At 38.9% G+C, this 112,559-nt stretch overlaps 3 protein-coding genes across 5 annotated transcripts; 2 read left to right on the forward strand and 1 right to left on the reverse strand.

Annotated features, from left to right (window-relative positions):
• Positions 1-7,017: 7,017 nt before the first annotated feature.
• Positions 7,018-15,579, reverse strand: ZPBP2 (zona pellucida binding protein 2). Of its 2 annotated transcripts, none has more exons than XM_047707882.1 (8): positions 15,445-15,579; positions 15,131-15,196; positions 13,884-14,009; positions 12,886-13,047; positions 10,558-10,776; positions 9,846-9,928; positions 8,721-8,901; positions 7,018-8,144 (listed from the first exon to the last, which is right to left on the reverse strand). In XM_047707882.1, exons 3-8 carry the CDS (start codon positions 13,960-13,962, stop codon positions 8,050-8,052), a joined length of 819 nt encoding a protein of 272 aa, XP_047563838.1. In that variant the 5' UTR covers positions 13,963-14,009; positions 15,131-15,196; positions 15,445-15,579; the 3' UTR covers positions 7,018-8,049. The 2 variants fall into 2 exon arrangements, with proteins under 2 accessions (XP_047563838.1, XP_047563837.1); XM_047707881.1 differs by having other exon boundaries at positions 7,020-8,144; positions 15,342-15,579.
• A 3,992-nt stretch (positions 15,580-19,571) lies between these two features.
• On the forward strand, positions 19,572-109,930 carry IKZF3 (IKAROS family zinc finger 3). Of its 2 annotated transcripts, XM_047707331.1 has the most exons (8): positions 19,572-19,802; positions 44,061-44,114; positions 46,488-46,589; positions 77,822-78,082; positions 79,087-79,254; positions 81,128-81,244; positions 90,646-90,762; positions 103,452-109,930. In XM_047707331.1, the coding sequence occupies exons 1-8, from the start codon at positions 19,796-19,798 to the stop codon at positions 104,153-104,155; spliced, it is 1,530 nt and encodes a 509-aa protein (XP_047563287.1). In that variant the 5' UTR covers positions 19,572-19,795; the 3' UTR covers positions 104,156-109,930. The 2 variants fall into 2 exon arrangements, with proteins under 2 accessions (XP_047563287.1, XP_047563288.1); XM_047707332.1 differs by lacking the exons at positions 19,572-19,802; positions 44,061-44,114; positions 46,488-46,589; ... (1 more) ...; positions 79,087-79,254; positions 81,128-81,244 and adding exons at positions 88,197-89,131; positions 89,349-90,529.
• LOC125087231 (ATP synthase subunit ATP5MJ, mitochondrial-like) lies at positions 29,749-30,080 on the forward strand. The gene has a single exon (XM_047707333.1). The coding sequence runs from the start codon at positions 29,749-29,751 to the stop codon at positions 29,929-29,931; it is 183 nt and encodes a 60-aa protein (XP_047563289.1). The 3' UTR covers positions 29,932-30,080.
• Positions 109,931-112,559: the final 2,629 nt, after the last annotated feature.

Genomic DNA, 112,559 nt, shown 5'->3' on the forward strand with positions numbered 1-112,559 from the left:
CTTCCTCCATCTGCCTTCTGAAATCTTCCCTAGAGTCTACCACTGAAATAATCAAGGGATGAAGGGTTCTCAGCCACCATCTAGGTTACAATAGCACTTTACCAAACAATACTGTAGTAATCTGTCTCAGACACTAGTCTGTGCCCTCCCTGGTGACAGAGACAGGCTATTGAGGGTGATGGTAAATGAAAGATTATTGACCGATGTATACACATTATGGCGAAAGCCATGGATTCCTGGCTGTAGAGAATCATTTCTTTATCACAGGGTCTGCAATCTAATACAGAACCTTGAAATTGTTGATGTTTTATGGTTTACAAAGTTCTTTCTTATAAATTATATGACTACATAAAGTTACATTCTAAGACAGATTGAAACTGGGATTAGTTTCCCCACGGCTGAGATGAGAAAATGGTCTTTGCCAAAGATATTACTAGAAACTGAAAGAGTCGGGACTAGAATCAGAAAGCCAGGGTCTTCCCACTATAGACTGCAGGTTCTTCCTCACTTGTTTTCCGTCATTCAGGACAGACATGTCTTGGAAGATGCTTTGAGGACCACTGAATGTTAGATTCAAACAGAGCTTGGTCAGAAGGAAAGAAGAGAGAGGCACAGGCACACATCTCTACCCTTAACTTAGTCATCCTTGCATTTTAATTGGTTGACTTTCTTCTAAGTTACCTACATACCAGAAAACTTCCACAGATATGAGTGAGGGAGGGTCCAGGAGCTTTTTCAGTCAAAAGCTGTGTGATCTCTGTCTGCAAGACACAGACTTCAAGCTCCTTTGGACTGAGGTATACTTCCCCTACCCTCTGAGTTGTTATGCAACATCTTCTAATCAGTGGTTGGTGGTTAAAACCACTTTTTTCTTTTTTGCTTCCTGTTTCTTTATCTCTTTTGTTTTCCAAACACCTTCATTGTTCTTTATTTGTTTTTGGATTCAGATACCAGATATCAATGTGTTACCTTGGGAAGATCCAAACCAACAGCATACTATCTGTTTATCCAAACTCCACCTCACATTTTCTAGCAGTCTTCATAAAAAACACTGACACTCTGAGACTACACTCTGGCACCAGTCATGTTTCTGCAACCTCAGGGGCTTTCAGGCCTGCATAATTCATTATTGTGCCATAGCTGTCTGAAGTTATGTTACCTCCTAACAGTTACAATTTGTTCTTTCTTGGCTACTGAATTTTCTGTTCTGAGGAATGGGTTACTGGTGAAATAATAAGCCTGCTACAGTAAGAAAATAGTTTCCATTCTAAACCACTGACACCTGCACAAAGCTGGCAATCTTCTGGTTTTTATCCATTATTGTAACTTAAAAATTTTTTCTTGAGATTAGGTTCTGTTTGACTGTAAAACTACTTCTACTCATAAAACTAAAGGTAATCATACTAATCTGTCAGTTTATCTACATTCTTCCTTCCGAGGGAATGAAGAAGCTTACAAAACTGAAGGAGGAAGGCAAGAAGGGCCCTGAGAAACATTTATCACATGCATGGGCTGTGGGGTAAGAAGAGCTTGCCAAGGATGAACACAGTTAAGATGCAAATATGGCAACAATCTAAAATGTAAAAGGATACTGGAGGATGAAAAACAAAATGTAAAAGGAGAAAATAGTTTCCTGGCTCAGGAAAAAAGAAATTCACAAACTCAAGAGCAGTGCCTACATTCTGTGGGATTATCTAAAAGAGCTGGGGAAGAAAAGTCAAGTCACAGCTCATACCATCAGAAAGCAGAAGGTGGAGGGGCACCTGGGTGGCTCAGTTGTTAAGCATCTGCTTTTGGCTAGGGTCATGATCTCAGGGTCCTGGGATCGAGCCCCGCATTGGGCTCCTTGCTCAGCAGGAAGCCTGCTTCTCTCTCTCCCACTCCCCCTGCTTGTGTTCCCTCTCTCTCTGTGCCTCTCTCTGTCAAATAAATAAAATAAAATCTTTAAAAAAAAAAAAAAAGAAAGCAACAGGTGGCAATCTTCAATATTCAGTAGCATCACTAGTTCTCCCTTTAACCTGTACTGTTTTTTTCCCCATTTTCCCTCACTAGGGAAATATATATTTTGTTCATATCTTATTTGCCTAATGGGCACTTTCTCATTAAACTGCTTTATTTGAATAGCTGATACAAAATGTTAGGAATGGGGTGACTGGGTGGCTCAGTCATTAAGCATCTCCCTTTGGACGGGTTGTGATCCTGGGGTTCTGGGATCGAGCCCCGCATGGGGCTCCCTGCTCAGTGGGGAGGCCTGCTTCTCCCTCTCCCACTCCCCCTGCTTGTGTTCCCTCTCCCGCTGTCTCTCTCTCTCTCTGTCAAATAAATAAATAAAATCCTTAAAAAATATGTTAGGAACCGTTAATTACTTGTTAAGATAAAACTTGCTAAGAAAGACAGAACAGCTAGTTAATAAGATTCTGGAGACTTCCCATGCCAACTCTTCTACTTACTAGCTGTGTAACTTTGGGCGAATTACTTAACAATTATGTCCTTCTGCTTGCTCTCTATAAAATGTGAATAATGAGTATGTACCTACTATGATGAACATGAGGACTATTGAATAACTACATCAAAAGCATTTAGAACAGCACCTGGCACACAGTGCTATGTATGCATCAGCTGTTCTTTCTGAGCACATGGAGCTCCCCGCTTCGGTCCCCTGGGCATCTGTCTCTCAAGGATTGTTCTGGTGGTAGTTCCACCTTCAAGAAGTAGACATTTAATTCCTTTTTTTTCTTTTAAAGATGTATTTATTTATTTGAGAGAGAGCACAAGTGAGTGGGGGCGGGGGGGCAGAGGGAGAGAGAAAGAATCTGAAGCAGACTCCCCACTGAGGGTGGAGTCTAACATGGGTCTTGATATCATGACCCCGAGATCATGACATGAGCCAAACAAGACTCAGAGGACCCTTAACCGACTGAGCCATCTAGGTGCCCCGAGACTTTAATTCTTAAGGGGAGAGAAGTTTCCCTTTAGAATTCAGTCATTAAAGTGTTTACACTCAAGACAGGAATCCATGAAAATCCTTGAGGAGAACACAGACGGCAACCTCTTCAACCTCAGCTGCTGCAACTTCTTCCCAGAAACATCGCCAAAGGCAAGGGGAACAAGGGCAAAAGGAGCTACCGGGACTTCATCAAGATCAAAAGCTTCCGTACAGCAAAGGAAACAGTCAACAAAACCAAAAGACAGCCGACAGAATGGGAGAAGATATTTGCAAATGACATATCAGATAAAGGGCTAGTATCCAAAATCTTTAAAAAACTTATCAAACTTGGGGCACCTGGGTGGCTCAGTGGGTTAAAGCCTTTGCCTTTGGCTCAGGTCATGATCCCAGGGTTCTGGGATTGAGCCCCACATTGGGCTCTCTGCTCAGCGGGGAGCCTGCTTCCCTTCCTCTCTCTCTCTGCCTGCCTCTCTGCCTACTTGTGATCTCCCTCTGTCAAATAAATAAATAAATAATCTTAAAAAAAAAAAAAAGGCAGAACATAAGGACCCATACGCTTTGGGTGTGAAGGTTTTGGTCATTCCACAAGATAAAAATCCCAGAGCAACTGAAATTCTGGCTGAGGCCAAGAAAAAGATGGAATGAGTAGTTGAAAAAGGAAGGCACAGATAACAATTACAACCTCACGACTAATTACAGAAACTTTGCACATATTCTCTTTGCTTGTTATATTCATGGTTATTATTATTATATTATATTCACATTATATATTATATATTATATTATTGTTATATAATATATACAATATAATATTATTATATTCACTTATATATATTATTATATTATATTATTATTATATTATTATTCCTGATTTTTAGTTTATATTCAAGTTGTTGGTAGTGAATTTTAAAATTTAGTCCTTAGGAAATGAATGGGACTATGAATGAACTTGAGGAATAATTAATATAGTCATCAATAGAAACAATGACTGTTGGAACCATTTTTAGGAAATGGTGAATACTTGTATGATGGACCTTCTTAGGTAGAAATATAAAAGTTCTTTGTCAATGTACAAGTGTTCAAAGGTATGTAGAAAGGTACATATGGAAGCTGAATAATCAAAGGATTGCACCTTGTCAGTTATTAATTTATTGCCTCTCAGCTCCAAATATATCTTTCTTGTCTGTTTTATGAAAATGAATTTGGGTCTTGTACATGTTTTCCTTTACCAGCGGGCACAGAATTAAATTTTGTCAGAGATGGTGCTGGGGAGATCCTAGAGGAGGAAAGGAATTTTCTTTCTGGTTCTAGATTGTTGCCTTGGCAGCCTCCCGAGACATTTCCAGTGTTCGTATCCCACAGTGCATGGTGGCCAGCAGTTCGGCAAAAACCTCTCCTCCTTGTGTGGTTTTGTAGTTGAGTGAGAAATTACCCCATGAACAACTTTCCTTGGCACCCTGAAGGGTGGATCTCTGGGAAGTTACACAGAGTGAATTTCCAGCATCAGTGACTTCTGCCATTCAGTGACCCATGGTTGTGCCCTCTTCAATAAAGTCTGGATATCTGCTCTGGGAGATGGTGGCTCATTCTTGGACACTCTATCTCAGTCCTAGTGGCAGTAGCTGCTCTTTATATCTGCTATTCCTATATTCTTTAGGGTTCTCTTTATATCTTCCTAGTCAATTCTTTGCTATTCTAACTCCCTGTTATAATTAATACTTCTTTAAACTTTTCCTTCCAAATTACTTTGTGTTTTCTGTCTCCTAAAAGGATCATGACTGACTCACATATCTACAATGTTAATACTAATACTAAATAACCCTATTATTAAAACCAGATAATGATATTACAAGAAAGGAAAACTGCAGACCAATATGTCTCATGAACATAAAAGCAAGAATCCTCAATAGATGATTAATAAATCAAATCCAACAGGGTATAAAAATAATTATATACCATGACTAAAAGAGAATTTATTCTAAATATGCTGGGATTCTTCAACATTTGAAAATCAATTAATGCAATCCATCTCATCAACAGGTTGAAGAAGAAAAATCATATGATCACATCAATAAATGCAGAAAAAGCATTTGGTAAAATCCAATACCCATTCATGATAAAAACTCTCAGCAAAACTGGGAATAGAACAGAAATTCCTCAACTTCATAAACAATATCTATTAAAAAAACTATAGCTAGCTGAGAAATAGGATGCTTTCTCTCTAAGATCCAGAACAAGGCAAGGATGTCCTCTCTTACCACTCCTATTCAATACCATACTGGAAGTTCTATTTAATGTAGTAAGACAAGACAAGAAAGTGAAAAATATACAGACTGGGAAGGAAGAAACAAAACTGTCTTTGTTCATAGATAAGATGATTGTTTACACAGAAAATCCCAAAGAATCAGGGCACCTGGGTAGGGCAGTCAGTTGAGTGTCTGACTCTTGGTTTCCACTCCAATCGGTTTCCAATCTGGTTGTAATCTTGGGGGTCATGGGATGGAGTCCAGAATCAGGCTCCATGCTCAGCGCAGAGTCTGCTTAGGATTCTCTCCCCATCTCCCTCTGCCCTTCCCCCATGCACACACATGTGCACATGCATCATGTACCTTTCCTCTCTCTCACAAATAAACAAATCTTTTTTTAAAAAAGAAAATCCCAAAGAATCAGCAAAAAACATCTTGGAATTAATAAGCAATTACAGTAAGATCACAAAATATGAGGTCAATATACAAAAGCCAATTGCCTTCCTAAATACCAGCAATGAATATCTGGAATTTGAAATGCAAAAAATACAATTTAATTTATATTTGCACCCAAAACTTTAAATATTTAGACATGAATCTAAGAAAATATGTACAGGATCTATGCGAGGAGAACTACAAAACTCTGATTAAATAAATCAAAGAAGATCTAAATAAACAGCTATTCCAGGTTCCTTGATAGGAGGACTTGAGATATTTGTCAGTCTTCCCCAATTTAACCTACAGATTTAATGCAATTCCAACCAAACTCCCAGCAACTTATTTGGTGGTTATCAACAAACTGATTCTAAAGTTTATATGGAAAGCCAAAGATCCAGAATAACACAATACTAAAGAAGAACAAAGTCAGAGGACTGATACTAACCAAATTTAAGATTTACTATTTGGCAGCACATATACAAGATACCATGGTACTGATGAAAGGATAGACAAATTGGTAAGTAGAGCAAAAGAGAGAACCCAAGCATAGACCCACACAAATGTAGTCAACTGATCATTGACAAAGGAGCAAAGGCAATTCAACAGAGGAAGTATAGTTTTTTCAACAAATGATGCTGGAACTGGACATCCATATGCAAAAAAAAAAAAAAGGAATCTAGACACACAACTTATACTCTTCATGAAAAACTAATTAATGTTGCACTTAAATGTAAACATGAGACTATGTAACTTCTAGAATATAAGAGGAGAAAATCTAGATGACTGTGGGTTTGGTGAAGAGTTTCTAGGTATGATGCCAAAAGCATGATCCATGAAAGAAAAACTGTAAGTTGGAGTTTACTAAAATCAGAAACTTCTGTTTGATGAAAGACACTGTTAAAAAAGTGAAGAGAAAGAATGGGAGCAAATATTTGCAAAACATGTATCTGAGAAGGAATTTGTAGCTAAACTACACAAAGAACTCTTAGAACTCAGCAATAAGAGAATAAATAATCCAATAAAAAATGAACAAAGATCTAGACACCTAGCCAAAGAAGACAGACAAATAAGCATCAGATGTCATTAAAGAATTTCAAATTAAAACAACAATGAAATTTTACTACATACCTATTAGAATGGCAAAATCCAAAAAAACAGAAAATACCAAACACTGGTGAGGATGAGAGGCAACAAGAACATATTCCTTGCTGGTGCGAATGCAAAATGGTAAACCAATTTGGGAGATGGTTTGGCAGTTTCTTACGATACATAATCTTATCATATAATCCAGCAATCACACTCCTAGATATTTATGCAACTGAATTGAAAACTTAAGTCCACACAAAAACCTGCACACAAATGTTTACAGCAGCTTTATTCATAATCACCAAAACCTGGAAGCAACCACGATGTCCTTCATATATCCATACAATGGGATATTATTCAGCAATAAAAAATGATCAAGTCACAAAAAGACGTGGAGAAACCTTAAATGTATATTGCTAAGTGAAAGAAGCCAGCCTGAAAAGTCTACATATGGTATAATTGCAAGTCCATAACATTTTGGCAAAGGCAAAACCATAGAGATATTTAAAAAAATCAGTGGTGTCAAGAGTTCTGAAGCAAGAGGGAGAGATGAATAGGTAAAAGCATAAGGGAGTTTTAGGGTAGTGTAACTATTCTGTATGAAACTGTAATGGTAAACACAAGGCATTATGCATTTGTCAAAACCCAAAGAACTGTATAACACAAAGAATGCCTTAATATAAACTATGAATTATAGTTAATAATAGTATCAACTTTCTCATTAATTATAACAAATGTATCACACTGATGCAATAGGGTAGTAGGGTATATTGGGGAGGGGTGAGGGAATACTAAACTCTATGTAATATGTGCTCAATTATTCTATAAATCTGAAACTATACTTTTAAAACTAATTATTTAAAAAACAAACTAATAGCAAAGGGACCAAAAGAAACTTTTTTTGGTTCTAATTACAAAGGTAGTATATATGCCTTTATATCATATCAGAGTGATTTCAAACAAATTAATATACGGAAAGTATAAAGTTTTTATTATATTATACTTTGCTACTCTTCTTGACCTTAATATAGTCTTAGGTACAGAGCAACAGATTCAGTTTGTAAACAGCAAAACATATTTCTTTCAAAATCATCCACTAATACACTTTCCTTTGTCCACTGGAGATACTAAATTCCTTCTTAGAAATGCCATGTCAACTATCTTTTTAAAGTTTCTAAAATATATGTTTTCCAATGTTTTGGTCTTATTGGTCTTACTTAATGAATCTTTGATGCTCCGGGATGTGAACAAATTATGTTATGTTCCCCACCTCCACAAGCAAGTAATAATACTTTCACCTCTAGTCTTCATAATACGATTTTTGTTTGAAGTTTATGTGCAAGATTTAGCTCCATAAACACGGATGGAAACACAGCTCTGACAAGTAACATCAACATCAGGACTAAAAGTCCCAGGACTACAAACCACTGCAGAGGAAAAAACATGGAGTACATTATTATCATTTCAGTTAGAGGTATTTTATACCAGTAATATAAATCTGTCTTCAGTATCACACTGTTTCTATACCTATGTTATACTGAGTAATATTCAGCCAATTAAGTTGTGGAAGATTATTTGTGAGTTTGAAACATTTTAATTTGATGCTCTTAAAGGTAGGAGAAAATTGGAATCTTATTTTTTTAATATCAGCATTTTACAGTATCTTCTGCAATGTCCCATTTATGAGTTCCTATTTCTAGTTTTCTAGTTTCTGTTTCCAATTCTGTTTTCTAGATAGGATTATTCTGTTTTTTTCCTTCGTAGCATAGCAGCTTAACTCAGAACACTATAAAAATGTTTTATAACACAGAAGAGTGCATTATGAAGAATTAATACACATAAGAATGATTATATTTAGAAATTTGGTCTTTGAAGTTTTACTTCCCTTTAACTAAATATAACGTATTGTGAAAGAATCACTACATTCAATCATCTTAAGGGAATTAATAATCTATTCTTGACTATATAACCTAAATATTTAGATATTTAAATTTTATAATTACCGCAACAGCTAGCGCAATTACTGTGTAGACCTTCATTCTTTCCAAAGCCTGGACGACAGCTATCCATACGTACTACTTGAAAACTGTGGTCCACAAAATGCATAGCTGGTATAGTTTTATTAAAGTCATGGTAGTAAATATATGCTTGGCTCCGGAAAAATTCTTCTATCCGATCTCTTGCCTAAGATTTTAAAATACCAGAAGTATAATTACTGAATTGTGAACCAAATTTATCCTCCAGTATTGGAGGCAATGAAACATAGTAATAAGCATGTCATGCTTTATCCAACAGATGAATTCCTGAAGAGTTGTGTGATAATACTAAAATTAGTCTAGTCTTGACCTTATCAATTATTGTCAATTCATATGTACAATAGTTAAGAAAAATTAAATTGAGGTTTAAATAATTTGCAGCATGTCTATTTCATGTGTGGATAACGGAGAGTCCATTATTTCTAATTCCAAAGAGGCAAGCCAAATGGAAACCAAAACTGTTCTCTAATCAGCATTACAAACCAGTGATGTAAATTTTATTTTTTGAACACAGAGTTTAATAATAACTAATACTAACTTAGTGCTTTCCATAAGCCATGCACAATATTAAGGGTATGGGCTCAGGAACTTGGTCAGGAGAGTAAAGGGATTTTTTAGACTATGCCCTTAGCCTCTGAGAATGGCAGAGGGGAAGCAACTATTATGACCAGCAGAGATACAATTTTGGAAGAACTACTGTTTAACCTAGGATTACATGGTTGTGGGGCTGTTCTTCAAGCTGCTGCTTAGTTACCCTCTGGGAAACAAAAACCAGAGATCCATCCTTCCAACATAGAAAAAATACATATTACTAACCTGGGGAGCTATATATTATTCTAGATGTACTATTCCAAAACAAAACATCTGATAAAGCCAAGACTCTCTGCTTAAAAAACTGAAATCAAAAATCAATAATACTTTATATTTTTAAAAACAATAATTTAAATCTACTTGCTTAGAAGGTCTACTATTAATATTCACAACATGGAAAAATCTATTTTTGAAGAAATGTTTAATAAGAAAGTATTTACAAAAATCTTTACATAGTTTATTAATTATTTAAATACTTCCCCCCTACATTGAAATTCTCACCTGTAGGATATTATGATTAGTTATATCTTCACAGTCGGCAGAATCATTGCATGCACCTTTCCATCCTGGTGCAAAAGGATTAACTGGAGAGGAAAAAAAATTATATCTTCACAAAAGAATTCTAAAAAGTTCCATCCATTCCAATAAAGCTTTGAATGCTGAATTCAGTATGTATGCATGCATGTGTTTAATCTATCTAATCCTAGTAATAAAGTGCACAATTTGAATAACTTATACATTATGATTTCACTCCATCTGGGGGCTAATCAAAGTAACTACAAGGCTTTAAAATAAATGGAAATCAATTTTGTTTGGTTCCTCTCTTTTATTAAGTTCTTCTCAAAAATACAATTTAAATTTTCAGGAATTTATAAATTAAATATTAGCTGCATAGAATTTATAAAATGATAGTGACTTCTAAAAGATAAACAACAATATCGGGGTGCCTGTTTGGCTCAGTCTGTACAGCATGTAATTCTTAATCTCAAGGTTGTGAATTCAAGCCTCACAGTGAGCGTGGAGCCTACTTAAAAAAATAAATTAAAAAAAAAAAAGGTAAGTAACAATATATCATTGTTTAAAGTAAATAATATATTAAAATTTAAAACCTTAACCAGGCTAGAACCAACAGTATACTTTAGTGCTTAACCAATATTTAAGGCCTATTTTGCAAGATATCTCACATTAAAGAAATGTTAAATTTTTTTCTTACCTTGAAAGGCTATAAATAGCTCATGTACGAGGCCATGTTTTGGAATTTTAACAAAATGGCATTTATATGATGGTTCTATGACATGGCATGACAAATCAGAGATTAAATTATCCAAGATTTTCTTCAGCACTCTAAAAAGCAGGTCATTGTATCTTCCTTCACAAGACTTTGTGGTAAAACGTACAGCCATCTGATATGAATAATCAGGTTCCCGATAGGCTATAAAAAAAGATGAGAATAAAAACAATTGTGCTGGGGCGCCTGGGTGGCTCAGTGGGTTAAAGCCTCTGCCTTCAGCTCAGGTCATGATCCCAGGGTCCTGGGATCAAGCCCCACATCGGGCTCTCTGCTCAGCAGGGAGCCTGCTTCCTCCTCTCTCTGACTGTCTCTCTGCCTGCTTGTAATCTCTGTCTGTCAAATAAATAAATAAAATCTTTAAAAAAAAAAACAATTGTGCTTACCATTGTGCTACTAAACAATTTGCAAATAATATGTAATATTAAATCTCATTAATCTTGCAAATTAGCATAGAAACTTATCTAGTAAGTTTTATCAGTTTGTCCTAAAAATATATACAAAACTAATAACTTTAATGAAAAAAGGTTGTTTTCTGAGAACACAGGCAGCAACCTCTTTGACCTCAGCTGCAGCAACTTCTTCCCAGAAACATTGCCAAAGGCAAGGGAAACAAGGGCAAAAAGCAACTACTGGGACTTCATCAAGATCAAAAGCTTTTGCACAGCAAAGGAAACAGTCAAAAAAACCAAAAGACTACTGACAGAATGGGAGAAGATATTTGCAAATGACAGAGAAAGGACTAGTATCCAAAATCTATAAAGAACTTATCAAACTCAACACCCAAAGAACAAATAATCCAATCAAGAAATGGCCAGAAGACATGAACAGACATTTCTGCAAAGAAGACATCCAGATGGCCAATAGACACATGAAAAAGTGGTCAACATCAGGGAAATACAAATCAAAAGCACAATGAGTTACTGCCTCACACCAGTCAGAATGGCTAAAATTAACAAGTCAGGAAAGGACAGATGTTGACGAGGATGCGGAGAAAGGCGAACCCTCCTACACTGTTGGTGGGAATGCAAGCTGGTGCAGCCATTCTGGAAAACAGCATGGAGGTTCCTCAAAAAGTTGAAAATAGAGCTACCCTATAACCCAGAAATTGCACTACTGGATATTTACCCTAAAGATACAAGATCCGAAGGGGCACATGCACCCGAATGTTTATAGCAGCAATGTCCACAATAGCCAAACTATGGAAAGAACCTGTAAGTCCATCAACAGATGAATGGATAAAGAAGATGTGGTATATATATACAATGGAATACTATGCAGCCATCAAAAGAAATGAAATCTTGCCATTTGTGACAACGTGGATGAAACTAGAGGGTATTATGCTGAGCAAAATAAGTCAATCGGAGAAAGTCAATTATCATATGATCTCCCTGATATGAGGAATTTGAGAGGCAGAGAGGGGGGTTTGGGGGGTAGGGAAGGAAAAAATGAAACAAGATGGGAGCAGGAGGGAGACAAACTATGAGACTCTTAATCTCACAAAACAAGCTGGGGTTGCTGGGGGGAGGAGGGGTGTGGGGAGGGTGGATGGGTTATGGACATTGGGGAGGGTATGTGATATGGTGAGTGTATGAAGTGTGTAAGCCTGACAATTCACAAACCTGTACCGCTGGGGGAAATAATACATTATATGTTAATAAAAATAATTTAAAAAACCAGTATGGTACTGCCACAAAAATATACACAGAGATCAACAGAACAGAAAAGAACAGAAAACCCAGAAATAAACCCACAACTATATGGTCAATTTTGACAAAGCAGTAAAGAATATGTAAAAAAGAAAAAAGAAAAAAGCTTGTTTTCATCTGATACATTATCTACTCAGTACAAGAGAAGAAATGGCTGGATATATAGATAAGTTAACAGTATCGGAAACAATAAGATGGGGGAATGTCTTAATTTGCAGAAAGTGTTATTGTTGTCAGTATAGTCCAATGAAAAGGATGATCAATTTGCTTTTACAGAATTAAACATCAGTTTTAAATGACCTGGCAAAATTGTGGTAAAGTAGATTGTACTTGCATACCTAAATGGTGGTGAGAGGCTAAAAGAGGATATTTAAGACACACTATCTAGATGTCAATTTATGAGTTTGCATGGCCAAATATGCCAAAATACTCCATAAGTCATAATAATTATATATAACAGACTCATATTCACTAAATTAAGAGACTATACACTTAATTCTTATCCAAACTAAATGTATAAGTTAAAATGTGCCCATATTCTTACCAAAGATCATAAAGTCGTATCTCTGCTTTACTACCGTTTCTTCTTGGGTTTCTGCTTTGACAGTCTTATAAGAAAGAGTACATGTGTAAAGTCCAGACAAAGCCTCCTGAAAATCTTCCATCTTCAGCTTTCCTGTTTTAGTTATATTTATTTGATTATTTTCTAAACAGAAATAGTAAATTACTTGGTTATTTAACATATAACAATTCAAACATTATTTTGTCAATGGGGTTATAAGTAAACACAAAACTTAAAAAATTAATGGATTATTTAACTTCAAGAATTCAAAAAAATCTTAATTCTGTTATCTCTATGGAAAACCACATAAGTACACTTTTAAAATATATTTTGGTTTTCTTTAATTCATTTCTTGGCCTCTAATTTCATTTGCTTTATGCTGGTAATTTAGTAAATGAGATTACACTACTCTGTAGTACTACACAATTTCCTCATATAGGGCAGAAATTAATAATGCTAATACCCCAATACACTCTTCTAACATCATGAAAAATTCCACATTAAATACTTCATCTCCAAGATAGATGCTACAAAGATAATTTTTTAAAAAGATTTTTAAAAAATTTGTTTGACAGAGAGAGTGAGAGAGCACAAGCAGGGGGAGTGCAAGAGGGAGAAGCAGGCTCCCTGCTAAGCAGGGAGCTGGACTTGTGACACTGGGATCATGACCTGAGCAAAAGGCAGGCACTTAACTGACTGAGACACCCAGGTCCCCCAAATTTTAGGTTTTATAAAAACTTTTGAACTAATATAGCTCTGGGACGTAGGATAAAAAAATCATTGCTTCAGCTTTTTTAATAAAGAGAAAATAAGGCACACACCAAAATATAACATGATTTGCTCTACCCAAGTATGGAGCAGGTGAAACTGCAGTTAAAATTAAATTTCAATTTGTTCATCCCAATAAGTCACAGTGCTTTTCTTTAAATAAAAAAAAAGTCCCTATCATTTAACGAAATAACTAAGATCAAATAAATTACCTGTTAATGGCTTTTCATTAGGCCCGATCCATGAGTAGGTGGGGTCCACTGTTTCTTTTTTAGCACGTTTAAAATCCATACAGGCAAGGATTGGGCTACTGTGATGTAATTTTACATATATTTTCACTGGGACAAAATAAAATAATATAAAGCAAAATTAAGAAATACACTTCCTGCCATTTTGTCCCAAAGACATACTGATTAGCTCTTTTTGGATTTCAGTATTTTAAAAATCAGCATATCATTATAACACTTAGAATGTTAATGTAAATTTCTTCTCCTATAAGTTTTTAAAACTCTAGACTGATAGTATTCTTTATAGTTATAACTATAGTTTTGCTTATAAAATGTACATAATTATAGTTTTGCTTATAAAAATGCACATAATATATTTAATTCATTTTAATGTACAAATTCAGAACTCACTTGAATCACAATTCTTTGAAGGGTTAGTAGAATTGATTTAGAGATCAGAAAAGGAAACTATTCTCAAGATAATCACTGTCATCCCTAAGAGGAACTTGATATTTAACTATAAACGTCCTCTTTCGGGAACAATAATTAAGCTTATGTGGGGGCATACTAGAAAGATTTTCTGCAGTTACCTATTCTGTTTCGGATCTGGTAGAGGCAGCACCTTGGGTTCTACTTCGAACCCAAGCAGTCCCACAAGATACTGATTTTAAATCTACTGAATACCAGGCCCTAAACCTACAAAGAAGATACAGTCCCACGATTTGGGGGCGAGGGGGGTGGGAAAAAGGGGAAGGGCTCCAAACATGGAGAGACCCCAAACATGACAAATGCTGTGAACTGGCCCCAAATTATCTAAAGTTAGCCGAGTGACCAATTTTCCTTGGGGAGTGCCGCTAAGTGTCATCACAGTGATAAACGACATTTGAGCTGAGCCTTAAAGGATGTGTAGGAGCTCCAAACGGAGGGACTTGCAGCCCTGGAAATCACTCTGAGCGGGCCCTGCGCGTTGCAAAGCAGCAGAGACACCTGGAAGTGAGGTGGCATCAGAGAAAGATCTGGATTGAAGCCCAGCTCCTTATGAGCTGTGCGGCTTTAGGCGAGGTGATAACACTAAGGCATCACTGTAAGGATGAAATGATGCGAGGGCCAAGCAGCAGGTGGACGGGCAGTGAGCTCTCTCTCCCTTTCCCTTCGCTGGAAGAACACTAAGCAGGTCCACTGCACACCCGGCTCTTCTTATAAGACTCTGCGGGTGAAGAGGTCCTTAGTACCTGGGTGTCCCGGCTTGCCATAAATGAGGCCTTTCCCGGTACGTTCAGAAGAACGCTGCCATCCAGCTGTGGAAGAAAGAAACCACTGACTTTTTAGGTAGAAGGGGAGCGGGGGCTCAGAGTAGGGCAGGGCTCGGCAAAGCGGAGGGGGCAGGACTGGGAAGAGGGGCCAGGCGGGCGGAGGGGGCCGGGCAGGCGGGTGGAGCCCCACCTCCAGTGAGGTACCAGAGCACCGCGGAGAGTAGGACCCACGCTCGCATCACGGCTCAGGGGCTAGCTTCGCGGGAGGCGTCGAGGGTCGGGCTTCTTCCTACCTCAGCCCAGGCCCAGCGCCTCCCCATCTCTCCTCCACAGAGCGGAGCAAACCGCCGGGGTCAGCTCCCCTACCCGTCCTTCGCTACAGCGGGAGCGGACGCGCAGGAGAGCGCGTGCGCGCTCCGCCGCCTCGAGAGCGGGGGCGGGGCGGGCGCGTGCTGGGCCCGATCACGGGAGGCGAGCGCCCCGCCCCCCTCGCGCGCATGCGCCCGCCCTCGTGCGAGTGCCTCGCGCCTGGCGCCATTTTCCCGCGCTCTCTGTGACTTCTTTGAGTAGCACCCCCTAGCCCCGAGAGAAGGAAAGGGTAATATTAAGGAAGCCAAACCGTCGCGATTCGGTTATTTCCTTTTTTGTAGGCTGAAGACGTCCAGGAGAGGAACAGTGTGGATTCCATGTAGGACAATGGGGTAAGGCGCATAAGGCTGCAATTACATTAGAACTGGAGGGAGGGAGAAGCGTGTTAAGAATTTGCTCCTTACAGGAAGCAAAGAGCCTGTGGGAATTTCTGGTGCCTTGCTTCTCATGAATTCTGCCTGAAGTTGTGTGCAACATCTTTTCCAAACTCTTCCACCCAATTTTTACGTAACTGCATTTTCTAGACCCCCAAACGAAGAACCCGAAGAACCACTCGTGCGTCAACAAGGCGTCCCCACCCTTTCCCACGCTAGAGGAACATTTAACCTTTAATTTTCCACATCGAGTATGAGACGGCATTGGGAGACCCCCACCCCATGCAAATTTACCTGGGGTCGTGAAGAAACCTTGCTTTTGAAAAGGGACCCAATCGAAAGGCAAGATTCCCCCAAGTCTGCTTTTCCTGTGGGGACGGATGACAGATGAGTAAAGATCACAGAGGTCGGAAAGAGACCATGCCCGCGTCTTCCATGGTTCTTTCTTGGCGACCAGTTTGGCGGCCTGTTTGTTGTCTATTTCTTAGCAGCGGGGCACCCTCAGGGGTGGTTTTGAGTAGGCCGGTGGGTAAAGAAACCAAGGTTCAGACAGGGTGCAGAATGATTATTTTGGGTGAGATCAAGAGTTTTCAGTTTTATTTCCTTTGAGCCAAGTCAGTACTTGGACTATCTCAGATGGTCCAGGAGCAAACTTTGTCAGTGATTTCATTTTTAGTCACTGTTAATTATACCTACGTAGCTTAAGCCATGAGATGTGATTCAGTGAGTCAGATCCACCCATGTCGGTTACTGTGTCTAGATTCATGGTTTAGTCTCAACTGTTCTCTTCCTTCTTGAGGTGGTGATGATGAAGACAAATTTAGGGATTATCTTGAATTCCCTAGCAGTTTGACATTTCAGTTTTAGTTAAAGTACATTATAAGTCCACAGCGGTTTTTTTTTTTATTAGTTTCCCAGTTATTAGAAGCAATTGATTCTTATAAATACTGTATAATAAACTTTGAATACTGTGAGATGAGACAACCAAATGAGTAGTAGTAGTAGTTTGTTGAAAGTACCCCTCCATTCTTTTAAAATAAACTTCTAATTTTTGAACAGTTGGGTGGCTCAGTCCTTAAGCATCTGCTTTGGGTTCAGGTCATGATCCCAGCGTCCTGGGATCCAGCCCTGCATTGGGCTCCCTGCTCAGCGGGAAGCCTGCTTCTCCCATCTCCCATTCCCTCTGCTTGTGTTCCCTCTCTCGCTGTGTCTCTCTCTGTCAAATGAATGAATAAAGTCTTAAAAAAAAAAAAAAAGAACAGTTTTAGATCTACAGAAAAATTGTGAATGTAGTACAGAGTTCTTGTGTACTCCCACCTAGTTTTCCCTACTAATGACATCTTATATTAGTATTGTACATTTCTCACAATTAATGGACTAGCATCGATACATTACTATTAAATAAGGCATCTACTTTATTTAGATTTCTTAGCTTTTACTTAAATGTCCTTTTTCTGCTCCAGAATCCCACCCAGACTCCCACACTACATTAAGTCATCATGTTTTCTTAGGTTCTTCTTGGCTGTGACAGTTTCTCAGACATTTCTTGTTTTTGACAACCTTGAGAGTTAATGACAATTTTGATGCCATTACCTGGCCTTGACTACTTAGGTACTTTGCAGAATGCCTCTCTACTGGAATTTGTCTGACATTTTCTCATTATTTTACTAAGGGCATAGCTTTTTCAGTAGAAGACTATAGATATAAGTGCCAATCCCATAACATTGTATTAAGGGTACATACTATCAATGTATTTTATCACTGTTGATGTTACCTTGATCACCTGGCTAAGGTAGTGTTTGTCAGATTTCTCTTCTTCAAAATTATTCTTTCCCTCCCTAATGTACCATACTGTTTGGAAGGAAGTCACTATAGGAAGCCCACACTAAGGAGTGGGGATTATGCTCCACCTCCTTGAGCATGGAGTAGCTACATAAATTATTTCATCCACCTACTTTTTATTTATTCCCCTAAGTACCATTCTCTGGAGTCTGAAATACTTCATTTTGAACTAATTATTTACAGAGTAGTAACACGTTCCACTGCTAAGTATAATAACAGTTTTACATCCTTTTAATAACCAAATAACTATTCATCCTTAAACCATCCCTGTGAAATTTTACAGTTCCTCTTCTGCTACTTTTGATGTGCTATTTTTGCTTTTAGAAACTAACAAACAACAAATTTCCCCTTTCAATACTATAATTAGACCTGGTGTTTAGAGTATTTCTCCAAAATTGATATTATCCCATAGAACTCTAACCCATACAATCTACAGAGATACCTCCATGGTGTCATGATCTTAAAACAAAGACAATGTAAGCTGTTTACTCAGGAAAAAAAAAATCACCCACTACACATAAATGTGTATGTATATTGATACACACACGTATGTTGACCTTCTATACCAAGGCATATTTAAAATAAACTAAAATTCATAAATTACAATATGGACACTTTAGTTTGTAAGTGTGGGTTTCTTCTGATATGGTCTGCTGATGCACAACCCCCCAACCTTAAGTCTGAAATAGATTTGTATACAGTAACAATGTAATTTTCTAACAAGGGTGGAAGTGACCTTTTTGAGAATCATTCACATGTTGTCCAATTCAACACAATGGATATCTTTATAAGGATTCACCGGAACAATGTCCCTTAGACTTCAATGTGAAGAAAAGTTCTGCTTTTGAAAAATTGTCATACGGGCACTTCCCCGTTCCTTTTCCTATAGTCAAATTTGTGCGTTACCTCTATAAAGCAAGAAGGATACTAGGGAAAGATGTTGACTGGTATGTTTCTGTGCAGTAACATCCTTTAATTAATTTTACTATCTTATCACACTCTCCCCTTAGCTCTATTTTCTTTACTTACTTTTCTTTTTTTTTTTTTTTAATATAGGAGTAGTTTTGTTTTGTTTTTTTTTTTTTTGGTCAGAGAGAGAGGGAGAGAGAGCGAGCACAGGCAGACAGAATGGCAGGCAGAGGCAGAGGGAGAAGCAGGCTCCTGCTGAGCAAGGAGCCCGATGCGGGACTCCATCCCAGGACGCCAGGATCATGACCTGAGCCGAAGGCAGCTGCTTAACCAACTGAGCCACCCAGGCGTCCCTCTTTACTTACTTTTCTGATCATTGTATGTATGTATATGTATATGTTTTTTGTAAGCTGTCTCAGATCCTACTTGAAAGAAAGCAGAGTAGTAGAAAATAAACACATAGAGTACATAGTAAGTGAAAACAAAAGTGAGAGAATTTTTGCTTCCCGAAATGAAAAAGTTGATAAAAGTGCCCAAATCCCTTTGAACTGTCTTAGAGTTTTCTGAAAACTTGGACCAAGAATTATCATGTGAAAAGAAAAACAGGAAGAAAAACATAAGACTTCAAACGGAGTGAGTTCTCTTTGACGATATTCATTGCTATCATCCCCGAATCTAGACCAAAAGTTCCAGATCTTGTTAAATTTAAGACAGACCTCTTTGAACTTAAACTTTGAACTTAAGAAAACAATCCAGATCGTCCCTCCCCCCATATATTACCCTCCCATCCATTATCCTTCTTAAGTAGATACTTTGGGACAATTTACTGATGCGCCATTTCCATCCTATCTGGTTCTCAGGTTTGACATTCAAAAGGGGGCTGGAGGTGCGGAACCTCGGGCTCTCCTTGGTGAGCGTACTTTAAAGCCGCCGCCAGCCAGCGCCGCTGTAACCCCGCGCACCGGCCGGTAGCCGGCTCCTGCCCCTTTCAATCTGCGCCGACGCGGCTGCCGGATCCCGGGGACTCCCCACGCCGGGAATCTCCCGCCAGCTGCGCGCTGCGTCCCGGCGACGGCAGGAGCACGTGGAGCGGCCGGGGAGCCAGAGCACAACTCCAATCCAATCCAGCCCAGCCCAGCCCGGCGGCGAGATGGAAGGTGAGCCTCCAGCCCGCTTCTTTTCTAAGGGGTCTTTGAAAAGTTCGACCGGTGCACGCAGCAGAGAGAGTTCCTTCTGAATCTCGGTTTTGCTTCTATTTATTTCTTTTGTCAAAAGTAAATATGAGGTATTTCAGAAGGCAAAGCGTGTCGGTTCTCAACATCTCTCATACTGCCCCCCCAACCCCCACCTAACTTTGGAAAGTGATAACTTCTCCTCAGTTTTATGTCTTAAGGGTTGTCAGACATGAGGGGTCAACTCGAAGTCTGCAGAGGAAGAGTACTTGTGGGGCGTCCCTGAAATGGCAGCAAACTGGGTTGGAATCACTGATCTTTTTGGATGCTTTTTCCCTCCATGGCCTTAGTGTCCTTTGGAATTATGCTAATCTGAGTGACTTCTTTAGAATGAAACATGACAGTTTTTTTCTTCAAAGAGTAAATGTTATCACATGGGAAAGGTAAATTTTTATGTGGTTGGCACTGGTGGTTCCCTTGGAACTCTGTCTTTTAATGATCTTTTTTTACCCAAAGCAAAAATCAAGCTCCATTTAAAAATTTCATTTGAATTAATTTTGAAAATCGTGAAACTCCTCGTTTCTCAAAAATTTTACAGTATATAATTACTTGGGTAACTAAAATTTCACACTACTATTGTAAACTTCTCAGTGGTCTTTTCAACAAGTGTTTGTAAAACCTTGAAAATGGCAGATGCATTTCAAGTTGGGGAAGGTGATGATATTTCGAAGATCAGAATTTGTGAGAAACATATTCATTGTCTTAATAAATGAGATACTGACACCTAATAAAAATGTTAATTTGATAAATATTATGAATAGCATGGATTTTTTCATAATAATAGAAGGATCAATTAACCTTGATCTTTGGCAACTCTAAACCTAGAATATATGAAGTTATTTAAATTTGATTAAATATTTTGGGATACAAGGTATAGGAGGTAGAGCTTCCCCCCCCACACACACACACATAATATCATTGAATGCAATATTACGATCCTGAAGTATTTATTTACCTGGGTATGCTTACAATTTTTCTAACTGCTGTGGCCCATATAATTTTTTTTTCTTATAGAATGCCAAACAAGTCAATGCATTTAGTATGGATATGGAAACTTTTAAATGGCCATTATGAATAATGCTTCAGGTATTTTCTCTTATGAAAAACTATGCTATTAAATTTTAAATTATTGGGGTTTTAAAGTGCTCTAAAATTTGACATTGTGAATATTTAAAAATGGTTTATGAAGTGTAATTGTTAACATGTAAAGGTCTGGTTGTCCAAGAACAGGAAAAAATTAGGTCACTATACATTACAAAAAAATAATTTTAAAAACTCTCATGCTTTCATTATTATAGATGAGTTGCTAAATTTGTTTTTGTGAAGTTATAAATCAATATTCAACACTATTTTTTCTTAGTCCTTTCGCTTCTCCAGACTAACATACAGAATAGTGTAAATCTGTGGGAAGGAGAATATTTCCTAGTAAATGTTAATACACCTGAATTCATTTAATGTGAAATAAAGAAATTACTAGCTTAATAGCATAGTTTGGGATAGTAATGTCCCTAACAAACTTTTAGATAAGCCCGAATAAAGACTGTCTAAATAAGAAAGGAATGAACATTTGTATAGAATTTGAGTTAGAATGTACAAACTATAAAGGGGGAAAGATGGGATATAGGATATAGGCAGTGATCAGTTGTGTGTTTAGATGTCTAGATTAAATTAATAGGTCCATAGAGATGGACAGTATATAGTATGCTTAATGTAAAAACTTCAACACTTACATCAAAAAATAAAATTTAAAAATGAGTAATGATGTGAATTTGGCTTTTCTATCATCAGGTCCTTGAAGATGGAGTAGTTGATGTAGTAAAATATCTAGTTCATTATAGCTAACAGATTGACTAATCTGGCGCATGTGCTTGATATTTAAAATATTTTTATATTATCTTGACATTTTGATCTCAAAATACAGAGATTTGAACTACAGTGTATATCTCTGATTTCTTTTTTTTTTTAAAGATTTTATTTATTTATTTGACAGATAGAGATCACAAGTAGGCAGAGAGGCAGGCAGAGAGAAAGAGGAGGAAACAGGCTTCCCGCTGAGCAGAGCCCAATGCGGGGCTCTATCCCAGGACCCTGGGAGCATGACCTGAGCCAAAGGCAGAGGCTTTAACCCACTGAGCCACCCAGGTGCCCCTATACCTCTCATTTCTTGGCAGTATGAGAAAGTAGAATACTTTATGGAATACCTTTATTTTCTGCCTAATTTGGTGATCAAATTAACATGCTACAGTTTATCGTGAAATGTAAAGCTGTTTAGTCAGTTATTCCCTCAGCATATAAAATTTTTAAATTCATTCTTCAGCAAACATTTATTGAGACATTCTATCTGTGAAGATGTCAGATGACATAAGCTTTTGAAATTGAAATTTTGTCATGTAAAAATGAAAAGTTAGTACATATAATAAATAACTCAGGAACTGTAACTCTTTTCTTTTTTCACAATCTGTGATCTGAGATATTTTCTATCCAAAGACTCTTGATGTTGCTAAATTTTGTTATTTGTGTTGTAATAGCAGTAGTTCTTCTGTTATGGTTGAGAAATGAGGTTGTTCACAAATAAAAATTTCATAGGTATTGACATGTTTCTTATTTAATATAAAACTTTTCTATTTAAACTATATTGGATAGAGATCTTTCTAAGTGTATTTATTACACAACCCCCTGTCTTATAAACAAAGTACACAAGAGATAACTTTATCTTGGTTACCCTGGGTTACTATTCTGACCATCAGGTGGTGTATTATTATTCTATAATATAAACTTGCAGGCGTTTTGAACTGTAGAGTTCAATGCCCCCACACTAAATATTCTAGAGTTATTGAACAAATTTTGTCTTCTTCTTGATGTCAGCTTCTGCTTCTTACCACATGGCTTTTGTGGAAGCAATTTTTCATTTCTAATTCCCTTTCTATGCTCCGGATGGTTGCGTTTACAGAGATATAGCCTCCAAATGATGGAGTTTACTGAGCCCTCCATTATGAGCATATGAAGGATGAGATGGTAAAGTTCAAAAGAACAAAAGCTACAGAAAGGCCACAGGATCCTGATAGAACATAATTTTAGAAGATTCCTGTTTGTGCTTTCTATGATCCAACATGGGATTTCACACTTTCCTCACTGAAGTCTTCAACCCATTCTATACTTGATTATGCTTACTTATCCTTCAAGATTCCAGGCATCATCACCCTGAAGGCTCTGCAGATGCCCTCCTTCTGATGACCTTCTCTGGTGCCTTCTGGTGGTCACCCTACTGGTCCCTCACCTTCTTCCACCTAAGCTAAGAGCCTTTCCTTTCTGTGCCTATTTCTGCCAATTGTATTGAAATTATTTATTGATTTAAGTATTTATTCCCCCTGGTCTTTCCTTCTAGAGGGCAGAGAATATGTCTTATTTTTGTGTACTTAGTTCCTGGAATAGTTCTTGGTTCATAAAAGAACCTCAGAGTTTGCTGCATTCAATTAAGAAAATAGTGCTGAGGGGCGCCTGGGTGGTTCAGCCTTTGCCTTCGGCTCAGGTCATGATCCCAGGGTCCTGGGATCGAGCCCCACATCAGGCTCTCTGCTCAGCAGGGAGCCTAACTTCCCCTCTCTCTCTGCCTGCCTCTCTGCCTACTTGTGATCTCTCTCTCTCTGTCAAATAAATAAATAGAACATTTAAAAGAAAAAAAAAGAAAGTGCTGAAAAGCAACTTCTGTTATGTTTATTATGATGCCTTTTATTTGATTAATTTTTATGAGTAGTAGTTTATTGGTGCTAGCAAGTTTTTGACAGAACTCAGAAAAATTTAAAGTATTTAATTAAACAGTATAACAGAAAAGAAAGCCAAGAAAACAAAAATGTTATTGGGTTTTTTGGCTAAACTATCCCTAAAATCAAATGTAATCTATTAACTTTATATTGACAGATTTCAGGATCACTTATTAGTCCATTAAAATATGGATCAAATATGAACAGAAATTTGCTTTCTCAGTCAGTAAGATATAGATGATACCATAAAATTAGCATACAACTTTCCAGTAATACCTTTTTATACATTATTATAAACTTGTCAGTATATTAACTGTATATATTCACTTATTTAGGACTAAAAGATTATTCATACATCTTTTATTAGACATCCAGTGTTAATTGGCGCCTGACTCAAGCTATAGTTCTAGATCATGTATGAGAAGAACTGAGAGATTAATACAGAAACCTGCCTATAGTAGGTGCTCAATAAAAGGATTTTTTTGTATTAAGAATTCATTATTTTGAAAAGAGATCCTAAACATCACAAGGACATAGAGATCACTCTGCTACCTAGCATTTTAAAAATACAAATTTTTACTAACTGGTGTATTTATTATTATTTTTTAAGATTTTATTTATTTATTTGACAGACAGAGATCACAAGTAGGCAGAGAGGCAGGCAGAGAGAGAGGAGGAAGCAGGGTCCGTGCTGAGCAGAGAGCCTGATGCGGGGCTCAATCCCAGGACCCTGGGATCATGACTTAAGCCGAAGGCAGAGGCTTTTACCCACTGAGCCACCCAGGCGCCCCCTAACTGGTATATTTATAAAAATTAAAAACCATAAGGATGACTCTAAGGTCTTTTGAATCTCTAAAAAAAAAATGAAATAATGAAACAATAATTACATTTCTATTATATGTAGATTATTTTAAATATGACCAATGTATACCTTTTGGTTATTATTCCTATATAATTATCAAAACACCTTAATTCCCACGATTTTGAATGAGATAATTTTCCAGCATTAATGGAAATCTACTTTCTGCATCCAAAATTACAATTCTTAGAGTCCAAAGTAGTGTAGAGTAAATCAAAATAATATGGAGTTGATACTGGATTATAGTGGATATGTGTATATGTGTTCCTCTTAGAAGAGATTTTAAAAAAATAGGTGTTTAATAGTGGATCTGAAATAGAATAAAATGTGTTTATGAAACAATACTCTTTACTCACTGTCAAAAATTTAAAATCAGTTTATCTCCCAACTTTTTATATCAATAGAATTAGCAACATATCACAAATTGTGTTTATTAATATATGTTCTTAGAGCTGAAATTTTTGGCAGATCAGATTATTTGTGGGTTTATTCAGAAACTTTTAAAAAATAAACAAAACTGAAATATTTCCATAGCATCACTGATGAAACAATATAAAGCTATATTTTCTACTTGTAACTCTTAGTTATCTAAAGATTATTTAACAAGATTTCTTGCTTATTTTGGTTATTAATATAACTGTAGCTCCTTCTAGACTGTCAGGTTCCAAAGTGTAAGTATCTTTTTATCATCACCCCATTCCTTAGCACATAGTACAACTATGGTCATATTAATTAAATAAATTAATGAATGAGTTGCCTGTGTGTTTGGTCATTTGATTATTTGTTCAGTTTCTAGGGTAAAGAAAATAAGAAGAAGAGTGACATTGAAACTAATTTTGCTGGCTAATTTGTCAGTGGAGCTGTTAAAGGTTTGGTAGAAGAGTTTAGAATGTTGGCTAAATCCAACAATATGAATACTACCATCTTTTTCTAAGCCAATATTGGCTCTACTTTGGGCAGAATAATAGAGTGTCTTCTAACTTTTAGATTTAAAAAAAATTTTGCTACATTCTTTATTTCAGTGAAGCACTGTACTTTCCACAATAAACTATTTCTTTATAATAAATGTTTTGATTCTTAAAATTGACAACATTTCTCTTAGTTTGAGTTTTCTATTGCAGCACTATCAGCTCACTTGCAAAGTGATACCTATTTGAAAGACTATTAACTTATCAGAATATTTGGCACATCAAAATAGTTTCCTAAAATAGTAGTCATATAGAGTCAGTGGATATGAAAAAAAGATCATGCTCATAAACCTGTAAATAGTTTATAGATGTGGAGTTACATCACAGCTATATATAATAGCTCTGGTCTGAAAACTGAAAGTTGCTGGGGCGCCTGGGTGGCTCAGTGGGTTAAGCTGCTGCCTTCGGCTCAGGTCATGATCCCAGGTCCTGGGTTCGAGCCCCACATTGGGCTTTCTGCTCAGCAGGGAGCCTGCTTCCTCCTCTCTCTCTGCCTGCCTCTCTGCTTACTTGTGATTTCTCTCTGTCAAATAAATAAATAAAATCTTTAAAAAAAAAACAAAAAAAACTGAAAGTTGCTAATTTTTATGCCTAACAATCATTTTTGTTATCATCTGCCTTTATCTCTATAATTAGGAAATCACTCACTAATAGCCATTAATAGTTGATTTTATGCTTGCATACTATGTAGACAGTACCACAGATGTGCATCAGAAGCTAACTTGATTTAAATTTTATTTGACTTTCATGAGTATCATTTACCAAATGCATTGAAGATTATCAATGTATAAATTTATACTCTGACCTCAAAATAAAGCTTTTTTTTTTTACCAACTCTTTGAAACTCTTTGAAATATTAACATTTTATAAATGTGACGAGTAAGATTGTGGTTCAGCACCTGTATTTTTTTTCCTGTGCATAATTGCTCTTGTAAAATTATATAAGTAAGAACATCATCAACTCTCCTATTCCCTCTATTTAACTAAGTGCCCATAAAGGCTCAGGCTAATGTGCTTGGAACATGCTTTTACCACAGTGTAGTAATCAACTGCTCAATAATAAGAATGTGAGCATGGTAATCATGATTCTATATTATAAATTTTTAAAATACTTATTGTAAGGTTGGTTATTTCTTGCTGATTTTTATGTTCATAATTTTAAAATGTAAAGATTAGGTATTTTTAGTGACTCAACTTTGAAAGAAAGGTTATTTTTCCATCCTCTTTCAAATTTCAGGGAATAGTTTAAAAACTATTCTGAAATAATAAGATGAAACACTTGCAAGTGGTAACAGTTTTTATATATAAGCATCTTCATTTCTTTTCATATTGACAAATTTAAAAAACACAGTAATAATGTATTTATTTGAAGATGATATAAAGCTGCAAGTTTCATCTATATCTATAGATTTTTGGTTTTTGTTTATTAAAACAGCTTATTGTTCTCATTGTTTCACCTTTCAGTAATTACTATATATTTGAACTTACTGTATTGTATACTACTAAGATACCACTTTATCTGTTTTATGTATGGTAATCTATGTAAGATTTCATTTGAAAAATGAAGTGCTTCTTCAAAAAAAGTTTAAAAACTACTGGGATAGAAACAGATACTTTTTAACTAAGTAGTCTCTGGAAGCCACTGTTGTCTAAGATTCAGCAAGTTCTGTAGAAATTATGAGTGTTAGAAATTAAACCCCCTCCCTTTGGCTCTACAACTTCCTTTGTTAAGACTAAGGTTCCTAACTTCATTTTGGTACTGTGAATATTATGCTGTATCATTCAGTCCTTGAGAAATAGCTGGCCCATTGGCCTACAAGAAATAGTTGTCTAAAGCAATTGTATGCCAGCAGATTCAAGGGGACCAGGTGAGAGAGATTATTTATAACTGGTGTAAGCCACTGATACTCTTCCTGTCTTGGTTTGAGAATCATTTCAGTAGGACAAAAGACTTCATGGACCATCCTGACCAACACACTTCTGCTTGCCACCATAAAAACAAAATTCCCCAGAATTAATGGGTAAAAGAATTAGGATATGTCGCCATTTTAACATTTTTCATTCATTCTAGAAAGAAGATTGTGAGCTTGTTTGGTAAACAATACTTCAGCAAGATAGGCCATTGGCATTTATGTATATAACCTTCTGTTTTGACTCTGTGAGTGGCCTGAAGGAACACAAGAATACATGGAAATTTGTAAAGATTTAAATAGGATAATGTATATAGGAGTCCTACCACAAATTTAATTAGTAGTACTGAGAAACCAGAGTACACAAGTATATAGCTTCTATGCTAGCCTAGGAACAGTATCCATGCACATCTTAATCAAAGAAATTTGGAGTTTCTCAAAGGACTCCACAGTTTTCCATTGCAAACATCGATGACCTAATGTGGTCCTATTTGTCCCAAACCTAAGCAAACCTAGGGAATTTTTACAGGTAATCTAACTTAGGGATGGAGACATACTCTGTATAATGGAACAATAATGACTTAAAAAATTTTATAGTAAAAATTAGTGTAATGCTTATAGATCTTGTGGCAAGTACTCTATTCAATGACACTGATACTATATGATGACTCCTTGAGGTATGCCATGGTCCATTCAACAAGAATTGAATGAGACCGGGAGGGAGACAAACCATAAGAGACTCTTAATCTCACAAAACAAACTGAGGGTTGCTGGGGGAGGGGGGTAAGAAGGGGGTGGTAGGGTTATGGACATTGGGGAAAGTATGTGCTATGGTGAGTGCTGTGAAGTGTGTAAACCTGGCGATTCACAGACCTGTACCCCTGGGGCTAATAATACATTATATGTTAATAAAAAAATAAAAAATTATATTAAAAAAAAGAATTGAATGAGACACACAAAAAAATGACAAAAATTTATTTTTATCAACAGAACACGCTTTTATACAAAAATCTTTTGTGGGACAGATGCAAGGGTGATGTTCCAGTTGAGATGAAGGAGAGAGCAACAGACTACTGTTAGCCCTTTTCTTCTCCTGAAACAGAGTGGCACCTGTGGGAGCCCTCTGCCGTGGAGTTCCATATTCGTGGAGTTCCATAGAACACATTTTGAAAACTATGGATTCAGACTGTTACATGTTTTTTTTTTTCTACTGGTAACCCTGTATCTAGACTTACTTCCTTCAATCCATTTTGAGGATTGCTGCCAAAATGATCATCCTAAAATATCAAGTTACTCCCCTACTGAAAAACCATTTTAAGGATTTCTTAGTGGGGCATTTAAGAAAATCCACAATGTATCTTCAATATACCTTTCCAGTGGTGTCCTCTGTCTCTGCTGTTAGTGGGCTGGTTAGTGGTCTCTGAACATGCATTACTTTTCCTAACCTCTCATTTTTTTAATGCTGTTCAAATCCAGCAAGTCCAAAAACGAATTCATCTCTTCAACCCAAACTAACTTCTCCTGACTTCCCATCACTGTTAATAGCACCACAATCCCATTGAAATCTTTGTTCATTCATTATGTTCTATTGCAAATGCCATCCCTTTTAGGAAGCCATCCTTCATTCCAGGTTGGAGTTTTTCCCTTTTTCTGAAACTCAGTAGCTTTTTATGTCTAATGAGTGTCAGAATCTAACTCCATTTTATGGATAAATAGTATTTTTGCATGGTTTCAATACAGTCTAAATTGTCTAAGAATGCAATTACTATATAAATGAATGGAAGATGATTCTTTATTATGTTCAGAGCCAAGGCTCTTTTGCCATTATTGATGGAACCTGTATCCTTCTGTATTTTTAGGTCTTGCATTCATGGTGATTCTACAAATATATATGACTACTTTATTATCTGTTCTAAAATAATTGTGCTGGTATACTTACCTATTGAAATACAGATTACTTTATTATCATTTTTCACCTTTGCTTGACAAATGTGGCTTTATTAAAAGCTTAAAGGGGTGCCTGGGTGGCACAGTTGGTTGAACCTCCAACTCTTGGCTTTGGCTTAGGTCATGATCTCAGGATCCTGGGATCAAGCCTCCTGTCGCACTTCATACTCAGGGTAGAGTCTGCTTGGGATTCTCTCTCCCTCTTCCTCTGCCTCTCCCACTCATGCTTTCTCTCTCTCTCTTAAATAAATAAACAAACAAATAATTATTTAAAAAAAGGAAAAATCTTACATGTATGGATGGGTTGTATTTAATTCATGATGATAAAAGAGGTATTATAAAATATTTTTCTAAAAGGGGGACACTTCTTTCCAGATCATTGGCTGTGTGGGTGAGGGTAGCCTGAACTAGGGGTTCTGTGCTGAGATGCTTCAAAGCCTTGTTAAAAATATTTGGGTCCCTTTGAAGCCCTACTATACCCAAGTTTGCCAGGAGATTTGGGTAGGAATGGGGTTGATGGGCTTCATCATTTATAAAATCAGGAGTGCTGATAAAAGAAGTAAAGCCTTAAAAGCTTTGAATCATGCACCTGCTCATGGTCACCATTAACCAGTTTTACTTGGGAGTACACATCAGATGGCACATTAATCTGGCTATAAATCTCAGAAGCTCTGTTAGATGGGAACATAGAGTATCGCTATACACTTGTAGATGTGTTGTTTCCTTTGTGGTGCAAATAAATATAACCGTGAGGTGCAAAAAAATAAAATAAAAAACAAAAGGGGGATACTTGGCCTTGGTAAGGTTGAAAACCGCTCTGAGTTTACTATACTACATACAAGAGAATAGCCACAGCATAAATAAGATAATGCATATGAAAATCACCTTGCATAGTACTAGACACAAAGGTGAGGCCCAGCAAATGTTTATTTCAGTTCACAAATCATTTAAAAGATTCTTTAGACCCTTGCTAATAGAAATAGAGTCTGTGGACCAGCAGCATTAGCAACATCTGGCAGTTGTTACAAATGCAGAATTTTAGGCCAGACGTGATGAATTAGAATCTGCATTTTAACAAGTTTTTTGGGGAATTCTTGTGCATGTTGAAGTCTTATAAACATTGCCCAGTTTGAAAAGTATCAGTGCAGCCTATCATCAGTCTCATAGTACATGTTGGATTAGTAGTGGTAGATTATCTTTATATATGTATTTAGCATATATTTTTTATTTAAATGCTGATTTTAAAAGATAGTTGAGTAACAAAAAACTTTATAACATTTATTTTTTTATTTGTTTTGTAATACAATATTTATAACACAACCTAACCCAAAAATCAGAAATCTTCATTCACTATTCATTTAAAAAATATTTATTGAATGCCTATTATATGCCGTGTATACAAAATATTGGCAATACAATGGTAAGCAAGATAGGCAGAGCTTTTGCTGCCGTTGAATTTATAGTTGGGTAAGAAAGACAGACACCTCCTCCCAATAAGTAAGTAACAAGTGAAATAATTAAAATTATGTAAGTGCTATGAAGGAAATAGAGTGCTAACATGGAGATTAATGGTCAGGGACATGGTTGATGAACCTCTCCTCTAAATAAGAGGTTTGGTTAGAGATAGAAATTTGGTCATCTGCAGCACATAGGTGATATTTAATGCCATGAGAGTAGATGGGATCACCTAAAGAGAGAATGTATCATAAGAAGGGGGCTCAGGATTGGGCTCTGAGAAACATCTAATTTAGGTGGTCAGGTAGAAAAGGAAGAGCCAGCAAAAGAGAAAGAGAAGAAAGACAGGAGGAAAACCAGCAGAGTGTGGTGTAATGGAATCAAGAGATAGGAGTGTTTCATGAAGGAGTAGGTGGTCAGCTATGTTGAATTTGCTGAAAAATCAAGTAATATAAGGAGGAAAAAGTACAAATTGGTTTTAGCAACATAAAACTTGCTAGTGATCTTAACAAAAGTGGTTTCTGTGGAGTCGTGGGGGTGGATACCAAATTTAAAGTGGTTAAAGGATGGGAATAGAGGAAGTAGAAATGTGGTACAGACCATTTCCCCCAAAAGTTTAGCTAGGAAAGAAGCAGAGAAGTAAGTGGAGCTGTTGCTGGAGAGAAATGTGGATCAAGAGATTTTGTTTTTGTTTTCCAAAGATGAATGACAGTTAAACTATCTGTAGCCTAAGTTTATTAAACACACACACACACCAGCACCACCACCACCACCACCAACAACAACAACAACTACTCCAGGAGCAAAATTGACACAAATCTTGAAATCTCAATTCTCAGGGAAGTTTGATTGCAGTATTAGCTGTCACTGAATATATCTTCATATCTACTTGAACACATTCCATGTAAATACATTTCCTCACTGTGAGAATTTTTAAGATGTATGTTTTGCATTTAGTAAATGGTTGTTATAATCTGTACTCTTCTGCAAAGAAGCATGAGAAAACCTTGAAATTAACTTTTTTCGAAAGTGGGAAGATAGTGCTATAATGGCAATTCTAAGGTCTGCAATTTTAGATATTTGAATATGTTTGAGTGTTCAACAGATTTTTTTTTTTAAGATTTTATTTATTTTTTTGACAGAAAGATTACAAGCAGGCAGAGAGGCAGGCAGAGAGAGGAGGAAGCAGGCTCCCTGCTAGCAGAGAGCCCGATGCGGGGCTCGATCCCAGGACTCTGAGATCATGACCTGAGCCGAAGGCAGCGGCTTAACCCACTGAGCCACCCAGGCGCCCCTCAACAGATTTTTTTTTAAATTAAGGAATAATTTATGCAGTGAAGTGCACATCTTACGTTATATAGCTTGATTAAATTTTACCTATATACAGACCTTTCTGATCAAGTTATGGAACATTTGCATCACCCCAGAAAGTTCCATTATGCTCATTTATAATTTGTATGCCTCCTTTGCCCTAAGTTAAATGTTATTCAGACTTCTACCATCATAGATCAGTTTTCCTGTTCTTGAGTTCCATATAAATGGAATCATACAGTATGTGTTTTTTTTGGTGTCTGGCTTCTTCTGCTCAACATACTTTTGAGATCTACCCACATTGTTATATTTGTTGGTAGTTAATTTTCTCTTATTATTAAAAGGTATGAATATACCACAATTTGTATATTTATTCTACTCTTGATGGACATTTGATTGTTTCCAGTGTTTGTCTGTATTATGAACCTTCATATGCATGTCTTTTGATGGACATATACATTCATTTCTCTTGGATATAGATTTAGGGCTAGCATTTCTGGGTCATAGGTTAGGTATATATATAGCTTTGATACATACTGCCAGATAGTTTCTAAAGTGGTTGGACCAGTTTACCCTCCCGCTAGCAATATTGGAGAGTTCCAGTTGTTCCACATCTTGCCAACACTTGTTATTGTCAGTTGATCTTTTTAAATTTTAGCCATTCTGGTGTGTGTGTAGTGGCATTTCATTGTGGTTTTAATTCACATTTTCCTGATAAATAATGATATTTAATACCTCTTCATATGTTTATTGGCCATTTGGATATCCTCTTTCCTAAAGTTCTGTTAAGTCTTCTGTACAATTTTTTAAGTTGGGTTGTTTGTATTTTTTCTTACTGATTTTATAGACATTTAAAAATATTTTAGAAATATGTACTTTGGGGGCACCTGGATGGCTCAGTGGGTTGGACCTTTGCCTTTGGCTTGTGTCATAATCTCAGGGCCCTGGGATCAAGCCCCACGTTGGGTTCTTTGCTCAGCGGGGAGCCTGCTTCTCCCTCTCTCTCTGCCTACTTGTGATCTCTCTCTCTGTGTCAAGTAAATAAATAAAATCTTTTAAAAAACAACCACAACAACAACAACAACAACAAAAACAAAAAGCAAAAAAAAAAAAAGAAAAGAAAGAAAAGAAATATGTACTTTGACAGATGTGTATTGCAAATTTTTTCTCCCGGCCTGTAACTTGCTTATTTTCTTAATCTATTTGATAAGTCGAATTCTTAACTGTAATTAAGACAAATATATCAAGGGGCGCCTGGGTGGCTCAGTGGGTTAAGCCCCTGCCTTCGGCTCAGGTCATGATCCCAGGTCCTGGGTTCAAGCCCCACATTGGGCTTTCTGCTCAGCAGGGAGCCTGCTTCCTCCTCTCTCTCTGCCTGCCTCTCTGCCTACTTGTGATTTCTCTCTGTCAAATAAATAAATAAAATCTTAAAAAAAAAAAAGACAAATATATCAAAATTTTTTTCTTTTGGAATAGAGTGCCTCTTACATCCTGTTTAAGAAATTTTTACCTACTCAAAGACATAAAAATATTCTCCTCTAGAAATTTTATTGTTTTAACTTTCACATTTAGCTTTATTACCCACATCAAAATAATGACTTTTTTTAAAAAATTTTATTTATTTACTTGTCAGAGAGAGAGAGAGAGAGAGACAGGCAGGCAAAGGGAGAAGCAGGCTCCTGCTGATCAAGGAGCCAATGCAGAACTCGATCCCAGGACCCTGGGATTGTGACTTGAGCCGTAGGCAGACGCTTAACTGATTGAAGCACCCAGGCGTCCAAAAGAATGATTGTTTTTGACCCCAGTTATTTTATAACAGAAACTATATATTTTGTGGTTATAAGATAAAAATCTTACTTGGAATATGTTGGATTCAATCATTTTAGCACTTTTCTTTTTAAGCAATGACATGAAATGCCCATTCTTCCTTTTCTCTCTACATGTTTGTTTGATGGCACATGATATCTATGGTAAAATAAAAGCATATTTATTTTTCTACAATTTTAGGGTAATTGACCTTTTAAAGAAAATAACACTAGGTGTTGCATTGCTTATTTTAGTCCTGTGCCCAACAGTCTTTAATTTCCTCATTAGACATTTAATCAGGGAGAAAATGGGATATTTTCTTTAAAAAGAATAAGGTAGGAAAAACTAGAATAGTGATGTGGGTTGTATTTGATCTGGTGTCCCTACAGAAGTAACCTTGCTATTTCTTAACTTTTACCTTAGCCCAAGGTAGAAAGGAAAGAAGTATTTTGGGGTTAGAGAAATTACTCTCATTTTATATCTTCCTTTCTCCTCGATCACAGTCAACTGAAGTGCTTGCAATGTCTGACCTACTTCTAAAATGTATAATTTATATAGAATACTTTAAAACATTGTTTAGGGCGCCTGGGTGGCTCAGTGGGTTAGGCCTCTGCCTTCGGCTCAGGTCATGATCTCAGGGTCCTGGGATCTAGTCCCGCATCGGGCTCTCTGCTTGGCAGGGAGCCTGCTTCCTCCAATCTCTCTCTCTCTCTGCCTGTCTCTCTGTCTACTTGTGATCTCTCTCTGTCAAATAAATAAATAAAATCTTAAAAAAAAAAGTTTTAAAACATTGTTTAAATTACTTGAAACTAAGGTATAATTCAAGACATGAATCTTGCTTCTCTTCTTAGTATGTCTCTGACATCATACCTCTAGACAATTTTGTGACTTTGTATTTTTTTGTCTTTCTTTGTGTCTTGAATTTGGTGTGTATAACTGGAGAATAATAAATGCCACTGCACCTGTTTATCTTGCAGAAATATTGTGAGATAATATGAAATCTCATTTGCACCACTGGACTATGTGCTGGATGTCCCATATTTGGAGAGCCAGAAGCAAACAAAATGTTCAGACAAAACAAAAAAGTTCAGAAGAAAGCTCTCACAACATTGTTAGGAACTGAGTGATGGCATCTGAATGATAATTTATCCTGTATGTTTCCAGAGAGCTGAACTAGGACCCGAAATGGACATTTCAGGAAATTCGAGTTCAGCTATATTTAAGGAGGAACTTTTTTTAACCATCTGAGTTTTTCTGAAATGGAAAAGAATAACATTCTGTATTATTGGAAGTGTCTAAGCGGAGACTGTGCAACCCAAATGGGACATTTGAGGAAATTCAGGGGAAGAAGAGGCCAGATAGCTAAGATAACCACTCTAATGCTGATATTCTAATTTCATTGTTTATAGAGGTCATTTTTCATTATACATTATAATATTTTATTATACATTATACATAATATTATTCTTGTGGTGTTAAGAATCCAGGAATGATTTTAAGTGGTAGTGTTAAGAGAACTGGTGAAAGACCTTTCAGAAATAGTAACTCATACTTCTGTTGCATTGCCACATTTACTGTACTGTTACTGTTGCGATTGAACACATTTTTGTAGTCAGTGATTCAATTTCCAAAGGTTTTCGTAAAAAAGTAAAAGTGAACATTTAATGTAAGAGAGAATATTTTTTTCAAAAGAGGCATGGGGAGAGGGCAGTCAGTTTACCGTTATGAAGATTAAAAGGAGTGTCAACACTGAGAGACAGCTTTCTGGCAGCTGTCAGGCATCAGTGTCGCTGGCAGCTGGCAAACTTAGCAGAGCAGTTTCTCTAAGATTTAACATCTGGCTCTTCTTTAGCACCTACACTTTCTACCAGGAGAACAGACCAGTGAATAGAAATCTGATTTCTGAAACTAAGAACAGAATTTTGTTAGCTGGTATTCTTAATTGAATGGTAATTACAATAGTATTAAATAAAGGCAAGTTTACAACCATTTGAGTTAAAAATATGATTACAAATTTTGTTGCCAATATAAATATTTGGTTTTGTTCATAGATAATTTATAATAGAGCTAAGAGGTAAAAACTTTCACCCAGGAACTTTGATGAATTCTCAATTAACAGGACTGCTGTCACTTCCAAGTTTAAATTTTATTTGTAATCTACCTCCTTTCATTTAGCAGTACATAAAATGTTAGAATCTCTGAGAAAAATGTCAGTATCTTAACAAAAAATTCTAACGAGTGAAATTGTTTTCAAAGGCATCTTTGTCAATGAGAAGAGAGTCTGAAGGAATAAAAACAAATTTGAAATCGTCATCTCTCAGTAAACATGATGAAGGGTGGTTTTCAATACTGGTAGAAAACCGTTTGGGATTTCTAGTAAAGCTTTGAAATTCTGGAGTACTTGGAAAGCTTCAGAAGACAGTCCAATACGTTTGTCAGCTATCTCAGTAATAGAATGGTTATACCTTTTATAAGATTTGTTATTTAAGACATAAGGTGTCAATGGATAACACTGATGATTTAATTAAACCATATCAGGAGATTAGATATTTAGTTGTGGGAAGGGCAAGAGGGCAAATGATTGGAAAAGAGTGTTTGCTAGGATTTTCTGCTAGATTATAATTCTGGCTTTTAAATGAGATAAGAAGGGCACCTGAGTGGCTCAGTTGGTTAAACGACTGCCTTCAGCTCAGATCATGATCCCAGAGTCCTGGGATCTAGTCCCATATCAGGCTCCCTGCTCAGCAGGGAGTCTACTTCTCCCTCTGACCCTCAACCCTCTCATGCTCGGTCTCTCTCATTCTCTCTCTTTCAGATAAATAAAATCCTAAAAACAAATAAGATAAGAAAAATAGGGGCGCCTGGGTGGCTCAGTGGATTAAGCCACTGCCTTCGGCTCGGGTCATGATCTCAGGGTCCTGGGATCGAGTCCCGCATGGGGCTCTCTGCTCAGCAGGGTGCCTGCTTCCCTCTCTCTCTCTCTCTCTCTCTGCCTGCCTCTCCGTCTACTTGTGATCTCTCTCTGTCAAATAAATAAATAAAATCTTTAAAAAAAAAAGATAAGAAAAATAGTTTTATCTAATGATAGCAAAATAACCCTAATGGTAATATGCTAAATATTTATTTGTACACATACATATAAGTATATTTTTAAAATATTGTATCTGGGTGTTTGGCATCATGTAGTGTTTTGTTTTTGCTTCATTTTTGTTTTTTATCCTATAAAAAGTAACATTAATATTTCAAAGAGTATGAAAGATGCTGTCTCAGTGCTTTATATCTTTGATTACTGCATTACTGGAAACCATAACTTTTTCCTAAAATTCCAATTGCAGGAATTTTGGAAATACTGGTAGGAGACGGTCATTGTTGTTTCCTGACATAGTATCTTTAAAATTTTGCTTTATATTTAATTTTTATATGCATTTTTTTAAAGATTTTTTATTTATTTATTTGTCAGAGAGAGAGAGGGAGAGAGAGCAAGCACAGGCAGACAGAATGGCAGGCAGAGGCAGAGGGAGAAGCAGGCTCCCTGATGAGCAAGGAGCCCGATGTGGGACTCGATCCCAGAACGCCGGGATCATGACCTGAGCCGAAGGCAGCTGCTTAACCAACTGAGCCACCCAGGCGTCCCTATATGCATTTTTAAAAGATTTTATTTATTTATTTGTCAGAGAGAGAGAGAGCACAAGCAGGGGGAGCAGCAGGCAGAGTGAGAGGCAAGCAGAGGGAGAAGCAGGAGCTCCTCTGAGCAGGGAGCCTGATGCGGGACTCGATTCCAGGACCCTGAGATCATGACCTGAGTCAAAGGCAGACTTAACCGACCGAGCCACCCAGGCATCCGTAATTTTTATATGTGGTTTGATTTAATTTTTCCCGATCCAGAGATTTACTGTTTGTTTTAAAGAAATAGCTTTACAGTGGTATCCCAAGCAATGGCAGGGTATTCTAAAATCTAAAGCAGAATCATTCAGTAGAACTTTCTGTGATGATTGAAATGTTCCTTATCTGTGCTGTCCAATATAGTAACTACTAGCCACATGTTCTGTTAAGTACTTGAAATGTGGCAGGTGTGACTGAGAAACTAAATTTTTTATCTTAATTAATTTACATTTAAAGTTAAATCACCACACATGGCTACTGTATTGGATGATATAGTGTTAGAATTAATAACAGATCTAGAGCAGAGCTTCTGTAAAGGACCAGACAGTGATTGTTTTAGGCTTTTTGACTCATATAGTCTCTGTCATAACTGTTTGACTGCCATTGGAGTACAGAAGCAGCTATAGACAGCACATAAATGAAGGAGTTTGGCTGTGTTCCAATAAAACTTTATTTTTGGATACTGAAATTTGAATTTCATAACTTTCAAGTGGCATAAAACAGTATCTTAATTTTTTTTATCCATTTAAAAATGTAAAAACCAAAATAAGATAAAATAGAATGAAATAAAAATGTAAAAAGCAGCAGAGGAGAGGAGGAGGAAAAAAAGGTAAAAATCCATTCTTATTTCACATGCCATGCAGAAATAGGTGGTAAGTTGTAGTTTGCAGAACCTTGATCTAGAGTGTCCATAAGGATAAATGATAGAGATGCAAAAATTCATGTGTTCATTCAATAAATATTTATGGAGTGTCGATCATGAGTAAACACTCTTCTGGGACCTGAAGATACAGCAAAATAGCAATAAAAAATATAGACAAGGAGTGTGCGGTGGCTCAGTTGGTTAAGTGTCCAACTCTTGGTTTCTGCTCAGGTAATTTTCTCAGGGTTGTGAGATCAAGCCCCACTTTGGGGTCTGTACTAGATGTGAAGCTGCTTGGGATTCTCTCTCTCCCTCTCCCTCTGCCCAGCCCCTCCCAGATATGTGTGTATATGTGCCAGGTGGTGACAATGAAGAGATTTTTATGAAGATAAATAAAGGAGGGTAAAAGAAAAGAACATAACAGTGGAAGATGACATTTTTGTTATGTTTTTAATTTTAATTCCACTAGAGTTAACATGCAGTGTTTTAGTAGTTTCAGGTGTACAATATAGTGATTCAGCAATTCTCTACATTACTCAGTGCTTACCATGGTAAGAGTACTCTTTAATCTCCATCACCTGTTTCACCTACCCATCCTCCCCCAATCCCCCCTAATCCCCCCACCCATAGAGGATGATGTTTTATATAAGGTAGTTAGGTAAAGCTTGTTTGGTAAGGTGAATTTTGAGCACACACCTGAATGAAGAGAGGAAGTGGGCCCCATGGTGATCTCGGGAAAGAGCATTCCGGCCAGAAGGAAAGGTAAATATAAAGGTCTTGAGGCAGGAGTATGATTTATTTATCAAGTAAGAGAAGAGATGTAGAAAATAGAGGAGTTTTTTTTTTTTTTTTGAGGAGATTTATACTTAAAATTAACCCATTTTGGGGACGCCTGGGTGGCTCAGTTGGTTAAGCAGCTGCCTTCAGCTCAGGTCATGATCCCAGCGTCCTGGGATCGAGTCCCACATCGGGCTCCTTGCTTGGTGGGGAGCCTGCTTCTCCCTCTGCCTCTGCCTGCCACTCTGTCTGCCTGTGCTCGCTCTAGCTCCTCTCTCTCTGACAAATAAAAAAAAAAAAAATTAACCCATTTTGGAATTCTTCATCATTGGCACCATTTATGTGTAAACATCAGCAGAGGAAATTATATTTATTTCAAAAGAAATATAAGGACCCTCCATTCTTAGCATTCTAGAGGATTCTTTTGGAAAATATTTTAAAGCTATGTTGATGGCCAACATATTAAAAAGACCCTAGCAGACCCCATCAAATAGAACATTTCTGAGAGTTTGGACTGAAGTTAAAAAAATTACAAAATGATCCATTAAAAACTGAAAAGTTTTTGCTGTGCTTAGAAATATTTAACAGGTTCTAGTCTTCAGTTGGAAATTCCTTCACTACCCACTACCACTCATGTTTGTATGAGGACCTTTAAGTTTAGGTGGAAAAAATGTACTTCAATCTCTTTTGTCTTTATGTTTTTTATTTTTTTATTTTTTAGTGCCTAAGGAGAAAATCCATGTAGCCTGATTATAAATGGTTTTAATGTTTCCTTTAACTTCTGAATACTAATGTAGTCAGAATCTCCTTTTTCTCTTAGAAACTGTACTGAGTTGTTTCTGGTGTTATTTACAGCACACAAAGGCTGCTTGAAAAAATATTGAGAGCTATTTAAATGGCATTGTCAGAGACTTTAAAAGGTTCAGGGGACTGGGACCTTTTTCCTTTAGGTCACCAAATCAAAAGACACCTTGCTCTGTAGTAACTAAAAGATATTTTCACATGAAGGTTGTTTATGTGAAACCTTTGAGCTAGTTTTCTTTCTTTTTTTTTTCCTGTTACGAATCCCTTTCGTGTGCAGTTAAAAGTTTCACATTTAGTTTTTTTTTTTAACTTTTTTTAAACGCTATCAAACTTACAGAAAAATTGCAGTGCAGTACAAAAACTATTTTTTCAAGAATTTTGAGGCTAAGTTGCTGATATGATGTCCTATCACACTTGAAAACTTAAATGTACTAAAGTGTACTACTTCTACATAACATAAAACAACGTCCAAATCTGGAAATAAACACTGATACATTACTACCATTTAATCCTCAGACCCCATTCAGATTTCTCCATTTGTTTCAACAGTGTTAATTTACCGCAGGAGGAGTCAGCTCAGAATCACACATTGCATTTAGTTGTCAAGTCTCTTCACTCTCCTTCAGTCTGGAACAATTTCTTGGTTCCTCAATCTTTCATGACTTTGACAATTTTGGGTATTACAAAGCTAGTTATCGTGTCAAATATTCCTAAGTTAGAGTTCATTTTCTCATGGTTAGATTCATCTTATACGTGTTTGGCAGAAATATCACAGAAGTGATGCTGCCTTTTGTTATCAGATGGCACATAACTTTCATTTGTCCCATTACTGATGATGATCACTTTGTTTATTACAGTAGTGCTCTTTTCATCTTTGTAATAATAAGTAATTTGGGAGAAGCACCTTGAAACTATATAAATATTCCATTCATCATCTGACTTTCAGTTTACTTACTTATTAATGTCAATATGGACTCACAAATTTGTTTTTTTCAGTAAGTTATAATCCAGTACTATCATTATTATTTTGATACTTCCCCTGTCTCAGATTTGGCCAATGGAAACCCCTTCAAGATGATTTCTGTATCCTTTAACATATTCTCTTCATTCTGGAAGCACTTCCTTGCTTTGCGACATAACAAAATGTTCCAGACCCATCTTATACTTTTCCCTGCCATTTCTTCAAAGCCATTTCTCCAAGGAGCCTCGTTCCTTTAAGCGGAGAATGATATTTAGAAGTTAATATCTGGATGCCAGAAGTTGTTGTGGTGTCATTGCTCCCAGGTACTCTCAGTGGACAGGGCTAGGGACTATATATATATACATATACATATACACACATTTACATCTGTATTTTATATCTGTTATATAGAGTAGAAGTCACGTGTTCACACCAGTACCTTCATTTCCAATCCAGTACCACAGGGTTTTTTGTATTTGTAACTCCCTTCTCTGACAGAGAAAAATCTGGCTCTCATCCTTGCTATATTTACTTATTTGATCAAGCCTCTTTATACAATCAATCATCCATTGCCTCTATCATCCCTTCCTTAGCATGGATGCTTTTCTTACCTCATTTGGGTTCTGACATCCTGTACAATAGCTATGGTGCTATTTGGACATTCTTTTCAACTGCTCAGGGTATGACACCTCCATGCAAGGCTGTCCCTAATATGTAAATGCCCTCTTTATTCCACTCAAGTTCTGGTATTTTACACTGGAGAACCCCTATGCATGGAAGCTCTGCCCACTGTCCCCATGTAGGTGCATTGCTTAACCCACTTGGACTCTTAAAACCCACACCAGACCACCTCTATGCATAGATATCCTATGTATCATGCTTAGGCTCTGACTCATGCTAAGCTGTCCCTTATCTTGGATACCTTCTTTATCCTTCTTTGACTCCAGCATTCCAGGTCAGGCAATTCTCCTGCCTGAATGCCCTCTTTAGCCTACTCAGGCTCTGATTTCCCATTTGTCTGCTTTCCGTATAGAATCCGTCTTTACCTCATTCAGACTGCCCATTCCATATGTCATACTCTTCAGGGTAGTTGGTCTCCAGCAGCCTGCCTTGGGCTCTGTCGCTTCCTTGCATAGATATTGCTCTCTCCCATCTTAGGTTTTGACACCCCATACCAGGCTGCTCCTTCGCTTATTTTAAAAATATGTGTATTTTCCCTGCCTTTATGCTTTGCTACTATCATCTAATGGATAATCTATTAAAAATTTAAAATTAAAATAGAATATAAATACAGTGACTATATTTTTCAAAACAAAAATTAAAATTTGACCAGACAACAGTATTGAATATTTGAAATTAATACTGTCCTGAACAGTTTTGGGTATATGATCATCATTAAACTAAAGAACAAAGAAGGGGCGCCTGGGTGGCTCAGTGGGTTAAGCCACTGCCTTCGGCTCAGGTCATGATCCCAGGTCCTGGGATCGAGCCCCGCATCGGGCTCTCTGCTCCGCGGGGAGCCTGCTTCCTCCTCTCTCTCTCTGCCTGCCTCTCTGCCTACTTGTGATTTCTCTCTGTCAAATAAATAAATAAAAATCTTTAAAAAAAAAAAAAAAAGAACAAAGAAGATTTTCCAGCAATGGAGGAGTACCTCCTATTGACTCAGCCTTCCAACAGATAACAATGATAGATTGTGGACAAAATATGAAAAAATCTATTACCTGAAGGCATTGGAAAATGTCAGAACCAACCTGTTTTTATGTTTGTTTGCTTTAACCCAAGGGTAGGTACCAGTTTTAGCCTCAGGGTGACCAAAACTTGGGTAGATAATCTGCAGTTACACTAGCTTAAGAAGCCATAGCAACTATAGCAATCTGGGAAGTAAGGAGGGAAATCTTGGTATGAAAAAGGCAGATGGCTTTTTTATCTGTAAATTCTCTGACTGCTCCAGATCTCTAGCTGATCACTGAACCACACATATATGGGGTCACACTCTGAGCAGCCCATCTGAGGCTAAAATATTGAACAGAGATTTATGCCTCTGCAAGATACCAGCTTGTGCCAATTTCCCTGGGACTATGAAAGTTCTCTGATCTAGAAAAATCCTCAATTCCAGGCATTCTAGAATATTTGATTACTCTAGTTGCTGCTCACTGGAGACAGAATTTGAGTTTGAGTCTAGGCAAGTTAACTGCATGCTTTAAAAAGTAAAATAAACAAAGAAAAACTCCTATACTCTCCAGAGGAATTTAACAGAATCCAGAAATTCTGTAACATTTCATTTATAATGTCCAGGGTACAATCCAAAATCATTAAGTCATAGGAAGAAGTAGGAAAATGGGACCCATACTCAAGATAAGGAAGTAGTAGAATGCCATCTTTAAAGTGCTAGAAGAAAATTGTCAACCCAGAATTCTGTATCAAGTAAAAATATCCTTTAAAATTAAAAGCGAAATTAAATAAAAATCTTTAAAAAGGGATGGGGCAATGCCTGGGTGGCTCAGTCTGTTGAGCATCCACTTCTTCATATTGGCTCAGGTCATGATCTCACAGTCCCGAGATTAAGTCCCACGTTGGACCCCACACTCAGTGTGGAGTCTGCTTGTCCCTCTTCCTCCGTCTTTGTCCCTCCCCCTGCTCATCCCTTGCTGTCTCTCTTTCTCACTGTCTCAAATAAATAAATAAAAACCTTTAAAATTGAAGGCAAAATAAAGATATTTACAAATAAATGAAAACCAAGAAAAATTGTCACTCACATAGTTCCATGACTAGAAATGCTAATAGAAGTTCTTTTGACCAAAGAAACATGATATCAGATGGGAACTCATGTCTTCAGGAAAAAATGGAAAAGTACTAGAAATGTTAAGTACAAAGTAATAATTTTTTTCTCTTAGTCTCTTTAAAATACAATTACTGTATAGATAATTCCTTTTATTCTCCTTGAGGTACTTTTTAGGGAGGATAGAGGGAGGAAAGAACAGTCCTGTTCTGAAGAGGAAATCTGCTAAAGCTTCCAAAATGGTATCCTTATTAAATGCTCCAAATCTGAAAAAAAATTTACTCTAAGTAGCTAATATTTATAATCCTTTTTCTTTTCAGATACAAAAACAAATGTGGAACTGAAAAGCACTCAGGAACAGTCTGTGTCCACAGGTAACATCAGGTCTTTCTAGAAGTATATCTTTACTGAAATTACCAAAGGTAGAAGAATATTCTGATCACAGTAAAAATGCTATGGAAGTATGTTGGAAAAAATTTGGTTGTCTCTTTCTGACACAAAAGTAACTCATCCATTTAGATTACATAAATTCTTTGGCATTATTGGGCCAAATCACACCCTACTTAATGTTGATCACTGTTGTTTTTTTTCCTTAAAAATTTTTTTTTAATGGACTGGTTTAAATAAAGAGTTTTTGTTGAATGGTGTAGTAGCTTCTGTTTTATCTACTTGTGCTTTTCACCATAGATAGAGGTCAGCAAACCTTTTTGTGTAAAGGGAAAGTTAGTACATTTTTAGACTTTGTGTGGGCCATATATAGTCTGTTTCATATTTCTTTTTATTTATTTTTTTAAATTTTATTTTATTTTTTCAGTGTTCCAAGATTCATTGTTTATGCACCATCCCCAGTGCTCCATGCAATACTTGCCCTCCTTAATACCCACTGCCAGGCTCACCTAACCCCCCACACCCCTTCCCTCCAAAACCCTCAGTTTGTTTCTCAGAGTCCACAGTATTTCATGGTTCATCTCCCCCTCTGATTTCCCCCAATTCACTTTTCCTTTCTTTCTCCTAATGTCCTCCATGTTATTCCTTATGCTCCACAAGTAAGTGAAACCATGTGATAACTGGAGGAGATTATGCTGAGTGAAATAAATCAAGAAGAGAGTCAATTATCATATTACTTTTTAAATAACCCTTTAAAAATGTAAAAACCAATCCTACCTCCTGGGCCCATACAAAAACAAGTCATGGCTAGATTTGGGTCTCAGGCCATAGTTTGCTGACTCCTGTTCCAGAATAAACTATAAACATTTAAAATCTTTTCCTAAAAATAACTTCTATGTTCTCTGGATTGATTAACTCACTTTGGATAAAAATTAATGCTATATTACAAAACTTATCACTCAAGTATCTTTTTGTCAATTATATTGTCAATTATAACCTTATATTTTAATTGAACCTGTACCTCATGTTAGTTGTTCAGGTGTGCACTTTATATTAGTCATTTTGAGCTTGAGAAAAGTGAGCTACTATTTAGAACAGTGTTTTAGAGTTCACAGAGTATATATTACAACATGCAGAAATGAGCAATTTAATGTGTTTATAAATAAAAACATGAGTCCATGATAACCATATTTTTAGCACTTCTTCATCATGGATTTTATGAAATATGTTTCCATTTTACTACTGGATTCCAGCAAAAGTCCAGCTCCATGTGTTCAGTCATGGGTGCATCTGAAAGGAATGCACCCAAGAGTTTCTAGTCACTTCTCCTACTTCGCCTAGCTTTAAAAGCCATAGGATTCAGTATCTTTGACTATTTGTTGTATGTAATTGTTACTCAATAAATATTTCATTGAACATTAGGAAGGACATTAGGAGTTTGATAGAAAGTGAATGAGTTTTTAGTTTATTTCTTTTGTTAACATCTTTTTAAGCTACCATGCTTGAATATGAAATAATACCAGCTACATATTCCTTTTTTTCTAACATCTAATATTATCAGTATTTATATAATATATAAATATATTTAAATGTATTTCTATTAACTTGATTTTTAATATCTTTGCTATTTGTTTAAGCATGCTTTTATTATGTCTGTTCCCTTTCACTTATGAACTCCTGTAATACGTTATATTTCCCTTACTCCTTTGTCTTAGTCTACATTATAGACCTGTATTATCTCTTGTCTCTAGTCTTGCATTATAGTTATGATCTTGTCTTATCTACATCTGCAAATTATAAGCTCCTTAAGGACAGGAATTATGACTTACTCATATCTGTAGCCTTGTCTGCATTTAGTAAATGTTCAAGGAAATAAAGGAACACGAGGGTCAATACATCTTCCTCAGAATCACATTTATAATGTGAACAGAAAAGGAAAATAAGATTTGATATACTGTTGCTTATGGGTTTTCTCTCAGGAAAACATGTTTCCCAAATTGGGTTATGCCAGTGTTGTTGAGCTCAGTATTTCTCAACACTGCATAAATGCTTCTTGTTCTTAAATAGCAATTGCGTCCTACTGAATATTGTGAGACATACCAAAAGAGAGAGAATTTCTGCCACGAAAGAACGTGAATGCATTTTAACTTGGGTGCACCCTGGGCATATTTCTGAACCTCAAGAGTTTTCACATATATTCCACTTGGGGTATATATGAAAGGGATACTGGGTCATTAAGAGATTATGCTAAAATGGGATTCTACTTAATAAAAATATTACATTTTTATATATAAAAAATTTTATATTGTAAAAATCCTTTAAAGTTGGCCTACACAGTTAAAATTCTTTTTATCTTCTAGAAGGCCCAGTGATTTTGAATGACTACGATTTAACCAAACCACATGAAACAGAAAATGTGGACAGTGCAGAAGGCCCAACAAATGAAGATGAAGATCTAGGAGGTGAGTCATTTTTACAGACTAAAAATAGTTATAGATATGGTTGAGGCTTAATATATAGAAGAAATCAGGATCTCCCAAGGAAAACTTGGATTTATGGATTGAGTTGGGAGTAATTAAGTTTTCTTCATTTTATAAACTTAGAATTTAGGAGCTCCTGGGTGGCTTAGCTGGTTAAGTGTCTGCCTTTGGCTCAGGTCATGATATCAGGGTCCTGGGATGGAGCCCTGCGTCGGGCTCCCTGCTCAACGGGGAGTCTGCTTCTCCCACTCCCTCTGCCATTCCCCCTGCTTGTGCTTTCTCACCCACTCTGTCTCTCTCTCATATTAATTTCTAAAATATTTTTTAATATTTAATTATTTGCCAAAGGATATCAGCAAACTTTGAGAATTTGAGGTGCTTATTCAGAGTTCAAGTATACCAACTTCATTTTTAAAATGTGTATTTGACTCTTTTCCATTTTAAAAATAAGGAATGTTCATTAGGGAAAGTTTGGGATATATCCCAACACCAACAACCAGTTCTCCAATTCTCATACAGTAACTAGGCATCCAACAATGCAATTCAATTCTCTTACTAACTCCTGGAGTTAGCACAGAACCCACAGTTTAAGGGCTCAGTCCCATAAGACTGCCCTCACTTTAGACACCAGTTGAAACTACCAGGTCTCCACATTACCTGCACTTCTGTCCAGCTTGGTTACATATGCAGGGTTTTTCACAACTACTACCCTCAATTTTAATAAGGTGCTAGAATCTAGGAAAGCACTTTACTTACCATTATTAGTTTATTACAAAGGATAAAACTCATATGGAAGAGATACATAGGGCAAGGTATGGAGTAGGAGGGGATGGAGCTTCCATACCCTCTCTGGGCACACCGCCCTCCCATCATCTTGATGTGTTCACCAACCCAGAAACTCTCTGAAACTTATTGTTCAGGAATTTTTATAGAGCTCGGTCTTCAGTCCCATCCCACCCCATCGCTTTGTCTTTCTGGTGACCATCCTATCCTAAAGTTATCTAAGGTCCTTACCCAAAGTCATCTCATTAGCATAAACTCAGACGCAATCAAAAGGAGATTGTTATAAATAACAAAAGATACTCCTATCACTCAGGAAATTCCAAGGGTTTGGGGAACTCCTGTGCCAGGAACCTAGGACAAAGACCAAATATATTTTTGTATTTTACCATAAGCTACCCACTGGTCTTTGACCATGAATCTCTTACAGCAAAAGGATTGTAAAAGTCAAGGTACTGGTAGGGTGCCTGGGTGGCTTAGTGGGTTATCAGGTTACAATATCAGGATCATGATCTCAAAGTCATGGGATTGAGCCCCTGTCAAGCCCTGTGTCTGGCTCTATGCTCAGTGAAGAGTCTGCTTGAGATTCTCTCTCTCTCTCTTCCTCTGCCCGTCCCCCTGTTCGTGGGCTTTAAATAAATGAATAGATGGATGAATGGATAGAGTAGATAGATAGATAGATAAAATCTTTTAAAAATAAATAGTCAAGGAACTGACACATTACTACAGTCACATTCAGTCATTAATAATTATTCCAGCCCATCATCGTATCATATGAAAATGTCTCCCAGGGTGAGGCCACTTAGATTTGCCGGCTTCCATTTGATTTTGTCAGGTTCCAAAAACAGGACTGATCTCCGCAATATATGGCTTCCCCTTTTCAGCATCTGGTATAATTGAATTGAGAGACAATATATATTATCCTCTTGCCCTGAGCCTCTCTTGAGATTTTAATGTAATACTGGATTTCCTTCATTACATAACCCTTTGATTCATTTCTTTACCCTCAGCTACGATTCCGTCTTCATTTCTACCTGAACCTTTCCATGTTTGGAAGGAACTTTAGGTTTAATGGCTGTGCTGGTCTAGATAGCAGGCAGCAATACTAGTCTAGCAAGTGCCTCCCCCTCAATCCATTCTTGTTCCTACAGGGTAGAGGTACTCAGGTACAAAACCAGCTGACTCTTTATACCACTAGCAGCAGAGCTGGTTTCACTGTTACCTTCAGTTTGGGTAAATGGAGTGAAGGCATAACCTGAGCTATCAGGCCTTTAGCTATTCCAACATAAAGATTTAAAACTAGTTTCTTGCCTCAGAATCATTCTGTTTCGAGCGCTTGTTGCAGCCCTATCCCATGACTACTCCATCAAGTAGGAAAGAGAAAGTTGAGGTGATGAAGAAAAAAAAGTTGAGTGAAAGAAAAAAGTATGGTCATCAAACCAGTGTCCTCTCCCCTTGGGAAGAATTATAGTCATATCAATATATTCCCCCCATGGAAAGAAATTGCATAGTCACGTTAGTGCCCTCCCCAACCCTCTTCCCCAGATCCACCAGAAAAACAGGAACCCATCAGTGAGGATACTCCCTTAGCCCTGCTCATGTTGAGTGTGAGCACACATTCTTAAAGACATATACACAAGCCCTTCATGCCTACAAGTTCCCCTGTTTTAAACATTTCGGTTGCCTATTCCAATTCTCTATGAAACTATTCTTCTGAGGACAATATCTCTCTGCCTGTCATTTAATATTATAGTCTGTAAAGTATATTTCTTGTCCTAAAGAAATGTGATTTGGTGGTCCAAATTGGTACAGTATCTTCCAATCCATTTTTTTGTTAATACTCTGACCATTTGCATCTACCACCAGGTAAGCAATGCACAGTCCAGAATCAACCCATTTGTAGCCCTTCTACCCTGGTTACTGGCATTGGTTCAGTATAATTTACTTGCTAGTGGGAGGGGCCTTCCCTCTGAGGATTCTTTCCCATAGACATAGGCTGCCTCTGTCTCTCTTGTTGGCATTTTGAGTGCAAAGGGAATATGTCCGGATTCAGCCCTCTGTATTGCCGTGGTCCCCAAATGTCTCCTCCTTTCATGAACCCAGGTAGTCACTCCAAATAAGTACAGTGTGATATCCACTTGGTTCTAATGACCTTCCAAGCCTGGAAGGGGATTCTTCTGATGGACATCAACATGTCCTACTTTAATGTACCCCTCAAATTTCTATACTGATTTCTGTATGGTCATGCTTTCAATGGGCATCCCTTTAAAAGACCAGTTTTCCTTCTGCCTATCCCTATGGCCAGGCCACTGGCCATCACCCATGACTCAGGTAAAACCCAAAATGTAGATAGAGGCTTTTGTCATTGTTCCATTCCTCCATCACTGCTAGGAAAATAGCATGGAATTCATCCACTGAGTTGATTTGTTTTTACATCTTCAGTCGGAGTGGTGGTCTTCCAAACAGGACATTTTTCGTTTACCTTGGAACTGCCACCCATAAACCAAGCAGCTCTTTGTTGTTCAGTCACAGCTGTTTATCATGCACCATCCAAGTAATTATATAGCTTCACATTGTTCCGAAGTTGGTCCCTAGGGGAAAAGACTCTCTGCTTGTGAGTACCTCCTGCTTGCATGCCTCAGGTAGCATAATCCTGTATAAACCATTTCTGTCTTATTATGGAACTCTCCTGGGCATTGCTCTCCCAAAAGCCTTAGAGCATTTCTGTGACATCACCTAAGACAGTATGTGTATTTCAGATGTTAAGACTGTTTTTGCACTGCAGTCATAGGGGCAGTTTCAGTTAATGTCCAATAGCAGGCTGCTAATTGCCCTTCGAATGGAATTCTCCATGCCATAGTCCTAACAGCTGCTGGGAAGCAATTTCAGGCTTTTGCCATAAACCCCAGTTTATGCTCCACATAGAGCTACCACACAGACTCTGTCCCTACCCAGCACTGCCACTTCTCATCTACACTGTGGACTTGGGCAATCTCATCCATCCCCATTTAGCATTTTGAATTAATAGGACAGATTTACATGCCTTCTGTTTTATAGAAACAGTTAATTCACCAGTCACACACAATATCCATGGCCATAAGACATTCAGGTAAGAGATGCAGCCGCTTCAAACATACTAGCTTTCCTCCAGACTTTTGCCTTAATCCTTCAACCCTTCCATTCCTAACTGTGACCTATCAACAGGTTTTGGTTTTATAAAATGAAGTAAGGGAGATGTTCTGAGTCAGACATAATATCCATTCTCATAATACTTTCAGGTAAAGGAGACACAATTTCTTCACATAGAGCCTATTTAAACATTCCTATTTACATCTAAGCTTCCATCTTAATCCTATCAACCCTTAAACATTTCTATATTCTCTCAAAGTGAATATTCCTGATGGGCTTCACTAACAAGTTTTTTTGCTTTGTTTTTTTTTTATTTTTTTTTTTTTGAGAGAGAGACAGTGAGAGAGGGCATGTGCGAGGGGAAGGTCAGAGGGAGAAGCAGACTCCCCATGGAGTTGGGAGCCCAATGCGGGACTCTATCCTGGGACTCCAGGATCATGACCTGAGCCAAAGGCAGTCGTTCAACCAACTGAGCCACCCAGGCACCCCACTAACAAGTTTTGATACCACAGTGAATGAGGTTGCCATGTCAGGGAGTCCCAGAAAATTTTCTTCTCCACCCCCTGACCATTTTACCCTTTCATGTGCAGAAGGCTTTCCATCCCTAGTGAGAGGCTGAGCCCTGTCCCCATTGTCATGACAAAGATTAATCTGCCTATTGCCTTAGCTAATTTCAGATCAGATTTCTGTTTGTAATCTTTGTCTTTTAGCTTTGTAAGTTCCTCTACACTGGAATGAATAGAGTGGACTTGTTTGGGCGCTTTAATGGAGGAAGTCTGTTTGGTCTACCCAATCTTGCACAGTGTTGTCTTAAGATCTTTGTTTCAAACCCTTCAATGTCTGTTTCCTTTATCCTGTTTCTTAATAAAAATCTAAAGATTTTCACCCTGCTGAGATGAGTCCTTTGACTCTCCCCTTTCTTTCTTTTTCTTTATTTTGGCCTTAACCAATGTTTCCTTTATTCTTCTTATTTCTTAGTAACCATTTACAATTTTCCACCTTGTTGGGACAACTCCCTTGGTTCTCCCTTCTGCCTTTCCTCATTTTCTCATTAATTAACTTAATGTTTTCATTAGCCTCTGTAAAACCCAATAGGGGAAGCTAAGACTGCAGATTCACTCTGGTTTCTTCTACTGTTGCTTGATTTGGGAGTAGGAAGGTTACATGGGGTACCCATACAAAAGGGGCTCCCTATTCTGTGTTTTCTTAGATTCTGTGTTTGTCTCTTTGGAATCAATTCATCATAGGACCAGTTTTATTAATTGTATTGTCTTATTTTTGTATGCTTTGATATTTGAGGCTTTTATAGACCTGGAAAAGACTGCTTTTCCCAGGGGTAGCCAATTCTTACAGATGGCAGAAGGGTTAACCAGGATCATGCTTTTCATATACAAACCAATCAGTCCAGAGCCTGTACCTCCCAACTATCTCCTTACCTATTTCTCATATACTAAGCTAATATTTTCCCTGCCCCAAATCATCCCACAGCCAAGTATATCAGGTAACTAAAGACCATTCTGTGTCCCAAAGTCTTCCAGGATTATTCAAAGCAGCCAATCCTAAACTGTTTACTCTGCCTGCCTTGCCTTTTCTCAGAAACTCCAGTAAAAAATCTGGCCTAGGATTTCTTTAACTGCTCTTTTCTGCCTCCTGACTGACACTGGTGCTTTCCTCTGTGGCCCTGTGAGGGCACTACCCCTCTATGGGTCCTGTGAATATAATAAACTTCTTCTTTCCAATCTTTGTCCTCATCTCCTCCTATGGGTTTACTAACTTTACCATACCATATCCAATATGCACATTCTTATAACACCCCCTTAAACCACAGCATTTATCATGACCTTGGGAACAGGCATATTTAATGAATGAATATCTCTGTTATCATAAAGCCAGTCCCATATGGCTTACATATAAAGTTTATCAGCTGTTTCATCTGGATGTTCCACTGGCGTTTATAGAGGGGGTCAGATAGTCCTCTTCTCAGAGTAAACGGATTCTAACAGTGGCTTTTATCTAGTCTACAAGGCTGCTGTGTGTCTGGATCACATACAGTCATCTGATTATTCCATAGCGTGCTGTGGGTTGGATATCAACCCAAACATGCTTTTCTTCTCTATAGAATCAAAACCAAATACACTTCCCTTAAATTAGTCACTCTTACTGTCCATTTTAGTAATGGTTCTTCAGGAGCTAATGATACTGATTCACAAAATGAGACCAGCCCTTTCACACTATATCCCCTGGTTTCAGTAGTTTCTTGGTTTTGCCCTCCAACTGTGTGAACTATCTTTTTGGGACCAGAGGCCTTAGAGGTACTCTCTATTGTTCCCTCAAAATTTTACCTTTGGGGGCAGCTTTGAGCTTAGTATCTGAAGCTTAAAGTGACTGAAGTCTGAGCTTGGTCCAACATCAAGGTTTGATCTAACACTCTTTTTTCATTTCATTTTAGTTAATTCAGTTAACAGTAACCAATTTCACTTTTTTCCTGTTAGTTTGCGTTTCCTTATGCAGCCAGTGATCCAGCTCCACAGGAAGGAGATCCATCTCTGAAAACCCTTGGTAATTTTACCTTTAGTCACTGATCACAACACAGCTGCTTTTCCATAACATGGGTGACCATGTGGCCAGGAAATCAGAGGTTCCTCCTTCCTTGCTCTTTCTTCTTTTCTCTTCCCAAACCACATGTTTCCATGAGCCCAGATTGTTTTAACAAATCCCATCCCTGACACCAATCCTGGGATTTATTTTCCAACACCAATAATTTCTCCAGACACCAAATGGGCATCCAAAAATTCAATTCAATTCTCGTAATAATAACTCCTAGAGTTAGCATAGAACCCACAGTTGAAGGGCTCAGTCCCACAAGTGACCTCACTTTATTTTTTAAATTTTATTTGAGAGAGAGAGAGGAAGAAAGCATAGGCAGGGGAGAGGGGAGGACAGAGGGAGAGGGACAAGCAGACTCCCCACTAAGCCGGGAGCCTGATGGGGGCTCAATCCCAGGATCTGGGGACCACAGCCTGAGCCAAAGGCAGACACTCAACCAACTGAGCCACCCAGGTGCCCCAGACGGCCCTCACTTTAGACACCAGTTGAAGCTACCAGGTCTCCACATTACCGGCACTTCTGTCCTGCTTAGCTACATACGCAGGGTTTTCCACCACCATCCACCTCAGGTTTGATAAGTTGCTAGAATGACTCACAGAATCTAGGAAAGCATTTTTCTTACTATTACTAGTTTATTATAAAGGATACAACTTCATGAGAGCTCCATGCCCTCTCTGGACACATAACCCTCCATCCTCTTGATGTGTCCACCAATCCACAAACTCTCTGAATCTCATTGTTCAAAAGTTTTCATAGAGCTCAATCTCCAGTCCCCATTCCCCCTCCCAGAGGTTGGTGGTTGGAGCTGAAACCCTTAACCCTTAATCACTTTGTCTTCGCAGTGATCCAGTGATAGGTGATCATCCCATCCTGAGGTTATCTAGAAGCCCCACCCTAAGTTCATTAGTGTAAACTCAGGTGTGATTGAATGGAGCTCGTTATGAATAACAAAAGACACTCCTATCCCTTAGGAAATTCCAAGGGTTTTAGGAACTCTGTCAGGAACAGGGGACAAAGACTAAGTATGGCTTAATATTTTATCACCTTTTAGAAAGTTCATAGAATGAAAAAAGAAAAACTTATCTCTCTCCCTACCACCCAAAGATAGTCTTTGTCAGCACTATGGAATACTTTTAGGCTTTTTTGTGAATTCTGAGCACTATATTTATATTAACATTGCACACATTTTATGCTAATATTTATGTTGATAAATCTGATCACTATTACTTTATGAATGTCACTCAGATCTCATCTTAGATGTCATTTTTTCAAAAGATTTTCCCTGACAACCCAGTCACTATTTTAACACATTCCCTATTTTAATTCTCTGCATGGCACTTACCATGGATAATTTGGGAGTTTTACTTATTTCTTTATTGTTTTTCTCTATCTTTTATGAGCCAGGATCTTGGGCTTTTTCACTGCTAGGTATTTACAACACTTAGAATAGTACTTGGCCTTCTCAAGATCTTTTTCTTTTGTTTTAGATTCCTAAGGGACCAAGAAATATAGTTCTATGTCTAAAACTTCTGAGATTCAAATCACAGCTTCAACTAACATTCCAGCTCTGCCTAGCTATACATTCATTTGTACCAGTTCTTAACCACAGAGATGAAAAATGCTGCCTGGCACAGGATGTGGTCATTTGTGCTGAGGAAAGGCATACAATGTTCTACCAGCTTCATGCAACCTCTTGAAGATGCTATCCATGGAGTCACACTCATAATGAAGCAAATGATAACTGTGCCTTTGGCTTGCATTTTTCTGAGTTAGGGTTTCTGAGTTTTGGTAGGTGATGCCATTAAGTTTATGTTTGGACCTTTGGTCTGGAAATTTATAATTATGTTAGAAGTCACTGTGGATTCAGAAGTAGCCTATGCATTTTATGTTTTCAAGTGGTCAGAAAAAAAACACAACAAATTAAATACTCAATCATTCCAATTTTAGTATATTTCCTGCTGAAGTGAGCACCAGATTAAATACTCAAATGAATATATTGGGATGCCTGGGTGGCTCAGTTAGTTGAGCATCTCCCTTCTGCTCAGATCATGATCCCAGGGTCCTGGAATTAAGTCCCACATTGGGTTTCCTGCTTGGTGGGGAGTCTGCTTCGTTCTCTCCTTCTGCCTCTGCCCCACACCCCCTGCCCCGGCTTGTGCACTCTTTCTCTTTCTCAAATCAATAAATAAAATCTTTAAAATAAATAAATCAATAAATACTCAAATATAAACAATAACAACAAAAAAACCAAACAATTCCATTCAATAATAGGAATTTAAAAGAAATATTGTAAAAACCCATGTGATATAGCCCTTCCATAGGAATCCATACAATAGATTCCAGGCCTCCGCATTTTGACCCTGTTCCAGGAGTACATCCAAGGAGAAAAAAGAGACATTCAGCCTCTGTGGTCCACTCATTTTGGATCATCTTTGACTGTTATAGCTTCCAATGTCATTTCTATCTCCTTACCTCCAATTCTATGTCAGTTGATGAATGGAGTATCAGTGTATTTTTCCCAGTTGTTAGGGATCTAAGAGTGTTGTAACATTTCTTGGTAGAGACTAGAAGATATAACCAGTCATTCTAAATAATTTGGGAAAAACAGAAGAAATGGCTTTTTCCACTAACCCTGATTTAAAAAGAAATGAGGGACACTTGGGGGGCTCAGATGGTTAAGCATCCAACTGTTGATTTCTACTCAGGTCATTATCTCAGGGTTGCAAGATCAGGCCCCAAGTTGGGCTCCAGCTCTGTGGTCAGTTGGGAGTCTGCTTGAGATTCTCTCCCTTTCCCTTTTTCCCTCCCCCCACTTACACTCTCTCTCTAAATTAAATAAATCTTAAAAAAAAAAAAATGAACAGGCTGACATTAGCATTAAAAGATTAATCCTTTATTTCACAATTAAGCTCCAAACTGATTACTATTAATGTTGGCACTTAATCTGGGTCATATACCTTTGGAAAGATTGTTACCAGGACTCTACTTTTTAAAAGGATAAAATATGATCAGTAGATACAAGTTATACATGCTACACTGTAAAATAATAGAATTGAAAAGTAGCATTGGGGCACCTGGATGACTCAGTTGGTTAAGCAACGGCTTTCAGCTCGGGTCATGATCCTGGAATCCTGGGATCCAGTCCCAAGTCAGGCTCCCTGCTCAGTGAGGAGTGTGCTTCTCCCTCTGATCCTCCCCCTTCTCATGCTCTCGCTCGCTCTCTCTCTCTCTCTCAAATAAATATTTTTTTTTTAAAGGAAAGTAGCATTGCCTGGAAGAAGTTATGTCTGTTGCATAATAAGGTACTACTGTCACATTCAGCATAGGGAAACATTAAAACTAGTTAGGATTATACTTTCAAAGATAATTAGACTTAGGGGTGCCTGGGTGGCTCAGTCAGTTAAGCAGCTCAGGTCATAATCCTGGGATCCTGGGATCAGGCCCTTCATTGGGCTTCCTGCTCAGCAGAGAGTCTGCTTTTCTCTCTCTTTCTCTCTCCCTCCTTGGGCCCCTCCCTACTGCTCATTCTCTCTCTCTCTCTCAAATAAATAAAAATATTTTAAGAAAAGATAATTAGAATTATACCTTTAAAGGAAATTTAGCTATCTAAAAGCATGCTTTAGAGTATCCTATTCTATTTAAGTTTAATGAAAGCATTTTTTTAAGTTCTCCAAAAAGTTTTTTTTTTTAAAGATTTTATTTATTTATTTGACAGAGAGAGATCACAAGTAGATGGAGAGGCAGGCAGAGAGAGAGAGAGAGGGGGAAGCAGGCCCCCTGCTGAGCAGAGAGCCCTATGCGGGACTCGATCCCAGGACCCTGAGATCATGACCTGGGCCGAAGGCAGCAGCTTAACCCACTGAGCCACCCAGGTGCCCAAGTTCTCCAAAAAGTTTTAGAAATTAAGATCTGTCCTAGAATGTTTTAAACTCAGAATAATTGTAATCATGTCTGATTTATATGTTAAAGAAAATGAAATGTCATCTGTATCTTTCTAAGTTTCCAGCTTTTAGAAAATTGTTTATAGAAGATTAAAAGTGCTCACTTTATTTTTCTCTTATGGAAAGAAAACTAAATTTTTTAGGGGGAAAAAGTGTTTACCCAACTAGAAGTATTGCATGAGAAACAAAAAATATTCAGAAAAAAAAAACCTTCTAAAAGATACTAACATTTAACATAAATTCACTTGTTTCCTACCATCTGGATATTGACCGTTTTTTAGAGTTTTTGTTGTGTTAAGTAATCCCCAGGCCTAATGTGGGGCTCCAACTCACGACCCAGAGGTGATTTTTTTTTAAACTATATATTCCTATGAGCTTAGTGCAGGAGTTGGCAATTTTTTTCTGTAACGGGCCAGATGGCAAATATCTTGGGCTTTGTGACCAAATGATCTCTGTTGCAGCATCTCAACTCTGCTATTGTAGTGTAAAACAGCATAGAAGATATATAAATGAGTGTGCATGGCCATATGTATACCAGTAACTTTATGTACAAAATCAGGCAGTGAGTCAGATTTGTCCTTTAGATCATAGTTTGCTGACTCTTGGCCTGACGTACACATTTATTGTGTGATGAGTTAAGAATGTTTTTGCTCCTTGAAAGAACAATGATCACATAAATATTTCAAAAGAACATCAATGGGGAGTCTAACGCTATTATTTTGTAAAGAGAAAAATATATATCACTAACAGCTTTGTTTATCTTATACATAGATTAGCTCCTTATGTAAAGTAATTGGTCACAAATAAAATGAACTGTGGATTAAATGTGTTACCTCTTAGTTGGTTTTAGTTGGTTCATCCTTTCTTCTTGAAAATTTCAATCTAATAGACTAATACACTGGAGATATTTACATCAATTCAAGTTTATTTCCTCCATGAGACCTCCTTGTACTATCTCAGCTCCCTCAAGTGTAGTCTTAGGGCTGAGTTTTTGGAGTGTGTTTAATTAGTACTTGCTTAAGCACCTAATTATACTGTGTTTGAAACTGTGCATGACAAACTTTCATCCCATTACATTATAAGCTTTTTGGGAAAAAAAAAAAGCCCTAATAGCCTACATTTATATCTTTGTAAAAATACCTACCCTATAAAGTGATGTAATCTAAGTGGATTAAAAACACAAGAAATGAAGAGGTTCAGAGTTCTTTTTCAAGCCTGGCCATTGACTCCTATGAACTATTATTATTCTCTGCTCAGTGGTGACCAACCACAACCCTCATCAGACTAATCTTGAACAGTAGGAAATAACCAGGGATCTCCAAGTCTTTTGGTTTTGTTTAGCAATTTGATGAGTGCAGGGGTACCATAGGCACTTCACTGAATACAAAGGACATTGGGACCTTTGTGTTGGACCTAAAATGTCACTGAGATACCATAAGGTCAAAAGCGGAAGTTAAAGAAATATTTATAACATACTGTAAGAAAGAATATCCCTATTGCTTGTATGGGCCCCATGTTCCCCAAGGAACACAATAAAATAAAAGCCACTGGACATCAGGGCTAGAGGTCAGAAGTCTCAAATCAGGATGTCAGCATGATGATGCTCCCTCTAAGGGCTCTAGGAGGATCCTGCCTTGCTTCTGTCTAGCTTCTGCTGGCTCCCAGCAACCCCTGGTGTTCTTGTCTTGTGGCAGTGTGACTCCAACCTCCATCTCCTTCAGGGGCCTTCTTCTTTTCTTATACAGAGAGCAATCATTGGATTAAGGGCCCACCCTAATCCAGTGTGATCTCATCTTACCTAATAATATCTACAAAAGTCATTCTCAATTTCCTGGCAAACATGAATTTTGGGGAGACACTTCAACAGACTATACTTTTTCTCTCTCTAATCTTTATAGCTATCAAATATGCCTGAAATAAAATAGATGAAATAGATTGCTTTTTAATTATTTGTACAGTGTTATTTTCTATTGTGATACCTTAGACCAAAGATAAAAAATTTAATTAGAAAGTCTGCTGAAAAAAAATTCTTCCCACCTCAGGAGATACAGCTCCTGTCTTCAGTAGCTTTCCATGTCAAAGTCTTAGTCTCTTCAGAGGTGTACAACATTTTTGCGCTCATGAGAAATAAAAACTACTTTGATGCTTCTGAAAGGGGGGGGCAGAAAACCCAAGCCACATTTGTGGTTTATGGATGCTAATTACTGCTACATTTAGATGTGTGAAGGAGGGGTCTATGGCTGGAGCGAGCTGGGAGAGACCAAGTGAGCCTCGCCTAGGCGCTCACTGAGGTTCCAGTGGTACTGCTCAGCACACGCAAATATATGCTTCAAAAGGAAGTGCCGTTTTTTATCAAAATATTACATCTCTCAAGCCCAGATCAAGACCTGTCGCTCATGGGATGCAGGGGTTATCTTACAAAATCAGCAGTGCTTTGCTGCATAAGTTCACTCACAGGGGATTTCTGTAAGTGCTCACAATGGGCAGAGGCTTTACCGTTTCTACTGTGTCAAACGGGTACGTTCTTTTGGTGACAGAACACCTCCGTGAATCTTTTTAACAAAAAACATCTCTGGATTCTTTTTTTTTTTTTTTAACCAAGCTGTGTAGCACAGTGAACTAAAAGGAACTTAATAGGAAAATATTTGGCATCTGTGAAGGAGGAATGGGTAATTGTAATGGTTAACAGAAAAATGGATCTGCTCACTGTTCTTAGTGGGTCCTTGGAGACTCCTTCCCCCTTTCTTTTGTGTTTTTTTTTAAGTGTTTGCACCTCCTTGGAGTAGAAACAAGGTGTGAAATAAAATGTAAATTCCGGTCCAGTTGTTTAGCTGTGTGCATGAAACACCCATGTGAGCCTGATATCTCATAGCATCTGATCTTGCCTCGCAAGTTCAGCTTCTCAAACTAAGTTTGGCACCAGGCATGGTGACCTGGGCCATTGTGTACTCTGGTGCAATTTGGTAATCACAGGAAGGCACCCTGCTGAGGAATAAGTGAGGAATCCCAGTGGTGTGCCAGAGTCAGCTCATAATCGCTTATTAAACTTTCAGGAATTTTGTCAGCCAGCTGGCTTCACGTTGGTAGCTTGAATTCAGCCGTGGTATTTATACCACTGACATCAGCAAATGCTACAAATAAGCCCTTCCCCCAAATCTGAGTTGGTTTTTGAGCACTTACCAGCACACCACCGGACTGAGGACGAATGAAATCCTGTTCTGCCTCCCTAGCTCATCATTTTTCATAATTTGTCAGAGGGGACCTTTTTCTTTTTTCTTTGGTAAATTGCGTGAAGGAAAACAGTGTTGGAGATGAGAAAAGTACATTTTATCTTTAGAGTATGAGGATCACATTACTATAAAGCTAATGAAATAATAGGAGTTTTTTTGGTAGATACGGTTACAAAAAGCACAAAGCAACAACAGTGAGGTTTAGACTAGACACAACTGACCATACCTTAAACTTAAAATGTCCCAAGTAATCATGAGTCAGTTACTTCTTTCTGAATCCCATAACATAAGAATTTTAACTTGCTCCTGTAAGTGCAAGTTCATCACCAATCTTGTTATATCCAATTTTACACATATTGCATTGTGACAGGGTCTTACTGTACTTTGTCTACCAAAGAGTTGACAACATGGAGAGGGTAGAATCTTTTTCAGTGTTACTGTTCTTTTATGCCAGAATTTGGGGTATATAGTTAATACTCAGTATTTGTCCATTTTTCTTTCTGCCTTACCATCCAGCCATTCATTTATCCATTCACCCCCTGCATTGTTCTAAGTGCTCACTAAATGACTGTTAGTCAGTTAAGCAGAGTAAGGAAGCACATGTGAGTACATTTTGGCACTGGGTCTCTTTTAGCCATCAAACTGAGATATGGGAAGACTTTTCAAGGATTAAATGGGTGTGGATAATTTTAAGTGAATCAATTTCCAGGGTTTCAACTTCAGTATGTTCTCTTTCCTAAATCTGATCTGCTTTGTAAGACTGCTATAGTTAAGGTTCTTCTTCCCCATCTCCCCATTCACAGTGATCCTTCTCATTATCCTTCACAATTATCCTTCTTATAAAAGGACACATCATTCATCTATCCCAAACCTTACTCTTTGCCCTAATGTGTAAATACTTCCGAGATGCCACCTAAAGGATCAATTAGATAACTTCTTTAATCAAACTTTTGTAAATCCTTCCTGCTTCATCCATCTCTTTAAAAGATACATTGCCGGGGCACCTGGATGGCTCAGTTGGTTGGGCAACTGCCTTCGGCTCAGGTCATGATACTGGAGTCCCAGGATCAAGTCCCACATTGGGCTCCCTGCTCAGCAGGGAGTCTGCTTCTCCCTCTGACTTCTCTCCTCTCATGCTCTCTCTCTCTCATTTCTCTCTCTGTCTCTCAAATAAATAAAATAAAATCTTGAAAAGATACATTCCCAACAAATTTTACTTTTTATATTTAATAATTATAAATAAAATTATAAATTTTATAATTTATAAATTTATAAATTATAAAATTATAAATAAAATAAAAAATAAAGATTTGTAACATACCTATATGGTTTTAATCAATTATATGCTAATAATTATAATAACTCAATCCAGAAGAAATTTTTCTACCCCTAGCACTTCATATTAACAAATATTTTTATTTATACATACATATATTGTTGTTGCTGTAGAAAAGTATGATAGGATGAGCAATAAAGATTCAGGCATAAAAGAACAGTATGTGGGGTGCCTGGGTGGCTAAGAGGGTTAAAACCTCTGCCTTTGGCTTGGGTCAGGATCCTGGGGTCCTGGGATCGAGCCCCGCATTGGGCTCTCTGCTCATAAGGGAGCCTGCTTCCCACCTCTCTGCCTGCCTGTCATCTCTGTCTGTCAAATAAATAAATAAAATCTTTTAAAAATAAATAAATAAAAATAAAAATAAAAGAACAGTATGTAAAGGGGCTCCTGGGTGACTCAATCAGTTAAACATCCAATTCTTGATTTCGGCTCAGGTCATGGTCTCAGGGTCGTGAGATGGAGCCCTATGTAGGGCTTGGTGCTCTTTAAGGAGTCTGCTTGAGCATCTCTCTTTCCCCCCAGTTGCATGCACATAAGTGCAGAGGGGTGTATGTGTGTGTGTGTGCATGCACTCTCTCTCTGTCTCTCATAAATAAATCTTTAAACAGTACCTAAGGATGAAGTTCTATGGGGAAAGTGAAATGGATATAGAAGTTTAGGGAGAAATTTTCTAATTTTTTTTAAAAAGCTTATTTATATATTTTTAAATTTATGATGGAGTAAATCAAATTACTAATATTTATATTTCATTGGATACATTTTGAAGAGTGCATTAACAGTTTAAATCATTATTATTTATAGTAAACAAAATTTGTATTTGTTTAGAAAATGTTTAAACTATGATGAAAAATTGTAGATGTCAACTTGATTTCCACTTAATGTCTGCTGTGTATAAGGGAGAAACATAACTTTTCAAAAATTCTTTTTAGGGTACGTGAGCCAATAATTTGAAGACCAACCCCTGTCATATAAAGTATAGACAATGTAGCACAGAGGAGCCTTCAGTTTAAGCCTCAGCCTATTTAAAGGCCTAATACAAAGATTCTCAACCTGAAATCTCAAGGTTTGGGAAATCTCTCAAAGCTATATGAAATATTGTGTTTATGGGCATGTGTGCATTTTATCTGGGCCAAGAGTATAGTTCTCATAGAAGTCCATAACAAAAGATTAAAAAGCTCTGACCAAAAAAAAAAAAAAAAAAAAACTCTGACCAAAGTGTATAAGGTCTTACAGCTTCTAGACTTTGTTGTTTTTATAATAGTTCCATATGTAATGGTCTATAGAACGGCTTCCAACATAAAGAATTTTGGGTCGGCTCTGTATGTATATAAAATAACATATACTTATTATAAAAAATCATGAAATAGGCATAATCCTCCTTTCTTCACTAACCTGAAAGCTATCGTAGGGCAAACTTTTAATTTTATTTCTGGGTAAATCAAAGGCCTTTTCCTTAATTTTGATAAAGAAAGTTACAGATGCTTCATCCATAGAAAAATTCCAGATGGAAATTCTGAAAACAGTTTTTAAAAGAATAGATAGACAGCATTTACCCCTGATGATTCTGTTATATGGCATCTAATTTAGCGCCTAATACTCAGCAGTCTAATAATAGGTTGATGTAGTATTCAGGCTTAGAATTAGGAAGATTATATTTGGAGGTGACTGACAGCACAGTAGTTTGAAAGCTTTGGATTTTAAAGTGTCACACATACAGCAGATGAGTGAAGATGTCAGAGCCAAGCCTAAAGGAGGACCTTGGTAATCCAGCCCTTGGTGTATAACCTTCAAACACCAATAAACAAGATTATCTGGATTTAACATGTGACCTTTCTCATTCTGACTGGTTAGGTCCAGATGTTTTCTCATTCAGCTGTGTGGTTGAAATCTGCTTTTTAACTGACTGCAATTGGATCTAGATTTGAGGCTGTAGAAATGACAGTCTTGAAAACTCTATTCTGCAGGGGGTGATGCTGTCTAAACAGTAACATATGGAGACCGATGGCTTAATAATTAAAAATAATTTGTGACCTTACGCTTAATAGATTAGTTAATTATGTCAAGTGAATAAGTAAAAATGGGATTGTGGTAGATATTTCACTATATTAGTCAGTCTGGTGGCATTAAAAACATTGTCAGGATTTGTTAGAACCAGGCTTTCTTGCACCTGCGTCTACAGAAGCAGAAATCCTAGTCATGCCTTTGTTACCCTTAAGGAAGTTCATAGCAGCCCTAGAGAAAACAGGAAAGGCTCTTTATTAGCTTCTCTTAAGTCAGTCTAAGCTTATGGCCATACTTCTCATTCACCAAAATTTGGACACAATTTACTGTCCCTTTATTACGTCCCTTAATTGCTTGGAGCCCAGGACTATTTCTGGCATTTTGTTATGAACTCTTCCTTACAATCATCTTGATTTTCTGGGTCTAATACTTCAGGTTATACTAGTTCTGTCTCTGAGATGATATAAAAAAGATATTTCTTTATTTTTTCTTTTCTCATGGGAGAACTAAACTCTCATATCACTGAGTAAACCCTCAGAGAGCTTCCCCATGTGATTTTATACTACTGCTGACTTGTAGGTCAGGAATAGTGCTCATTGATTAATAATCATAGCCTAATAAGGCACTAAATTATTAACAGAATAGAAAGTGAGACATGAAAACATAAAAAGACATAAAAGTACAAAATATGATAAAGAAATAATGTAATTAGAAAATCTGGATCTTTATGGATTCTAGCACAACTTAGGAAAATAGCAAAATCAGTAGTTACTTAGGTGTTCTCTGAAGTTGATAATAAAATAATTAAGTATGAGAAATGTCCTATGAGGCCAACTCTTCGAGTTGGTTTAGAAGTCTTCCCTACTGCCAAGTAACAGATGTACCTTTTTTTTTAACACCACACTTATTAATTTCTGTGAAAAGTACATGATTTTAGTTACATGGGAACAAAAGGGGTTAAAGATAGTCTCATGAGGATTTGTCATAAAGGCTCAATCGTAGATCAAAAGCTATACTTGTCACAATGCTTCTTGTAATAGTTGGTAAATGAGTAACTAAACTCTACCCTCTTAAGACAGAGTCGGTATCAGTGTCGCTAAATATCAGTTGTGTTGGGTTTTTTAAAAATATTTTTATTCATTTATTTGACAGAGAGAGCAATCACATGTAGGCAGAGAGGCAGTTGCCGGGGGAGCAGGCTCCCTGCTGAGCAGAGAGCCCGATGCGGGGCTGGATCCCAGGACCCTGGGACCCTTAACCCACTGAACCACCCAGATGCCCTGGTTTTGGTTTTTTTTTTTTTTAATACTTATTGAGTTTTTTCCCTTAACAGCTTTAATTCACATACCTTTAAGTGTTCAAGTCAAGGACTTTTTGTAAATTTACAGAATTGTGCAACTAGCACTGTTTTGGAACATTTCTATCATCCTAAAAAAATCTCTGGTCTGCTGTGAATCCCCATTCTTACTCCCAGCCCCAGGCAACCTCTAATCTGACTTCTGTCTCTATAGATTTACCATTGTTGGACATCTCGTATAAAAGGAATGATATAGGTTTTTTTGTTGTTGTTTGTTTTGTTTTTTTAATATTTATATATAATATATGTTATATATTATATATAACATATATTTATATATAATATATATATTTATATATTTATATATATATAAATATATTTTTATTTATTTATCTGACAGAAAGAGAAATCACAAGTAGGCAGAAGTAGGTAGAGAGGCAGGCAGGAAGAGAGGGAGAAGCAGGCTTCCCGCTGAGCAGAGAGCCTGATGGGACTTGATCCCAGGACCCTGGGATCATGACCAGAGCTGAAGGCAGAGGCTTAACACACTGAGCCACCCAGGCACCCCAAAAGGAATGATATAGTATATAATCTTTTGCTTATGGCTTCTTTCACTTGCATAGCATATTTCTTTTTTTTTTAACTTTGTCCATGTTGTTGCATGTTTCAGTACTTCGTTTCTCTTTATTTCTGAACAATATCCTACTGTATTGATAAAATACATTTTGTTTATTAATTTGTGAAATGGTAGGCCTTCTATTTCCATTTTCTTGGCTTTTATGATCCTGCCATGAATATTTGTGCACAAGTCTTTGTGTGGACATAAGTTTTCATTTCTTTTGGGTAGATACCTAGAAGTCAAACTACTGGGTTGTATGGTAAATTTATGTCTAATTTTATAAGAAACATCTATATTATTATTGATTGCTATATAACAAACCTTAGCAGTTTAAAACAATACAAATTTATTATCTCAGGAATACAGGCACAACTTGTTTGGGTCCTCAGCTTCTTATGAAGTTGCAGTCAAGGTATTGACCCAGACTGTGGTCTTATCTGAAGGTTTGACTAGGGAAGGATCAAATTCCAAACTCACTCATGTCATTGTCAGGATTCAGTTCCTTGAAGGTTATTGGACTAGACTTCGTCTCCTCACCGTAGGTTGGCCAGGACAGCCTTCACTTCTTTGCCATGTGGATTCCCTAGCGCACTTTGTCAGAGAAGCACATGAGAAGCACCCGGGAAAGAGTGAGAACAAAATGGAAGTCATAGTTATAATCTAACAACAGGAGTGATTTCCCATCACTTTGGCCATGTTCTTTTTTTTTTTTTTAAGATTTTATTTATTTATTTGACACAGAGAAAAGGAGAGAGAGCACAAGTGGGGAGCAGCAGGCAGAGGGAGAGGAAGCAGGAGGCACAATACGGGGCTTGATCCTAGGACTCTGGGAACATGACCAGAGCTGAAGGCAGGTGCTTAACTGACTGAGCCACCCAGGCGCCCCACCATGGTCTTTTAATTAGAAGCAAATCATCCAGGTCCAACCCACATTCAAGGAGCAGAGATTGTACAAGGATACAAATACTAGGAGTCAGGGATTGTTAGAAACGGTTTCAGAAGGCTATCCATTACACAGCCAAATTTTTTTTCCAAATGACTATACCATTTTACACCCCCACCAGCAGCAGATTACAGTTCCATTTTCTCCACCTCCTTACCAGCACTCATTGTTGTCTGTCTTTTTGATGATAGCCATTCCAGTGGGTGTGAAGTGGCATTTCTTTGTGGTTTTAATTTGCATTTCTCTAGTTACTAATGATGTTGAACATAATTTCATTTGCCGATTGCTCATTTGTATAATTTCTATGGTAAAATGTCAATTCAAATATTTTTCACGTTTTTAATTGGATTATTTGACTTACTATTGAATTATAAGATGTTTTCATTTATGATTCATGTTTTTGATATCATATCTAAGAAATCTTTGCCTAATTCAAGGTCATGAAGATAATATGTGTCAGCTACTATGCTATATTTCTGTATATTATTTTGCCTAATGTAATTACAGTAACAACCCTGTTAAGGGTAGATAATATCATCATTGCACAAGTGAGAAAATTCACCGAAATCAAGTGACTTGCTGAGATCATACAGGCAGAGTACAACTTGAACCTAGATGTCATCTTACTCCAAAGCCTGTGCTCTTTCATCAGAACTTAAAAAAAAAAATTTCAAATCCATTTTCAGTGGGCAAAATAAGAGTGAAATACTATACTGTCTTTTCCTTGTAATTATCAGTACCCATTCTGGTGCTATTTAAATACCGTTAGTACAAAGCCCTCTATTCATGATCATTGGAAGTTGCCTTTTGAAATGAAGAAAAACTTATACTCCAGTTTACTGGCTAGATTCCTTCTAGTTATAGTCTGCCAGACAATATTCCCTCCACTGTTTCTAGTGGAGCAAGGATGCATCTTTGCTTGCAGCCTTGAAGTGTGTTACTGGGCAGCTGTTAAGCAGTTGTTATACTTTACCTCCAGGGACAAGCCTGTTCCAGTGACAAAATAGCTTATTCCCTTATGGGCTTTTAGTGTTATACATTCACCTAGGACAAATCAGTGCTGAGTTCTTCCATGTTTCTTAGCCAGAGAGAAGAGAGTGGAGGAAGCATAGAGGAGGAAAAGTATTAATATTATGTAGCAAATAGTAAATTTTATATTACTTTTTATGTATTCTGTTTTAATTGATTTAATGTTAAAAAGAGCAAGAATCTTTTCATTATTGATCCTAATATTAATTTTCCTCTCTTTCAAGAACCCTTTATACCCTTCAGGTCTGGTTGGTATACCTTAAGTTCGAAATACAACTTGTTGTTGCTGTGGCCTAATATGCTAGCCTTGGGCAAAATTACAATATGTGCAATTTTTTAAAAACATCTCCAACCTTAATTTTGTATTTGAAGCAAAGAACAGGATAATCATTCACCCCTTCCTTCCTTCTTGCCCTCTTTCCTTCCTTCCTTCTGTTCATTTGGTAAGCAATTGCTAAACTGTGTGCCTAACTCAGTGCTACTACATGTTAAGGGTGTGAATGGAATAATATACAGACATTGATATCAAGCAGCCACTATGTAGAGGGGGGAAAACGGGGACTATCAGAAAGAGCAGATTTGGAAGAGAAGTCAAAGGGAGAGAAATAATGAGCTAGGTTGCAACTCGTTGAGTGTGGAACAAGTGTAAGAAATCTAAGAAGTGATTGGAAATATCTGTTGGGCTGAACAGGGAGGACTAGGCTGGAAATATAGATGTGGCAGTCATCAGCCACAGAAGGTTGGATCAGGAGAATATGTAAAGTGAGAAAACAAAAGGTTGAAGAAACAATCCTGAGGAGACCATTGACACTTAGTAGAAAGAAAAAGAGGAGTAGACAGAGGAAATAAGTAAGGTAGAAATAGAATCAGGCAGGAATAGAACTGAGGGAAGAGGTTCAAGAAGCAGAACTGGTCAACCTATTCAAACGATGGCATCCTATTCCAAAGCAGGGAGTAGTGGAGATAAAAGCTGACCACCATGGGCAAAGATGTAAGCTAGAGGACTGGTTATCACTATGGGGCTTGTGTCTGTTTCTGATGTATCATGAGGAGAAATTCTGCATACCATGTATCAGCCTCAGAATGTTGTAGACAAATTAGAGAATGGTACAGAAAAGTGCCCTATTGCTTCTTCCCTGCCTGGCCGCCTTCTTCTTAAATTGATTCAGGCTGATCAAAGAGTTCATTCATTCATTCATTCATTCATTCAACATCTATTATAAGCCAGCCCTCTGAAAGGTTCTGGGGACACAAAATATTATCAAAACCTGGCCCGTGGTTTAAAGATGCTCCTAATCTATGTGGGGAATAAATTAACTGTCATGTAACACAACACATACTATGCATACCAGGAAGTTATGTTGTAGATATGGAGACATTTTCATTCCTTCCCTAACATATGATCCTGAGGTTGGTGTTGTGACAATCAGAATGTTTTTAGTCAATTTAACTGTATTTGGGTGATAATTTTTTAGTTTTTCTAAGTAGCATATTTTAATGTGCTTTTAATTTTTTGATTGAACTCTGTCAAAAAATAGAATATTCTATACAAGGGAATTATAAAAGAAAAATAATATTTTCCCTCTGGGTTTATAAATGAAGCGTCTACCATGTAAATACCTTAACCTATCTCTAGTAAGTTTGGGCAGCATCTAAAACTGCATCTTCTTTAGATTTTCATTCATTATTTTCTAATGGATTGCTGTTATTTCTCAGAAATACAAATATAAAATAATATAATATATAGGTTACATGATCAATAGGAAGAGTTCATGTTACAATGGACAGAAATGAAAAAGTCACTACATTTGTATACTGTTTCATAGTTTAGAAGGAACTTCCACACATCATGTTCTTCAGTCCTCACAACTGTAGATGAGTTCACCTAACCACATGATATCTGAAGAGTAAAGTTAGGCCAACTGAGCAGCGGGAATCTCACCTACTGCTGATGTGTAGTATATTCCTGTCATTAAAAGCAATAAATATCCTCTTGTTCTAATGGAGAAGTAAAGCATTATACTGAAATTATTAAACACAATTATTTTTATTATTATGGCAATGAATGAGCTATTTGATAGATAATAACACGAAGATTCATGTTATTAGTAAAATGGAGGGTGGTTCCTTTGCAACTGAAACTTTCTTCATGTTTTCATGCTAATGTTCTTGAATTTGAAGTGACATGATTTAGTAATTATCAGTTTAGATTTTTTAAGGGCAAAGTTGAAAGTCTGATGAGAATATGTTTTAATGCAAACTTTAACTAAACCAAGTATTATCCAAACTGTTTATCTCTTATTTCACTACTAATGAGATATTAATATTTAATCTCTTAGTGGTCTGATTCACCCTTTCCAGTTTTTTCCCCTAATTTTTAAATACATGTTTTAAAAATTAATGGATACCTATCATTTTAGATTTTAAAAGAAGAGAAACATGACAACACAATGGATCCTGTAAATCAATGCCCAGAAGTTTTGCTTTTGTTGAAGCTGTATAATTTTACTGGTTAACAAATACTAGAACTTTGTATTCTTTTTTTTTTTTTAAGATTTTATTTATTTATTTGACAGAGAGAAATCACAAGTAAGCAGAGAGGCAGGCAGAGAGAGAGGAGGAAGCAGGCTCCCTGCTGAGCAGAAAGCCCGATGTAGGCCTCGAACCCAGGACCTGGGATCATGACCTGAGCCGAAGGCAGCGGCTTAACCCACTGAGCCACCCAGGCGCCCCAGAACTTTGTATTCTTTAGTTGGCAAAATATCATTGGTTTTCCCCCCTCCTCACTTTACAAATAAAAATGTAAATTAGAAAATGAAAATGACCCATGATTTCAGTGTTCTTATTCCTAATACAAAGAGGCCATTGTGAGAAAGGATTAGAGATATTAATTTTATAAGGAAGACTGTTTTAGTTGATCTATTTCTGAGGTATTGGATGATAGCAACAAATTCTGTAGACTAAATACCTACCATACATATATCTCCCATTTTGCTCTTTAGTGCTTCAAGCTTCTAAATCCTATTAACAGCTGTCAAAACCTGGTAAACTATTTAGATGCTTTCACAATTTGTTTAATTGGATAGTTAGAAAATGGCATGCTAGAAAAGCCCACCCTCCCTACCCCCCCCTTTCTTTTAGCCTGGCTGAACATCTGTAGCATTAGGGCCTCATTATCTCTGAATTGGCATAGCAAATCAGTGGCATCATTAAAATGCCACATTAAGATGATTAAGCTTCTTTGTTATCCAGTTGACTTTTGCATGTGCTGAGGATTTCATGGTTATGACCCCTAATCCTTGTAAAACACTTAAACAACATCACCCTTTTGTGTCTTCCTTGTCTAACAGCCTCTATCTTGTTTTGCCTCTTCTCACAGTATCTCTGGCAAACTTAAGGCTATCACTCCAAACTTTGTCGTTCTTTGAGTTGGATTCTGAGAGCCCATAATTCAGAGTGGAAATTCAGAATCCCCTCTTTACACTGGGAAATTCCTACTAACATGTTATCCAAGACACCCAAGTTGTCTGTTCCATTTGCCATCTTTGATAGGTTCTTCTCTCCAACTGAGCATTTTATGTGCCTGTAAAAACAAACTGAGGCACAGTTGGCTGAGACTGCTATTACCCCTGAAGGATTTAGATGTTGGATCCTTTCCAAGACCCATTGTTTTTGCAATGTCTCAGGTGAAACCAAAAATGTCTACTCTGGAGTGCAAGCCTTTCATGTGATAACCATCACCCCAGGAAATGAAACCATGTGCATCAGCCCCAGTGAGCCAAGCCTTTGTTCTCTTCAGCCTACAAAATTCTCTCTGGGGTGTGTGTGTGTGTTAGTGTGTGTCATCTTCCTAAGAGGCCTCCAGAACATAGACAAAGATGGGAGCAATTGTACCCCAGAGTAGCTCCTTTAGGAAGAAGTTCAGTTTAATCTAATTTTCTATGGGTTAGATTCAATTTAGACATCTTTTTCCCCCCTCTGGGAATGTTTAGCAATTACCTTTATCAGCAATTTGTGGTTTGGTATGTTCTTTTCTCCACAAGTTCACTTATAAAAAATTTACTCAGGAAGCCTTTAACATTTTTTAGTATGACATACATCATACATGCAAAAAGGCAGATATAATTACATGTATACTTTAAAGAATAACAACAAAACAAGCATCCATGGACCCACCACCTGGCTTAAGAAATAAAATATTGCTAGTGCCTGTGAAGATTCTTGATAGTATTTTAAGTGGCAATTTAAGTGTCTAAGAAACATGACACGTATCATAGGAAACTGGAATTTACAAAACTAAAATGGGAGATTATTCACATCACAAAAGTTGTATTCGCTTCATAAAAACTTTAGGGTATTTTGGAGCAGTTCACTATATTCAAGTATTTCTTGCCAGATCTTTTAAGACTTCTGGCCTTTATTAACAGTTCAAATGTTGCTAGTCACTGACAACTGAAAATCAAAGAAAAATGAAGAGAAACATCTCTGAACGTATAATGTTTAATCATATATAAATATATAATGTAAATGTATAATGTAAATCAGTGGAACAATATTATCAGTTTTACATGTAACATTTTATGAACACATCAACTACATTAAGGTGAACCTGTAGAGGTTAATGATATCATGCTACATACATAAAGTTGAGTGAAGTGGGTATAGGAGAAAGAATAGAAATGAGAATTTTTTTCTATGTTAGGATATCGAGGAAGACTGCATGGAGGAAATGGCATTTAAATAGCATCTGGAAGTTTGAATAGAATATTGATATGGGGGAAGGGCATTTCGTATTGGAAAGACTGGAAAACAGGCTTGGAAAACTGCCATTAGATTGCTGCTGTAACTTCTCAAACTTTAATGTGCATAGAAATCCTTGAGGATCTTGTTAAAATGCAAATTCTGATCAAGTAGGTCTGGGGTGAGACTTGAGAGGCTGTGTTTCTAACAAGCTCCCAGGGGATGCTGGAACTGCTGACCCAAGGCCCCCATTTCCAGTAGCAAGGTTCTAGTATAGAGAAAAGGTTGATTGAGGAGGAATGAGATGATTGGGTAGGCACAGGACAGGTTCTGGACAGGCCCTTGAAGGTCTTGCTGGGGAGTTTGGATTTTGTTCTATAAGCAAAATGAAATCATTGAAAGTTTCTGAAAAGGAGTTTTAATGTTACAGGATGATTAATCTGGAAATAAAATGTAGTATAGAATAGAGGTCACATACACTGTGAGCGAGTTAGGAGGCTAATGCAGTGGTATATTCACGTACTAAGTATTTACTGTGTGTGTAGTTTATACAGAGCATTGCGTCAAACTGTAGAGCAGCTATACTTTTTTCTGCCCCCATCCCATCCCCCTGGAGTGGCAGTTCTTAAAGTCCATTGTGCCTAAGATTTACCCATAGAGCATAATTTTAATGCATATTTCCAGTCTCCACACCCAAATTAGTAGGTCTATGATGAGACCCCCAACATTTCTATCTTCAAACCACAAAGCCTCTGGTCTCTACAGATACAGGTCAAGTAGTGTCACAGGGGATACTGAGTTAAAAAAAAAAAAAAAAAAACAAACAACCTATGTAGCTTCTGACCTCAGATAGCTTATATGATCATATGAGAGATGAGGTGAATTTATAAGTAACTCAGAGAAACAAGAAACAGATTATTTTGCACCTGGAGGGGATGGAGGGTGGATAGGAAGTAACATACTAGTATTGGCTTTAAAGAATCTGTAGGTTTTGGACCCACCTGTGGCAACATTGGGGAAAGACCTTATAGGCAGTGGAAATAATAAAAGCAAGAATAGGGGCCCCTGGGTGGCTCAGTCATTAAGCATCTGCCTATGGTCATGATCCCAGTGCTTGGGATCTGGGCTCCCTGCTCAGTGGACAGCCTGCTTCTCCCTCTTCAACTCCCCCTGCTTGTATTCCCTCTCTTACTGTCTCTGTCATAAATAAATAAAATCTTAAATAGATAAATAAATAAAAGCAAGAATATTTAGAAGTTGTTTAGTTTGGTTAAAGATATATGAGTATTCAAAATAAACATTACAAAGACAGGTTGGGGCCAGATGCTGAAAGACCTTTTAAATTCCTCCTTTCTGAGTTTGGACTTTATTTTGTTGGCAATAGGGAATATTGAAGAATTTTGACAGGGTCATGATATGACCAGAGCTATAGTAGAGGAAGGATAGTATGGTGGTACAGTATAGGATGAATTGGGAAGGAGAGAGAAAGGAAGCAGGGAGAACAATGTGGAGGGTAATCAGAGATTACCTGAGATTCAGGATACTGGGAATACAAAGTAGTGGGGAGGAGAAACAGATTGGAGAAAGGATACAAAAATAGAACCAATGGGTGATTAAGTGGGGGGCAAAAATAAGATGAAGGAAAGATGCTTGTAAGGAGTCTAGCCTGAGTAACTGGGGAGATACCTAAGGAGTCCTTTGGGAATGGAGGACTGAAGAAGGGGAGAGAGATTACACCTGCATATGTGTGTGTGTGTGTGTGTGTATACATATTATATATATATCTGGATCAGGCACACACATTTAGGAATTAATCATATATAAAACAGTAGTGGAAGCCTGAAAAGTAGATGAAATTGCCACAGGGGATAAGATGTCAAGGGAAGGAAAAAGAGCTAGAAAGAAGCAATCAGAGAGGTAAGGAAAGAAGTTACAGTTTCACTGAACAAATAGGAGTATAGAAGAGGAAGGAATGATGGTCAGTAGTATAAAGGGCTAGAGAGAAGTTGGGGAGAATAGCACACAAAAGGCCATTGGATATAGGAATTGGGAGATGACTGATGATCTTCAGGGGAGCAGATTCAGTGAATTCAGTGAATTGTGGAAGTGGGAGCCCCATTAGAGGTAATTTTACATGAGATTTGAGGATATGGATGTAGAAAGCATAGCTTACTTTTGTAGTAGATCTGTCAGGAAAGGAGTGTTGAGACAGGATGAGTTTGGGTATGATGGAATGAGAGGCTAGACCAAATTGCAATAGGAAATAGAAAAGAGGAATTGTCACCAGAGAGCCTGAGGAAATAGAATTTATAGGTCTTTTTTTTAAGATTTTATTTATTTATTTGACAGAGACACAGTGAGAGAGGAACACAAGCACGGGGAGTGGGAGAGGGAGAAGTGGTTTTCTGCCTCAGAACAGAGAGCCCAACAGGGGGCTCGATCCCAGGACCCCAGGATCACGACCCCAGCACCCCGGGATCATGACCCCAGATGAAGGCAGATGCTTAACAACTGAGCCACTCAGGCATCCTGAATCTATAGGTCTTGAAGACTGATTTGATGTGGAGATTTAAAGGAAAAGGATTCCACTTTTAAGACTTGGAACTGGAAGAAGGAAGATGCCACTTGGAAATATAATGAAGTCATAAATTAGAAACAAGCTTGGGTTCAAAGATGACAAGTTTGATTTTAGACATACTTTTAATATTTTCAAGGGATGCTAACTAGTAGAATGCTCCTCTTTCGTTCCAATAAATCTTCTTCCCAAGAGAAGGAGATTAGTGTCTTTGCTGATCTTTTTGGTGGGCTCTATTTGGAGGCTAAGTGCTAAACCCAGTAATCTCTCAGAAATCCCATTTGTATCTCAGTACTAATGTATTCTAATATTCAATTCTGTGTATCTTTACATGGTAAAGCATGATGAATTGTTCATCCCCAGTAACCATACAGAGAGGCCATTCAGTTCTTTCATCTAAAAGTAGTACAGTTCCGGGGCGCCTGGGTGGCTCAGTGGGTTAAGCCGCTGCCTTCGGCTCAGGTCATGATCCCAGGTCCTGGGTTCGAGCCCCACATCGGGCTTTCTCCTCAGCAGGAAGCCTGCTTCCTCCTCTCTCTCTCTGCCTGCCTCTCTGCCTACTTGTGATTTCTCTCTGTCAAATAAATAAATAAAATCTTTAAAAAAAAATAAATAAATAAATAAATAAAAGTAGTACAGTTCCAAAGACAAACCAACAACTGTCCGAAGAACTCTTGGTCCATTAAGTATAAGGGACTTTTCCTATATCCTATCCATGTGTCTCTTATCTTTCCCTCAGAGGTCTGTGTCTCAAATACCATCTTTTTTGTTCTACAGCTGAATCCTAAGGGACAAAATCCAAGATTTTCTCTTGAGCCGGGTTGGTGTAGTATTTCAATTTGATGTCAAACCCATTAAAGACCAAGTCCTGAGGGAAGGAGCAATTCTCTTTTGTCCTGTGTTTTCAGAAAGACCTCACACATTTATCTTCCTAGTTTTTAATTGTCATTGTCCATGGATTGGCCTGGATCTGTTCATATTAACATTTTATAACCAAAATGAAAAGGATCTTCTTTCTGCTGGCCCCTATCTGCTGTTTTTGGTTTTCAGTAGCTGAAGTTTTCCGTTGAGGTTCTTTTAAACGCCTACATGCAAACTGAAGAGCACTCAAGCTTTGGTGGGATATCACCCACAGCTGGAGTGATGAAGGAAGGGAGGAGGGTACAAGCCTCAGGTGCATCCTTCTCTTAATTTTTTTTTCTTAAACAAAACCTCTTAAGCAAACAAATTCTATCTGAAAGCAGGCGAGACCCATCCAGAGAAAGAAGGGAATGAACCTCTTTCCATGTAGGAAATGGATATGAATTCATATGTGACCAAGATGCATTAAATGGGCAAATTTTAAACATGTTGGACTGATCCTACAGCCCTACATCTCTTCTAATCAAAGAGTGAAATGCTATGAACCATGAACCGTGGTGAGAAGCAGAGGAACAGTGTTGCAGCAATGGCTCCTTGGTTGGTGGTTAGGCCCTGTCTTGCTCTATTAAGCAAACACAGTTAATATAGATAAAAGGTAACCTTGATAGAAGTGAAAATTGAAACTTGAGTTGAAGGTAGCAAGCCAGGCACAGCTGCAGTTGTACTTCCTCCTATGTGGCAACAGGAGCTGCACTTACTGGTGTTTTTTGGAAGGGATGCAGTTTTTTAAAGTATCTTTTCTTCAGAGTGTTTTGGTTTTTAATGTCTACACCACTGATGGGAGAGTGGAATTTGTTAGTAAGAAGCCACCTAGACTTTTTACATCTAGTGTGTGAGGTCAGATCCAAGTTCAGCATTCTAATCACACACTGGCTGTTAACGGACTGTGTAACCTTGGGCAAGTCACTGAAAAGATCTCTGGTGCCAGATTTTCTTACCCGAAACACCAAAGGGTTGGAATAGATGATCCCTTCCAGCCCTAAGACTCCACTGATTTATGATTCCTCATGAGGAAGCATAACTTCCAATTTCTAAGAATAAATATTAGGAAAAGTAAGCATTTATACAGCTTATTTTATATATGAAAATCCCTGGCAAGTATCTATTATGATTTTATCAGGCAATTATTTAGGTGTTATTAGTGTCACTACATAAATTTGCCTTCTTCACTTCTTATTTCTTCAGCTTAAGAGTGTTGCAACTCTTTGTAAGACAGTGCCTGGTCAGCTGAATCATGCGGGCCAGGCCCTCCTCTCCTGTCCAGTCCTACAGTTCTAGGATTTTGAGTTCCACCTGCCCTACCATGGTTGTAGGTGTGCTTCCCCTTGCTTAAGCTGAGCTTCATTTACCTATGTCAATGAAAGTGACCCCTTAGAAGAGTATGTTAAAGAATTACTTCTCTTTTTATCTTTCTCAACAGTATTTCACTAGTACAGCCAGCTTCCTCTATATACAAGGTTGTCTCATTATCAGTTCCAAGAGAAACAGAGAGATAAGATTCATTTTAGCAGTGCATATACATGGAAGGGGAAGAGGCAAAGCATGGCTCTTAAAATCAGAAAAACCATTTTAACTATTCAAATCTCACTCTTAGTTGCTTAAATTGAATGCATTTGAAGGATTAAAACAGTATTTTCTTCTTGAAACTGAAGAGCTCCACCACCTTGCCTTTTAACTGCAGCCACCAGAAAAGGTACTAAATCTGAGAACCTTTCTTCTCCCCCAATACTGGAGAAGAGTTGCTCAGAATGTTTTTTTCATGGTCGCTTTAAGCAGTGATGGCTAAATCCGTTCTCTCTCATTTTCTGGATGGTCTAAAACTCTTATCTGTGTGTGTGTGTGTGTGTGTGTGTGTGTGTGTGTGTGTGTGTGTGTGTTCCACCGACTGTGGTTCTGAATTCAAATAATGAATGCTCATCCTAATGGTGGTTTCTTGTTTTGTAGATATACAATATTATATTAGCTTCATTTGGTATTTAATTGTCAGTTGTGGGTCTCTCTCTTTGAGCCACTTTGATAACTCCAAATACAATCATTGTTCATTTCTTGCATTTTCTTCCCTGCAGATGATTCCATGAAAGTGAAAGATGAATACACTGAAAGGGATGAGAATATTTTAAAGCCAGAGCCCATGGGAAATGTGGAAGAGCCTGAAATTCCATACGGCTATTCAAGAGAATATAATGAATATGAAAACATTAAGTTGGAAAGACATGTTGTGTCATATGATAGTAGCAGGCCAACTAGCGGCAAGATGAACTGCGACGTATGTGGATTATCCTGCATTAGCTTCAATGTCTTGATGGTTCATAAGCGGAGCCATACTGGTAAATAGTTTTCTTTATCCATTCTTCTGAAAACTGTCCTAATGCAACCATGTGAGAAATGAAATGGTGGAATTTGGGATGACTTTTGATTCCTTTCATTGATTTTTGCTGTAATTCTAATGTATTGCTCCCTCTCTGCCTTTTCATTTACCCACTGACTTTTATTCCTGCTTTACTATCCATTTGGCAAACATTGCAAATGTCATGAATAAAAATACTGTAGTAAGCGGAGTGTTCTAGGTCAGTCAAATATTTTTCTTCACTTAATAAGTAGAAGCTGAATTGGGTGATATGCTTCTTAAGCATCATTCATACATTTTTGCATAACTTTTTAAAAAGCAGACCTCCTTATTATATTGGGTTCAAATTCGATAGATGAAAGGATATAGTTTTTATTACCAGTTTAAAAATTTTATCTTCAGACAATAAACAGCCAGCCTGTAGAAATGCTTACAAACGCACAGTCCCACTGAGCCCAATAGACTCCATCTGACATCTGAAACTTTAAAAAAGAAGCCCTTCTGGCCCTCCATACCTTATTAAGATTTGAGTCTGTGATTCTTTTTTTCTCAGATTGAGATTATATTAAAAAAGAATGGTAAGTAGTGTTACAAACTTACATCTGGAGAGCACTTCCAGAGCTACTCTTGTTTTTTTGATTGGGGGGGGGGGATGTTGTTTCTTTCTTTCTTTCTTTCTTTCTTTCTTTCTTTCTTTCTTTCTTTTTTTTTTTTTTTTTTTGCTCTAATCCAAGACAATAAGTAAAATAGTCTTGCTATTTGGGAATGGAGGACTGAAGAAGGGGAATGTTTTTTCTCTCCTACAGGGAAGACTCCAGAAGTAAGTTGTACACTTGCCTTGAAGTATAGCTCCAGCTGATCCCAATATGATATGAACAGATACTATCTATAAGATGAGCTTTTGCCATAGGCGTCTAATCTGTGCATATGCTTTGCCACTTGCTTGCTGGGTGATCAGAAGTCTCCTTTTTGTCCTTTTTAAAGGTGAACGCCCATTCCAGTGTAATCAGTGTGGGGCATCTTTTACTCAGAAAGGTAACCTCCTCCGCCACATTAAACTGCACACAGGGGAAAAACCTTTTAAGTGTCACCTCTGCAACTATGCATGCCAGAGAAGAGACGCACTCACAGGTCACCTTAGGACACATTCTGGTAAGTGAGAGCAATGAGGGTTCCATATCTAGTAAATATGTGTTCCTTGGTGCCCATTGAAGAAACTAGAAAGAGTTAAGTATGGAGGTTTCAATCTGTCATTCCTGTTCTGAAGGGTTACAACAGCAGAGACCTCTAGGGCTAATTACACTTCCATTAAGGCATTAATTGCTCTCCGTCTGGCTCAATAGGGATGATCATCTCCTTACCATCCTTGCTCCCCTAGAGAACAAGACAGTGAGACAGGAAAAGTCTGCTCTATAAAAATGCCTTTTAAATTTTTTGTGAAAAAATTATGGTCATCAGTATTTTCTTATGGTAAACTTTATTAAGAGATTACTTTCCTAAAAAACACACAGACACACTTTTCATTCAGAAGTCTGGACAAGCAAATGATGTACATACAGTCTGTAAGTTACATAAAAGTGTAAATGGAGTATAAATCATTGTCAGAGGGTTCCTTTTGGCCATTCTGGGCTAAAAATTTTTAAACTGGGATATAATTGACAGTATAACATTGTATTGGTTTTAGGTGTGCATCTCTTAAACCTGACTTTCTTCTTGATCAGCCTATTTATTTTTAATCTCTAGAAGATGAGCAGCAAAAGAATTCATTAAAAAAACCCAACTATGTTCTATTTTGATGTTTTCACTCTTTATTTTAACCAAGCAAGATAATAAAACTTTTTTCGACATTTAGAATTTCCCTCCTAGAAAAATAAAACTGAGTTTATTTTCAAATTTGGGACCTCATGTTCTTGATGTTATCTGACAAACTTTTTAATTGAAGAAAAAAAAAAAGGTTTGTTTTTATGTCAATCCACATACTGCTTTGACTAAAACCCAGCCCCAAACCCACAACTGGTCACAATTCAGAGACTAAGGATTAAACAAGTCAGCCCCAGCAAAACCCACCACGAGAGACCATAAGTGGTAAGAGAAAGGTTTCTTTTATAGTTCATTGTTCAAAGTAATGAATTAAGGATGAATTTGGTCCAAAAAATTAGAGTAGTTCTCTTCTGTTGCTTTTTTCAAGTAAGATCCAAACATAGTGGTCACTTTTTAGATAGATTCTCGAGGACCCCACTATGCAGATAACAACATTTTTAGCCCTAGCAAACCTGCATTTATTTTAATTTGGGATTCGAGAGGGATCTTTTAGTACTTTAAGTCTGTTTTAGTACTTTAAGTCTCTGTTTTAACCAGAGCAGCAGGATTAGAAAATAAAAATCTCAGTTCCTAAAACTCTGACATATTCATAGGGTTCATTTATCAACAAATCAGAAAGGCCAGCCCTGGACACAGAGTTGAAGTTATTACTTATAATTAGCTTAGTTTTTTTCAAGCCCAGACTTCACTATAACCACTTAGCAAGGATAAACTAAATTTATCCAAATATGTCAGAACTCTGAAAAATCCATCAGTTTCTGGCTGAATGTCTAACTCCGAGCATTCTTTACTTACAACCAGATGGATGTCACAAAATAAGGGATCTCTTTCTATTTCATTTTTAAGCTACACTAACCTCCTTGAGAAGAAAAAAAAACAAACGGCCTTATATTTTTTCCTAAAGAAATAACATTTCATCTGGAACCAAAACACTGTGCTCAGTGATAGTCATTAAATCCAAATTCTTCCACATGTGAAAGGAGGCTATTCTTTTAAAGAAAACTTAAATATAACAGTCATTCGAAGATTATCACCTAATTCCAGTTTACTAAATTTAAAAATAATATAGCTGCGTAAGTATCCAAATACCCTGGCTTCTTTCAGCAGCCTCATTCCTAAAGGACAGTTTGCACAGAGCCCCACGACACCACTTGTTCTGTAACCCCTAAGGGTCACTGAGTGCCCCCTTGTGCTCTCCTTATAGTTGAGAAACCCTATAAATGTGAGTTTTGTGGAAGGAGTTACAAGCAGAGAAGTTCGCTCGAGGAGCATAAGGAGCGCTGCCGTACATTTCTTCAGAACACGGACCTGGGTGAGACTGGTGAGTTCATTCTTTCTACACACATGTAGTGAGCATCTCCTCTTCTAAGTGGTGGGAGACGTAGTAAACAAACAAACAAACAAAAAAAGTCTGTCCTTGCAGTTTATATTTTAATGGGGAAAGGCAGACCATAAGCAAAGTAAATAAGTAACATATACAGTATATTAGAAGGTAGTAAGTACTATTAAGCAAAATGAAGTACATCCTGGGGGGAAAGAAGGTAAGTCAGGGAGGCGACATTTGAACTGACTTAAAGGGATAAGGAGAAAACCCTGCAAAGAACTAGGAAATAGCAAGTGCAAAGGCCCTGCGGCTTGAGTTTGAAGAAGTATTAAGTAGTCCTGTGTGGCTGGAGCAGAGTGGAGAAGGGAACATGAGGCCAGAAAGGAAATGGGAAACCAGATCTTATCAAGCCTTGTTGGCCATTATAAAGGGTGGCTTTTACCAAGTGAAACTGAAGATCTTCAAAGGGTTTTGAATTGAGAGGTAACATGATTGGACTTTTCATTTTAGAAGAATCACTCTACTTGCTATTGAGAAGATATTTTTATTTGCAGCAAGATTGGGATTTGGAGAGTCTAGTTAGAAAGCCATTACAGTAATTCAAGTGGGAGAAGACTGTGTCTGGGGTAGTGGTAGAGGTGATGAGAAATGTTCTAATTCTCTAAACATTTTAAAGGTTAGAGCCAACAGGATTTCCTAACAGATTGATGTAGGATATGATGAAGAATGCAGTTGCCATTCCCTGAAAGAGCGGTTAAGAGTAGAGCAGGTTGAGGTCTGGCTAAGGCAGAGTCAGTTAAAACTACAAGGATTTTCAGGACGCCTGGGTGGCTCAGTCAGCTAAGTGTCCACCTTTGGCTCAGATTATGGTTTTGGGGTCCTGGGATCGAGCCCCACATTGGGCTTCCTGCTCAGCAGGGAGTCTCCTCCCTCTCCCTCTGACCCTCCCCATGCACATGCTTTCTCCCTCCCCCCTCTCATAAATAAATAAATAAATAAATAAATAAATAAATAAATATCTTTAAAAACCGACAACAACAACAACACTACAAGGATTTTCTTTGCCCAGAGCCCTCAAATCATATACTTGTCTACTCATATGATTTATTGTGATGTCTGTCTTTGGCTTCAGGAATATCATATTTTATTCAGTGTTTTGAATTATATGCCTAGGGGCAATTGGTTGAAACACTAGATGCTTTTCATATATCAGTTGTGGTTTTATTTCCTTCTCACTCTACAGTTGAAACAGCATGAAACGTCTTTGTGTCACATCTTTGCAGTTGTCCTTTGTCCCATGCAGGTGGCCATTATTCTGGTTCCATAGATTGGGTTGCCTGACATTTTTATTTGGTTAATTGGACAAGTTGTATATTCCGAGTATTGAATCCTTAGGGGATGTGGTGTTTGCCAGCAGTAGGTGCTGTTGAATGGTTTGAATATTGTAAAGCAGAAAGATTACAAAAATATGAAAGAAATAATGTGAAACTCGGGGAAATGGAGTGGAAATCATGAGTAGCCTAGCTATACTTATTTTGAGTGAGAGGAAACTTTTCTTTTAGATAAAGCCTATTTTATAGTGTTAGGAGCTGGCCAACTGAATTCTGCTGTTTGCACTGCTTCTGCTTTTTATCCTGATGGCATCTTTGGTTTTATCAAAGAGTTGGATTTCCTCCTTATTTCTAAAGAGAAATGTTTGCAACAGACAGAGCTCTTTCTGTGAGACATTCCCAGGTTATAAAAATCCATTATATTCCAAATAGAATTATTAATATTTAAAGCTAGAAGGTTAAAGACAGCATCTAGTCCCACCACCTCATTTTAGAGGTGAGGAAATTGAAACTCATAAAAAATTGAGTGACTTGCTTCTAAATCACTGGAAGTTTTGTTTTTTTCATGGTTAGCTATATTTATTTTCAAAAATTCACTGCAATATAATGCACTTACCATAAAATTCACCTTTTTAAAAAGTGTATAATTCAGTAGTTTTTAATATATCCACAAAGTTATACAACCATCACCACTAATTCCATAACATTTTCATCACCCTCAAAAGAAACCTTGTACCCATTAGCAGTCATTCTCCATTCCCCGCTCTTTAGCCCCTGGCAGCCACTGATCTACTCTCTGTCTCTATGGATTTACTTTTTCTGAACATTTCACGTACATAGAATCATACAATACATGGCCTTTTATGTTTGGCTTTTTCCCCTTAGCATAATGTTTTCAAGGTCATACATATATCCATGTATCCCATATAAGCACTTCAATATTTTTTATGGCCTAATAATATTCCATTGTATGGATTTACTGTATTTTTTTTTAATCTGTACATCAGTTAATAGACATATGGGGGGTACCTGGGTGGCTCAGTCGTTAAGGGTCTGCCTTTGGCTCAGGTCATGATCCCAAGGTCCTGGGATCGAGCCCCATATGGGGCTCCCCACTCAGTGGGAAGCCTGTTTCTCCCGCTCTCTCCCCCTGTTTGCGTTCCCTCCTTGCTGTCTCTTTCTGTCAAATAAATAAATAAAATCTTTCTTTTGACAATTTTTTTAAAAGATTTTATTTATTTATTTATTTGTCAGAGAGAGAGAGCACAAGCAGGCAGAGAGGCAGGCAGAGGCAGAGAGAGAAGCAGGCTCCCCACTGAGCAAGGAGCCCGAGGTGGGACTCGATCCCAGGACCCTGGGATCATGACCTGAACCGAAGACAGTGGCTTAACCGACTAAGCCACCCAGGCATCCCTAAATAAATAAAATCTTTAAAAAAAAAATACACATCTGGGTTTTTTTCCACTTTGGGAAAATATGGGTTGATTAGCTATTTTTTAAGGTTATATATTATCTGGTTTGTGAAAGAAATATAGAAGCACTCACACTAGTAGACACACACATATGCATGTATGTGTATCTTGAGTCTCTTGGAGTTAGGGGGAAAACCAGTATACTATCCTCTATGAGAAGTAAGTTCAAAATACTGATTTTAAAGTAAGGTTACCACCTTATTTCCCATCCCCATAACTTTTGTTTGTTTTTTTTAGGAATGTCAAATTAGGAAAGTATCAAAGAAATATTTTAGCTATCTTCAGTGGTTTACGGTGATTCAGGAAACGCTGAAATACAGAGGTTAATTTGCATTTCATAGGGTGGTTTGATGGATGCGTGCAACATTCTTTAAGTCTCAGCAAAAAATAAAGGGTTAACTAAGTCAGCAAGTTTTAATTTCTTTGTTTAAAACAAATATTTTGTAATGTTGGTTTCATGTTATAAAATGTATAAAGTCACAGTTTAATCAAGTATGATAAAAACAGCATGTCAGTCAATATATTACTCTTTTGTATTTCAGATAGTTCCCATGATTTTTCCTGAAATCCAAAATGTAAAGAATGTGGTTTTTTTAGTTTATTATTTTTTTTAGTCATCTCTACACCCAACGTGGGGCTCCAACGCATGGCTCCAAGACCAAGAGTCACGGGCTCTTCTGAGTGAGCCAGCCAGGTGCCCCTAAAATGTAAAGAATGTTCAATTCACACAAGCCATTACTTTCATTATTGCCACTACTCCCGATGTGGTTTTCATTTCTGTTTTCTTCTTTAAATTGGGAGTCCCAGTCTGGATATCATGTTCCATTCTGAACCTGACCAACCTGACCAGTGGTACATCTTACCCCTTCCTCCCTTGCTTTTAAAGAGATGATACTCCATTGCTACTGTGGCTGTGGCACTTTATTCATCAAGTGCTTCTTGTCAATTGAAGTGCAGCCTAGTGTAAATCCCTAGCTGTGAGTAAGCAGGTCTTTATGGAAGCAAACCAGAAAAAAAGCCCTGGGCTGGACACCAGTCTACAAAAGAATGCTGTGTTAGGTAACAAGACTTTTGGCCTTACTAATAATTTTTATTTCATTCAGATAGCAGTCGTTGGATTCTCTGTGTGCCAGAGCCGTTCATAAAAATGAGTAAAAATTTAGCCCCTCCCCTTGGACAACTCGCAATCCAACAAGGCGATGGGTGCTTGATCTGTTAATAAACTACTAAGGTCTGGTAGAGGCACATGTGATATTGCTGCATCAGTCCAGGTTTTTACTCCAGACCTCACGGATGATGTCATCAAGATAACTCCAATTCTGCGATCTTAATGGAGTACATATGAAAAGAAGAATAAATAGAGATGAGCACGAATTTCATTTTCTCATTAGCTTGATTCTTATTCCAGAAAGAGACTGGAATAGAGATTCATTTAGCCTCGTTTCACACAAATTATGAGTACTTGGAGTGGGACGTTTTTTGACAGTGAGTTCTAGCAATAACAAGATTTTTTTAAGTAATTGGGGTGCCTGGGTGGCTCAGTGGGTTAGGCCTCTGCCTTCAGCTCAGGTCATGATCTCAGGGTCCTGGGATCGAGCCCCACATCGGGATCTCTGCTCAGCGGAGAGCCTGCTTACCCTTCTCTCTCTGCCTGCCTCTCTCCCTACTTGTGATCTCTCTCTCTCTGTCAAATAAATAAAATCTTTTAAAAAAAGATTTTTTTAAGTAATTGAATAATTATATTTCTTTATGAATCTTTGAGTCACAGCCTCTTATCTTCATGCTCATTGTTTCGGCTGAGCCAATACAAGCATGAGAATTGTCAAATAAACTTATATTTTTTGCGAAGTAAGAGACCAATGAAAAACTTTAAAATGTTTTAAGATTTTTTTTTTTTTTAATTTGTCAGAGAGAGAGGGAGAGAGAGCAAGCACAGGCAGACAGAATGGCAGGCAGAGGCAGAGGGAGAAGCAGGCTCCCCGCCGAGCAAGGAGCCCGATGTGGGACTCGATCCCAGGATGCTGGGATCATGACCTGAGCCGAAGGCAGCTGCTCAACCAACTGAGCCACCCAGGCGTCCCTTTAAAATGTTTTAAAAGTTGATTTTCCCAACTGATTTTTCTTCTTAAAAAGTGCTACCATCTGACAGGTAGTATTTATTCTACTTGCTCAAAAAGGCAACAATTTTATGTAACTTTTTTGTTAGAACCTGCCTCAATCTTTGATAGCAATCTATTGTTAGACAATTCTTGTTACACAATAACACCCCTTTGTTCCACTGTCCATCAGTTACCTACTGACCACACCAGAGAAGAGACAGGAAGCAATGCCTCTTAGTTGAGCTCCATTTAACACTTCAAGATCAAATGAAAGATTCTGAACAAACACAAAAACACAACCAATTACATGGTTAAATCTGCAGTCACTTTGAGATAGGAATTGCATCATGGAAATAGTTAACTGAAAACCAGACAATTAAGACTTATGTGGAGATGAAAGATAGAAACCGGTTCTGTAATTATGGCTTCATATTAGTTTTATTATTTATATCTTCAACGTGTATCTAAAATCATTTTGCTAATGAAAATTGTTACATCCACTATATAGTAGGCAAGTGACATGAGGAATTGATCCAGAATTACAGCCCTCCTCCAAGGCTCTCAAGAACCAAGTATGTAAATTGTACTCCTTGCCACTATCCGTATTCCACACCCACCCCTTGCAACATTAAACTGCCAAACACCACCCAGGAACGGATTTCCTATTTCATCATTTAAACCCATTATCTTGTCCCCTTACTATCTTGCCAAACTGGTTTCCCTCCACTTACATTTTTGAGACATGATGTGGCAAGATAACAAGTCTAGACTATATAAATAGACAGTTGGGTCTTCAAGTTGAAGCAGAGGACCAAAAGGCAGTGGTCCTCTTCGTTTGCTGAAAAGAGTACCACCTAAGCTTATAATCTCAAGAGATCCTCTAATTCCAGAGCATTTCCTTTTGTTTTAAAGCGTGCCCAAGTAGTAGTAGTACACAGCAAGCTGTCCAACTGACTGCAAGGCAAAAGACCAGCAGTTTGGGGGGAAAAAGAGTGCAGCATATTCTGTTAAAGTTGGAACCTTTGCCTAACTTGCCAATTAGAAAACGGTTGACTTGGTAAAGATGAACCTAATCTCTAGAGTGTGTTTACATGTCCAATGACAGTTGGGATCTTGGAGTTGATATTTTGAGTGAACAAACCAGGGAGAGGGGTTGGGGTGGGGGGGTAGCCCTCTCGATTCGCCTCAGAGGGTTTTGTTGGCTCTAACCAGAGTTGTGGAGATGGGAAAGTCTCCACCCATGCCCCCAATTATCTGTCCATCCAAACACTTCAGAATGTTATCTTTTTAAATGTCAGGCATTTGGCCACTGTTCTACAGAGTAAGATTTATCTAGAAATGACTTGTCAAGACAAGCTTGGTGAGTAACCAGGGATAAAAGGTGATGTTATCTCGGAAGGCTGCCATTTAGTGACATGCCCTCATTATGTTATTTAGGTCATGCATCCCCGCTTTAGCATCCTCCCGAATATAGAAGATATTGAGTTATGTGTCCTCAGAAAGCTGCTAGTGGTAATTGATAGTGACTTGGTAAAATGTAGACAGTGACTGCGGAGAGCTGAACGGGAAAAGTAGGCTGGTGACATAATGCTTGGGGTGAGTCCTGGGGCTTAAAGGGACAGATTTCTGGGGGATGATTAGCCCATTAGAGGAATGACTGAAGACACCAGTATGAATAGTGGTAAAATGGAGGTGGACTTAAAAATTCCCACAGGACTGTTTTTCATTCATGTTTCGCTGTAAAGCTTTCTGATAATAATACAGGGTTGGAAGGGGAGGTGGGAGGGGGAAAGGGGGGCTAACCGGGATTTAATCCCCTCAAAGTTGCTCAAACCAGAATGACTGTTCTCAGTCAAAGCACCACTTAACTGCCTCTCAGATGATTCTAAGAAAAAGTGTCTTTGTAACAGCCTCAGGAACTGATTTCAAATCCCAGGCCTTTGTCTTTCATCTCTCTGTTCTTGGGGCTCTGGGTAGTGCCACATCTGGTGGTGGTTTGTGTGAAAGGAAATAATATATATATAATAGTTTCCTGTTTGGTCATTTAAACCTATCCCTGTGCTGGACAGAATTTGACCCACTTCACTCAGTAACAAAATGTCCTGTCTCTAAAGTGCCCATTATTGACAACAGCGGGTCAGCCAAAGTGATAGTGCTTTACCACCAGCCCCAAAGCTGCCCAGGCCCCCTATTCTAACCTTTACTGTTTTCATTTACACAAATAGTATTGTTAGTAACTGAACCTGGAACCTGGGACTTATTTCTTTGAAGCATATAATTACGTTTGACAACAAACTCCCAAAGTCTAGTAAATATGGTCATTGTCCTTTTATTCCTTTTTGGAGCCAGATTTCATTTTATTCTTGAATTTAAAAACCATCAGCTTTATAATTTATTGTGCAATGACTGGCAACACAAACAAAAACATGCTAATAATAAAATGAAACATATTTAATATTTTGAATTCTCTTTCTTTAATTTGGCTTTAGTTTTCTTGCCCTGACAGTTTTCTTACTTGACAGTCTTGCCCTGGAGGTTTTTTGTTTGTTTACTTGCAGAGGTGACTGTTTGTTTTTTTTTTTTTCCTCTCTCTGGACATGTCAGTTTGTGGTACTGAATGTCTGAGAGGACCATAGAATTTGTGCCATTATTTCTGTATATTAGAATCTCTTCACACAGCAAACTCTTCAACTACAGAATGATCACTGACCATTCCTAAATCTGTGTATATGTTTGGGGGAAAAAATCTGTTCTGCAACCATCACTTCTTTTTATTCTAGTCTCTTAAGCTAATTTCAATTTCTTCCTCCTTAGAGATGTTAGAAATGTATGGATATGATACATCATTTTAGTTTGGTTCTGCTGAAATGTTTATGTTAAAACAGAAAGAAATGTTTGTAGTAACACAATATGAATGTGTAGGACAGGAGTGAGCAAACTGTGACCCTTGGGCCAAATGTAGCCAGCAGACAGTGTACAGAGGTTTTTACATTTTTTTTTTTTTTAAAGATTTTTTTTTTTATTTATTTATTTGACAGAGAGAAATCACAAGTAGGCAGAGAGGCAGGCAGAGAGAGAGGAGGAAGCAGGCTCCCTGCTGAGCAGAAAGCCCGATGTGGGGCTCGAACCCAGGACCTGGGATCATGACCTGAGCCGAAGGCAGTGGCTTAACCCACTGAGCCACCCAGGCGCCCCAGAGGTTTTTACATTTTTAAAGGGTAGTGGGTTGGGGGAAAAACCAAAGAATATGGAACAGAGACTATACGTGTCCCACAAAATTTAAAGTATTTACTATCTGGCCCTTTACAGAAAAGTTTGCAGATCTGCAGCTTGGGCTGGCATCATGTGTTCAGGTTTAAAGCCTTAACATTTAGAGCAGCTGGTATCTCTTTGAACTTTAGGCTTGGACTCTTATGGACTACTGCCTGCTGTACCAGGGTAAATTATACTCTATTCTAGTGTACTATTTAGTTGACTAGATGTTAGTACTATTTATATAATCTAGTGGTTTCCAATTCTGGCTGCATTTTAAAATCATCTGGAGAGCTTTAAAAATACTGTTGCCTAGGTGCCTACCCCAGAGATCCTGATTTCAGGATCTGAAGGAGAACCTGGGCATAGGTGTTTTCCTACATTATTTTCAGAAAGATTGATTCTAATGTTCAAGCAGGTCTGAGAACCACAGGCCTAAACCACTTAATGGTCTATTCATAGATTAACAACTAGACCATATTCTTAGGCAGTTTTTATTCACATTGTTCATTAGAAATATAATAAAGATGAATTATACAAATTGCTCTTTAATTTCAAAACAGAAGTGTTGCTCAGGGAAATTTTAGCTGAGACAACTTTGAAATGTGAGGAGCATATGAAACAGATAATGCAGAGCCCAGAGAAATAGAATTTAAAAGATAGGAACTGAAAGGAACATGCCGGAAAAAAAAGAAAAGAAAAGAAAAAAACCACTCAGAATCTCAATACACAAATCACTGAGTAGATTTCTTGCTGTCTGGGTAAGTGTATCTATTTTCAAAAGTGCTATTAACATAAACAGAGCAGTAAATCTGGGGCACCATACTTTTTTTTTTTTTTTTTAAGTTGTTAAGAAGAATTATATCAGTCTGCAGGTGTCACACGCAGTTACTCAGAATCAGAAAGAAGGCTGATCGGGGGTTAGAAGATCTCCATCTATCTATCTTTTTGCAACCAACCACGTCCAGGCTGTTTATTTAATACTTCCTCTTGCTAATGAAGATACTCGTTGGGGATGGGTCGGGCTTTCCCATCTCAGCATAAGACTGCAAGATTTGAACGTGCCCTGGTGCTGGCTTCACTGACCACAGCAGGTACCCCAGGCAAGAATCTGAGCAGTAATAACAGGTAACAACAGAGTGTGCATCAGATCTCTGACACTTTTCCTTCCAGTTTATTTCCTTTTTCTCCCTCATTTACCACCGTGTTCTTTTCCCTCTTCTTTTTACATTTTTCCAAACCAGCAAGTGCGGAGGCAAGACACATCAAAGCAGAGATGGGAAGTGAAAGAGCTCTCGTTCTGGACAGATTAGCAAGCAATGTGGCAAAACGAAAAAGCTCAATGCCTCAGAAATTCATTGGTAAGAATACGACCCTTTTTCCTGCTGTTGTTAGTAGATAGTTTAAATGAGATAACGTAGGATGCTTATATACTACACAGGCCCTGAATCTCTGTTAAAATAAGATCATTGGTTTTCCATTGTACACGTTTATTCTTCGTGCTTCATTTTGATAACTAGGGCAAATAGAACAAAATATTTTAACTGAATAATCTTAACTCCTGGTGGTGGGAGTATTTGCCATCCAATTTCCTAAATGGAGTTGGTGTTAAAAATGCTGTTCCTTCCTCTTTATTCTGAATGACATATGTTGCATGAGAGAGTTTAGGCAATTGACACCAGTAAGATGTTTGAGATAGCATTTTTGTAATCTTTTGTAATTATATTTTACAAGTGGGTTCCGTAACCATGCCCCAACTTTTTTCATGTTCTAAAACTAATTGCCATACTTTCCCTTTTTCTTTTTCATACTTTCTTGAATTTAATTGAGGATTGGCTCTAAGAGAAAGTTGGGAAAACATAGATTTAAATAACAAGGCTGGATTCAATCATTTGTCTCACTGGAGTTAATTTTTTTGCCACCGGTTTTCACATTGTCAAACAATACAGCAGAATGAAATGGCAAAGAAAGAATTATATTCTTTAAAGTGTTCAGGCTGCTGAACAGCAGAGATGTTTTGCCCAGCTCTCCCAGATGTTTACATAAATGTGACCATGGTATTTAAAATAGATTTGTAGTTGTGATGGGGGCAGCTGAATTGAATGTATCAGTTTTGCTATAAACTGAAATTTGGTGATATCGAACAAAAATAGTTATCACACGAAAATAGATCTCCCTCAAAACCAGTAGAATTTTAGAAACCTGTCAATCTCTTTTTCCAAAGCTATTTGGTGCTGCTGATGTCTTACCACAGTCCTTTTGTGCTTAATTCTTTTCAGTAGCTTTTATAGATACTAAGTACCTGCCTAGTTTTTAAATCTGGTTAAATTTTATTCTGGTCTAGATCTTTTTTTACAAGCAGATATTTTATATGCGTTATAGAGACATATTGAAAGAACTAATATATTTTTAAATTACCTAGGTAAATATTTATGCTTGTTTAAGTGCTTATGTCTTATTTATTTTATTGTGATTAGCTGGGGAGTTTTGTGTCCTTTTAATCACTTAAAGAATTGTGTCAGACTAAATAAAGTTGGTGCATTTCAGTTTAGAGAGACACACCCCTCCACCCCCCGCCCCTGTTACCATCTTCCCCCTCCTTTGTGAGAAATGTCAGGGGGCATGTAGTGACCTTCATTTGGGGTTTAGGAGCAGTGGATCAAGTGGGCCAATTGTGATTCCAAGACGTGATCTTAAGACATTGCTCATACATCTTTTGATTTCCACTTCTGTGAAGAAGTTTTGACTGGAGTCAGAACAAAGGAAAGTAGAGGTTTTTATTCTATGAGTGTAATTTACTTTGTAATTTGATTTGGGGAAAGTTTTGACTCTAGAAATGACTGTGCTTGATGTGGAGAGGGACATGGGGAGAAATGGGCAAGGAGAAAAAATGTGAAGTGACTCAATTTCAATGGAATTATGGTCAAGGCTCTTTGGTCTAAGAGAGCTAACATATGAAAGAAGATGCTTGGTTCCTGTAACTGTCCTACACCTATAGTTCCTTTGTTGTTGTTGTTTTGTTTAGTTTTTTAAAGATTTTATTTATTTGACAGAGACGCAGCGAGAGAGGGAACACAAGCAGGGGGAGTGGGAGAGGGAGAAGCAGGCTTCCCGCCGAGCAGGGAGCCCAGTGTGGGGCTCCATCCCAGGACCCCGGGATCATGACCTGAGCTGAAGGCAGACACTTCATGACTAAGCCACCCAGGCGCCCCTGTTTTGTTTTAAGGTTTATCCATTTATTTGATAGAGAGCACAAGCAGGGGGAGCAACAGGCAGAGGGAGAGGGAGAAGCAGGGAGCCCTGATGCAGGGATCCATCCCAGGACCCTGGGGTCATGACCTGAGCCAAAGGCAGACATTTAACCAACTGAGCCACCCAGACGCCCCTGTCCTAACCTATAGTTGAGCTGAAACCCTACTTAATATAATAAAATTTGCTGTGGTATTTTCATGGGTTTAAGAAAACACATTTCCGGGGCACCTGGGTGGCTCAGTGGGTTAAAGCCTCTGCCTTCAGCTCCGGTCATGATCCCAGGGTCCTGGGATCGAGCCCTACATCAGGGTCTCTGCTCAGCGGGGAGCCTGCTTCCTCCTCTCTCTCTCAGACTGCCTCTCTGTCTACTTGTAATCTCTGTCTGTCAAATAAATAAATAAAATCTTTAAAAAAAAAAAGAAAAGAAAACACATTTCCTATGTCCAAGTCCGTGCCATTCTGCTTGTCGCTTCAGGGATCTGTTCCATTTGTTACCCTTGTAAGCAGAGGATTTTTACGCCTTCATTTCCAGACTCAGGAGAGATGCTTGCAGGTGCATCTCATCGTCGGAACCATTATGTTCTCTCTATGCTGGAATCAGGAAACCCAGTAAGAGTTAGCTCTTGATTTAAGCTGAGGTAGCAACTTCAGGGCTTCAGGGCCCTGAGTAACCAGGGGAAATTTTGTTTGGTAAATTGTGGTATTGCACAGTAGGAAGAACACTGGATTTGAAGCCAAATGACCCAGGTTCCGATTCTAGCTCAGTCATTTCTTAACTATGTGTGTTTAGACAAATCACATAACCTTTCTGGGCCTCTGTTTACTCATCTGTGAAATGAGGAGACTGAATAGGTGATGAGGTGATCGGGAAGGTCCCTCCCAGCTCTATCATTCTACAAGTCTGCAAGATGAATTAGCAAAGGCTGCAATCATGAATACCATTTTGTGTTTCTAAGCCCATATGTGTAGATTCAGGTAACTGTTTTCTCAAGGTTATACAGGCAAGATGTTTATGTTATGAACCATGTCATATACTTTAGGTTTTTGTTTTTTTGTTTTTTTGTTTTTTAGGAAGGTGTGGTTAAATCTGGGAATCTGTAAAACAGCTGCATTAGCCCAACATTCATCTCTTTTACTGAGGGCATTACTGCTTGTTCATTTGCTCTCTCACCCACCCATTCATTCCCTTCAGGAAGTGGCGACAGCGCTCCCGCCATATCCACGATCTTCTTGTTCCTGAGCCCTGTTCTAATCTTTTGGAATTAGCTTATAACCTGAACCTTCCTTTTAGAGATCATTTTCAAATAAAGGAAACCCCTTGAGTCATTTCATAGAATCAACCTTTTTGATAGAAAACAGTAATACTGGGGAGAGAGAAGGAGCATTTTGACCCTGAATGGGATAAGAGCTGCAGAACATACAGGGCTAATGTTTTCCCTCCTCTTCTCTTCTGTCTCCTGTATCTCCTCTCCACGGCACCATCTTCTGAAAAGATTCAGCTGCCAGAGAAATGGCAAAAAGTAAAGTGTGAAGGAAGAATGAGTCACTCCCTTTAATCCTTGCTGACAGTTGCACAGCATTCAGACCAACCTTGGCTTCCCTGACCTCTTGAACTATGAGGGTAGAGGTGAAATTATGCCTTCAGGGCAGCCTGCTACTTTTTCAGCAGGCTCAAGAGAATTACCAGTAGGTAGCATTTTTCACACATTAGAAATAAACTGAGGAAGAGAGACAGATTGGGTTAAGTCTAAGTGCATTTAGAAACACAAAAACACTCCTCTATTGAAGAGTAAAAGTAAAATTAAATTGCCCATGTAGACGAAAATTAAAATCCTTTCTTTCCTAATTCTCCAAGAAATTTTGTTTCATTCTCTGTGTTTAGGACATAAATTGACATACCTTCATTAGAAATCAGCATCTTTACATCATCAAAATAATTCTTCATTGCTCTTTTCGAAGGACACAATGGCTCACTTTTAGCACCTAACCCTTTTAAAAGTTGTCCTTTCTCTGCATCTTATTCTCCTATTATAAACTTGTTTGACTAGACTTCAAACTAGGCCATCTTCAAATACTTGGCTCAAAATAGAGGCCAGATTTCTCTCCTGGAGGGAGGAGGAAAATGACTACATTTCTGCATATTTCTTTTTCTGATTTTCATTCTTTCTCCAAAAACAGATGTGTTATTCCGACCAAAGTGGTTACCATAGCATCTCCTTATTATTTTTAATTTTATGTATTATTTTATTAAAGGAAGTTTTCATGTTGAAAAGAACATGAAAAAAGATCTCACTCACCCGCGGTAAACATGTTAGTGAGGTTTTGACACTTCAACAAACACCATCAATTCTCCCTGTGAAGTAACTAATGAGAAATTGTCTGCTTTGGTTAACAGAGCGACAGGAAACAGTTTGAATACCCGTTTCTAACAGCAGAAAGTATCTTCTACTACCCTTTCCCGAAGGGCTGAAATTATAATCCTATAAGTACTACAGAATCATATAACGTTTTAGAGCTTGAAGGGATAGCAGGAACACCCAGCAGAGGTCTTTTTCCAGGGAAGGAGGGAGGATTGGAGAGATGGAGAGATGCACCTAGTGGGTGACAGAGTCCTTGGTAAGGACCAAGGCCTAGGACAAGCTACCGTCCAAGGCCTTCCTTCCCTGGGAGGTCACCCTGAGCAGCGTGTGTCATGTGTGCTACACCAAGGCTCTGGGCAGAGAGGAATGTAGTCACTGAAAGCTGGTGGAAGAAAAAGCCCCTGAAGAAGGGCGGTCATTTCCCGCCCAGAGGGTGTATTTTCCTGAGAAAAATAGTTTTCCCCTGGTGACTCCGACGGAACCGGTGACATCCAAATAGCTCGTCTCGTAGATGACAAGGCTTCTGCCGCAATAGAACATGGTCTTCACCTCAGTTTTCCTCACCCCCCCCACCCCACGGCTCTCTCTGTGTTTGCTGTCCTTCCTGCCTATTCTGTGGCTCCCTTCTACTTTCCTCCTCCTGGAAGAAATGTTGGTCACATTACTCTCATTTAGCTTGAGAGCAGAGCCATCACCTCACAGATATTCCATTTACCCTCCTGCCTGGCCCCCAACTCTTTTGGGGCATGAGCTTATAGTAAGATTAAGCGGTAGTGCACATGGGATGTGGTAGGAAGGTACAGTTCAGGGACGCCTGGGTGGCTCAGTGGGTTAAGGCCTCTGCCTTCAGCTCGGGTCATGGTCTCAGGGTCCTGGGAACAAGCCCTGTGTCAGGCTCTCTGCTTGGCGGGGAGCCTGCTCCCCGCCCCCCTGCCTGCCTCTGCCTACTTGTGATCTCTCTCTCTGTCAAATAAATAAATAAAATCTTTAAAAAGGAAGAAAAAGAAAAAGAGGGCACCTGGGTGGCTCAGTGGGTTGAAGCCTCTGCCTTCGGCTCAGGTTATCGTCCCAGGGTCCTGGGATCAAGCCCTGCATCGGACTCTCTGCTCCGTGGGGAGCCTGCTTCCCCCTCTCTCTCTGCCTGCCTCTCTGCCTACTTGTGATCTCTGTCAAATAAATAAAATATTTTAAAAAAAGAAAAAGAAAAAGAAGGTACAGTTCAGTGACTTGAAGAAGCTTAAAAAGAAAACCCAAGTATTTCCCATCACCCCTCATGGTGCCTATAATAGTGAAATGTGTTATATTTCTAAAGTTCAAATCATCCGCCTCCCCTTCAAAAAACCTTTCAATGGCTTCCCATTGGAATAAAATCTGAACCACCCAGGTGTTCTGAGCCTTGTACAATCTGTCTCCAAGTTACCTTTTCTAAATTTATCATTTCAGCCAACTAATCTTTTAATTCAGCCACAGTGAACTACTTGCACTTCTGTGTAATACTTTCCATTTTGTATGTAATGGTTCTGTCCAGGCTGTCTGTCTGGAATGCCCTCCCTCCCATCTGCCCTTAAAAGTACGGAAAAAAAGAAAAAAAAAAAAAAAGTACACGTGGTTGGAGTTCCTATTAGGCATCCAGCTCTTGGTTTCGGCTTAGATGGTGATCTTGGGTCCTGGGATCGAGCCCTCCTTGAGGCTCCACGCTTGGTGACAAGTCTGCCTAGGAATCTCTCTCCTTCTCCCTCTGCCCCTCCCCCCTGCTCTTTTTCTCTCTCTCTAAAACAAATAAATAAATCTTTATTTGTTTTCTTTTTTAAAAGATTTTATTTATTTTGAGAGAGAGAGAGACCAGAGGGAGGGGCAGAGGTAGAGACAGAGGCAGAGGCAGACTCCCCACTGATCAGGGAGCTCGACATGGGGTTCGATCCCAGGGCCCTGAGATCATGACCTGAACTGAAAGCAGACCTTTAACTGACTAAGCCACCCAGGAGCCCCAATAAATAAATCTTTTTTTTAGATTTTATTTATTTATTTGTGAGAGAGAGAGAGAGCACAAGCAGGTAGAGGGGCAGGCATAGGCAGAGAGAGAAGCAGGCTCCCTGCTGAGCAAGGAGCCCCATGGAGGACTGAAGCCACGGGTAGTGGCTTAACCGACTGAGCCAACCAGGCATCCCAAACCTCTTAAAAAAAAAAAAAAAAAAAAAAAGGACACCTGGATGGCTCAGTTGGTTAAGTGGCTGGCTGCCTTTGGCTCAGGTCATGATCCCAGCGTCCTGGGATTGAGTCCCACATCAGGCTCCTTGCTCAGCGGGGAGTCTGCTTCTCCCTCTGCCTCTGCCTCCCACTCTGTCTGCCTGTGCTCACTCTCTCTGACAAATAAATAAATAAAATCTTAAAAAAAAAAGTACATGTGGTCTACATTCCCATAGTCTCCTGAGTTCTCTTTCTGCTCTGTTCTCCCACTGTACTCAGGATGAGTTTAACAGTTTGTTGTGATGTACAGAACTGTCTCCACCACCACCAATGCCACCTCCTCAGATTACAAGGAGACTTTTTAAAATAGGTGTAATATTTGTCCCACATTACTTGGCATATTTGAGAAGCTGTATTTTTCTCTCTTCACTTTGTTGACTACTCTATACTTTGTTCCACCACATAGTTTTAGGGGTACCAATTTGTAATGAAATTGTGTAAATGCTGCATCTCCTGTTGGACTGCAATTCTGTTTGTACTCCTCAAAGCACCTAACATGGTGTGAGGCTAATAATAACAATAGTAATAATAAAAGATCTAGCACTTACTGAGTGCTTACATATGCCAAGCACTCTGTTAAGCACTTACAAACACCACAGCAACTCTGTGCATCATAGATATTTCTTGAATGCATGGTGCTGGTCCACATGGAACAAAGCACAGTTGCTTGTCCACTGCTTATGGGACGATCCCAGCAGAGAATCTGAAGCCACTCCCAGTGGTGAGATTGTGCAGCCATGGTAGCAGCCAGGAAACATCACTTAAAGCTCAAACACAGGGGCGCCCAGGTGGCTAAGTCAGTTAAGCATCTGACTCTTGATTTCAGCTCAGGTCATGATCTCAAGAGATGTGAGATCGAGCCCCACGTCGGGCTCCACCCTGGGTGTGGAACCTGCTTAAGATCCTCTCTCTCCCTCTCCCTGTGCTCCTCTCCCTTCCCCCTCCAAAAAAAATAAAATAAATAAAATAAAATCTTAATAAAAGTGGTCAGACACAGACAGATTATATATATTGGCCCTTAGGCTGCATCCTAACTCTCCATTTACTGACTAAGTGACCTTGGCAAGTTAACCTATTTGTAGGTTAGGCTCTTCATCTGACTAAGAGATGCTAATTCATCTTAGGCAAATGAGAGAATATGCAAAAAGTACCTAGGACAATACTGGATATATAGTAAATGCTCAATAAATCATAGCTATTCTTGGTAGTAGTATATATAAGGCAGAATGCTAGATAGCGTGAAGTATAAAAACCAGAGGTAAACAGATTAGGGTGGTGGATCTTGTCACTCGGCCCCAAAGGCAGAGGTCTGAATTCACGTGCTCAGTTAAGGTCCCTTTTAGCTCTAGGTGGTGATTCTGTACTTTCAAGTTGGCACTTGGAAGCCAACAACCGTACACCCTCTCCCCACTGCAGCTCTTCAGGTCAGCCAGTTACTCGGTTTAAAGTTACCAAAGCCTTGGGGCACCTGGGTGGCTCAGTGGGTTAAAGCCTCTGCCTTCAGCTCAGGTCATGATCCCAGGGTCCTGGGTTAGGCCCCATATTGGGCTCTCTGCTCAGCGGGGAGCCTGCTTCCTCCTTTCTCTTTGCCTGCCTCTCTGCCTACTTGTGATCTCTGTCTGTCAAATAAAAAAATAAAATCTTTAAAATCTTTACCAAAGCCTAGATGGTAGGGATGGACACCTTAAAAAAAAAAAGTAGCACAGGTAAGGAATGGTCCTGGTTCTTAAAGTCAGGACTTACTGTTGCCAGTTGTGCTTTGATCAGAAGGAAACCTCTAATTCAGCCTGAAGCTGTGATCATTAATCATTCAAAGGTGTGGTATGATTCTGACTACAAGCTGGACTAGAGGCTCCGTGCAGGTTTGGGAGAAGTTACACTCTTGTGGTTTGACTAACCTTTTTTATGAGTGTGTTACTAAAGAAACGTGAGCTGTTGGCTTTTCAATTACTGTAGCTTACCCCTTCTGGGTTTCATACACATTGAGTCATCGTGTCTACAGGTGACTGATAATCATCTGCACTACTCAAGTTACCGTAACTCGGAGATGAGGGGATCTGATGATTGCAGGTTGCATGCACGTGAAGATCTGAGGCTATCCTGTCTTCACAATGAACAATGGTCTGCCTTAACCACAGAACTCAGTCACATATTTCCACTCATCCAGGGGTGTATTTTCCTCTTACTGTTTTGCCTCTTACAACTTGAGCACTCAGCTGTCTTCTGACATGTGCTGCAGGTGGGAGAGACTGTGAAACTGTAGGTCTAGTTCAGTAAAGCAAACTCTTGGGAGAAAGGATAAAAGCAGAGTTTGTGATGTGCCTGCCCCACCCCGGAAACTTTCTGGAACCTCTCCGTTAGACGAAAAGATAAAAAGATTCTCAGGGGACCCTGGTATTTGAGGAGCAGAGTAGAGCCAGCCACACTGGGAAATCATCAATGACCTCGAAAAGGCCAAGAAACCAAAGTTCATTATTTCTTGTCACTTTCAGGGGAATGAATATTTGTGACCTTAGCTGGCTTTCATGTTCTCAGCCTCACTCTTTCAAACACCTTTGATCAAACATATATCCAGTCTGGAAGTTGAAAATAGGAACCACTGATGACCTTGGAAAAGGTCTACTTTCCTGTTGTTTTTCATTGAGTTGCTAAGGCAGGGTGTTTTTCTTTGCAGATTTTTTCTCTCAGGTATTTCTCTAGAAACTGTCAGGTTGGCCTTAAGGTAGTGTGGACACAGGACAAATCCATCTTACTCGATTAGATCTTTTAGCTGGTCTTTCTGGCTCCAGTTCCTCATTGTTCTGGTCTTATACTTGGCTCTTCGAGTAATATTCTGAAAATAACATTTTGATGCAAGCCTACCTTGCTTAAGGGCATGAAGCGCTTTGCTCTTTGTTCAAATCTAAATCATATGGTTGGTCATTCAGAATGCCCATCTTTTGGTTCTACCACATGTTAACTTTTTTCAATATCTCCCTAAATCTGGGATGCAAAGTGCCAGGAAGCCCACAGGGCAAGAAAATTATTTTGTTTTTAAGTTCTCTCTCAATCTCCCTGATTATACCAAGGAAAAAGATTTAGACTTAATTTGATGTTAGTCTTCTTTCAAACTGATCTCACAATTGGTAATCTCTGTTTTTAACAGAGAGGGGTTCTTTGTGTCCAGGTATTCACAATATATGATCAAAACTTAAATAAATCTCACTGTTTCCTTGTCTTTCTTTTTTCTTTTTTTTTTTTTTAAGATTTTATTTAGGGGCACCTGGGTGACTCAGTGGGTTAAAGCCTCTGCCTTCAGCTCGGGTCGTGGTCTCAGGGTCCTGGGATGGAGCCCCGCATCGGGCTCTCTGCTCAGTGGGGAGCCTGCTTCCCCTTCTCTCTCTACCTGCCTCTCTGCTTATTTGTGATCTCTGTCAAAATAAATAAATAAAATGTAAAAAAAAAAATTTTTTTTTTATTTATTTTGGGCTCCTGGGTGGCTCAGTTGGTTAAGCCTCTGCCTTCAGCTCAGGTCATGATCTGAGAGTCCAGAGATCAAGTCCTGCATCAGGGTCCCTGATCAGCGGGAAGTCTGTTTCTCCCTCTGCCCTTCCCCCCTGCTTGTGAGCTCACACATGCTCCCTCTCAAAAATAAATTTTAGGGCCACCTGGGTGGCTCAGTTGGTTGGACGACTGCCTTCGGCTCTGGTGGTGATCCTGGAGTCCCGGGATCGAGTCCCGCATCAGGCTCCCAGCCCCACGGGGAGTCTGCTTCTCTCTGACCTTCTCCTCGCTCATGCTCTCTCTCAAATAAAATCTTTTTAAAAATAAATAAATAAATAAATAAATAAATAAATAAATAAATTGTGCATTGAAGAACTTTTTAAATAAATAAATAAATAAATAAATTTTAAAAAATTTTTTTTTAAAAAAGTAAATTCATTTTAGCCAGAAAGGAAGGAAGGAAGGAAGGGAGAAAGGAAGAGAGAGAGACAGAAAGAGAGGAAGAAAGGAAGGAAGGAAGAAGAAAAAAGAAAGAGAAAGAAGGAAAGAAAGAAAAAAATGTGAGTTCACTGCAACAAAACAAAACACTGTCACGTTTACCAGGTGCTTTCTATGTATCAGGCATTGTTCCCCGCACTTCTCAGTGACCGTGGGAGCTAGATACAGTTATTATCCCATTACACATGAGGACACGGAGCCACAGACATGTCAAATAACTAGCCCAAGGTCATCCAACGAGTAACTGATGAGCCAGTGTCAGATCCAGTCCACGTGATCCAAGAACCCAGGCATTCAACCACCACATTACCCTGAGGTGTCAATATTGCAGAATGTGAAGGAATAAGTGAAGTTTGAAAATTCTGTATTTCATACTTCCAGATACAGCTACAGCCAGACTCTCTTACTCTTCCCTGGTCATGCTCCTCCCTCAATTTGGATGTCTTGTCGACCTCTCTGAAAATCTAAGTTGTACTAGTACATAAAGACTCTTCTCAAAATCTGGGTTTTCTAAGAAATGCTTTCCCTGTCCCAGGTACTCCTGAATTTTTTGCACTTCCTTAACACTTAAATACGCAATTTACACCAACCTGCTGTAATCTTGCCTTATAATGCTTTTTACAGAAGACATGTTACTCCCCTGCTTAAGTGCCTCAAACATGGCATTTAGAATAAAATCGGGGGCTCCTGGGTGGCTCAGTTGGTTGAGGGTCCAGCTCTTGATTTCGGCTCAGGTCGTGATCTCAGGGTCATGAGATTGAGCCCCTTGTCAGGCTCTGCCCTCAGTGTGGAGTCTGCTTGAGATTCTCTCTCTTTCTCTGCCCCTCTCCCCACTTGCACACACGAGTGCTCTCCTCCCCACCTCTCAAAATAAATAAATAAAGTCTTTTAAAAAATGAATAAAATCAAAGGCCCCCACAGAGCAGGACCGCTCTTTCACAACTTCTAACATTTATTTTTTTCCGATTCCATGGATACAGGTCTTGTTTCTCTCCCACTAACTTGGAGATTCCTCAAGAACAGGAACTGGTTTTTCCAATTATTTTGTTTTCTTGTGTTCTTATTATTGGACCCTTTACTGTGTGGCAGTGACAGGTCTGGGAACCATAACATGCCTAGGGAGTGTTGCAGAAGAGAGGATATGGTTCAGCAAATCTCTCCAGAATCTAGTGTCTGCAGAATGGAAAAGCATCAGCGATACAGTAGCCTCACTTTCAGTACCTGACACATCCTCCCTGCTTTCTCTGCCTTCTACCAGCCACTCACCACCGAGCACATCTGCCATCACGGCATACCCTGCTCCTGCCTTCCCTGTGGCCAGAGAACCTCTGTTTTCTAACACACAACACCCACACGCCCCAAAGGTGGCTAAACTCTGTTTTCAGAATTTCTCAGCAGTTTGACTTGAACAGTAGGAGAGGGTGACCACAAATAAATTTTTCAGTTAAATGTGAGATGAGCCCTAAGGATCACATGTATATCAATGATGCTGTTTCTTCAAGCAAAAGAATAATAAACTTTATGAAAGGGACAGAGACCATGATCTTCCAAGAAAACTTTTCTAAAACTTTCTACATTTGAAGTTCTTTTACTTAAATCTCAGTCTGATGACAATGTGTTTGGGGAGTGATAAGTTGGAGGTTTGGGGGCTATTTTTTCTGCCTCTGTAGCTATTTAAAAAGCTGCAGAGGCCAGTTGCTGAGTGTCTCCACTTCTTGCAGCACTTCCGTCCCCAGAGCTCCCTTGTATTACAAGCAGAAAATAACAAGCACAATAATACTTGGGAATTGACTGGGTGCTGAGAGGCCATGGACAGTCGGAGTGCACAGGTGGCCACGCTCCTGCACAGGGGCAGCTCCCTGGCTCCCTGGCACCCTGCTCTGTTGTCCTCTTGTTTCTTTTTCTCTGCTTTTCTCCAGCACTCCCCTCTGATGTGAGCGGTAGAAACAGCTCACGTCGTAGCTTCAGCTTAACAACATCTCTGACTCCCCCTTTTGCCTACTGGCTTAGTTCATTTTGACTATCCAAATGTGTGCTGTCAGCCACTGTCCCTTGAGATTGTCCCCAGCTCCGAATGGAAGCATCCTGCCTGGGCTGGGTGTTCTTAAACAAGCCGCAGGTCTTTCCTCCCTTTTCAAGGACTCTGGAAGATTATTTAACAAACTCTGCCTTTGTGTTCTTCCTCTTGTAATTCTTTCTTTCACTTCTAGGTGAGAAGCGCCACTGCTTTGACGTCAACTATAATCCTAGCTATATGTACGAGAAAGAGAGTGAGATAATCCAGACCCGGATGATGGACCAAGCCATCAATAATGCCATCAGCTACCTTGGTGCCGAAGCCCTGCGCCCCTTGGTCCAGACCCCACCTGCTCCCACCTCAGAGATGGTTCCAGTTATTAGCAGTATGTATCCCATAGCCCTCACCCGTGCCGAAATGCCAAATGGTGCCCCCCAAGACCTAGAAAAGAAGAATATCCACCTGCCAGAGAAGAGCTTGCCCTCTGAAAGAGGCCTCTCCCCCAACAATAGTGGCCATGACTCCACGGACACGGACAGCAACCACGAAGAACGCCAGAATCACATCTACCAGCAAAATCACATGGTTCCCCCTAGGGCCCGCAATGGGATACCACTTCTGAAGGAGGTCCCCCGCTCTTATGAACTCCTCAAGCCCCCACCCATCTGTCCGAGAGACTCCATCAAAGTGATCAGCAAAGAAGGGGAGGTGATGGATGTGTATCGGTGTGACCACTGTCGAGTCCTCTTCCTGGATTACGTGATGTTCACTATTCACATGGGTTGCCACGGCTTTCGTGACCCTTTTGAGTGTAACATGTGCGGATATCGAAGCCATGATCGGTATGAGTTCTCGTCTCACATAGCCAGAGGAGAGCACAGAGCCATGCTAAAGTGAACATCTGGTCCCAGAGATGATTTATGCCTGAGCATTCGACATCATTTGTAGAAACTGACACCCCGCCTAACAAGTTATTCTCCAAACAAACTCAATTCCAAACCCCTTTCCATACCACTTTTAGTGTCCAAAGGGTCAAGTTCACATGGACAACAGAGAAATGCTGTCTTCATTCAGAAATTGTTTGCAGATATATCATGTTATCATTCTTGTGAGACCTTTGTTTTCTCATCGGGGACTTGAGTTTTTATGACATTTAAAAGCCAATGAAGTATTTGGTCATTACCTTTTGCAGCAATAGAACAAGCAGTCCTTGGAGTTTGTTGCCAGTCAAAAGAGTCCCCCAGCTGTGCTGCATGAGACGTTCTTTCTGAGATACAATGTCATACGTGGAAAAGTCATTCACCCAGGTCCACAAGAAGAGCTCACCAGCTAACCTCGGTGGAAAGACATGCCCTTCTGCACTTAACAGAGGCTGAAAGTCTAGGATATAATCTCCTCGTCCCTAATTAGAGTCTAATAGTAAGGAAAAGAACAGTGATAAAATAAGTATCTGTTACCAGTTACTGAAGACCCCAGTTTCCAAGCAGCAGACCCATTTCTTATCACACAAGGAAAAAAAAAATCAAGTTATTCGATGATACTTCTGCTTCTACCCTCCCATACCAATTAAAAAGCTGCTTTGGGTTAAACCAGTCCTGTATAAGGGAAATTCTATACCAGAAGAACTAATGGTTTTAAACATAGACTATCATTGAAACTTCACGAAGTTGTCTGTTAAGGCATCCATTTCCGGGGGTCGAGATTGGCAGAACTGGACTCTGAGGGGGAAATAGTTTAGCAGCACCCCAGGAGGAGGGGTGCAGCTATGCGAACGTTCTTGGTCTCCTTCATGGAGCATTAGTATACAGACCTAAGGCAAACTTGCCGATGATTTTTTTTTTTTTTTTTACAGAAAACAGACAATCCAAAAAGCATGACTTAGTCTCCCCTTCCCCACAGGAGAGGAATCAGGGACAGATATCATGAGTGTTGTTTCGGTCAGTGTTAAGCTTCCTGAAGAAGTGAAGAGAGGCGTACCTCTGCTGACAGGTTCTCCTTCATCAAGGCGGATAGGGTTTTCTCCCTGTTTTAAGCTGCTCTATGCCAGGAAGATTCCTGAAAGTCTGCTCTTGGTTCTGCAGATCTATTGGCCAGCTTTGTCATTAATTATGATAGATATGCTATCAAGGAAAAAGTGCAGGGATAATTGTAAAATTAGTACTGCAGTAGAGGTCCCAAAATCTGTTTGCAAATTCCATAGTGGCTGCTAATTAGCTATATGACTTTGGGCAAATCACTAAACTCTTAAAACTAAGTTTCTTCAACAATAAAGAATTGGGCTTAGACGCTCTCTAAGGTCCCTTCCAGCTTTAACTTTATGTGATTATGCTGTAACCCCAGTTATCTTTTAAGCCTTTTCATGTATGGGTATTAAGCAGGAGAATATGTATATGAATACCTGTTTCACATTTCTTTGGTGTGAAAATGGTGGTGTTAAATTTTTCCTTTAACTACTGAGTTGTGAATGTGAAGAGGATGGTGGGGAGGAACAAAAAACAGGAAGGTATTTTGATCTTGCCCCAAAGTGTACACACAAAGTGGCACCTGCCACTGCTTTGCCAAAGCCTTTTTTTTTTTTTTTTTTTTTAAGAACTCGTGTTAGAATAAATTCTGCTTCCAGGGACAACTTCATGGAATCTATTTACAAATTGAGAGTAGTTTTGTGCACACTTCTACCAGAGTCAAGAATCCCCAATTCCTGTTAGATTTGCATTTTACATATCTGCCTTGGTATTTCAAAAGGGCTTAGGCATTAGACTCAAACTCAACTAACTGATGTGCTGCCAGTAACTAAAATGTTCCCCCTCAGACTGCACAAATGGCTTAGCCTTCTTTGTAGCATGGTGTCTGTCTCAGGAAAACAGATTTTGTGAAATTCCATGGTAACAGTCCCAACATGTTTGAGATTTCGGCTAAAAGACTGGATGCATTTCAGTTCATAGTCCTCAGCATTTCACTGTATTTCTGTAATCCTGGACTCCAAGCTACGCCAGGTTACTGACAGGCGTTGCGGCAGAGGAGCTGCTTGTTATACTCTGGAAAAGCCACACGTCCTGTTGACTCTTCAGGGGACAAAAGAAAGAGAATTTGGAAGCAAGAATTGGTTGGAGAGAAAACTGGGGAAAGCAAGCATTTCCAACAGATTAGTGGGAAATTCTTTCTGAAGAAACCAGTGTTGGCGCCTTAAGATAGTGAAAGAGGCCCATCCCGCTAAGCTGGGGACTTTTTTCTTTTGAAGACTTGCCTCATTTTCCCTGTGACTAACAGATTTTCTGAATGATTTCCATTCTTCTGAGGTCAGTTTTCTAAGTGTGGTGACCACTCACAAATGCTACTTTCACTGTAGCATTCTGGGCCTAGCTGGGGCACACCAGAGTGCAGAGAAAATTTGTATATGCAAACTCCACGTTTGTAAACCATCAAGTTGAACCAGGTAGTATGTAGTGGCTATCACCACATTGGTAAACATGTCCTTCTGTAGGCACCGCTTTTATCAATAAATGCCCTTTCCCCGTGCTGGGGGTGGGGGAGAGGGTGAAGGACAATCTTAGCACGGTCGCTTAGAGAAAAGGGCAGAGTCAGGATTCACATCCAACCACATTGGACAGTGAGGTCCTGCAGCAGCTTTAGACAGTACCTTTCCTTTCTCAGAGTCCCTCTGACATGCGCCCTGTAGATCTGAGCTGTCCATCACTTCCCACCACACACCCAGGGGGCCACAATCCAGGGAACAACCAACCCCACGAAAAGTTCCCTTGCAGCCAAGGTGACAGAATTGGGATGAGGGGGGAAGGGAAGGGAACTAGCTCTCCAGATGTTCCTCATCACCCCTGTTGAATTGTTGCATAGGTACTTCCTACTGGCAAGAACCAAACAGAAGTGTCTCCCCCATTATCTTCCACCACCACTACCCGGGGAAAAAAAGATATAGATAAATCCACCAGCCTTTAGATTCCTTAAGTCATTCTCCCTAAAAGATACTTGCCTTGACACAGATAAGCTAACTAATCTTTTGCCTTATTACTGACTCTGAGCTGTTCCTGACTCAGCTTCTGACTTTGTCAGTGACAGCATTTCTCACCTTTTAAATGCAGTGCTTAACATTTTGCTAGGCCCATATTCACAGTGGCCCAGATATAAAGTGACCTCAGATTTCTTTTGCAAAGAAAAAAAGCACAAAATTTTGCTTAGTTGAAACACTGTGTTATGAACAAATCTCACACCAACATAAAGTTTTTCCAAGTAGTCTCTGTATCACTGTTCTTACTCTCCTCCTCTGCTTTTTCCCCTCTGCCAAATGTGAGGTTTAGCATGTTTTAAAGGAAAAAGCCCAACACAGGCAGTAAGATCGTAATGGAAATATTAAATGGTTAGTGTCCTAACTTTAAAGTGTACCCCACAGATAACAGATCCATTGGTCTCTAGTGGAGATCTAGAAACTCCAGACCACTCAAGATTTGAACCTTCAGAGACAGCCAAGCTCTTTCACAAAGACTTGGAATTGAGATTTAAGAGCTCAAGACAAGAAAGTGGAGTGAAGGGGGTGCCTGGGTGGCTCAGTGGGTTAAAACCTCTGCCTTTGGCTCAGGTCGTGATCCCAGGTCCTGGGATCGAGTCCTGCATTGGGCTCTCTGCTCAGCAGGGAAGCCTGCTTCCCTTCCTCTCTCTCTGCCTGCCTCTCTGCCTACTTGTGATCTCTGTCTGTCAAATAAATAAATAAATATCTTAAGAAATAAAAAATAAAAAGAAAGTGGAGCGAAGTAAATTTTGACCTAGAAAATACCATCAGGCTTTGCAGAGGAAGATAAGAGATACACAATGATGTCTCTTCTCTTTTAAAGAGTTGGGAGCTATTTTTATGCTCAGAGAGTATAGATCAGAGAACCTCTCTCTATAGGCAGAGTTCAGAAAAACAATGGATTTGGGACTTAAGTGCCTGTAAAGAAGACAATTTTGGCCTGAAACCAAAGGCTAGACCTGGGCCACCCTAGGAAAAGGATTCTGTTCTCTAAAGCTGAAGGACTGAACGGTTCTGCGAATGATCAGCGAAGCCAGGGCTGGACACCGCTGTCTCTAAGGACGGTGGACTCAGAAGAGCTCAAGAGAAGTGTAGGCTTTAGACTTTTGTGAGCTCAGAACACAAGACTGTAGCTCCATTCACCCAAGCTGTAGATAGTGTGTACCCCACCGTGCCGTCAACATGATAACCAGGTCTTTGCACTTTGAAAAAGCTGAATGCAAGTTTCCTCTGAATATTACAAGACTGGACTATCGTATACATTGATGCTGATTGAGCTGACATTTGAAAACGGAATGTTAATGTTTTGATTTAAAAATGTAAGGATGTAGTATCTACCTCCCGAGGATGTTATGAGCTCTTATGTAGTTTTGTCTAGGGGATGGTGTTACTGGGCGGGGGCTGTTTGGGATGGTTACAGGTTTTCTACTGTATGTACTGTATGTGAATTTAAAGAGATGGAGATATTCAAAGGCCATACTAGGACCATGATTCAGTAATTCAGTAGCCAGTGGAGGCCTTTAATCTCTAACACAGAGTTTCCTTCATGTTATTTTAATGTGTAAGAGTAAAGAATATGCTGACAATTAGAACCAATATAAGTGAACTTCATGCTAAAGATACTTCATGACATTGTAGCCAGGGAAGTAGAATGGCTTTGCTCCCTCCCTGTCTCATGAGCTCTCGACTATCGACTCCCCGAGTAACTTAGAGTTTCCTCAAATGGTCCTCACTGTCCATCTCCCTGTTGACCCTACTCTAGAAAGCCTGGAGAGCATCCCAAAACGTCACCCACCTCCTCTCAAGAGCCTGTGGGACCTAGCTTCTGAAGTTACTTTGCTTCTTCCTCTCCTAAAAAGACTGAGAACAGACATTTTAACACTTTAGGAAAATGGGGCAGCATTAAAAATGATCCCATTGCCAGTGACTCATTTATACAAGGACTTTTCCAGGTTAGCAAACAAAAACCCTTTTTGGTGGGCCTGCTTCTGTGGGTTCACAGAAACCAAATTACTGTGGGTTGCAAAGAATTAGCAGGTCATTTGAAAAGCAGACATCTCTTCACCCAGACTGTGGTTTTGCATGTTCAGGTTCTCAGTCTATGAGCTTTGGTGAGGGATCATTTTGGCTACTGGAAAAACCATAGGTTATTTTTAATTTCTGGTTGCCAAAGCCACCACACGTGTGGTCTGTGGATGACCCTTGTCTGCAGAATGATGGGGGAAGAAGGGAACCTGGTTTGGGGGTTCAAAGGGGCTCAGGGTGGCCTTCCCCCAGGGAGGAAGGGAGGGAGGCCTTGCCGAGTGGTTTTGACACGGCCTGTGCTCATAACATTCTCATCTGGGTTTCTCAGAAATGCCCTCCCTGCCCAGCAGTGACCTTCCCTCTTAACTCCTCTTGAGTTTTACCCAGAGTCCAACCATTGGGGAGCACTATAAGGTGTCCTACTCCTCTGTAAAGACTGTTTAAAGAAAGTCAGCTTCTGAAATGTAGCAATGCTAACCTTGCCAGAACCATAATGAGTGCATCATCACATTAAAAAAAAAAAAAAAAAAAAAAAAAAAAAAAAAAAACCTGCTGATAGATTTCAAGGTTTCTGTATCATGTTTGATTTTTATACTGAGAAATAAAAAATACTGGTGTGTTTAAAATTAGTCATTGTGCATGCCTATCATTTGTAGTTGTCAGAAAATGGAAGGGTTTAATTTTGCCTCTCAGACTTTTTTTTTTAAGATTTTATTTATTTATTTGACAGAGAGAGAGACAGCGAGAGCAGGTACACAAGCAGGGGGAGCAGGAGAGGGAAAAGCAAGCTTCCTGCCAAGCAGGTGCTTGGCCGGATGCAGGGCTCTATCCCAGGACCCTGGGATCATGAACTGAGCCAAAGGCAGACGCTTAACTACTGAGCCACCAAGGCGCCCCTAGGACTATTTTCTTAATTTAGCCCCTCTGGCTATTTCTTAGTCCAAGTACCAAGGTAAACAAATTACCACCAAAATAAGGCATCCTTTCTGATGCCTTGCTGAGCCTGCCATTGGCATCCTGTTGCTGGCTCCCAGCCCGCTAGAGTGGGGCACGGGTTCCACTGGCCCTTAGCTCTCTAAGGGGGCCCGAGAAATTTGGGAACTGGATTTGGCAGGATCAACACCGCAGTGTCTCCCAGTTCCAAGACACAGCTCTGCCCTTGCTCTCAGCAGAGGCTGTTTCTAGAAGATAGACAAGTCCTGGCTTTTTCATCTCTGGGGTCTCAGAAACATCCAAATTTCTTGGGAATCTGGAAAATTCAAGTGCCATCACTAAACTCAGCCACACTTGCCTTTTTACATTTTTTTTTTTTTTAAAGAAGATTTTAAGTAATCTCTACACCCAATGTGGGGCTCAAACTTACAATCCCAAGATCAGGAGTCACATGCTCTACTGAATGAGCCAGCCAGGGGCCCCAGCTGCATTTTTTTTTAATTTTATTTATTTATTTGACAGACAGAGATCACAAGCAGGCAGAGAGGCAGACAGAGAGAGAGGAGGAAGCAGGTTCCCTGCTGAGCAGAGAACCCACCGTGGGACTCGATCCCAGGACCCTGAGATCATGACCTGAGCCGAAGGCAGCGGCTTAACCCACCGAGCCACCCAGCCGCCCCCGCAGCTGCATTTAAATATAGTCTTAAGATACTTGGAGGCCCAAACCTAAGGCGCTGAAGACAAAGTCCTAGGAGAATGACAAAGAAATTATCCAGCTTTCTCCCTGACTTGCTGTCTTCTGTTCTCTCTTAGAACATGTCAGTAAAGAGTCTGGGAGATGATCTGGGCTTCAGCTCAGCTTCTTCCAAAAGATCTTCCCTTTCCCCTCCTTTGTGAGCCAGGCAGGAAGAAGCCATTTCTGAAGTTTAGGATTAACAAAGGTGGGGTCGGGTTGGTGGCAGCCTCCTCTGGCTCCCCGCTCAGCACCACCCACCTTCCTCCCACAGGGCCAGATTGTTGGGAGGCCCTCCAGCCCGTTTTGCAGTCCCAGCGCTCAGGGCAGGGAGAGAGGAATTGGGTCGCCGCCTGCCTTTTTAGTGTAACACTAAATCCATTGCAGAGTGGCCTATGGGTGCCTAAGTCCCAGCCTTAGAGAGAGTGGTATGTGGCCCTCCTCCTCCCCACTCCCTTCCCAAAGCAAAAGCAGCTCCAAGAATAAGGGAGACCGGGAGACCTGTTCCTAGTTGCCAGTGAGCAATGGCTACAGCTCTGGGGCTGGCTGGGCTTCCAGCCTAAGGACAGTTTCCTTTCCTAATTCTTGGGAACTCATGTGACACTTCAGAGGGTGGTGGGCCTAGCAGGGGAGGCCACCCCACACCTGCACATTCTTCCTCCCCCTCCCCCATCCCTCAACACAACCAGGCCAATCACACAGGCTGTGGGGCCCAAACCTCCACCTGCAGGCAACTGCCATCCAAGGGCAAGCAGGGGGACAAGGACCTGTGTCCCTTCCCTCACCTCCCATTCCCTAGCACCCAGAGTTTGAGGAAAAGCGGAGAAGAGAGCTCAGGGAAGGCCAGGAATGCTGAGGGCTGGTGGGGGAGTGAGCGGGGCTGGGGATACCAGTTCTGGCTGCAGAACATTCCCAGTCAGACAGTTGTTTGCATAAAAGCCAAAAGCCACTGCACCTGGGGTGGGGAGGCCCTCTGGGGAGGTACTCCCTGGCTTGGGGGAGAAGGGGAAGGAAGGTGTCATGGAAAGTCCCTGAAGGACACGGGGTGTTGAATTTGCTGCGGTTTTGTTTTTAACTCTGTCCTGACCTGTGAAGTAGGCAGCTGCCTCCCTGCCTCCCCAAATAACAGATCTTCCCCCAGAAGAACATGAATTTACCCAAGGAAAGAGCACTGCAGTGGAAAGTATGGAGGTTAGAGGACCTGTGGGTGATGTAGGCTGCCCCCCTTCCCCAGGACTGATGGGGCAGGAAGCCCTCCAGCAGTCTTTCCCATCACCACCCCGCCCCTCAGGCCCCCTAGAAGAGCTGCCTAGTCAAATAAACCACAGCCCTGGGGGCGGCTGGTGGGAACTAGGGGGGCAGATGCCACCTCCTCCCCAGGCTTGTCATTCCACCAGGTCAATCCCCATCCCACCCCCACTGGATTAGTCTCAGCACCTCAACCTCCCTGTCACTCACAGGCCCTAGCCACCCTCCCTAGACTCTTGGGGTTGGGGAGAAGGGTACAGACAGGGTCAATGAATAAAGCAAGTGACAACCTGGTGCAGACTCCAGCTCAGTGTCTGGACTCCTGGCTTCCAACCCCAGCCTTG

Source organism: Lutra lutra, chromosome 16 (assembly GCF_902655055.1).
Source record: "Lutra lutra chromosome 16, mLutLut1.2, whole genome shotgun sequence".
Classification (NCBI taxonomy): domain Eukaryota; kingdom Metazoa; phylum Chordata; class Mammalia; order Carnivora; family Mustelidae; genus Lutra; species Lutra lutra.

Coding starts and splice junctions, on each gene's coding strand:
- IKZF3 (XM_047707331.1), top strand. Junction 46,590..77,821: donor TGAAGATGAAGATCTAGGAG/GTGAGTCATTTT, acceptor TCTTCCCTGCAG/ATGATTCCATGAAAGTGAAA. Junction 81,245..90,645: donor CACGGACCTGGGTGAGACTG/GTGAGTTCATTC, acceptor TTTCCAAACCAG/CAAGTGCGGAGGCAAGACAC.
- LOC125087231 (XM_047707333.1), top strand. CDS start 29,749: ATGCTTCAAAGCCTTGTTAAAAATATTTGGGTCCCTTTGAAGCCCTAC.
- ZPBP2 (XM_047707881.1), bottom strand. CDS start 15,390: ATGCGAGCGTGGGTCCTACTCTCCGCGGTGCTCTGGTACCTCACTGGA. Junction 15,197..15,341: donor GCTCTGGTACCTCACTGGAG/GTGGGGCTCCAC, acceptor TTTCTTCCACAG/CTGGATGGCAGCGTTCTTCT. Junction 9,929..10,557: donor GCTATTTATAGCCTTTCAAG/GTAAGAAAAAAA, acceptor TTTCCTCTCCAG/TTAATCCTTTTGCACCAGGA.